The sequence below is a fragment of the Canis lupus genome, chromosome 3 (genome assembly GCF_003254725.2).
Source record: "Canis lupus dingo isolate Sandy chromosome 3, ASM325472v2, whole genome shotgun sequence".
In the NCBI taxonomy this organism is placed as follows: domain Eukaryota; kingdom Metazoa; phylum Chordata; class Mammalia; order Carnivora; family Canidae; genus Canis; species Canis lupus.
Genome location: NC_064245.1, coordinates 82,245,127 through 82,389,305, shown reverse-complemented (window position 1 = coordinate 82,389,305; position 144,179 = coordinate 82,245,127). Strand labels below are relative to the sequence as shown.

The 144,179-nt window shown below is 35.5% G+C and overlaps 2 long non-coding RNA genes and 1 pseudogene across 8 annotated transcripts; 1 reads left to right on the top strand and 2 right to left on the bottom strand.

The window, feature by feature from the left end:
- Positions 1 to 49,743: 49,743 nt before the first annotated feature.
- On the bottom strand, positions 49,744 to 129,421 carry LOC112653731 (uncharacterized). 7 transcript variants are annotated; one of them, XR_003132455.1, is made up of 13 exons: positions 129,323 to 129,421; positions 126,206 to 126,367; positions 124,271 to 124,348; positions 123,501 to 123,553; positions 120,254 to 120,337; positions 119,453 to 119,701; positions 119,081 to 119,214; positions 111,179 to 111,373; positions 102,503 to 102,677; positions 81,438 to 81,497; positions 67,795 to 67,936; positions 62,350 to 62,433; positions 49,744 to 49,879 (listed from the first exon to the last, which is right to left on the bottom strand). It is a non-coding gene; the product is annotated as an uncharacterized LOC112653731 (long non-coding RNA). The 7 variants fall into 7 exon arrangements; XR_003132457.1 differs by having other exon boundaries at positions 62,364 to 62,433; XR_004814655.2 differs by lacking the exon at positions 102,503 to 102,677 and having other exon boundaries at positions 49,797 to 49,879.
- Positions 123,118 to 126,405, top strand: LOC112653732 (uncharacterized). Its single transcript, XR_003132459.2, has 2 exons — positions 123,118 to 123,246; positions 126,080 to 126,405. It is a non-coding gene; the product is annotated as an uncharacterized LOC112653732 (long non-coding RNA).
- Positions 129,422 to 143,080: 13,659 nt separating the features above from the next.
- Positions 143,081 to 144,179, bottom strand: part of LOC118354172 (protein LSM14 homolog A-like) — a 1,197-nt pseudogene continuing 98 nt past the window's right edge.

Here is a 144,179-nt window from a genome sequence, read left to right as displayed (position 1 = left end):
AAGAGATTGTGCAGATGTGAGTAATTGAAGAAATTTGAGGCAAGAAGATTATCCTAGATTATCTAGGTGGGCCTAATCATAAGAGCCCTTAAAAGAAGGAAGCAAGAAGTCAGAATCAAAACAAGTAATGTGACTACAAAAGTAGAAAGAGAGAGATTTGAAGATGCTACCCTACCTACTAGCCTTGAAGATGGAGGAAGGGGGTTAAGATTTAAGGGATGCTGAGCTTTTAGATGCTGGAGAAGACAAGAGGATGGATTATCCTCAGAGCTTCCAGAAGGAACCAGCCCTACTGACATCCTGACATTAGCCCAGTGAGACCTATTTTTGGAATCTGACTTCCAGAACTGTAACACAGTAAATGTATGTTGTTTTAAGCTACAAAGTTTGTGGTACTTTGTGACAGTAGCAAAAGGTATATGGTAAGGTTCTACTCAACAGATCTGGAATAATTCTGGAATCTGAAACTTACTAAGTACTCTCAGAATGCCTAGCAAACCCTGACATACTGCATCACATCCATTTTGTACTTGAAAAAAAGCAGATCTCAAGATTAGTATAGACATAAGTACAATTTACCATGTGAAAAAAAAATGTTTGGAAAACAAGTCTGAAAAAAAAAATCCCTGAACTATTAATACTATATTCTGTAACTATATATTGATTTTCTCCTCTTGCTTTTACAAAAAGAGTAAGGGCTTTCACAGAGGGTGATTTGGATAATACCTTACATGCATTGTTTCAAGCAGAAATCTTCCATCTATCATTTCTGCTTGTATTACTTCACATCTCTTAAAGACGTTCACATTTCATTGCAGGGAGCAAAGTCTCCTGCCTGTGTTATCTCTCTGGCTCTGTACCACAGAGCTTACTTCCCTTTCCCCTGAATAGATTGTTGGTGGTTTTCTTTATCTTCTTCTGTGAAGAGTATGATAAATATGTGGTGTCAGCTCCGTTTTTCTGTTTTAGTCTATTAAATTATATGAACTGTGGCTTTATTAAATACGTATGACACATTCAGCATTTCTAACGATGTTAGAGATATTCAATAGATACAATACGGCCATACTCCTTATTTTCTTGAGATATCAAAATTAAGGATAGCTTTCTAATAGTACATTACTTACTTTGTTCAAAATTCAATCACCAAAAGGGAAAAATCATAAGCACAAAGAAATCCTTAGAAATGAGTTCTGCCAAAACAGTAGCATCTTAAAGTAGGTATTAAGTAGCCACATTCCATTTCAGGTCTGCAATTGGAATTTACATCCTATGTTCCCACATCCACTTCTTTAGTATCATTGGCAATCATCAAAATTATTACTGGACAGTTATTTTATTTATTTATTTATTTTAAAGATTTTATTTATTTATTTATTCATGAGAGACACACACACACACAGAGAGGCAGAGACACATGCAGAGGGAGAAGCAGGCTCCCTGCAGGGAGCCCGATGTGGGACTAGATCCCAGGTCTCCAGGATCAGGCCCTGGGCTGAAGGCTGTGTTAAACCGCTGAGCCACCTGGGCTGCCCTGGACAGTTATTTTAAATTTGACATGATTCCTATAGGGGTTCTCCTATGAACATCTTTTTTTTTTTTTTTTTTTTCAGTATATCAGCTGGTACTATGGATCTCCTTTTCTTTAAAAATAAGGTGTCTCTATAGGGACAAATTCCAGGGGCACCTGGGTGGCTCAGTGCTTGAGCAGCTGCCTTTGGCTCAGGGCATGATCCCAGGGTCCTGGGATGGAGTCCCATGTCCGGCTCCTTGCATGGAGCCTGCTCCTCTCTGCCTGTGTCTCTGCCTGTCTCTCTGTGTCTCTCATGAATAAATAAAATCTTTTAAAAAATAAAAATAAGGGGTCTCTATAGGGACAAGTTCCAGTATGGATGCTGATCTCTTTCTCTCAGAGTGATTACTCAAAAAGGTAAGATCTAAGATCTGTGTTTATTATTTCATTTTGTATACAGGAAGGGGACCCAGAGACTCACATTGTTGTAGGGGACATGGCTGTCATCTCTGATGCTTCCCACTGAAAGCTTTTGTTTTACTTAATATACTAAATACGTTGAAAATTGGAATGTCATTAATAGGATTCCAGGTACTGTCACTACTAGACTGGGATCCAGAGTCTTGTTCCTGGCATATGTTCCTGCTTGAGACATTAAGCCACTAGCCCTCTGTTGGGGTCCTACTGTACCTGCTTCACAATCTGATATTAATAATGAGGAGAAGAAAGCTGCCTTGTTTGTGCCACTAAGGCTCTTGAGTAAGGCTCTTCTCCTCATGTCCGCTTTAGTGCCTGCAGAGGAGATTTTTATTGCCAGATGTACATGCAGTAGCAAAAAACTAAAGCATCTCTCTCAGCTAATGAGCTACAAAATATAAAAGTTTGGGACAGTCTCTATGGGAACTTTTGAATATGGTGACCTACCAGTGCCGAGTGTGTATGAGGTGACAATTCCTCCTGGAAGGCAGATTGTCACAAATGGGAAATCGTTGGATTTTATGAGAGTCACTAAAATTATCTCTGCCTCAGTTTCCATCACTGTAAAGGCATAATCATCTAACTTGCAGTTACATTATCAGGATTAATGAATAATCTAAATTACATTAAATCCTTCAGAAATAGGCATTATATAAATAGGAAGCAATCTATTAAGTGGGTAAAAGCTCAAGAAAAAGAGGCTAAACTTGTTATATAAAATATGGTCTGAAATGTAAGTAATTGACCAAAAATCAGGACTTCGGGCCAATTACTGGACATCCAATCTTTGTCATTTGAGAAAAATTGTACAGAGTACCCTTTCTTCATTTTCAACATTTGCTTATTATGTGAAGTAGATAATTTAGCACTAAATAAAGACATAGCTACATTGTCTCCATGTATCATTGCAGACTGCTAAAAAAAGGAATTCTTTTAAATTGGTAGTCAGAATCTCTCCCCAAATGATGATAATTGGATCTCAGATTCAAAGGATACCATTCAATTGGAAAGAAATGGCCAGAAGATATATGAAGGCTCTGTCCTCAGTGTACAGTATTTTATATTTTCTCAAGTATTACATCAAGCTCACACCACAAAGAAAGTAAACATTGACCCGAAATACATATCTGACATTTATCTTAAAAATTCCGTGTGTTAATTGTTTATATTTCTGTTTCTCGTGCTGTAACTTCTCCTTGTGAGTGATAAGAATCCTTACTAATTTTTATTGATCGCCCGCTGAGTATACAGTGGCCTGCTAAGATATTTTGATAGTCTTGGGGTAGAGAAACAAGGACAAAAGCTATCTGAACCCTCCAGCATCATCAGGATGCATAATGTTAGCCTTATTTAACAATGTTTCTGTGGCTAATCATTTGTGCTTTTAACAAGTGACATTGAGACTTTTAGAAGATGCACACATACTGTGATCCACACATACCTAGTGTTTAAGATGGAAAGGAAGTGGACTTAATACAGAATGTCTTGAAAGTTTGCCACTGGTTATTTTGGTAGGAAAGTTATTTTTTTTTCTTTTTTTTTTTTTTGGTAGGAAAGTTATTAATGTAGATATTTGCTTTTAATGTAGCAAGTTGCTTAATCAGGGCATTCTTCAAGGAGCTGAGAGATATAAACTAATAATGTTTTGTTTTGTTTTGTTTTGTTTTGCTGGACAAATATCAACAGGAAGCGATATGCATTTTACAAACAGAAAGAAAGAAAGTAAACATCACTGATCTGGAGGACTGGTTGAAGGTGAGTTATAGCATAGTAGGATATACATAAGGCACCAAAACCAAATCAGAATGATGTATGATCACCAAATAGATTCGAACACTCTTTGGATAGACATGATTCTGAAAAATCCTTGTCTAAATGATTCATACTGGATCTGTATGATTTCCCCAGTGATCCATTCAGGGACTGCTGAGAAATCTTGGAGACCATGGGGGAATATAAGTAAAGTTAAGAAGGTTCACAAATCTGGGACTCCTGGGTGGCTCAGCAGTTGAGCGTCTGCCTTCAGCTCAGGGGATGATCCCAGGATCTGGGATCCAGTCCCACGTGTGGCTCCCTGCTTGGAACCTGCTTCTCCCTCTGCCTGTGTCTCTGCCTCTCTCTGTGGATGTCTCTCATGAATAAATAAATAATTTTTTTAAAAGAAGATTCACAAATTCTACAAAGACCTACATGTTACCTGGGATAGTTAGTATTTCAACCCAGAGCAGTGCTTGGTACAGATTATTAAAGGTGACAGAAGCAATGGAAGTGACATATTAGTCATTAAAATTCCCTCATCTCATATTGGATAAATAAAATCCTTGGGAATATATTTATGACTGATTATTTTATAAATTCTTTTATTCAAAAGTAATGTCTCTAAATTAACTCTGTACATGTCCCTACATGTACACACACACACACACACACACACCCCAAATATTTTATGTTATTTCAATACATGCCAGGGATTGGGCCAGCTATTTTACACATGTATATTCATTTAATTTTATATCTAGAAAGATGTCTTAGTCTGCTTAGGCTGTCATAACAAAATACCATAGACTGGGTAGTTCATAAACAGCAGTTTATTTCTTATAATTTTAATGACTAGGAACACCAAGATTATGGTGCTAGCATGGTCACGTTCTGGTAAGAGCCCTCTCCTCAGCTGTAGACTAATTATTTTTTACTGGGGTCTCACGCGGAGAATGGACAGGGAAGCTCTGTGGGGTCTCTTTGAGAAGAACATTAATCCTGTTTGTCAGGGCTCCACACTCATGACATGACCACCTCCCAAAAGTCCTATCTCCTACTACCATCACCTTTGGTGATTAGGATTTACCATATGAATTTGTGTGTGTGTGTGGGGGGGCATATTCAGACAATACCAAAAGGTAAAATACAGATATTAAATTTTCAATTAGCATTGAAAGTCATTGAAACAGTTAAGTTCAGTGACTAAAAAATTGAGTCCAAGGAGGAAGAAAAGATAATCTATTCAGGGGAAAGGGAAAAAAACTAAGATAAAGAGCAAAATGTTTACATGTAAAATGCTTTGAAGATCATTAGCAAGGAAGCAAATTTTTTTAAGGGTTTATTTATTTATTTATTCATGAGAGACACAAAGAGAGAGATGCAGAGACACAGGCAGAGGGAGAAGCAGGCTCCACGCAGGGACTCCAATGTTGGACTTGATCCCAGGACCCCAGGATCATGCCCTGGGCTGAAGGCAGGTGCTAAACCGCTGAGTCATCCAGGGATCCCCAATGAAGCCAATTTTGTACCTAGAAGATCTTAAGCCATTTTACCCCACCACAGAAGATACTAAATGATATACATTATCAAACTACTACATTCTATGAAATATCAAAACTGCATTTGGATCCTAGAACTATGACTCTTCTCCTTAAAGGAAAACATATATTGATTTTATTTATTGACTCTTGAGTGAAAATGTGTTCATCAGTGAACCATGAATTTCTTCTATTGGCCTCTTTTGGGGTGCCCCTCCGACCCACCTCATTATAGAGAACATTTTGCTTCCTTCCACAATGCAATGTCTTCATACAGAAAGGGTCATCTGTCATTCAGGTGACCCAGTAGGCCATCATATTTTGAAAGCTATATAGTTTTCTGACCTAATGACCAAATTGTAGCTTTCAGAAATAATGAAGTTAACGTCTTGTATTGTGGAAATTTTGTAGATTATGTGGTAACTAAAGTCAAAAGGTGGAAGGGCTATAAAAATTATTATATATGTCTAAATTTGTACATCAGCATTTCAAAAATCCTCTGTCCAAAATTATTATCTTCACATTCATTTGGGCTATATATACATACATCTAAATAAACTAATTTTTGGCGAAAACTGCAGCAGCCTTATTCTTTCCTCTGGGATCTAGTACTTTAAGAAGAATACAAATTTTTTACTCGAATCCATTTCTGCTTGAAAATTTGTTTAAGTATACAGTTACACATATTTGATATCTATGTGTGTAGGTATTACATTTGTGTGTTTCCAAATATATTTCTAAAAGCCACAAAAATGTGAAATAGAATATTTCAGATGATATAATAACTCAGAAATAATTACTTCTCACCCCAATGCCCGTCTCCTTACTTCTGATATCAAGAGGGCATAGAGAAGGCAGCTTTCTTAAACATAATCCTCTGACTCACAGTTTGTCCTTACCAGCTATTTGTAGTGAAGAGTAAATGTAGATTTCCTTATTTAAAATATTGACCCTGTGGGGAGGTATATTTCAGAGCAAACATGTTGCAGGCTTGGGTGCTTCAAGTTTTAAATATATAATTTCAGAGATCATTTCTTCCTAATTTTTTTTTCAGTTAGTGAGAATTACGGTGCAATTTCAAATTCAATTCAAGTCTTTGACCCTAATCTGCTAGAACATAAATATACCCAATCCAATTACATCGGTGACCAAAGAACACTTGCTACTTCCTTGCAGATGCTTCTTTTCATTGTTCCCTGAGGATAAGACAGACTTGGTGAGTGGGAGACCAGTTACAAGGGAGAGTAATAGCTTATGGGACAGGTTTTTGCCCAATTTCCATAGAAAGACATCACACTTTGATGATGTGAAATGTGTCTTTTAGTCCAGCTGTTTAATTCACCACTCTTTTTAAATAAATTAACCTTTTCATGGACTGAGAAAGCCTAGAAGTTAACAATATTTCATTATTTCTCAAGTAAATCCGTTCCAAAGTAAAGCAACTACCAGGAGAGTAGTATTCCACATATTTTAATTATCTGCCAAGTGCTGAAAGCCGGAGGTGTCTTGTCACAGCAAATAAAAACATAGCGAAGTTAATTTTAAGGACTTAAGTGTCCAAATTGTGGAACAGATCAGTTAAGAAAAACGGATCGGGGGAGATTGATAGGATTCACGGGTTTTTATTTTGTTTTGTTTCTGCATTCTCAAAATATTGACATGCAGAGATGGCTTTTAAATATGATGCTTTCTAGCCTACATTTGAGAGTACAGCTCCTGCAAATGATAATGCAAAGTGGTAACTGAAGTTACTAATGCAAAATGGCCATTGAATTCCAAATGAGACTCCGGGAGACTGAGCCCTTGAAGAGTCTCTCTGTATGATCGAATCATGATAATCTCAGGCATGGCAAGTTATATGTTCTGAGAAAATATGCTCCATGTGTCCAAATGTTTTGACACACGGGGTAATCACTTTTCCAGAAATAACAGGAGTAGCACATTCTTCTGTCATTTACTACCTATTTGACCTTGATCCAATCGCCAAGTCTTATTGTACTGTCTTATTCTCTCCTCTAAAAAATAAAATACTAACATATCAGTAAGAGACTAGAGAGAAGAAAAGTAAATATTAGCAAATTAAAGTGTGTCTCATGTGAGTAGTTAAATTATGAAGTATCTATTTATATATGGATATTAGGGCCCTTGAACACCATCTCTAAACATATCTACAATTTCTTTTATAAGACTCAAACTAGTGTTTTTCTCCCTGACATTGTAATCAAATCACACAGAAATCATCAGAGAAGAATAACTTTCCTCTAAGAATGCATATATTTTTCTCTTTATAGAGTTCTGGACTAGGTAGAAATTCCAGCTATAATTGAGCAGATTTCGTATCTGTGACCTATTATGCTTATTCTTATGGAGAACAAAATCAGTAGGCTCTTGAGCTCCAACCAGATCAGTGATCGTTTGTGCATGGTTTTAATTAATTAAGATTGTTTTCAGGACAGTAAGCCTCACACTTAACTTTCAGTGAAATTTGACTTGTAAGAATAAATCAGTGCTTTGGAAATGTCATGTTCTCATTTTAATGAGTTTATAATTAAGCAGAACACAGGTTGTTTTCTTTACTGAATCCCACCCACAAGGATTCTATTGATTTACTGTTTCATTACATGAAATAGCACGTCAGGGTGAAGGTAAAGCAGAAAACAAATTATGATCTAATCTAAGATGTAGATCTATACTGGAGTGAGACTGCTGACCTGTGAAATACATTCAAGGAGTATTTACAAAATCATTCCTATTGTCAAAATGATGAAAGGAGATCTTCTTTGGGTGTTGCAGTGGGGACTCAGAAGGCAGGCAGCTTCTAACAGTACTCGTGAACCTAAAATGCTAAAATAATTTGCACATATTTGCATTAATAGAATATTTTTTTAATTGTAGAAGATTAATTTCATCCCCTAAAGTGTATTTATGTATAGGAAAGATAGATTTGGAGAGAATAGTGTTGCATAGAGAGGAATTGCCAAAATTAAATTCATGAATGTTGAATGTTACAGCTTAGCTTTATACATATTTTCAAATATCATAGTCCTCAAAACAATTACTTTGAGATTATTACGTTGAATGTACCTTACGTGACAACTTTCCTCACACAAACGATCTTTATTTTTATCAACTTAAAGAGTCTACATACAGAAAGGCATTTATAATTATAAAGAAAGAAATTAGTTGTCATTATTCTTTCATTTCTTCAATTCTTTAACCAGAATCACTGAGTGCTACTTTATATCCGGACATGGTATAATGCCTGGTAGAAATTAGAATAAAGAAATGAACAAAACAGTCCCTATCGTACAAAAGTCCATAAAAATTAATAATTTAAATGTTAACTTGGGGCACCTGCGTAGCTCAGTTGGTCAAATATCAGACTCTTGGCTTCATCTCAGGTCATGATCTCCAGGTCATGGCATCAAACCCGCATCAAGCTCTGCATGAGATTTTCTCTCTCTCTCTCCCTCTGCCCTTCCCCCTATTCATGTTCTGTCTCAATCATACAAATAAACCTTTAAAATAAATAAATAAATAAATAAATAAATAAATAAATAAATTCAACTTGAAATCGGAGCAGGGTATTATAAAACCACTGAGGAGGATCACGACAATAGGAGTACACAACTACTAGAAAATCAACAAGTTTAGGATTCAAGAAAGCTGTTTTCTGTCATAAATAATGTGATTAAATAATTCTAAGAACATAGACCATTTTCCTCATTTATAGAGTTAGTGTTTTGTGAGAACTATAAGATCTAGGCTTTAAGTATCCTATAATCCTAGAATATTATGCCAAATCATAAAATTATGTTTGTCAAAATGATGTTTGGAAGTAAAATTGTGTCTCAGGTAGAACAAGTGGTATTTTACCAAATTGCCAAATGGATTTGTCATGTTATTTTCATTTCATTTAGATGTCCTTTACTTAGATATGTGTGAACACCTTTTAAAAAAAATATTTAAAAGATTGTATTTATTTGAGAGAGACAGAGCATGAGCAGGGGGAGGGGTAGAGGGAGGGAGAAGCAGGATCCCCCTGAGCAAGGAGCCCATGTGGGGCTCAAATCCAGGACCTTGAGATCATGATCTGAGCTGAAAGCAGATGCTTAACCAACTGAGCCACCCAGGTGCCTCTGTGTAGACACCTTTTTAAGAGAGTTTTCACTTTTGAAATAAGATATGAGATCCATCTACAGATATACACTATTCCAAGAAAGTTCTCTCTTTTCTTTAGTTGTTTTCATTTGAATTGGAATTCTGACCAATGTAGAACACGTTAATTAAAGATGCATTAAGAGAAAAGAAGGAAAGAAAGAAAGAAAGAAAGAAAGAAAGAGAAAGAAAAGAAAGAAAAAAGAAAAGAAAAGAAAAGAAAAGAAAAGAAAAGAAAAGAAAAGAAAAGAAAAGAGAAAGGAAACTGACCATGACATATATTTGTGTGAATCTTAACACAACTTCTGCAACCTACAGGTAGCAAAGGAGGTAATAATGCTATTTTATGATGTTACTGGAATTAAAGATTTGGCCCATAGTCAGTAAGTTTCATGATAAATCAAATTATAATTTTTTGAGATCTCTTAATGAGACTTTAAGAAAATATAGGAGATGTAGCATACTTAGGATTGGGGTGATAGAGTTCCATTTGAATTTTGTGGAACAGTACCTGTATCAAAAAATTTCAATCTTAAATATAATTTTGCCTACAGTATATATTTCTGAAAAAATATAAGAATTCCACTTGTTTCATATATTATAATGTTATTAATTTACTTCCTTGTGAAATGCTGACTATAAATTTAACCTCAGAGAAAAAACATAGAAAGAACTTGATTAGGCGTGAGGAATCACATATTATGGTTTATATATACCTCATAGATAGTTATCAGCTGTGGGTCAAGTCAGCTTCATCACAGAGAATGCTAAATATGTGAAATGCTAAATATCCTTTATAGGATAATAGTTAGCTAACCTAACTTGAAAATCAGTTTTCTTTAACAAATAAACTATGATATTCTTTGATACATCTTTAAAATGGAAACTCATGATATCCCTTAGTTTGAAGGTAATTATCATAATAAATTCATTTGTTACTGTGAACCTTCTAAATGACAAAAATGATCATTAATTTATTTATTCATTCAAAAAATAACCATTGAGTACTTATTGCGAGCCAGTCACTATCCTAACCAGTGAATTAAACAATCTTTAAGTTCAAGGAGATTACATTCTACTGGAAGAAAATAGATAGCAAATAAATAATAAAAGCATATTGAATAGATCAGCCTATTATAAGTTTATTAAAGAGTAAAACGGAGATAGAGACTGATGATAGGAAGTGTTTTATTTTATACAGGATAGTATCTTAGTTGTCTTGAAGTGCTATAAAAAGTTACCATAGACAGGGTGGCTTAAACAACAAACATTCTCATGGTTCTGGAGTAGAAATTCCAAGAACAAAGTGCCCACAGATTTGGTTCTTGGTGAGGGACCTTTTCTGGCATGGAGATGGATATCTACTGGTTATGTCCTCACATGGCAAAGAGAGAATGTGTTAGCTTTCTTCTTCTTATAAGGACACTAATCTCATCATGGAAACTCCACTTTCATGATTTAATGACCTCCCAAAGGCCCTACTTCCAAATATCGTCACATTAGGCCTTTAACATATGAGTTTAGGGGGGACACATTCAGTCCATTGCAGGTAGTCATTAACATCTCTCTGATGAAGTGACATTTGTGCAGATAAGAGGAAGACAGGAGGGTGTTAGCTCTATAGATATCTGGAGAAGATTGTTCTGGAAAAAGGTCCTGATGTTTAACCATGTTCAAGCTAAGGTGAGAAAAGTTAATGGTTGAAATGAAATGATCAAGGAAGAGTTTAATGGAGGGTAGTGTAGATAGGTAGTGAAGATCTGCAAGCACCTACAGCTGTACAAGCAGGGAAAAGGATGTTGACAAATAGTAGTTGAATTCTGGATACATCTTAAACTTAGCAAAGACAATTTTATATGTAGATTGAAAGATTTGAAATAAATTATTCAACAGTGACTTTAAGGTTTTGGTGTGAAGCAAGCAGTGAAATGGAGTTGCCATATACTGAGGTGGGGACGATTACAGAGAAAGCTAAGTGAGGAAATCACTGATTTGAGCTTTGGAAATGCTGTTTTGAGATGTCAATTAGATATCCAGGTGGAAATTTCAAAAAGGTAGTTGGACTTAAGAATCTTGAGTTTTGAGTGAGATCAGGACAAGAAAGGTATATTCATACATAAAGTCTCATAAATATTATTAATGAAAATATTCTTCCCAATATGCAGATGGAAAAAAAAAACTGAGGTCTATATAGGTGCATTTTCAAAGGCCACATTGCTTATAAATAATGGAACTATAAGTTGATCTAGCTTTGCTTTATGAAATATACCATAATCTTTCTTTTTAGCATGATTTAAGTTCTAGAGATTAAATATTCCAAATAAATCAACTCCAATGCAATGCTGAGAAGAATGACTTCTTAGTTATCCATCCTCCTGCTTTTGGGGGAAATCTGACATTTTTCTTAAAGTCAAAAGAACTTGAATTCATTTGATTAGTCAATAAAAATATATACTGAAAATCATTATGTGCTAAACTCTCTTCTAGATATTGACAATTCAATAGTACATAAGACAGATATACCTCGGCCTTAATGAAGGCTACTTTCTGTAAGCATATAACTAATAGTGTACACTTTTGGACTAATTTAACTGTTTTTGTATCACTGAGAAAATGAGTGAAGATGAGGGGTCAGGGAAAGCCTTAAGCAGATTACCAAATGTAAAGAGGAAATAAGCCATTTCTGGGTCTGGGGGGTGGACATGGGAGAGTGGTTGGGGATGGGTGTGAGGAAGACATGCAGAAGGCAGGATGTACCAGGCGTGGTGGGAGGTGGGGAGGGGGATAGGAGGACATAGTAGGCACAAGGAAGCAAGTGAAAAATTGCTGAAATAGGAGGAAGCTTTGTCAGCTGGAATAGTCAATAGATGCAAATTCCCATTTATTTGCTGATAATTATTTTTAAACAATTCAGAACCATTCACATCTTTTTGGCCTATAGATTTTTTATTAAGGCCGTCTCCAATAAATACACAAATGAATTCCCACCCTAAACCACACGTACACATCTAAGAAGCATTACCATAAATTGTGGTCCTCCAAAGCATAACGTTAATCCTTATTCCAGCAGTCTGAGATGGGGAGAAATGGAGAATTCAAGACCGGTATGCTGTAAGTCATGGAAATCATAGACCTGATAAAGCTCAGCAGAAGAGGGAAACCAGAATTTGGGCTCCCGCTGTGTTACATTAGGTGAGAAAATGTTTCTGTGACATATATAATCTCAGGTCAAATGCACTTCTTTGAAAAGATTGTGATTTGTTGGGACAGTCCTTCTGCTAAACGAGGCAATGAAATTCCCCCAGTTCTCAGCAACCAGACAAATGTCTGTCTTTTCTAGACTGCCCTAGGTGCCAACAAATGCCAACTTGCTGGGAGAAAGGACACCATACTAAACATGCCTTCCATTAGATTTGGAGACCTACTGGTATCTTTGACCTCTCTGGTCCTTTAGGTCCTGAATCTCTGCCTCTGACTACAGTGCCAGTGAAAAACAGTGTCTGGGGGAAAATGCAATAAATTGGTAGTAAAGGATAAAAATATCAATATGTTCCAGAAGGCACTTAATCCATGGAAAATACATATATTCTGGTTCACAAAGGAAAAAAAAATGATAAAGGAAGACATCTATTATTTCAGAGATAAGTGTAAATAAAGACACCCAAGTGGCAATTTAATTTCTCTCACACATATGTAGTCCATATTGTCAATAATTTAAAAATGAAATATGCAGTTTTCCCCCTAGGTCAGAATATAATTAAATGCTTCAAGTCTTACATGGAGGAGGAGTAGACGTAAATATCAAAAACCCAAATACAACCTACATTTACGTAGAGTCTTCCACTTTACAATGCACGTGCTCACGTTTCCTTTCATTTACATTTCATAACAATACTGGTGGATTTATTAGTTCCAGTTTGAGAGTCAGAGGATGTAAGCAAGCTTCCAGGTTTCAGAATACAACAAATGATAGACCCAAGGTGCTGAATTGGGTCCTAATATAGAAAAACTTCAATTTTCACAATTCCTCCCAAATGGGAGAACTGTATTCATTAATTGCCACTTAGCATGCTACTTCTCCCATACTCTCTTCCTTCGTGTGTTACAATAAGTGAGTAAAAGGAAAAGAGACATTATAGTATTTAATTATAGTCATCTTTTACTTCAGGATTTTGCATGTGATTTATAGAAATTAAAATATTATAACTTTGATAAACTTTCTCATCCATATTACACAATGACATTCAATTTCTTCAGGATTTAGGTCATATATAAGATAACTTTTTTCAATTAAACATAAAAATAGCAACATAATTGATAGTGTTTTTCTTGAAGAATCTATTCATATATCCACATTATGAATGCCAAGGTCTTGCTCAAACATTCTGACATTTCAAAGTCAAATGAATCTTGGCATTTAAAAAAAAAAGCTATTTGCCTGGAAAAATACCTGCAATTGTACCAAAAAGCCTATACAAGCTAGTAAAGAAACCAATTACATCCTAAATTTAAATTGGGATTTATAAGCTCTTCTGTCGAAAAGGAAAACTTGGAAAGGAAGAATAGGTCATAGAAAATGATTAATTTCTAATGGGAAAGAATCCTCCATAAAGACTTCATTTTAGGCACATGCAGGGAGTTGCAATTATACTCTATCCTGACTTAGCCAAAAGAAAAGGAAAATAAAACAAGTTCTTCTTTGTAGAAAGAGAAAATAAAAGAGGAAAGATGATTGCACTACATGGAAAGGTGGTATACCAGTTTTGTTTTTTTTTTTTTTTTAATATAACTGGCAAAAGTCAATTGCTTTTCTAGATCAGAATAAGTGGAATAGAAATTCTGCATGGAAAAGCACTTTAAATTCAAACAGAATTTCCTGTAAAATTTGAGGAGGATTAAAGGTTTATTAGTAATTGGATATCTGTGGGATTGGTATATATACATATATATATATATATATATATATATATATATATATATATATTCATTGTGTTAATTTCTCATGGAAGCTTACCAAAAGCATAATGTTAAATCTCTTGAACTTTGTTCTACTTATAAACATATAGGTTAATTACTTCTTTCTCTGTGACACCAAGATGGTTCATAGCAATTTTTAACTTTGCATTGCCTTTCTGTATTGGTTGCCAAATATTTTTTGGACCAGTTCATCCAAACCTTTCCAATTCCACTTGTAATTTTGCATTGTGATTTCTTTTCCATCAAATCACTTAACGTTGAAGAGAGCAATAATGACATAGACCAGGTATCCGGGCACCGTCTCCCCTGGTTGCAAACAGGATATTCTTATGATCCAGACATTCTCTTCCTCAGGAGTCATGTGAGTGATGGCCAGTGTGATGTTAGTGAATTTTCCTAAGCCAAGATAAGGCAAATGAATCTCAACTTTCTCATCTTGGGAAAGCCAGAAAAAAATGGCCTGGACCTTATCTGAAAAAATTAAATGAAAAATTGTATCCCAAAGCTGCCACCTTGCTCCTGCCTTCAAAGAGATCCAGTTCCTGATGCGCCCATCTCCCTGTTCAACTGTAATATAAGAAGCAGAGGCTCCTGGATAATTATTTTAAATCTTAGTAAAACTAAGCCAGAGGAGCAGGTGTCTAATTACTATCTAAGCTCAATTGCTTTATTTTTCTGACTGAGACAAAAGATTACTAATGTAAATAGCAAAATGACTCAATCTGTATAAAGTTGTCTTAGAATCCTTCTTTTTTTTTTACTTTAAAATAAAATACACTAAGTAACTGATCCCAAATATAGTATTAATTTCATTTCCTCTTGACCTAAGTGGAAGTAAATACAATAAAAATATGTAGGCAACTGTCCATAAAAAGCTCACTTATTTGAATTTATTTTCCATCTTCCCTCCTCAAGGTGAAGGAAAGGCAGGTATTGCATAGAACAGAACTTCTCAACCTACCTTTGGTAACAGAAGATTTTTTTTTTTTTGTATGTCTGTTTGCTTTTTTAATTCCCTATTGGTCACAGACCAGACCAATAATTCTGTAAATATACATACACAAAAAAAGGTTGGATTTTGCACTTCTACCAAATCACTGTAGACATTTCTAAATGCTTCCTCTCACATTTTGTACTAATCAGATAGCAGACCAGTACGAGCTTGCAGGTTAGAAATCATGCAGCACACTGATAGTTGCACTGCTGAGAATATTTTAATTATTTGTTCTTGTGCTTATTCCTCCCATAGGGCAATGTACTTGGAGCTGTTTAGGATAGGTTTATGTCTTATTTGTTGCATCCATAATAATAGAATACTCCCAGGAACATAGTGGATGACTACTAGATATTAGTGCACTGAAGGTTTGAGTGAAATGATTGAAATCCTTTCAAAATACACAAGAACCCTGGACTTGTCTGACTTGGAAGAGCCAGAAAAGTAGAATCAAACACCACATTATTTTAAAGGCAAGAGCAAAGCTCACGTATTTACTCCCTTATCTCAAGTTCCGTACACCTCAAGAGTGCTTGGAATTAAATTAGAGTAACTTTCAGCTCTTAGAGAGCATTTGTAAATATAGTGGGTCAACCCAGGCTATGAAATCAGAAAAGCCTTCGATTGATCAAGCCAGGGCCGATTCCCATAACAAGTACTCATGGGGAATGTTCCAGATTGCACCTTGACAGAAAATTCCCTTTTCTTTCAAATAGTCACACTGATCCTTACCTTGTGTATTAATAGTCTGCTAAGGCTGTCATAATGAAATCCCACAGGTGGGGTAGTTTAAACAGCAGAAATATATTTTCTCATAGTTCTAGGGGCTGTAAGTCCAAGGTCAAGGTATTGGGTGGTTTTTGCTTCTCCTGCAGGCTCTTCTTGATTGCAGATAGCCACCTTCTTCCTGTGTCTGCATGTGACCTTTTTCTTGGGGTATGTGTACTCCTGGTGTCCTCTATCTTTTCTTATATGATACCAGTCCTATTGGATTAGGGTCCCACGTTTATAAAGACTTTACTTAATCTCAATTGCTTCCATAAAAGTCTAGTCTCCAAATCTAATCTCATTAGAGGTTAGAGCTCAACATATGAATTAGGGGGTGAGAAAGGGCACACAATTCCATGTATAACATCTTGGCATGTATAAGCTAGAGATGATCTATGGGGAACAAGTTTGATGGCATTCACCTCATATTGAGCTCCCGTTAAGTCATTATTATTAAAAATGAAATTTCTTGTTACACTATGAGTTGATTGTTATCAATTCCAGTCATGTACTAGGACTTTACAAACTTCTTTAAAAGCAAAATCCAATCAAATGAATGCTTTAACGAGGAAGATACGAGGGTCACTTTGTTAAAAAGAAGAAACATCATAGTTACTGTAGGGCTACACAAGAGTGGTGATATGCTAGAAAGGTACATTGATGATAATAATAATAATAATATAACCATAATAAAAGCACTGGTTTAAATTAGCAGACTGTAGAGGAGAAAATGAGGACCCAGGTCATTCAATCTCAGTTAATGACACTGACATCTTAACCTTGCCTTAACTTGACGAATTAGCAAGCATTTGAACCCATCAGGGATTTCATTTTTTTGGCAAGTTTTTTTTTTTTTTTTTTTTTTCAGAAACCATGATTACTAATCAACAGTTGTATTTTAATAGGGTCTCCATCGTGGCTTTCTGATGCAGCATGAATAATTGCCTACCATCTGTATTGCTCGACTTTCATAACAAACCTCACCTACTGAATTGAAAACTAAACGTGTTAATCTATTCACTGCACTGAGCTCATGCATGAAATGCAAGAGAATGTCAGAGAAATTATCCATTTATTGACATAGCCTTTTAATTTGTTCTTCCATTTTTGCTTAATGTTTTTCAGTCTGTCATTTGCACCACCAACTACCAATATGGTAGGTGGTAGTCTAGCTTCTAGCTGTTCCCATTTGTAAACACTCAGTATCAATAGTTCCTGACTCATAAGCAGAAGTAAAACTCAAGACCTATATATCAAAATGACTTTCATATTAGACAACATTTTTTTATATAAGTAGCATAAACTATGGACATATCCATGTATTAAAGTATATTTTATTTGGTATCAATACTTGTTTTATATTTACAATATATGCTCCACTTCAAATTTCAATCAAAAGTGCTTCAGAAGCAGTAGAACCAATCAACAGAGGAAACACTGTAACAAAATTAGTATCTGGGCCCTAATTCCATTTTACTCCAGTTTTTTAGTGATGAGTAATTTATTTCAGCTGTAAAAAAAGACGTTTTTTTTCCAAAACTACTCTTTGCAATAAGAGCATGATCATATGTGTTGTAAGATATTTTATTGTGATCTTATTTTTTTCTCACTCTGATATATCAGATTCAAAACAAAATACAAAAAACAAACACAAAAACCCTCAGGGTGATTTTATCTTCCTGCTTTCCTTTCCAAGAATACTCATTCTTCAAAGCATTCCAAAGCAACTGGTCAGAAGGCATGGTAGGAGGATTAAAAACTTCTTTGTACCATAAAAGCTCCACAAAACAACCCCCAGTTAGGTGCTTTAAGAGAGTGGTTCAATACCAAAGGTAGGAAAAGTGAACTTTCTCAAGCCTTTCCAGACTACTGTACCAAGTAAAATGTTTCACAAAACAGTGATTTTTTCCCCCCTGATTTCTGTTCATACACACAATACTCTAGGTAGGGGATGACAACCCTTTTACACTAAGCTTCTTGCCTTGCAGACTGAGTCAACGCCCTATTGTGACAAACCTACAATCAGAAAACAGAGTTACTGGGGAGAATTATAACTGACTGCCAGGAAAAATGTGGATAGAGGGCCAGTTCAGCAGTATTTTGTAAAAGGACATATATCAATGATGGTTATCATGTTGAACTAAGAACCAGGCCAGTTCTCATGCTCTTGAGGCACATATAAGTTCATGCCATTGAAGAAAGAATTCAATGGTGATTGATACTAGACTTCTTACCAAACTGGGTGAAGGGAAAGTGACCTTGATATTTTAATAAAAGAAAATAATAAATGAAACAAAATAAAACTATCAAGTTTTATGATAGCTTTAAATAAAATCTTGATTTCCTTGATTTCCAAAATAAATTTTCTCAAGGTTATTCTGTATTGGAATTCAATTATATGTAATAAATTTTGTGAGATTTGTTTTTAAGAATTAATGAATTCCAAACAATAAGTAATATATTTCACTTAAAAGGTAAACACATTCCCAAACACTGCCAATCTAATGTCTTAATTAAAACTCACTGCTATTGCAAACTCTTTGGCTGTCTGCCAGAAATTTTTAATTCTACACCAGTTTTCATGGCACTATATTATGAAAATCTTAAGTGTGCTCAAGCCATTATTTTGCCTTTTCTATCCTGCTTTTATGAGAACTTTCCTTAACCTTGAATTCAGTAAATAAATAGGTAAATATTTTAAAATATTTTTGCATAAAAAGAATTTGAGAGCAAGCAAGAGAGAGCATGACCAGTGGGGCAGAGGGAGAGGATAAGTAGGCTCCCACTGAGCAGAGAGGCAGATGTAGGGCTCAATCCCAGGACCCCAGGATCATAACGTGAACCCAAGGCAGACACTTAATGGACTGTACCACCTTGGCACCCTGAATGTGGAGCTTTAATAGTCCTGGGTGGTGATAAATACAGGTAGAGTCTCACAGCATTTTTAGGTAATATATCTTCCTTGGAAAGGTATTCAGAGGGTTTTCTTTTACAGAAAGTCACATAAGCTTTCTCTTAGAGTATAATTATAATTTATTAGGGAAAAAAGTGAGCTTTGTGTATTCATTCTAACCATATAAAAGCTATTGGTATGCTCAACCAGAAAACATACTCTCAACTATAGAGAACAAACTGAGGGTTGCTGGAGGGGAGCAGGGGAGCTAAATTGATGGGCATTAAAGAGGGCATTTGTTGTGATGAGCACTGGATGTTGTATCTAAGCAATGAATAGCTAAATTCTACACCTGACACTAACATGACACTATATGTTAACTACTTGGAATTTAGATAAAAAACTTAAAAAAAAAAAACATTGGTACAAAATTAATTTTTGAGATTTTATATTAGATGGTTTATAGGGAGAGTTCAAGATTCATCTCTGCCTTATGGTAGTTTTCAGTTTAAGACATATTCATATATATGAATATGAATATAGCACATATATGTGAAATAAATGAACAAAATAAATACACCAACACATTTATATGTAAAACATTTTATTTGTTAATAGATTTTTCTATCTTTGGCCAAAAAAGTAGCAGTTAATATTTAAGTCCTACGTGCCAAGCATTGTGCTTTATTTCTTTTATTTACTCAACAAATTTATGAATTGATGCTATTACCATTTTATTGTTTCGTGACAAGGCTAGTGGTGTTCGGATCAGGATTCAAGCCCCAATTGTCTGACACAAGAGTGATACTCTTTATGCAAGTGGAATTCATATAAATATAGTAAAATGTTCATACAAAAACTTTCTTAAGTATCAGACCACTTACAGTGAGCTTAGACTACTACAGAGGTTAAGCTGCATTCAATTTTAGGTGATGCAGACAGAAAACAAAAAGACAATGATCAGGTAACAAGGACATGATTTTGTAATTTGTTACCACTAATAAATAAACCGCCACTTAGGTAAGCTTTTTTTTTATTATTTGTTTAACAAAAGAATGGGTATATGGTCTCAATGTTTACTTTCCCTAGATTGTTCATGAAATCCAATAGATTCAATCTGCCTTACACGCAGATAAACCATCTACAGACAAAATAATGCCTATTTGTTGTTACACATTTTATAAAATGATTAAATATGCCAAAAGTAGGAAAATGCATAATTTTAGTTCCATTTGTAAGAGATTATGAGGAAGACCCCTGGGTATTTCAGGACTAATTGAGAGGGATAAGACAGATGTGATTTCTTTACTGGTAATTTTTAAAAAATTAAACAGGATTTCAGAAGCTATTAATAACATGATGGTGATGACGATTGTGAAGATAAAGTCAGGGAAAGAGACACATTTCACAGATGGGACAAAAATTATCAAGTTTGGTGGATTTGAGTAGAGGCTTACTCTGTAATGCTTTGAAATTCATCTTATATTTTAGTTTTGTAGTAAGAAGCAAGCAGAAAGTCATTGTTGATTTTAATTAAAAGTGCATCACAAGGAAATTAACACCATGATGGAACTTAGTGAACTTTAATAATTCAAATATTTTATCAACCACACTTATTAATATGAAGAAAACTGTCAAAAGAGGCTGAAATATAAAGAGCAATATTTTTGTCTCTTACTTCCATGTAACAATCTGAACAAATTCTCTTTGCAATTTAACTCTAAATCAAAGCTATTAAACCCTTTGATGATGTTTTGGTACAATCCTTCAAAGGCCTCCAAAACCCATTCTTTATAGTCAGTTATAGCACAAAGAATCAGTTTTCCAGTTTGAAATACCTTTAGTAATGCTGTGGATTATTTTTAGTCAATTCTAACTCATGTTATTTTTGAGAACATAAAGGAAGTTTATTGTGTGATAAAATTGAAAATCACAAGATGTGTATTATGTCAGAAAGTGATGGCAGATAAATGTCTGATAAGAATATCTATTATAAAGTGAGATGGAATTGAAATATAATAGACAAGAGCCTTTTTAAGAAAATAAATTACATTTTATTCCACATTCTCATGTTCTATCTCTTTGCCTCACATATTATATGCTCTATTTCTGTTCATAAAATGTTATTTAATGCAGTATAAAGGTTCACATTTGCCATTCTATAATTCTTTTGCATCATAGCACAATATTAACTGAAGACTGCCTAGTGATAGGAGAGCATGATCATTGAGTTTTTCAAGCAATTTCATTTTCCTTCAGAGATGTTCAAAAATAAGACAAAGATTTAGAGTGCCTTACTTGTCATTTGTTCACTGTCATTGATAAAAATGACACTATCTACTAGTTACTGCAGATTATAGATCATGACCTACTTTGTGACTCCAGTTTAACTGTTAAGGTGAACTGGTCAACTCTTATTCACTCGAACCTAAAAGTCAATGCCCAGGTAAGTTCTTAGAGGGACTTTTCCAGTCTCAATTGCCATGAAATGAAGAGTGGAGAAAAATGGATAGGATGGAAAGAAGAAGCAATGAAAATAGAAATGAATATGAAGAAAATAATCAAAATCTATTTTTTAAAATAAGTAAAGAAAAGGGTGCCACATTTTTTGTTGAGAAAAACCTAACATTAATCACTTGCACAAAACTACAGGTGTTTATGAAGGGTAAATGTTTGGAGAAGGAAATATGTAATGCTGGAGAACATGCTATAATGAAAGATGAAGTCGGCGATGGCTGGTAGTTGACATAAAAGATGATGATAGTGGTTGTAGTCGTGATAGAGAAATTTGAAAAATGGTTTTGAGTTTAGAATAGCAACTTTTCTGTATCAGTAAATATTTTATGAAAGTTTCAAAGACTCTAATTATTTAGAAATATATTGTAGGGGCACCTGGATGGCTCACTCAAGTTAAGCGTTCCACTCTTGGTTTTGGCTCATGTCATGAGCTCAGGGTCTTGGGATTGAGCCCCCACTTGGGCTTCATGCTCAGCAGAGAGTCTGCTGGAGGTTCTCTCTCCTTCTGCACCCCTCATCACGCATGCACTCTCTCTCTCTCTCAAATAAACAAACGAATGAATAAATAAATAAATCTATCTTGAAAAAATATACTGTAAAGTTTTTCTTAAGGATAGTAAATTAATTCACATTAGGAGATCTTGGGAAATAAGACTCTTAAGTTTGTAACTTTTAAACTATGACGACATGATTTATAGAGAGAAATAGATATGGAAGATAATTAGAGAAGTCAAAACGTTTCTAAAATAACAAATACAGGACTAAACACTCTCTCCACATGTATACACACCTATTAACCCACTTTCCCATATTTGGCATCTATATATACCCCAAGCAAATATAAATCAATGATTCCTTTCCTACCCATTTGAATAAGAGCAGGAATCCTGCAGACAAGTTCTCAAGAACACCACTAGATATAATGAGGGGAAAATGTACTGCCATCTTGTTAATGAGCGTGTCAAAATACACTCCTATAAGATGTCATTGCACTCTCAGAAAAGGGCTGCAAGAAGTAGTCAACTAATTTTCTTACTAGCTTACAGTAGATAGGAGCTTGTAATGACTTGGGTAACGACAATGAAAATCCAGAAATTTTAAACTGCAAAGTCCCTTAAAACTGCTGTTTTATTTTTTTTTCTTAATTTCCTTTTTAAAAATCTTTTTGTAATCTATTTCTTTTTTTAAAGATTTTATGTATCTATTTAAGAGAGTGAGTAAGAGAGAGGGAGAGAGAATGGGCAGGGAGAGGGAGAGAGAGAAGCGGACTCCCGCTGAACAGAAAGCCCAATGCAGGGCTCCATCCCAGGACCCTGGAATCATGACCTGAGCCAAAGGCACATGCTTAACTGACTGAGCCACCCAGGTGCCCTTTATAATCTATTTATGAAGATAATTTGCAAACTAGTGTACTCTCTATATATATTTAAAGCCAAAAGATAAGTTTTTACTAGATTGAGCCCACTTCACTTAACAAACACAACTTTTTTAACATCTTTCCTTACTAACAAAATAGTTTTTATTTAACAACAGACTTTCCTCATTATTCTTTTTGTTAACATTATACACATTTAGGGGATCCCTGGGTGGCGCAGTGGTTTGGCGCCTGCCTTTGGCCCAGGGCGTGATCCTGGAAACCCGGGATCGAATCCCACATCGGGCTCCCGGTGCATGGAGCCTGCTTCTCCCTCTGCCTGTGTCTCTGCCTCTCTCTCTCTCTCTCTGTGTGACTATCATAAATAAATAAAGGAAAAAATATATTAAAAAAATAAAAAAATAAAATTATACACATTTAATCAAAAGATTTATTTGTAAGAATCTATTTCTAGTTGCATCACCTGAAATAGGGGAACCTTAAAGCATAATCTTTCTAGTAATAAGATGGCTACCCAAGAACCAGCCATATCTTTGGTCCTTCTTGACCTTCAAAACAATTCAGTTCTGCAACTCTTCTGATGTCTTGGCTGAAATAATCTTTTAATTTTTTGAAGTAGATAAGAAAGCACCTAAAATGACCTCCCTGTGTTCTCATCTCTGAAGAAAAATTCTTTTACATCCTAACATCATTTTTTATTTCCCACATCATGGCAAGTTTTCCTTGGGGTAGCAAAGCTCAACAAGGCAAAAATATAAATTGTTTCGCTTTCTAATACATACAAATACTAGTCAATATGAAGTAGTTGAAACTTAGAATTAAGAGCATAGAATATGATTGTACCTACTGAATGAGATTTTTACTCCACCACTGCAACTGTATAATTTTAGGCAAGTTACCTAGGCTTTTTCTGCCTCATTTTCAAAAATCTACTTATTAGAATTAATAATAATTAATTAAAATTAATTCTAATAAGCATTAATAAGTTAGTATATATTAAACGAGTTAATATTTGGAACAGTGCCTGGTACATAATAACTTCTCAGTAAGTGTTAACTGTTATTTTAAATACAGAAATCTTTATTATACAAAAGTAGGGATAGGCTATCTTTAAAACACATAGCAGTTAAAGGAATTTAGGTGCCGAATAACTATTAATTCCTTCTCACCCTTTGACCCTTCTCCACTTAATAGCAAATATCATTTGAAAGTTAATGTACATGAAATCTATTTTGTAATGGTTTGTCTCCCTGAAACAACTGTATTACAAAGACCCTTCAGCAATTGATCAGATAAGCTCTTATGTGCTATTTCTATGCTAGATTTAAACATATTAATATATTCATTTATTTACATGGATAGTTTGGGTGAATATAAAACAAATAATATGTTTCTAGATTTCTATTCAACAAGCATAAAAATATTTAATTCCAGGGGATTAAAATAAATCCAAGTTTTCATATGTAGGCATATGTATACATAAGACACTCTTAAGAATGTTACAAGCATAGCTAAGCTATAATAAATCACCCCTAAATGTCAAATTCCTCAGAGAGGGGAATTTTTCTCAATGTAAATTGCTCTTTGCTCATGGCTTGGAATTCCCAAAGAAGACTATTCTAGGGTCCAGTGGGGGAAGCTCACATCCATAAGTCATTGATTTCCAATTCAGATGAGATCGGGTGCATTCAGGGTGCTATGGCCGTAGACTGGATTTCCAATTCAAACTCTCAGGAATCAAGGTCATCTACTTTGGGAAGAAAAATGCACAACAGTTAGTGATTTTCAGTTAATTTTTTGTTCAGCTCCTATAGCATACAAAGCCCAAGACAAGATATGAAGAGCATACCATTTGAGAATGAAAGTGAGGGATGGATTTAAAAGGTGAGAAGGCAGAATTGGGGTGAGAAGAGGTCAAACACATCTGATTTGGCCCATTCAGGTTACTTTTTTTTCCTTTTCTTCCATCTCTTATGGCGGATGGTGTCTATAATGCTCAATCATAATAAGATAATTTCCAGTTATTCTGTACTTTTTAATAATAGTGACACAGGTATTGTCCTTACTTATTCAACTACATAAGCTACTGGCCTTATGATTATAACCTAACCTATCCTGCACAGGTAAATTCTGATAGGCACTCAAAAAAATGTTGCTTGATTCTTTTTTGTTTCTTTTTTTAGATATTGTATTTATTCATGAGAGACACACACAGAGAGAAAGGCAGAGACACAGGCAGAGGGAGAAGCAGGCTCCACGCAGGGAGCCTGACATGGAATCCAATCCCAGGACTCCAGGATCACACCCTGGGCCGAAGGCAGGTGCTAAACTGCTGATCCACCGGGCTGCCCATGTTACTTGATTCTTTCTTTGGGGTTGGACTTTGTTCATCTTTATTACTTATCTAAAACAATAAACACATGTATTTCCTTTTCATTACTTCTACACCACGTTAATCATTTGACTTCTAATATATTTCCAGAAACAATACTAAATAACACATTGACATTATACTATGCCCCAATTAAGTCCACCAATCAACCTATTATATTGTATGGAGGAATAAGTTTATCAGTGAACTTCTTTGAAGTTAGGATCAGTACCACTATACTAAAAGCACATATTTTCAAATGTGCATAGAAGTCTAGTGTTTTAAAGATCCCATAAAGATCTTTATTTAGCAAGTTTGTATAAAGTTCTTAATATGTGAATAAGTATGTTAGTGATAAGTATGTTACTAAAATAACATTCATTCTTCATTTAAATTTTATCAGACTATTTTAAGTATTATCTCCATTTAATAAATGAGGAAAACAAAGTACATAAATATTAAATATCTTTGGGACACCTGGGTGGCTCAGTGGTTGAGCATCTGCCTTCAGCTCAGGTCATGATTCCTGTGTGCTGGGATCGAGTCCCACATCAGGATCCCTGCTCAGCAGGGAACCTGCTTCTCCCTCTGCCTATGTCTCTGCCTCTCTCTGTGTGTCTCTCATGAATAAATAAATAAAATCTTTAAAAATATATTAAATATCTTGTCTAATTCACTGGTAATATAAGATTGAAACCTTTAGGTCTATACCTAAGGGTCTCAGGTCTTTACCCTTAGGTACTATACCTTGCTGCTTTTCTATCAGCCAATAGTAGAATTGAATATTATTCTGGGAGAGGATCTTGGTGGTCAACTACCTTCACCACTGATCCTAGGTCAGTCTTTAATATGATTATAAATTTAATGGTTTTTAAGGAAATCTTCATTTATGAGGATAAGAATGATATCTATCTTTATCTTGTTGAATGATTAGTTCTTGACCTAGTATCTGGCAAATATTTGATGTTCTATAATTATTTATTAATTGAATGAATAATTGAAAAGGATGAATGAATACTTCAGAAAAGGTATTTATCCAGTTTTCTGAAACATGACTTATGATGGGGAATTCATTAATTCAAAAATCAATCTACTGCAAAAGATAATTAATACCTCCTAATATGACAATATAGTAGTCTTTTATCTTTTAAATTTGACTACTTTTCTTGTTTTACACTATATATCTCTTACTAATGAGGTCATGTAGTTTATCTGCAAATAAATCTGCTCAAGTCTACTTTATTTTTATTCTTATACCCGTTATTTAACCCATTAGAAATATTTGCAATGACAATTCAGTACAGAGAAATGGAAGTAAGTCCTGGGAAAGCTGGATTTGGGATTATTGGAGATTTCGTTTTCAAGCATCCAATCTTATTTTCCAGTTAAATATGTTCCCCCCAAATTCATGTGCTAAATCTTAACCCCAGAGATGATGACATTAGAGTCATGTAATGGTCTTTGGCAGAGCCCTCATGAATGGGATTAGTGTTCTTATAAAAGAAGCCCCACAAAGCTCCCTAGCCCCTTCAGCAATGTGAGGACACAGAAAGATATTGGCAATCTGCAACCCAGAAAGAGACCTTCATCTGAACCTGACCATATTGGTACTCTTACTTTGAACTTTCAGCCTCAGGAATTGTGAGAAATTCATTTCTGTTGTTTTCAAGCTACCCAGGCTGTGATGTTTTACTATAGTAGCCTGGACAGATTAAGATACCCACACATTATAATGTATTGTCTAACCACACAAATTTATATTTACATATCACATCCATTCATTTGTCCATTCATTCAGCAAATATTTCTTTTAAGTATTATGATATGCTGGAGATACAGTAATCAGGCAACAGACTGCTCTCATGGAATTCATTAAGAGGAAAAAATGTTTGCAATATCTGAAATGGCAATATGATGATGGGAAAAATGAGCTACCTACATCAACCTAAGACATAATTGAATTCTTTCCTTGACACTATAATAGTAATAATAATAATAATAATAATAAATAGTAAAATAGTAAAATTCAAAAATTTCCTTCCGTTTAAGATTGTACCATCTTATTTTTCATCTTTGATCATCTTGTACTACCTAGCCAAGTTCAGGTACTACTTCTATCAAAGAAGGACAAAGAGGAAACAAGGTTATTGTACAAACTGAGTATATATCTAAGCCTACTTGAGATTGGACTGATGCTATTTTACATTATTTGCACGGGAGGTGTGATTGTTTTCACTACCTTTCTGAGCCTCTATTCTACTTCATAAATTTGTACAAATTGTGTCCTTAAAAAAAAAAATGGATTTATTTATTTATTTTAGAGAGAACAAGCAAGAGCACAAGGGGGTGTGGCAGGGGGAGAGGAAGAGAGAGAACCTCAAGCAGATTCTGCCCTGAGCATGGAGCCTATTTTGGAGCTTGGTCTCACAACCCTGAGATCACGACCCTGAGATTGCAACCTAGGTGGAAACCAAGAGTTGGAGTTAATTGAATGCACCCCCCATGCACCCCCCACTCTATCCTTTCCAAGGGCACCCAGTAAGTGGGTAGGAGTGGCAACTGATAGCCAACTTCAGGTTTGCTTTCCACACTATAAGCTCCAGCATGGGGCTGCACCAGCCTGGAAGAAGGACTCTTCCTTATACTTGATCATCCAAAAGGGAGCACATTTTTGCTAATTGGTCTGCCTAGAGAAGATTCCTTTTAGCATTGTATCCATCTAGATTGAGCTTTTTTTTTTTCTTTTTTTGAAGGATTTCAGTAATTTGACAGAAGGCTAGCACAAGCACGGGGAGCAGGAGAGGGAAAAGCAGGCTCCCCACTGATCAGGGAGCCTGATGGGATGAGGGGCACCATCCCAGGACCCCGGGATTTTGATCCTGAGCCAAAGGCAGAGCTCTACCAAGTGAGCCACCCAGGTGCCCCAAGCACTTTTTTTTTTTTTCTAATACAAAGTTACTTTGCGGCCTAGTGGTAACTCTATTGAAATTGCCACCTTTTCTTCCAGAAGCTTGCCCAGTATTCTCACTATCTCTATCCCCATTTTAATGCTGTCCTCTGAATTGATTGTTCAGTAAATCCTCCTGGAAGTAAGTCAGTGTTTTAATTAACTCTCATATATTTACTATATATAGTTAATATATAAATATATAATCTCCAAGTGTATGTTTTCTTCAAATTGTTCCTATTTACCTGTTCATGTGTATGTGTTTTATGTTTTTCCTTAACAAAGCAGTGGCCTAAAAATAGGGTGGGATACAGAGAAGTTAGACCGATGAGGAAACACAGGGCCTGGAGTGGGAGCTATGCAGAGTTATAATTTTCTGCATTTGTATTTATACACTTGGATCAGCATGGAAAGAATGGAAAAGTCATAGATCTTATATAACAAAGTTTCCATTATAAACATGGTGGATTTTTAATCAACTAATAAGCTTACTAGCTGAATATGCTTCATTATTTGAAATGATAGGAAAAATTATGTAACTGAATTCATAAGAGTTTTTTAAAATTATTATTCAGTGTATATATAGATCATGAAAGTCTTAGCAAGCTGCCCAGCAGATAGAATTCAAAGTCATCAGTTACTTTAAAATCACTATGCACAGACATTGCCATAGAGAAAGGACCTTACAGCTATTGGATGGTAGGCTGAGTGTTGATTACCCCCAGCCCTCAGTTTACACATCCTACAACCAAATAATGCACTGGAGCTCTTCAGTGATCCTTCCAAACTTAAAATTCTATTGTTTCATAGTAAGGAATGGTAAGCGGGAAGAGGGGGGTAGGGGGGAAGTGAGGTTGAGAGCTGAGAGAACAAGAAAGTGACCAGGATTTTGATTTGTCTAAGACGAGGTATACAGAGGTATTTTAAACTGCTAGGGAAAAGTAAAGTCTGTTAAAAGATAAACTGAGGTGTGTCAAAATTCTAAGAGTTTATCTGAGCAAAACCCATTCCAACCGGGCAGCGCCAAACCAGCAGTAAATAGGAGCTTTCCATGCACACAGGAGCTCCTGGGAGACACCTTTAAGGAGAAATGGTGAAAGTAAAACAAGTAAATTATTGTTTGGCTGTAGCTTCAAGCCCAGTTGGCTATTTGTGATTTGTAGTCTTGAGGCATTAACAAGGCTTACCTTTTGGTTTGTTTATGCTGGTCACCATAGTATTAGCCCCCCGCCACTCATCTAAATGGCCTCTTGGTTTAATTAATTTAGCAATCCTTGATTAAAACAGTGAGAAGACGAATTTTATAAAATAAAGGATCACTTTAATTGCAGGCATCTGCCCATGTCACCAAGTAAAATGCAGATTACCTAGTATGATTTATTTGAATTTTAAAATATAACTCATACTAGATATAAATTGAGCATTTTAAAATTAGAGTTAGTCCTGCATAATCTATGCTCACAGGCTTGAGAGTATATGCTCTTGTCATTACTTGTGGAGGAAATCCCAAAAGATACTTGGGAGTCAATGACTTGCCACCGTGATTACTAGGCCTATTATTTTTGGTTGTCTCATCAGCAGTAAGATTGGACACACTGTAATGAATGTGAGTTAGTCGAATCACATTGAAACGAATTTGGAAAGCTGTCCCCTAAAGTTTCTCTGCCTGATTTTTCTCTTTCTTACTTGTTAATCCCCAGAAAGCCCTGCACATAATTATTCATGTGTAAAGGACAGAAGAGATGGGATTGTGTGAGAGAGGACGTTGGGACTGCCTCTAAATGTCTCATTTTGCATACCTAAATCAGTTTCGCCCTGCATCTCTGGGAGTCATCAGGAGAATAATTGAAATGTTTTGGAAACACCTACCCATTTCAAGTTGCAAAGGCTTTATTACTTTGGCAAGTGCTCCTTTGGCTACAGCAAATCTAAAATGTGAATTGGAGAAATGTGTTAGTGTTTGCAAAATCCATGCTGCTAAATTGTTTCTTTAAATAAAATCGAAGTCAGCAAAAATGTGATTCTACAGCTGCTGTTTCACAGTGAGTTCCACTACTTATCAGATTTGAAGAATTCTTAAGCTTTTAAAAGAGAATCCACTTCTGTTTTGTTAATGATTCCTTTGTTTCATATTCACAATGAAAAGAAAACGAGGTTTTACAAATCTTTGACTTTCTTGGAAGTTGACGACCCTGGGAAAAAAAAAAAAAAAAGAAGAGCAATGTTCCTGTCTGGGACATCTATAAAGTCAAGCTTGAATTTTTTTGCACGGAATTTATGTGAATATTATATCAAGCTTTTTAAAAATGTGGTTGGCACTAAGTCTTTGGTTTATTATAAATTGGTTTCCACATGAAATGCTTTATATAGTATAATAAATTGATTGCCACTGTATATTGGTTTGTGTTTATAATATATTGGATTGACTGAATAATAAATCTTTCTTTTCAGCAATTACTTTTATTGGTGTGAGTAAATTATATTGGTTTCACAGTGAGCCAAAATGTTTTGCATCTAAATTATGCTGTCTTGGTCAGGTGATGCTGAGTTTAACATTTAATTTAAAGATTGGAGGAAAATATATATGTGAATATTGCTTCTCTTATGATAATTACATCATTTTTTATAGATAACAATAGTTAACTCCAAAGTCTCATATTAAAGTTGAAGAGATCTGAGTTATATAAATCTTTCTGTATTCTGTGCCAGTTTGTGTTTGAACGTTTGGTATAGAAAATGTAGAATGCTTTTTATTGTTATCCGAAACTCTCATCAAGGTGTGTAACACACAAAAGATCCCATTTCCCCACAATGTAAGATAGAACATTCTAAGAATTATAGCTTTACAGAAATGACGGCAATTTCTTCAACTCTTAAGATAATGAGTCCCTAATACACAATGGTTGTGTTTAATACCAATATGATATTGTATTACGGTTGGAATTCTCGTGCTTGTTAGAAGTCTGGTTTTTGTGGCTTTTTGAGGTCTTTCAAATGGAAAGATTCTATCATTTTCTCCAGTTTATACAATTCTAGAATTCCTTAATATCACTACTTATTTAATTCTTGCAACTAGCGGTGATTAAGCAGCTGCTTTGTGCCTTCAAATGGCTCGCAGTCTAACGCAGTAACTAGAGGCAGATGTGGAAGCAAATGACTTACAATTGGAACAAAGGAGGAAGTACCTGTGATGAGGGAGCAAAAGTTGTCAGTGTGGTTCGGAAGATACTGAGTTTGAGGGTAAGACTGGACCTCCAAGGAGACCGGCCAGTTGGATATGAGGTCTAGAGATTAGGTAAGAATCTGAGAGTGGAGTTGAAGACTTTTGGCAAGCTGAAGGTTTAATAGGGCAGGAGAGTATAAAGGGAGGATAAACACAAAGGGTAGGGGACTGGAGATAGATCTTTAGATAATGCAGACAATTAAGCCTCAGCCAGAGGGAAAAAACTCTGTGTGACATCGGTAATTACCCCTTCATACCCATTCTTCTGTATTTTGTGTCAGCAATTCCTTCAATTGAGCTAGGCTCTTAGCCACCCTGATGGAAGCGTATTTCAATGTGACTAAGGGCCTGCCAGTGAGATAGGAAAGAAAATGAAATATGCAACTTCCTCATGTCATTATTTTTTAAAGATTTTATTTCTTTGAGAGAGAGAACAAGGGCATGAGCAGGCGGTGGGGGAGAGGGACAAAGGGAGAGGGAGAAGCAGACTCCACCCCAGGACCCTGGGATCAACCTGAGCCCAAGGCAAATGCTTAATTGACTGAGCTGCCCAGGCACCCCCTAGATGTCATTTTTATAAGGAAGTTACTTCTGCTCCATTCTCCCTTTACGCCATTCCCCCTGGCTAGGAACTGGCCCATATCTGATGGCCCAGAAAGAAACTGCACATGGAGGATTCCAGAGTTAACCTGGTTCCAGGTACTTTCTCATGGAGCAGTGCACTGTATCTACTCTGAACTACCAATCTCTAAAGTTGGTGCTGAAACTTTTGTATCATCTTTAAGTTCTGTTTTTTGGGGGTCCAAGTTTGCCACAATTTAAGTTGTTCTCTAAATAATGCAAATATTTAAGAAAAGAGACCGAGCCACTGTAGCACCTTGAAACGCATATGGTAATCTGAAAGTATAAAAACTAATTAGGCTTGCTTTTTTAGGTCCATACTTAAACTTTTATTAGATGCTATTTTGGCATGACATGTGGCCAGGATAATTTTAAATCTTTTAAAAACGTATCAGTTTCTTTACAGCCTAGTGTAAAGGTCCACCAAACTAGCCGTGCATCAGAATTACCTGGCAAACTTTTAATTGCTCAGAATTTCATGCACATCCTTGAGGGAATCCTGATTAAAATCTATAAATAAAAGTTAAATATTTATAGGCTATGTTGCAGAACAAACCCCACTGATAGGTAGCTTGCCAGAGAAGATTCTTTGGAGCAGCGTGTTATAAAAATAGACAAAGATTTCCTAGACAAATGTAACCCATGATGGGTTTGTGTGGATGGCAATAGTAATGTGTTATAAAATAGTATTCAGGGCAAAACATAAATAGGAAAAAGAGACTCACTTTATATAAAGTTGAATTCCCATAAAACATATTAGTCAAGAGACACTATCATTAAGAGTAAAGAAAGCATCACATTTAAAATGTAGAAATTGGGCAGCCCGGGTGGCTCAGTGGTTTAGTGCCACCTTCAGCCCAGGGTGTGATCCTGGAGACCTGGGATCGAGTCCCACATCCAGCTACCTGCATGGAGCCTGCTTCTCCCTCTGCCTGTGTCTCTGCCTCTGTCTCTCATAAATAAATAAAATCTTTAAAAAATAAAAAAATAAAATGTAGAAATTATTTAACATATAGGGAAAAATCAAAACGATGTATGCACATGACACTTCAAACTCATAAAAATAAATTGATCATACACTTAATCAGTAAATGTAGATCAAATGTTGAACCCTGTGAACATAGACAACAATCTATGTGTAGCCATTTAAAGAACTAATTAAAAAGAAGTTACCAGATAGTACATAATATTTTAAAAAGTGAAAAGAGAGGGAGACAAATCATAAGAGACTCCTAACTCTGGGAAACGAATAAAGGGCTGCGGAAGGGGAGGTGGGCAGGGAGATGTGGTGACTGGGTGATGGGCACTGAGGAGGGCACTTGATGGGATGAGCACTGAGTGTAATACTATATGTGGGCAAATAGAACTTCAAAGGTAAAATGAAAATTTTTTAAATACTTTAAAAATGCCATTCTGTACTCTGGCTATAGCACAACCATTGATTTTAAACTTATGGTTTTAGATTTATAAGAAATTTATCAAATCATTCTTTTATCACTCTTGCTTTTTTTAAAACATTTATTTGAGAGAAAGAGCGCACAGAGGGAGAATGAGAGGGAGAAGCAGACACCCCACTGAGCAGGGAGCCCAACGTGGGACTGGATCCTAGGATCCTGAGATCATGACCCAAGCCAAAGGCTGACACACTTAACCCACCAACTCACCCAGGTGCCCTTCTTATATGCTTTTTATGTGGAATTCTACTTCATTCAAATTGGCTTCTATCTTTCTCTACTCATCTATGAACTGTGTGCTTAGTTTTACTGTAGTGAAGTGATTTTTATGGTTCCTGGGCCTGATGGTCAGCTACATTTACCTGAAATATTTTTTTTAATAATGATTTTTCTAATAAGCATGGTTAATTTTATATGGTTAAAATTACTACATACGATCATGAATTTATTTATTTATTTATTTATTTATTTATTTATTTATTTTTAGACATTTTTTAAAAGCTTTTATTTATTTATTCATGGCAAACACACAGAGAGAGAGGCAGAGACACAGGCAGAGGGAGAAGCAGGCTCCCTGCAGGGAGCCCGACGTGGGACTCGATCCCTGGTCTCCAGGATCACACCCTGGGCTGAAGGCGGCGCTAAACCACTGGGCCACCGGCGCTGCCCATGATCATGAATTTAAATTAAATTTCTACAGTTCAAAATTTTCACTATGACCCCAAAATATGATATTATATTTCAGGCTTTTACAACAAGATTTTTGTTGTTATACTGCCTTTGCCAAAACAAAAAGAAAAACAAAAAACAAAACCAAACAAAACAAAACCAAAAAACTTTTCAAATAGGGATTTTTGAATTTTCAGTGAGGTTTATTTTAACAAATGTACAAGCAACACTGACATTCAGTTTCTGAATTGTCATATGTTATTTTCGATGACTTTCTTCATCTTATTAAACCCTTCCCTTGAATGAAGTCATGTCAATCATACAGTCACTTTGATTGGAATTATTTGAAATATTTACTCCTAGGATCAAAAGCCTGTGTCTCTACAAATGTTAAAATTATTTGTGAGAAAATTGACACAGATTTAGTTATCTAAAATCATATTACTAAAAGCCCATAACTGCTACTTAATAAAATAGTCATTAGCCACAGGTGGGTATTAAATTTAAATGAAATGAAATGAAAAACTCCCATTCCTCAGTCTCATTAGCTGCCTTTCAGGTGCTCGATAGCTACATCTGTCTAGTGATTACTGTATTGGATAACAGATACCGATAGATACAGAATATTTTCTTTGTTGCAGAAATGTTCCTTGGACACCCTTTCCAAAAATAAACCTTTTTAGCAGTCCATTTGTCCCATTGTCTTATCCTAAATTTTAAGTCTGTATAATACAAATTATTTTTTCTGTGGAACATTTTGGCTTTTTGAGAGGGAGTATATTATGTAATGTCTCCTAAATTTATATGACTATAGGGTCTTTACATATTCTTTTTAGTTTTGAAGAGTCTCTTAGAATATCACATGTGAAATATGTTATTCTAACAACTACCAAAGAAATAGGAAGACTTTTAAAATATGTTTTGGAAAACATTTGCATAGACCAGGTCAAAATCATCAAGACGTTTATATTGCACTCATTTTAGGCTATTATGATCTATTTTATAAAATGCTGCATTATTAGTGATCTTTCTAAATACTATAGCCTTTAGCAGTATATATTATCGATTAGAAAATGAACTGCATCAGATAGAAACCAATTTATCACAATAAATTACTATTCATTAAGTACATAGACGATATTTGTAGTGGGATATAATAATGATTTGTTTCAATTTACAGAATCAATAAGAATAGAACATTACTTACACATCTTCTGACCAATTCATGCTTCTCTCTCTCTCTCTCTCTCTCTCCTTCTCTCTCTCTTCTTAAATTTCCTCAAAGGTTAGTTCCTCATGAAATCTTTAACTTTTTTTTTTCCAATGATGGCTAGGATATTTCATCACTTTCAGTAGCGAGTAGTTGCTAAAATCTTACTGTGTTTTGGACAAGATACTAGTCTTTTCATAATATTTTTACTTTATCTTCTCACTATTACTTAGGAAGCTAAATGTCTACCCATTTTATGGATGGTCAATCTGGTACTTGATGCGATTCGTCGTCCATGTACACAGCTAGTCAGTGGCAGTCATGGGTTTTGTACCTAGATCTTTCTGACTTCAAAGATTATGTTCTCTCCAGTGTTTTATATCATCTCTCAAGTCTGACATGATTATTTCCTTTTTGCTGACACATTTTTATTTGGCTGGATGATAAATTTCTAAGACATTACGGAGTTTATATCATTCATTCACTAGTTTTATGTATACTTCATGCTTTGACGTTCTGTACCTCTGTCCTTGATTGTTTCTCCAAAAAGAATGACCACCATCCTGCATCTCAAGCTGTTTCACATTATTCAGAGTTGTGTGTAACTCCAAGACCTGAGGATTGCATGGTGCATCCTCCTCTTTTCCATCTGCCAAGCCAGCTGCAGCCAGTTTGGTCCTCCACTTACTGTACTGGAGAAATTATTATTACATCAGGCCTGATGAAAACATTATCCCGATGATCCTAGATAATCTCTGATGATTTGCAACCTTAGATCCTTCTGCAGTCTTAATTCTCCTAACATATTGATAGGTTCCGAAGATTCGGACACGCACATCTTTATAAGGCCATTATTCTGCTGAACACAGAGCAAGATGTATGTGTATGAACATTTTGTCTGTTAACTCCTGAATGAAATGTCTAGAATTTGATGTATCTATTTGGTTTTTCTCCTTTCCTATGGTGGTGAATGGGTCTAGACAAATTCCAGAAAACCTGATCATATTCCACACCTTTCTTTTTATTAGGCATACACTGGATTAGCGACAGAGAATGTACAATCCATGAGCCACTAACTTTCCACCTGATTTTGTAATGTGCCCCTTATATGACTGCATAGGGAATACTTACTTAAAAACCTCATTTTAGGGACAGCTGGGTGGCTCAGCGGTTGAGCATCTGCCTTTGGCTCAGCGTGTGACCTCACATCTGGGGATGGAGTCCCACATCGGGCTCCCTGTAGGGAGCCTGCTTCTCCCTCTGTCTATGTCTCTGCTTCTCTCTGTGTCTTTCATGAATAAATAAATAAATTCTAAAAAAAAAAACCCTCATCTTACTGTTCCTTATTTATGCCCCAATATGTATGTCAGGCAAAAGGCCATTATCTATTTTCTCATTTGAAAGTTTCTATTTGACAAATTAGTAATCTAAGCGGTAAGAGCACTTTCCTCAAAAGGCAAAATAGAAGTCAGTTTTATCTTGAAAGAAAATGTTTTACCCACATATTGATTTACTCATTTATTCATTTATTTATGATAAACTAGATTTTGGCAAAAATGTGCGGTCTTTGCTGTCATTGTCTAAACTGCTTTGTGCCCCGTCTGCCATCTTCTTGAAGTTCAGTTTTGCTATTTATTGACAAAACAACCTTTTCTCTTTAAGTGATTATGAAATGGGGTAGCTTTAGTATATGAAGTGCCCCACAGCTCTCTGAATCAATTAAAATAATGATCACTTGGGAAAACCGTTGAATTTGATTCTTTAAGTTGACTATATTTGTCTCCAAAATACCATATACAAATCCAAGTGCTAAATGTTTTTATAAATGAGTTGAGATTTAACTTTACTTTGAATACTTGAGATAAGCATACGTTTATTATCTCCCCTTATCTTCATGGATTTGAAGAATCTAAATTAAATCCCACGTGGAATATTCTGTGATTCAAATATTCACCTGAATACATTTACCTCAGAAGACTGAAAATTGTAGTGTAATCATTATCCTTTTTGGTGATGTTACATAATGCCAATGAAATCGCACTTTATATTGATGCTTGGGATCTAGATCACCTTCATAGATTGATACCTTCACAATTGATTAGCTGTAAATTTTAACTTCAACATTAGAATAAATAAAATTACTATATTCAATTCCTTGTTCAACTACTGCCATTTTTTTTGTAAATACATAATATGTAAAGCTCAATATCAGAATCATCATTACGTATTTTAAAGATCATAGATACCAACACACAACTGCAGAGCTACTGAATGTAGCTGTCATCATTATTGTTCCCAATTCATCCAGCTATCTATCATCTATCTATCTATCTATGCTATCATCTATGCTATCATCTACTCTATATCTATCATCTATTTTTTTCTGATCACTTGTTATGAAAAGTAGTGAATCAGTATAGAATTTAGATGAACTGTATAGCGATTCACCTCCTTTAGTATTTCTGGAAGAGGATGTGTAAAAATGTGTCACATTAAGACAGGAAAAAATTAGTGACATCGCTCTTCCTTTCCTTAATTCCTCCTTTTCTTTTTCTTCTCCTTCCTCTCTTCTTTCATTTCTGCCTTTATGGGGAAGTGCTAAAAATATTCTAGAAGTTTCCCTCCTGAAGTCCTCCAAGTTACATTAGCCACAACCGGATCAAATACTCATTACCAGTAAATCAAATGGAACCAAGGCAATTGGCTTAAACTTAGGGTACTCATGCTTTGCTGGTGGACCAGAGGGAGGTTAGCTTTCCTAGTTATACACTGGCAGGTATGACATACAAACAAGAACTCCAGGAAGGCAGACATGTAAATGATGGAGACAGTAACCAACAGTTTTAGATTAACATTTTCTCACATTTGTCTTGGTTATCACTGATATCTATAACCATACATGGCATAAGTGAAAAGCTTTTTCAATCCATCCTGACTATATAATAAAAACTCAGGGGGTGCCTAGATGGCTCAGTTGGTTAAGCAACCGACTCTTGGTTTCAGCTCAGGTCATGATCTCAGGGTCCCCCTGTCAGGCCCCACACTCAACAGAGAGTCTGCTTAAGATTCTCTCTCTATTCCCTCTCCCTATGCTCCTCCCCACTGCTCTCCTCCTCTCCCTCTCTAAAATAAATGTCTTAAACACACATTCACACACACATATACACACACATACACTTATGTTCAGGCTGCTTTGCCACTTCCTTTAAAAATAGAATTCACCTTTAGTGAATTAAGCAAATGTTTAGTGAAGTATACAATAAAATACTGACGATGAATTTCAAAAGAAAAATAAGGAAATGATTCTAGCACACTATTTGACAAAATGGAAAAACCTCCCTCAGTTCACCTCAGTTCAAGAGAAGCTTAATTTGACATAGCAAAGTTGTTCTAAGACAGGAAGAAAATGAGGTTTTGTCAGATACATATTATTAGATACATATTATTAGATACATATTATTAGAGCATGTGCCAAACAGTGTGTTAGTCTCTTTTTAGAGTGATTAAGGAAAAGCCTATTTCTTCCCCAAACACTAGCTAACTAAGCCTGCTCATAGCTTGGCCATAGGATACCATAGGAATTTCCAAACCACAGAAAGTGACTCTTTAGAAATTTACAAATCTAGGGCAGAGAAAATAATTTCTTCTCTATGGGTCTTATTGATTCCAATAATTAACAGAAAAAAATTTTCTTTTTCAATCAAATCCATGTGTTCTCCAGAAAGCCAATCATAAAATGAAATATGTTTTCAACAGTGATTTTCTTATGACTCTTGACTCTGCTTCACTTACCTCCTTTAACATTTTGAAATACCATCACTGACAAAAAACTGTGAATAACTTAAAAAGAGTTACATTTTGTTGATGTTAACAGTAGCAGAAGCTAGAATCTAGTAGACATAAACTTTCTCTAGTGTTTACAGAGGACTGTGCATTTTTATTTATGTATTTATTTTTGCTTTACTTTGTTTTGTTCTGTTCCATTTTTTTTAAGGGAGTAAAAGAGTTTAAAAATATTAGGTTTTGCTGTTACATGCATCTGCCTTTAAATTCTAGTACTACTATTCTGGGCTATTAATTTCTTCGTTTCTAAAATGTTTTCAATAATATATAAATAGTTTTATAAGTTACAAATAATATGCATTGTCTCATACATGGTATAGATTCAAGAAATAGTAATCATTGTTTTTTTATTTTTTATTAATTATAGTTTTTCTTGACAGTAGACAGACTGTTCATTCAAATTGATACATATTATTAAGGATAATTTGGCCCTTCCTCATATGTGCAATCTTGAACAATTACTTTTTCACACTGATTTTTCCAGCAGATCATATCACAGGCTCTTCTAGCAGAACAAATTTTTATTAAAAAAAAAAAACAAAAACATTTTGCACGGCCAAACTGAAAAACTTTCATGTGGAATCTTTAAGCCCATAGTACTTACTTAAAAATGAGCTTTGTGTGTAAAATTTCATTAAAAGTAGAAGCAACCTGGCATCTTGACTATTTAGTACTAAAGGAAGAGGAAGGACAAGACAAAACAGCATGTTCATTATAAAAATGTTTTCCTCTAATCAGCTATATTTAGCGTGAATTAATAGGATTTTTCTAGCTTTCTAGTTTTTCAAGAGGAATTAATTTGAGACTGCCCACCCTACTAGCTTCTGACTTGGAGGGCTGAATTCACCAATTAAATTCACAGCAGATTAATTAGCTGGTAATTTAGGAAGTTAATCATCATTCAATGGTACTTATTAAGTGTTTTTATGCTCACGAAACTTGTGTTGGAAGATTGGTTTGGGAGGATTGAAATCTCACTTGAAGAAACATTTAAATGTACTTCAGACACCCCAGCTTCAACCTAAATACACCTTTGGTGCTGCTCATCCTCTTTTATCACTGTTTAAGGGCAGGTATTAAATACAATACAAAAATCTGTAAGAAACATATTGCATGCATTAGAGCCTTCATGGCTTTCATTAGGGCTGATTAAATCATGTTCCATGTTAAAAATCCTGAAATAATTTTATATATTAGGTGCACAACCTACAATCTTTCTTCCTTTCCTACTCTCTCTGGGGAATTTTTCATGTCCTGTCTCAGTTCACAGATGAAAATCAATTTTGTGATTTCTTCCTAGAAGCTAATGGAAATTGGTTCAAATCACAAAGCCACCACACAGTATGTCCAATTCAGCAGGAAATACCTGTTCGCTCAGTTAACAAGAAGCCCAATTTGGAACAGCAAGGGAGTTCCTGGTCAGGAACGAGGTGAGTCAACAAGGTTTGTAAACTATTTACATAAATTGTGACCAGCTGAAGCCAGCCTCTTAGTCTTTCACTTTTAATGGTGATGTTTCCTTAAAGATTTATGTTAACATCTAGTGCAAATATAAAAAAATATATATATATATATACGTCTAATCATGTGTATATAGATATCCACTCATGCACCTGTACACTTCTCCTTGGACCGCCTTTTGAAAATTATGCATTTACATTTTTCTGTTCAGCTGTTCAGAGGACTGCAGAGTAGTTGATGCTGCTGGCCAGCTGTGAGAATCCTTGTGGATTTCCCCGAACTGCATTTTCTTCCTTTTCTTTACTTTTCTGTATTTGTGAGAGCTGATGAAAGAAGATTCACCTCTACACTTAGTTTGCCATTCTTGACCTGTTTGGAAATTAGACATATCCTTACCCGGTAAGGGTGCTAACTGTAAGAATCGCTCCTGTGTGTAGAGAATTCTATCTAAAGGTTTCCCCGAACAGCTTTCATTGGTAAAACTTTACCCACTTTCAGGAAATGCTTTCTTTTCTCCCACCTCCTTCGCACCTGGAGCAGTGTAAGCCGGTTCTTTCTTACTTTGGCCTCAGTGTAACTGCAGAACAGTAGGCTCGAGCCACCTTTCACCTCACATACCTTCTTGTATAAAGTAAGTGATTACAATGGCATTTGCTCCTGGAGGTCATTCCATAGAAAAATCTTGGAAGCGACAACTTCAGAGACATAATCTCTTAGAGCAGCTTGCTGCAATGCTTTGGGCTGAATATTCTGCGAGATTTACAATTATCTTCTTCCTTCCTGGGGAGTGAGGAGCAAGCACAGGCAAGGAGATGTGACATTTGCTGCATTCTGACTAGCCAAGAGAGCTAAGGTTTCTAGCAACACTGATTAATACAACTGGCCATGATATTAAATTGTTCTACATTTCATACAAGGAGATCTGCTATGACAGTTTTACAAATACTTAAAACAGTTTCTTTGATCTCAAGACATTCCTTCTACTATTATTCCTTTAAAATAGTAATAGACAACGATATAAGGCAAGCTAAAGCTTCATACACGTAACAAAAATCTTCACAGCATTCCATTTTCTTGTTTGAAAAAAAACTGTTTTCCCTGTACATTTTATCCTCCAAGGGAAAATAAATCTGAGATGATTTGGGCAAATATTTCTTCAGATACTTGCCAGAATCTCGTATCAGAATTAACACCACAACATAGAGTTTGCTGTCATGTCAACACTGAAGGTGTATCAATATTATGTTTATAATTCATCTTTCTTTTTGAAGAGTAAGAAAGATTTTTACCAAAGTGTCATTTTTTCACTGCTGATTTTCAAAGCTATTCTTAGTGAGTTAGAGACAATGGATAACGCTTTGGAGGTGAGGGTTAGATGTGGCTTCTGCCAAACGATGTTAAGGAACTCGGGGTTGCACATGTGTGGAATTGGCCAGCAACTGTTGTTTACTACTATTAAATATCCATCAACCTTGGGCTGCCCTTTCGTGAAAGTCTTTTCTTTTTGTGGTTCACCTTGATGTTCACATTAACCTGATTTTGTCAGTGTATAAACATCCTGTAAGGGAAAGGTTGAGTCCACGTTGCGATTTACCACTGGCCTAGACCATAGGGATGCCCTCGGGCCATGCATTCCCTGTTTCTACACATTTGTTGGAGAATTAAAGTGGAACGTAAAATTGCTTCAGTTTTATCTGCCATGGTTCATCTCTGACCCTACTCCCCACTGAGTATACAGACGTGGAGTTTTATCACTTACATGATTTTTGATAGACAAAGGTAAACTGGAATTCTCTTTTGTAAATCCACTCAGACACAGTTTGAAAAAATCTATGATTGTATTTGTAAAATAAAATAGTAAAGTTTTAAAGTTCTAAAGTGTTACGACCTTGGGATGCCTGGGTGGCTCAGTGGTTGGATGGCTGCCTTCGGCTCATATCCTGATCTCGGGATCCAGAATCACATGCCACATCGGGCTCCCTGCATGGAGCCTGCTTCTCCCTCTGCCTGTGTCTCTGCCTCTCTCTCTCTCTCAGTTTGTGTCTCTCATGAATAAATAAATAAATCTTTAAAAAAATAATAAAGTTTTATGACCTTGATTTCATAACATTCTTGAACCCACATCAACTTTTCCTACTTTTCCAAAAGAACTTATCCCTACCAGCTCCATAATTTTACTGCATATCTAATTATATGATAACCATAAGATTTCACACTAACTCTAAGTCACTTGCATACAATTGCTACGGTTCCACATCACCACAAAAGGTGAGGCAATATCTGACCACTTTGCCCAAAAGATGAGGCAATATCTGGTATTCTTGCCCAGGAGTAAAAAATATGTTCAAATTTCAAAGGATTTAGTAGAAGAAAAAGAATGTTGCTTTTTTTTTGGAGGAGAAAACAAATTTTCACTGTGGCTATCACAAAATTGTGAGAACTTTTTTAGAGGTAAATTACATCTGTATTATTTCCCAAAAAGAAGTGAAAATAAAATACTAGATAACCCTCTCTTCCCTCCTTTTTTTTTTTTTTTTTTTTTTTTTTTACTATCAGAGGAAAAGCAGAAATTGTTCTGGTAAGGAGTGCAAATTAGTATGCAAATGAACACACACTAGTTTTTTTTTTTTTTTTTTTTTTATTTATGATAGTCACAGAGAGAGAGAGAGGCAGAGACACAGGCAGAGGGAGAAGCAGGCTCCATGCACCGGGAGCCCGACATGGGATTCGATCCCGGGTCTCCAGGATCGTGCCCTGGGCCAAAGGCAGGCGCTAAACCGCTGCACCACCCAGGGATCCCTCACACTAGTTTTTTTTTGTTTTGTTTTTGCTTTTGTTTTTAGTGATTCATGAATTGATTAAAACAGAAATTGAAAATAGAGGCATTTCAGATATAATTCATGACACTTGTAATATTTTCCTATCTTTGCAAATTCAAAATATCTGAATTCTTTAAAAAATCACCTTAATTTCAATTTCCTTCTTTTCTCTTTCTTCGTCTCTCCCTCTTCCCCCTCTCCTTTCCTCCTTCCTTCCTTTTGTTCTTTTCTTCATTTTTTTCTTCTTTTTCCCAATGAATAAATTGAACTCTTTTAATAATAGGTTAAAAGTGAATGTTCCTGGTCATTAAATACCCATAAATTCTGGGAAATTAACAAATAAGAGAGGATGCAAATAGCAAGGATGAAACCATCCTCAGGAGCTCTGCTTGGTAATTGATGGCTGCCAAGTCTATGTGTTTGGATTGTAGATATATCCTACATGAAATAAATAGTAAAATATATAATTTTTCTCAGCATGCAGAGTAGATTGACTAAAGCAACATTTATTATTAACTTTTAGGAGCTCAACATTGTTTGAATGTTCCTTGCCTATTCAGGAAGCAGATGAGGAATAAATCCTGCCATTCCAAGAAGAATACGATCTTCGTTCTGTGATTATTTTTACCCTTTGCTTCAAAGACTCTGCATGTCACCCTAGTAGTAAAGAAAAAGTTGAGTAAAAGCATGTGAAATTCTCCACAGACCCATCTAGAAATTACCCTAGAATTATGTATTTATTTGTCTTATTTACTTTTTCACATGTTTAGTTAGCTGATTTTCCTTATTTATCTAGGTAATCCTATATAGTTTGGGCTGATTTTCCCTAGGCTAATCAAGACTGGAATTTCCCACAAGAGTGACTTGTCCTCTCATGGCTTTTTGACACCACGTACCACAAATCTAATATCCTGGTGAGATGTAATGAGATAGGAGCTCAGCTTAGCCAGAAGTTTGCCAGATTTTTTTCCTTTTGTTTCTTTTCTTTAGTTTTCTTTTCTTTTCTTTTCTTTTCTTTTCTTTTCTTTTCTTTCTTTTCTTTTCTTTCCTTTCCTTTTCTTTTTTCTTTTCTTTCTTTCTTTTCCTTCTTTATGTTCTTTTTTCTTTCTTTTTTGTTAAGGCAAAGAATTCAAAGATGGGAAGCAAAATTTTAATGGCCCCCAGCAAGTTACAGAACTGCATTGAAATTGAGTTTACACATTTGAGGAAGAAAGGGAATTAGATGGGGAATTAGCATTTATTTTCTAGCTTCCATGTCACCTTTTTTGTTGCTCATAATACCCATTTGAATAGTTGTTTTATGCTTATTTCATTGAAATGGATTAAGAGAAATATTAAATAAGTTGTCCAGATAAAGGAGCAATTAAATAACAAAATCAAGATTCTAATTTGAGTCCACCTTGTGTCTTTGTCATCAAAATTTGTGGGTTTTTTTCTCATTGTACCTCATTATACAAAATAAGATTACCTGAAATACTACATAAAAAATAGAAGAAATTAAAACTCCTTTCTTTTATGATTGATATTAAGAGATTAAAAGTCCATGGCTAAGAATTTAATTAGATGGGGCTTTATAAACATGAATTTTGCAGTTTCTTAAACTTACAAAAAGAGATCCAGTTGTGAGATCAAGTTGAGGATAGAAATAAATTTGAAGACATGAGAAAAAGATGAGTAGGGTCTTAGGAGAGGATGGAGTAAAGAAAAGATAGAGACCATGAACCAAAAATGGACCTAGATTTCTAATTATGGAAATTATAGAGAACTTTTTTTTAAGAACTAGAAAGGATAATATTCACATTTTTTAGTTATTGCAAGTCACTTTTGTCCTTAGGTATTCCTGATATTGAATAAACTTGATGATAAGGCTTGCTTTGCTTCATTTGGAAAGGAAGGGGATTTTTGGTGTTTGATTTCTGGGTTACCGAACTGCCAGAAAGGTATGCTATGCATGGCAGGGTGAGTTCTATAAAGTTGTTTAGTAGGAATAGAAATTCAGAGACATAGGAGGTAACAGGAATTAAAGCTCCAACAGAATTCCCAGGGATTTGGAGAGGTGATTTTGTTTCCTACAGAGTACAAAATTTGGTTTGGAGCAAGTGCTTTTGAGAATCTCAAAGATCAAGGAAATTTCCAACTGTAATGTCTAGGTGATGTTTGTATGTGTTTATGTATATGCATATATGTATGTCTTCTCCTCCTCCTGTTGTCTCTCAAATAGGTAGATAGATAAATAAATAAATAAATAAATAAATAAATAAATAAAATCTTAAAACAAAAGAAACAATGGGGGACATCTGGGTGGCTCTATGGTTGAAGATCTGCCTGTAGCTCAGACATGAGCCTGGGGTCCTGGGATCAAGTTCCGCTTCTTACTCTGCCTATGTCTCTGCCTCTCTCTGTGTCTCTCTTACCCTGCCTATGTCTCTGCCTCTCTCTGTATCTCTCATAAATAAATAAATAAAATCTTAAAAACAGTGGACTACTAGTGGTTAAGTTTTTGGGGAGTTATACAGATTTTCAACTGTGTAGGGGATAGATGCCCTACTCCTAGTGTCCTTCATGTATTATACTTGGTACTGAGTTCGATGGCCTTAGCCACACTGAAGTCATTTGAATTTTCCAGACTATACTTTTGTATGATCAAATATAAATAGTAATATTCACAAATACAAATCCATTGTCTCTATTTCTGCCTTCTATGGGAATTTATCACGAAATTTGTCCAGAAGTTTGGGAAACCTACTAAAGAATCTTATTTGTACAATGTGCATAGGAAACTTTTCCTATCCCTTCTATTTTCAGTAGCTTTGATCTCTGTCAGAAACAAAGTTATCACTTTGATGCTAGTGACCAATGGGGGTGATGCCCCTCTTGGTGTCTATTGATGACAACCAAGTTAATTAGTTGCCTTTGCAAGTCAGCTGATATTGGCTTTCTGACTGTCCATCAGAAATACTGAGCATCCAAGTGTTTATATCCATCATGACTTGTACACAAATCCCTTCTATTCTTACAGGAATATTTAACAACAAAATGACTAACTCTTAACACATAAAATTCTCATTATCCCAAGGGCCTTATCGCAAAACATAATTGTTTCCAATTAAAAGCTTTCTATCCTGTCATCTTAAGACTCAATCAAAGGGTGATGTGCCTAAATGTGATCTGAATAGGACTCTTTGTACCGTCATCAAATTAATTATTAGACAGTCCTAGAAATTTTCACTAATCATTTTAGCCTATTATTTTCCAATAAAATGTGTGTAGTTCAAAAACTATGCATAATTCCCCTGAAAAATAATTCATTATATATGTAGTGAGACTCATAGTGAATATATCTACTGACAAATTCCCAGAGAATCCTGAATCCTGGGGATAACTCATATCGCCTACAAAAGGAAACAAAACAAAACAAAGATGAACAAAGAAAACAAACATCAGCAATTCATGTAAGGGAGAAACCCCATATGCTAGAGCACTTAATACACAACAGCTTCATGATAGAGGTGAAGTGATGGTGTGAGTAACTAGAAAAGGGTATTTGCTAATCCTCACATGTTTGCTAATCCTCTGACTGCCATTCCCTCCATTACCAGCCCACAGCTTTCTTCACCATTTTGGTTAAAAAACAAAACGAAACAAAAACACACACGTTATATTTATTTTATTTAAATAAAATTCATTAGCTATACTGACTTACGGTGATATAAAATGTAAGCATGAGTTGCGTACTTAATAAAGTGCTTTGTGGAAATAATAAATTCCTTTAAATCAACTGAATTAGTAAGATCAGAATCTAAGATCATGCTACTTAGGTTGGCTATGCTCTTGGAACATATGTTTGATGAGCTACTGTCATTTTATAGTATTTTAAATGAAAAAGATGAAGTATTGTTTAATAGGTTAGTTAAATAAGATTATTTCAGGGGAATAATTGGCCCACAGACAATGCCAACAGACCCAGGGAAGGAAGGAGTTGTATTTTTCTCATTCTCATTAAGATTATAGGTATTATTTTGGAAACTATAATATTTTTGAATAATTTATTATAAATTTCCATTCCAAATATACCAGCAGAGTACTCATAAGATAAGCTTAATGAATGAAAATTAGAAAAATATTGAATGTATAATACATATTAAGCAATATACATTATTTGATGAATTATTAACTGAGGATAGGAAATTACCAATTTTCAAGCACTAGGATGTTTTGCTACAGTCCCTTGTGTAATCACAAGATCATTATTAAAATCCACATATTGAAGAAGAGGAAGCAGAAGTTTAGAGAGTTCTTAGTAGAGTTGGCATTTGGATGCAGTATAATTCGACTCTAAACTTTGTTAATATTGTTCTGTTGTTACATTGCTGCCCACAGGTCATGTGCTGTATGACCTTGGTGAAGTCAACTAAAATATATGTCTTGATTTTCCTTTCTGTAAAGTGGAAAGTGATATAATACTTATCACATACAGCAGTTTTGAGGATGAACCTGACTTAATATGTATAAAATGCTTAGAATAATGTGTGGCACTTCAGAAGCACTATCTGCTATTATTATTCTACATTTATAAGTGATGACAAATTTAGCATGCATTTAATTAAAAAAAAAAAAAACAACACACACACAATACTTTAAGTGACACCTGGGTGGCTCAGTAGCTGAGCATCTGCTTTTGGCTCAGGTGGTGATCCTAGGGTCCTGGGATCTAGTCCCTCACTGCATTCCCCGCATGGAGCTTGTTTCTTCCTCTGCCTGTGTCTCTGCCTCTCTCTGTGTGTCTCTCATGGATAAATAAATAAAATCTTTTTAAAAAAAGATTATAGATGTCTTAGAATTCAGGACAATTTCGTATTCTTGCATATGTCTTTGGACTTGAACACACAATGTGTTTCCCATTAGGGATAGATAGATAGATAGATAGATAGATAGATAGATAGATAGATAGATAGATGGATGATAGATAATGTGTGTATACATCCAGTATGTATATGTACGTGTTAATAGTTTAGTAGTTAAGTAGTAATCATTTAAATAAGCCATAGGACAATCATGTCACTCCCCTGATCAAAACGCTCCAATAACTTATTATACTTAGAAGGAAATCCAAGGGATTTACCATGTGGACTAAACACCTGGCCCCTGAATACCACTCTAAATATTACTAAATATTACTTTCCTATATCTAAATCAGCCCCACCCATACAATGGCTTTAGCCACTGCTTTAAGACACCAAAGTATACTTTTGCCTTAGGGCTTTTGTACTTACTGCTTCTTGTCTTGTGCCCTATAGCCAGTTTTCACATGTGCACCCTCAAAGTCATTTTGTCTTCACGTTTATTGAGCACATACCAAATACTCTTCTAAACACTTGAAATGAATTATCTTTTTAAAATTATGTTATTCTTGAGTAAGTTATTATCTGTTTGGTGCTATGGGTTAAGAACACTGAGAATAATAAGCACTGCATGGTATCACTTATATGTGAAATAAAAAAAAAATCACACTCAAAGAAACAGGGAGTAGAAAAGTAGTTGGAAGGGATGAGGCTGTAAGGAAAAGGTTGGTAAAGGGTAAAAACTTTCAGGTCTAAGATGAATAAGGTCTGAGGATCTAATGTAAAACATGATGCCTATAGTTAATAACACTGTATTATATATTTAAATTTTCCTAAGAGAGTAGAACTTAAATGTTCTCACCACCACCACCCACCCCATTGCATCTCCCAAATAGCAGACTGTTTAAGAATTCAAAATGAAAATTTCATCACGGGATAAAAAAATATCAAAGCAACTAATGAATTGGTTGAAGACAAAAATTTAAATATATGATTTAGTTAGCTTCCCATCCCTTCACATGCACATATTCCTCAAGCTGTTATTTGAAGAAATGTTTATTGACTCTTCCAGTAGAATGACAAAGACACAGCAAGGTCAGACACTTTCAATAGGAAAGATGGTTCTGGGGAATAGAAGTCAATTATATAAACTATCAATTGATTATGAATCCAAAGTAAATGTCAGGCCTGTTACATACCTCTGAGAAAAGGATGCTGAAATATAAAATAACATGTTGGCTAGCCAAGGGTCTCATAAACTCTGATAAATGTCCAAATATATTTCTTGAATGTACAAAATAATAAGCCACAGAACAGTGGAATAATATATTTTATTTTAATTACAAGAGTCATCATTGATCTGGATGAATGTGAGGTCTACAGTTAGACTTCCTGTTTTTCAATATCACCTTCCATTCAATTCCCCTGATTTCAGTGGCCACATTGAGGAACCTGGGAAGAGAGAGTGTTTTAAAGGGGTTCACTCAAATTAAAAGCACCTTACAGCCAGTTCCTGTTTTACGAATGTTAGTTTTAGCTATTTATAATCCAGGGGACAAATCACTGTAAGAATTTTAATTTTATGTTCTGGAGATGGGATTAAATTATGCCCATCTCTACAGGATCTGAGAGTTTTTTCTTTAATGAGCTATGCACAAGCTTCTTAACCAGACTAATGTGGATTCAAATCCGGGCCGTGTTATTGTCAGAGAGTTATCATATTTCAAAAAACAAAAAGTTGTCATATTTCTTTTTACGGCTTGGTTTACTACTCTATAAAATTAAAATTATAACTACTTCATGTAGGCAAATGAAACAATTTTGAGAAAAATATATCGCAGGTCATGATAGAATATCTAATTACCACTGGATAATCATAGTATATACATTTCTTACATGGTGATCACGTGAAAATATTTACTACAGTGGCTTGCAAGTACTTTCTCCATCCTTTGTGAGTAAGAGGCAGAGGAAATGGCATCACTTTCTGTGTGTTACTCAATTGATCCCACTTGTCCCATGACTTTAAACCCCATCTCTGTTGAGGGCTCCTCTCTCTGTGTCCCTTTTCCTGCTCTAACCTTTCCGCTCCAAAAGTAACTACTCATTTAACATCTAATTGAGTTGTTGGACAGTATCTCAGGCATAACCTGGACAATAAGGACTATTGATTAACCTGCATACCCTACATTTGCCATTCCTCAGGAAATCTATCCATCTCTGCAATTGACACTATTTCTAGCCAGTTGTGCAGCCTAAAAGCAAAGGAGGCTGCATGATCTCCTTGAACTCACTCATTTCTGATGGTAAGGTCAGTCAAGTTTACCTCTAACATTGTATCCCTGAACAACTGTTTCTTCCCATTTTCTTTGCTAAGGCTACTGTTATCTGTTATCTACACTAACATTATAGGTTTCTGATAGGTTTCCCTGCCTTAACTATCTAGTCCCTTTAGGGTACATCATTCATATAAGGATAGCATTAGAGACTGTCTCTTTGACCAAACTTTATATAGTCTCCCCTAAGCTCCATTTTGGACTGGGTCTTATCCTTGGTCCCCTGCTAAGGCCAATTTTAGCAAAGGATCCTACTAAGTCAGCTTGACAAGACTCCCCATCTTGATATCTGATCACTCTTGATACCTGATAGGTTCTTTGTTCTCCACCTTGATACCTGAGACCATGGTTTGTCTTTGGCAAGAACCCAATTAGGACACTTTAGCAAGAATCTCCCTATTTTTGATGTCTCCTCTTAGTACCTTTCTACCCACTGACCCTATCCCTGGGCTTGTTGGCTATAAACCCCCAGCTATCTTTTCTTACTCCAGAAGTCTCTTTGTCTAGTTGCAGTAGTTGTTGAATAAAATCTGTCTTTACCACTTTAACTAGTATCCAATTTTTTCTTTGACAGTTGCCACCTTCCTTTACAACTTTCTAAAACATGAGTCACCTTTTAGTTAAACCTTTTATTATTTCCCAATGAACTAGAATGAAATCTGGATTCTTCACCATAAGTCTTCAACGTACAACATTATCTGAACCTCTCTGATTCTTCCTCTACCTTGTTCCTTCTCATCCTCAGCTTTTCATATGTCAGTCTCTTTCTCATCAGTTAGGACTTTCTTGAAACATCAATTTTCTCAGAAAACCCTTCAATGAATTCCCTACCTAAAGTAGAGCTCCCTCACTCTCATCACTGTGTTTTGATTCTATTTGTTTTCTTTGTTGCTGTTCTGGATTTTAAATATTCTTATTAATGTATGGGATCATCATCTGAGTCCTTCCTGTGTAATAGTGCCAGGATTCAGGTGGCAACTGAATATTTTTCACTAACTATCTGCCTGCCTGCTTATTTGTTCTGTAGAGCCAAGAGGTGAGAATCATAAAGGCGAAATAGTATAAAGAAATGAAGGGAGAAAGCACATTTACAGCCTAGAAGAAATATCATGTTTTAGTCTTCAATAATGAAAATGATTTTTCAAAGGCTCCTATCAGGAAATGCCCCATTAGAAGTGAAGAAATAATACACAGAGTAGGATACACACATTTTTAATTCAAGGACAGATCTTAGTTCAAAAGGTTGACTAACCTCTTAAAATCCTTAATGTTCCAGATGAAAAGTCACTTTGGGGGGCAATTAGAGGATATACTCATTAAACCAATTGTACAAAGGCCATACAGCGTGGGTATAAGAGGTTAGGCAGTACCATTAAGAAGTAACCTGGAAAACCAGTCATTTGAACGACTTTGCCTTTGAGGTTCCCTCACAGCAAGCATACACTAGGCAACTGCATTTGGTTTCAAGTTCAAAGTTACAGAGTACAAAGGATAAAGAAACTCTGCCCTCCCTTCTTATTTGACTAGTTTTAATTTGAACTTCAATACAATGGTTGAGTAGCAAAGAAGTGTGTCTGGAGGACTTCACAAAACACTCGGGTTATTCCAGTTGCATAAGGAATTTGTAGCAGATAACTAGCTTAAGGATGGGAGTAAGATCTCCTCCTCCTCTCCCATCAATAATAGCAAAAAATGAACAAAAACACCCGTATTTCGTGGCTAAAGCTGAGGCCTTAAATCATAAAATTGATGTCTCCTTTTATATAATTGTCTATTGTACATCTAGAGAAGAAAAACCAGGTCTAAGAAACTTTTGAGAGACATAGCATTACAGAGATCTACAATGGAGACAAAAAATGCTTTATCTTTTTATCTTGTGAACAAGATCTATAGCAAAGTAGAGATCCAAAACCTTATACAAAGCAATCATGGAGATATATCAGACAAAGTCAGAAGAAAAATGTTCATTTCCCCATGCCTTTCTAACCTCTGCCACCAGTTTCAGAATTAAATTGCTCCTTTTTTTTTGAGTTAGTAATTTGTCTCTTTGATTTCTCAGTTATTGAAAAAAAACAACAAAATATCATGTCTGCTAAAACTCAGCAGAACTTCCTTTTCTGAAGGAAAGGAGACCCCTCCATGGGACAGGTCCTGGAGACAAAGCTGAGAAATAACACATTTAGTAGAAATAACACATTTAGCCCCATTCTCTGGGGCTAGATGACCCAATCAATAGCACTGATAGTTTCTCCACATAGAAGCTTGATTTTTCCCACCTGGCACCTAGAGCCTTAATAAATCTGTGGTGCAAAGTCTGTTTCAAATAAGGCTTCCATTGACAGAAGGTAAGAGTAAGAAGGATGGAGATAAATCATGATTCTTGTCTTTCAAAATTATTTCTTGTTGTACCAAATGTAAGATTTTCATTCATGTACCCTTAACAAGTGTGTTCATTGAACACATGTAGCTTTTAAGAAAAGGACGCTTTTGTTTCAGTGGAGTGAGATAACAATGTGAGTTATATCTCTGGCTCTGCTTTTAAATCCTGAGGATATGCCCTTGGACATTCCTCTTGTGCGGTCAATCAGCCGATGCATTGAATAGTTCTGAGGGACACAGGTGCTGCTGTAGTCACGTAAATAGAACTCCTGAGATGAAGCAGTCCTCGTTCTAAAAGCTGTATTTGCATGGACCTGGCCATACGCCTCCACGCCTCTAAGAGTCACTATAGAGTAAGGATTTAGAACTCTAATAACTCTAAGCTTCCATGCAGTTCTAAAATCATGTTTCTTTGGCACTTCACGATGTTAGTAAGATCTCTCAGCAAAAGGGTTAACCCAGATTTTAAGGATTCATTTCTTTAATTCTGGAAAAGGCTCAGGCACCATTCCTTTGAAAATTACCTCCTAAAAAAAAAAAAAAAAAAAAAAATTACCTCCTAACCATGCTATTTCCTTTCTTCTAAAACTATAATGACTGTAAGGTTGCGACTTTTAGCTAATCTCCCATGTCTCTTGTTTTCTTTATTATTCCCCATCTCTGTACTATATTCTATGTACTCTCTTTAGATTTAAAAACTGGTTTACCAATTTTCTTTTTATTTGGTTTTACATTCTGGTTTAATATTTAAGTAATTTGTTTAAAAAAATTTTTTTTTTGCTAGGATTTGAGCTTATGTATTTATTATTTTTTAAATATTACCCTGGTCACTAGTAAAATTTTGGTAGCCATTTTTATTTTTATAACATAGGTGCCCATATATTATACGTTTTTCAATCCAAATTAAAACAAATCACTCCTTAGAAAAAATATTTCCTGTACATTTCAAAAAGGATTGGAATTGAGAAATAACTCCTATAATTCTTTTTTTTTTGAGAAATAACTCCTAAAATTCTTAAGAAAAAAAATGACAAGCCAATAAAAAAAAAATGGTAATAACAGTAGCCATTGCAGAGAAGAGGAAACATCATCGATAACAGAATATATTAAAATAATTTCAATAAGAATCAGGGAAATGAAAGTTAAAATGAGACACAATCTTAAATCTAATAGAATGATACAAATTTAAAATGTCTGATGATACTAGATCTTTTCAAAGATGTGATATAAATCCCACATGTAACTGAAGTCCTATGGTATTTATCTTTCTTTGAGTTTGATATCTATCTATCTATCTACCTACCTATCTACCTATCATCTATCTCTTGTATATATATATATATATATATATATATATATATATATATATATATTACATCCTCTATAACCATTCATATGTCAATGGGCATTTGGGCTCCCTCCATAGTTTGACTATTGTGGATGATGCTGCTATAAACATCATGGTACATGTATCTTTTTTAATTAGTCTTGTATCCTTTGGGTAAATGTCTAATAGTGCAATTGCTGGGTCATAGGGTAGCTCTATTTTTTAGCTTTTTGAAGAATCTCCATATGTTTTCCACAGTGGCTGCACCAGTTTGCATTCCCACAAACAGTGCACAAATGTTCTTTTTTCTCCACATCCTCAAGAACAACTGGTGGCTACCAAAGAGGAAATGGGTGGAGGCCAAAATTAGATAGGTGTTGGGGATTAAGGAGTACACATGTTGTGATGAGCACTGGGTATCATATGGAAGCGTTGAAACACTATATTGTACACCCGAAACTAACATAACACCATATGTGAGGTAACTGCAACTCAAATAAAAACTTAAAAATAAAATGATATGAATAAAATAAATATTTTAATATTTAAAATAAATATTTTAAAATAAATGATATGATATAATGGGAACCATGATATCAATATCGGTAGGAGTGAAATTAAAAATAATTCGTCAGCTTAATTGGAATCTTCTTAAAGTTCTACATTCCAGATCATATAACCCATCAATCCACTTTATAAGAGGTACATACTTTACAGAAACTCTTTCCCATGTGTACCAGAAGACAAACACAAGAATAATTACGGTGGGATGTTTGAAATAACAAAACAAATAAAAAACTAACATCCAGTAAAATAATGGATAAATGTACTCTAGTATATTCAAAAAATTGAAAATTACTCAGTATTTTAAATGAATAAACAATAACTACACACACCAACAGATATAACTATTAGAAAAATTATGAGTTTAAAAAAAGCAAGTTACAGGAAAACAAGCAAAATTTAAAAATATATTGTTTGTGGATACATACATATCCAGCAAAAATGTAAAGAAAAGCAAGAGAATTATTTTTTAAATATGCTTACATCAGTATTAAAATGGACAGACAGGGAATTTTACAAGTTTATATAATTTCACAATTGTCCCTTTGTTGATGTTATTGCTATGCTTCATTTATCTTGCACATTTTACATGTAATAACTAATTTAAAATTAAAAATTTATTTTCCAAGTACAATTTTAGAAAAGCACACACTAAACTGCTAACTCTGTTTAGCTCTGGACATGGAGGGTGGTGTGAAGTTGCTAGATTATAAAAGACTTTCATTTCCTGTCACATTATAAATCATCCTAATGTTTGCTCTTACAACATTGTTTATTTGATAGCTGATTGGACTTTCCAACAAATAAACCTTTTGTTTATCCTACAATTATACAACTATTTCCTATCCCCCCACCCCTTACTGGGAGCTTTTTCAAACTCAATCTCAAATGAATCTGCTTTTATTTCCATAATTTTAGAATTAATTTTACATAAAAATTTTACATGGAATTTTAGTCAAGTACGATCGACTGCCTTTGGGTATATAGCATCACTTAGGTCTACTTTTCTTATAGACATATATTTACTGCATGCTTCTTCCTTTCTTCCTGTATTTCTACTTATTTGTTCAAAAAATAAATAAATTACCTATTTCCCTCTTCAAATTATATGTTTCCTTTGTTCAATATCAAATTTTCATTTTTTTAAAAGACTTGTTTATTTATTTGAGTGAGAGAAAAAGAATGCAGGGTCGGGGAGCAGAGGGAGAGGGAGGGAGAGAATCTTAAGCAGACTCCTTGCTGAGCATATAGCACCATGTGGGCCTCCATCTCACGACCCTGAGATCATAACCTGAGACAAAATCAAGAGTTGAATGCTCAACTGACTGAGCCACTCAGGCACTCCTCAATATGTATGGTGTTCTTAGACATATGGTAGCCTAAACTGACACCCATTTTTTAGACTACAGAAGATGCGATACCTGGAAGGCCAGGAGTTCCACAAAGATGATTTGAGAGACTGTTGTCAAGTACAATACTTGTTAGAAACAAAAGGAATGGGAGAACCATCTGTCTGAACCCCAGTCATGTGTATTTAGATTTACCTAAGATTTATTAATTTCCAGACTTTCCCTCAAACCAGGTCGACATTCATATTTCAAATCTTCCCTCTTCTGATTTGTTAATGAGATTGTTCCCAGGTCTCCAGAGGACAATCAGACACATTGCTATTTTAGTTGTTTCACAATGAAAAAAATACTAGCATTTTTCTGAAAAACAGTTACCAGAAAGCTGCCATACAAATGATGCTGCGTACCTCTCTAAAATTATTCAATTACAATGTTGTTTCCAGTATCTAATATTTTAGGTTAAAAAGTCTATTTTTTCCCTTCAGCTACATTTTTTTCTTGGATTGCTTTTTCAAGGCATCCAATATAAGCCAAGTTCTCTTTAATTACTGAGCTTAGTTATGAAAGGAGAGTGATCACAGCAAAGGAGGTTGTAGTTGGCTCACACTGTTCTTTTGTTATCTTCTCTGTTTCCTGCTGTGATACAAATGATTCCCTTTTGCTTGCTGACAGTGGCATTTGCTTTGGGCTAAAAAAACCACTCAGAACACCAGCTAGAAAAATATTTGTTATTTCAACAAATTGCCACATCTCCAAAATTCAACATTTGTCATTATCCACAGTTGTAATAATATGAACAAGTGTGGCCTATCTCTCTGCTGTGGAATATCCTTACTGCTCAACTTCTGGAATGAAGTCAAAGACATGTTATCAAGAACACCATGGTTTCTGAAGTTTGAAGTGGCAAATCAACTTCTCCCTGAAACTTAAAACACGTAATACAGTAATAATTATTCCCACCTTGTTGAAATTATTCAGCAATTGCTGGGTTACTCCTATTTTACTCTCTGAAAATTTATCGCCTGGATTACTGTTCCTGTCTCTGACACTATATCTGTTATAATTCTGTCTGTTTTCAATATCTAGATTGATGGTCATTTTAATACTATTGTCTCTCAATTTCTTTCTGTATCATTCACTCTACCTCAACTTAAGTAGCACTACGGTTCTGATCTAAACTGTGTCATTACAAATAACTGAACCTTTCCATAATTTCAATTTTAGATATTCCATTCTCCACACCATCTCCTTCCCTCCAGGCTGTCTCTGAAACCTAACTCTCACAATGCTCTCTGATCCAGGATCATCTGACTTTACTACCATTCAATACCCTCCAATGCTACCTTATTTTCCTCTTCGTACTACGAAAATCTCAAAGTTAATCATTATAATCCTTCCCAAGCACACACCTTTAACTCTCACTGCTCTTGCTTTGTTGTAATGTCTTAGCAAGACCCCAAGTCTGATTAAAACGGAACTCTTGTTTTAACTTGCATCTTTGCTTGACTGTTAGTTAAGTAAAGGAAAAACAAAACCCAGAGACCCCTAAAATAAAAGACTTAAACAAGATAGAAGTTTATTGTCTTTCTCAACTAAAGAGGAAGAGCAGATCTTGGATGATTAGGCATTTGCCCTGAGACACAAAGAGGTCCAGTTTGGCAGAGAACCATGGATCTGATTTTGCCCACCTAAGGCTATCTCTCCAAGAATTTTCCCTTTCTCCTCCTACATTATCACTTCCCTGCTTTTCTGTTGGACCCTCAACATCACCATAAATATATTTAGTACAAATATATATTAAAATATGTAATATATAAAATATATTTATACATGTCATCTTTAAAATGGAAAACTCCTCTTGATTCCATATTATGGAATGGAATCAAGTGACACTAGCTGCACTATTCCTGTTCCTAATTCCTGTTCCTAACACAATCACTCTAGCTAAGAACACTACATTGGGTATGCACAATATCACAATCTCATTTTCCTCTATTTTGCTAGCTCTTCTTTTTCATTCCCTTTTCCATATCCTCTTTATCTCCTTCCTATTAAAGTTTGCAAATGTCAGGGAACAAGAATACCCTGTCCCCTTCAAAGTCTTTCTAGACAGATTAAGAATCAAATTGACATGAGATGCATTAACAGGGCAAAAAATCTGGTGTACATTCAGGGAATCCACACAGACATGGACATTCCAGAGGCAGTCAGGCAGGATGATGTAGATATGCCATCCTGAACTAGGGAAAGGAGGATGGGCTTTGGGACTGCAGAGGGAAGGGATGCAATTCACAGCACTGAGAGGAAGAGCAGATCTTGGGAGATTAGACATTTGCCCTGAGACACAAAGAGGTCACTCAGATAAAATTTATCTCTGAGAGTAACCCTTATTTTGGGAAAGATCCTCAATTTAGATCCTTCTATGTAGTTAATGAAGGGACAAAAGTCTTTCTTGAGTCTGTGGGAGCTTAATCGCTTTTAGCACAAAATAATCTTCGTGACAAAGTGGTCGTAGGGTGGACTGCTCTCAACCCTTACAGAACTATCCTGGGACCTCTTAGGGTTTTTTGATCCACATTCACTCTTGTAGTAATTTCATTCATTTCATGGCTTTTAATACTATCTATATGCTAAAGAATCCAGACAGTGTATCCTACAGTACACTCAAAAATTCCCCTTTAGATGTCTAATAAGTAACTGACGGGGATCCCTGGGTGGCTCAGTGGTTTGGCTCCTACTTTCTGCCCAGGGCGTGATCCTGGAGACCCGGGATTGAGTCCCTGCATGGAGCCTGCTTCTCCCTCTGCCTGTCTCTCTCTCTCTCTCTCTCTCTCTCTGTGTATGTGTCTCATGAATAAATAAATAAATAAAATATTTAAAAATACCTGAAATATAGTGTGTTCAAAACTAACCTCTATACCTGCACCCCTAGGTATTGTTCCCCTATCTCAACTCATGGAAACTCCATTGTCCTACATGTTGGGATGGAAAATAATAATTTTTGAATACATCATTCCTCACATTTATCCTTTCAGCAAAGAGTACTGACTTTAATTTCACAAGATATGCAGATTCTAAATATTTTTCACTATGTTTTTCACCATCATCATCACTCTGGCTTAAGCTACCACCATTATGCATTTCATTACTACAAATGCTTCTTAGTTATTCTCCTTGCTTCTACCTTTGCCTTCACAATTGTTCTTCACAAGATGGGCATAGAGATCCTGTTACAACTAAAGGCAAATATGATGCTCTTGTACACAAAGTCTTCAAATGGCTTTGCATCTCAAACCAAAGTCTGAAGTCCATGTAATGGCCTTCCTTCACCCCACCATTCTGGTTCCATCTCTTACCATGCAGGGGTTCAGAGCATGGTCTCAGGGGCCCCACTTCTTAGGTTCAAATGGTGGCCCCATCACTTACCAGATATCATTTAATCTCTGTATACCTCACTGTCTTCTTTTGGGGTAATAATATCTACATTATTTTTTAGCATGGTGTTTTTTTTTTTTAATATAAGTAAATAAGTTAAATACAAAGCTCCTAGAACATTCCTGACACATTGCCAGTATTCAATAAATATATTGCTTTCTATGGCTTTCCTTCTTTGCTCAGTTTCTACTATGCAGGACCTCTTCTTGCTCCTTAAATATGATGAGTATATTCTCACCTTAAAGCCCTTACACTGTCTTTTCCTTTGGCTTGGGTTTCACAGCCCCCATATATTCTCATGACTTCTATCCTCATCTGTTTTTGGTCTTTGCCCAAATTTCATATTCTTAGTGAGGCTTCCATGTCCACCATATTTAAAGTTAAATTTCCAACCCTATAATAGCCCTTCCATTTCCTTCAGCCTCATCTCTTAGATGAACTTGTTACTATCATGCATATATTCACTATTTCTTCCTTAAACCTAGCGAAAGGTGAAAATACTCAATATGTTGGATAGGTGAATGAACAAAAATATAATGTATTGCATGTTCATTTTTTCTCAGGCAGTGTGTTCAACATGCATGTATTTATCACATTTTGTTTTTATAATAATCCCATTAAGCAGATATTATAACCTCTGTTTTCCAAATGTAAAATCCAGGGGTACCTGGGTAGGTCAGTCAGTTGAGCGTTCAATTCTTGATTTGGACTTGGGTCATGATCTCAGGGTGATGAGATCAAGCCCTGTGTAGGGCTCCATGCTCAGTGTAGGGCTCTGCGCTCACTTGGGAGTCTGCATTGAGATTCTCTCTTTTCCTCTCCCTCCACCCCTCCCTCCTTTCTAAAATAAAATAATCTTTAAAAAAAGTAAAACTCAAACCTTAGGGAAGTTATATAATTTGTACAAAATTATGAAGCTAGAAATTGATAGGAATTGGACTCAGACTGACAACTTTATTACTCTAAATAACATATCAAGTTAATTTTATGATTTTATGCTGCAAAGAAATTAAGATGACATATACTTTACATCTAGACATTAATATTTATCCTGGATAATATTTGAAATTAAAAGTTGTGTTTTAGTGTTGTGTCATCTTTAAAAAATGTTTAAAGACATTTTGTATTTATCTGAAAACTTTTAAATCATGTCTCCAAAGGAATTGACTAGTTTTAATTAATTACTCTAATGAAGAGGCACATACCATCACTCAAAATTTATTACTGTGGTATGTAGTAAATGATATGGGAAACAAAGGCAGAAGAAAAAGCTATTAAATTTCCTTACTCCCTATAGCCCATTGCGAAGTCCTTGAAACAGGCAGAGTGACATTCCTCTAGGGACTTAACTGCCTCAATGTTAATACTTTCCCATGGGCAAAAGGCAATCTTAGCCTGACCCCCAGGATCCTGTAAGTCTACTTTAACATATAAAAATTCCTTTAGAAATTTTATCCTTAAACCCCCCAAGATATGTGTTGGCAATCATACCCCAAGCATATGGCCCACTGATATACATCTGAAGGGTTTCATGACTAAGGTTTTATTAGATGGTAATAAATGACCTTTTACAAACAATAGCTACCCCCCTCAAAATCCTGGAAACCTGGCTTCCAAAATTCCTTAGGGACTTACACTCTCCTTAACCCTCTCCCAATTAAAAAATATATAATGGGCCACTCCTCATGATCCCAGTGCAGCTCTTTCTGCCCATGGGTCCTGTCCCCATGCTTTAATAAAATCACCTTTTTGCACCAAAGACATCTCAAGAATTCTTCCTTAGCCATTGAACCCTAACATCTTCCCTATTTCAGTAAATATTTTTAGTATTAACATAAATACATTTAATATGTTCAGAACTATATAAATCTTTTTGAAATTCTGCGAGCTTGTAAAATTATATCCTATGCTCCTTGCAATTCACCTACTTGAAAAATGGTTAGGACCTGCTCTTGTCAATAAAGCCATGCAGGAATACAATAGTTCTATGTCTAATTTCTAGCCCTTAAGGTTACCAAATTACTAAAAAAGAATGCTTAATTTCTGGGTCAAAACAGGAACTCTTCTTTAAAACTAAGAAATATAAGTAATATATTACTTGTTTGATGACCCTCCAAAGAATATTTCCCCAGAATTTAAAAGTAAAGACAATAAACATTTGATTGGTGATATCACACCAAGTGTTCCTAGAATGAGGAGATTAGTTAAAAAATCAGGTGAATTAGTCTGAAACTATTCTAAGATTTAAAAAGGGTAAATATTTCTAGGTAGTTGACCTTTACTATTACTGAACTAAATAGATTGGTTCTCAGAAATATAGCAGAAATTGAGAAGAATTGTAATTTTCTCATTAAGGAGATAATTACCCAAATAGGAATGCAATTACACAATGATGAACAGTTGGAAAAGATAGATTCAATTTTACTAGTGAGAATTGAAAATCTGTCAGAGAAAGTTCCAGAGGGAACAAAGGAAGCACTCACCCTGGTCACAGATCTCTACTATTGTTAATGATAGCTATGAACATTTTACCTTTAAAAAGATACCTGCTGAGCTGCACAATGGAAAGACATCTGGGAGGAATTGATGCTTTCACATATTCAGGACATTTGAGTACTAGATGATTGGAGAGATAAAGTGAGAAGTAAGAAAAATGGTCAGCTGCTTTATCCTAAAATATTTCATATTATCTCGTAGCAAGACATTTTTGCTCTTTACTGACTAATCCATTTTTTCTCACCATCATTCTGAAGATTTCTGTTATTCCATCAATTATTTTAGGTTTTTGTTTTCTTATTTTGGTTCATTTTATATTAAATAAAAATTAGTAAATTCAATTTATAAGATTGGCTCATTATTTTGGAGAAATCTTACCTGAAAATAATAACATTTGATCTATTTGCATATTGAATAGCAGCTATATTACTGAATTTTACTGGTAGCATGTATTACCCAAAATATGAACAAATCTTGAATAGGAGTCTTTGCTTTAGTATTACAATGAAGTATACCAGAGTGTGTCACCTCCAAATATACCTCTTTGGTATATAGATTATTTTAAGCCAAACACCATTGATAACCAGAAGACTAGGGAAATCCCTAAAAATATGACACAAACTTTCCTTTTGTAGAGAGAATTTACATTTATAAAGGAAATTTCTACTTATAAAGGTATGTCCTTCTCCCATTCTAAGAGGAAAGCTGTGGATAATTCTTATTAATGCCAAGGCACTGACTTAAAACTTCGACATAACATAAAATAGCAAAACCTAACATGATATAACTTAACATAAGGTAACATAACATAAAGTAACATGACTTAACAAACTTTACTAAGTAATTCTTGTTTACCATATTTTTCACCATCACATTCCAATAACTTGCCTCCTCTGCCCAGAATCCTCAAATCTCTTTCCCTTTGTTTATCCTAAGTTGGTATATTAGCTTTAATTATCTGACCACCTCCTTGAGCCATATTTTAATTTGTGAATTGCAATTTTATGTGATTAACACCATTCTTTTTTTTCTCTCTTGTTAATCTGTCTCTTAGTTTGATTCAAAGGCCCTAACTAATGAACCTGAGATGAGTAGAAAGAAAAATAGTGTTTTTTATTCACTGCTACCTCTCTGACCTCATTGTACCTGTCTCCCCTCAAATCATCAGGTTGAGGCTCAAATACCATCCAAAGACCTCTTTCTGGTCCACTTCCTCTAAGACCATAGTCCCATTCTCTTCAAATCTATCACTCTCTACCCATTGCACTAATCCATTTTCGTCCATATCACTTATCACTATATGTTATTATATGATACACGTATGTGTTTATGGTAGGCTTCTCCTTCTAAAATGCGAGTTGCAAAAGTACAGGCTTAGGTTCATATATTAGCTCCAACTACTAGGACACTGCCTAGAATGTAGCAGGTGGTTAATATGTAACCATTGAATAGATGAATGGATCCCTCCTTCCCAATTAAATCTCACACACTAAAAACAAATCTGTACCCTTCAGATTTATAATTTGTAAAAAAAATACAAAAAACAAAAAAATATGTGTAATTTACTAGAGTTAAAGGCAAGAAAATATGAAAAATTTAAAGGTACTGGTATGGCCATGCTTTGAGGGCAAGTGTTTTGTGCTTTTTTTGAATTCTCCAAATTAGTATTTTTTAATACCTGGTAAGATCTTAGTCTAGTGAAAGAAAAGGAAGAGAAAAGTAGTGAAACCAGAGAGAAGTAAATTTATATTTTGGGATGCCTATTCTAAAGCAGCATCAAACATGTGTGTTTTAGGCATATTACTCTTTCAATCTGCAGAGTGGCTGTGAAATGATTGAAAATATGTATTGGTCTCTGCTTCCAGTTCTTGGCACAGAGCTTCTGAAATCTTTAATCTTAAGTGACAACAACATAGGAACATCTCTTGTTCAAATATTTGTCTTTGACTTAATTCTTAACTTTGACCTCTTTCTTAACACAGGGCTCCTAAAACCCTTGTAACTCCTAAGTGATAAGAGCCTAGGAACATTGTTTTATTGAGGTGACTTTGAGCACTCCAAGATGGCTCCTGGATGGGGGTGGGTCCCAGAAACACCAAGCCATGACTAGAAGTTTAGAATTTTTAGCCCCATCTCACATCCTCCAGAGAGGGAATGGGGGCTGGACATGGAGTTAATGATTGATCAATCATATATGAGGAAGCCGCCATAAAATCCCAATAGTAGAGGATTCAGAGAACTAGGTGGACAGACACATCAATAAAGGGATGATGACACACCGCAACTCCATGAGTACAGAAGCTTCTATGCTCAGAACCCTCCTAGATCTTGCCTATATGTGTCTTCATCTGTTTGTTCATATTATTTATCATATCCTTCAATGACCTGGTGTTTCTGTGAGTTCTGTGAGCTGTTCTAGCAAATTAGTCAAACCTGAGGAGGGGATTGTGAGAATCTCTGGTTTATAGACTATAGCAGGTAGAAGTTGTGGGTAACCTTGAGACTTAGTACCTGCAATTGGCATCTGAAGTATAGTGAGCAACTGTCTTATGGGACTGAGCTCTTAACCTATGGGATTTGATGCTCTCTCTCATAGATAGCATCAGACCTGTGTTAAATTATAAGACACCCAGCTGATGTTGTGGAGAACCTCTTGGTGTGGGAGAGAACCTGCACACATTTGGTGACCAGAAATGAAATGTTTTGTGTGAAAAGTAAAGGAGACACACAGGGGAAAAAATATGGTAGGAAAACAATATTTTCTTTCCCTACCCAGAAAAGGAAAAACAGTTGTTTTCCTTTGCAATGGTTTATAGGAACAATTTTTAAAATGAGATCCCTGAAGCTTAACTCGGCTAATAATATATTTTAAACAGTGATGGAGACAGAATTAAAATTCAGCATTAAAATTCAGTTGACTCTAAAGACTGAATTATTTTCACTAATATTATACATTTAAGAGAGCTAGAAAAGTGAAGACTTTGGACATAGGTTTTCACATACTCACAGTGGTATTCTAAGAAACTTGAAGGCCTATGAATTTCCCATGGTGACTCTCACATGTCCAATTCCCCCACACCAGTTTTTCTCCATCCCTTCTTACACGCATGACTTTACCTCCTACATCTTCTTCCCACACTACTCAATAAAATCCAAATTGCCATAACTCTAGCTGCTAATCCACAAAAACATTTATTTTTTTATCCAGGAACTACCTTCTACTAAACAATTTCTGAAATCATCTGAAATTTGTCTGACCACTCCCCACCTCCATGATAACTTTGTACCCCACTTCTCCAAGGTAGAATGTTCTTTTAGTGTGTGTGTGGGGAGGGGGAGGGGCTCATGTCTGGCATTTTACAATGTAGCCTATGCTAACAAGGCTCTAGTTGATTTTTTTTCCAGGATGTATCTTCCCATGAGAGTTAATTGATAAGGTAGTGCTTCCAACTGAGTACAATATTGCAACTCAAGTTTGTTCTAAAAGCATTATAAGCATAATTCTAGGTTTTGACTTCCTTGGTACTCCTCAGGGTGGCCCTAGCTGGCAGGGGTCTAAGGGCACTCCATGCTGTCCCCACAGGTAGGGAGAATGATAAGCAACATTGAGTCCACTGTGATGTGCTAGAGATCTGTCTACTTTAGGAGCTAGCCTTGTTTTGTGCCTCTGCCCACCAGTGGACAAGGTCTCTAAGGAACTGCTGGACATTCCCTTGTTCTAGGTACTAGAGGGGAAGCTCTGCAGGATAAAGAACACCCAACTAGAGTCTGGGACTGAGAGGCTATGATGTGACTCTGGCAGACAGAACTCGAGCTAGCTCACCTACATGACTGAATTCACATTTATTAGCTGTTTCTGTCTCCTTGTCTCTAAGGCTCTTTTAGTGACAGCCATGCTATGGCCTAGTGACTACTCTAACAACTTAGTCCTATTCTGGATGTCAAGCTTCTCCCTTCCATCGAAATGCCAAATCTGTTTCCAATCTACTTTTGCAAGAGCTATAGAAATGCTAACATTACATCTGTCAATGAAAGCAAAGGAATTATTAGATTATTCAAGCAAAAATTCTGTAGTATAAACTTCTAAATGATTTTGAAGACCTGTTTTAAAATTGTCATCAACTTTGTAATCCATTTTTTTTTGTTTTCTGTTTTTGCTGTGGTTGTTATTGTTAACAATATCATTGAAAATTTTCAAGAGATTGTCATTAAGAATCTTAAGCAGGTGTTGTGAATAACTACTTCAAGGATAAAAAGGTCATATTCACTGATGTAAGCACAATTTTTCTCATTAAAAATTTAGGAGTATTTTATTTAAAAACTTGCAACAAATTAAATATTTAATGTATTTATTACAACTGGATTTGTTTTATTAGAAAATGAAATGAATCTTTTCTGCAAGCCTCTTGTAATTAAATGTTCCTAAATCCAGTCCACCCCATTGCGCCAAGTAAACTTTATTATTTTCAAAGTATGGAGCTCTAAACAAACCTTTGAGAAGCCCTGACCTGGAGAATCTGTGGAAGGTCCTTGTCTACGGGGCTCTGAATATGTTTTTTGTGATGGTCTCAGCCCGTCAATGGGCAATGTTGTATTTGGACCAGCCCTTGTGCATCTTATGATTGAAAGATGTTTCTCAGCAACAGCCATCAAAAAACTTTGGAAATATAAAGTTTTTTTTTTGTTTGTTTGTTTTTTGTTTTTTCCCCTTATAAGACTTGGGAATTACATAGCACACCTTGGGCCATACAGTGAGGTCCCAGGTAGGGAGAGAGAGCATGGGTCCAGGGTTCTGCTTTTATTTGGGTCAAGTGTGGAAGCCTAGCGTTTTGTGTGCTCACTCTTCATTGGTTGATTTAAAACATAAGAGCCAGAATTTAAAACATGGGGAGAGAAAATGCAAGTGGCTCAAATGGTCAGTTATTGAGATCAAGTAAGATCTCTAAAACAGAGGGCCTCTGTGGGCAAGGATAGCCTGGCTCTTTTGTCTACTCCTGTGGCTGTTAACGTTGGATGTATCTTTAAAATGGTTGCCTTGGCAATGAAAGCTTGAGTGAGGCACTTCCTTACAACAAAGGAAAAACAAACCTGTCAGGGCTTTACACTACAACATGTGTATCCTTTGGCTGAAGCATTAATGTAAAAAACATGGCCAACCTACATTGGGTGAACATGAGAGTCCACACTGTGCATGCTGTACTCTGGCAAAGTATGTCTAAACTAATTTTAGGTAGATAGAAGTTAGGTAAGCAAATGGATGGATGGATGGATGAATAGATGATAGAGGTTGGATGGAGAGATAGACAGATAATAGATGATATATAGAAATATAGAAAGAAATCAGGACAGACATATATAGATAGGCATACACTCAATAAACATTCATATGCCATAGATTTATTTTGATAATTTTTAGGAATTCAATTATGTGAGGACTATACAGCCCTCTACACTACTACCATCTCCAAAATACTAACCCACCTCTTTCACCTCTTGTGATGAAGACTCTCAGCCAGTGATTTTACTTTATTTTATAATATTGCACATTTGTAACTTATTTAGTTATCATCTGTGGCCAAATGGACTCCATGTGACCCAAGGTCCAAATATTGGCTGTGGAATGCTGAGAATGAGAGAGAAAAAGAGAAAAAAAAATAGATTAAATGGAGCTCAAATTGTCAAAGTGCCCACTTCACCCACCTTTCACGGGGAGAAAATAGGACATCTTTATGTCAGAAGTTCTATTTCTACATTTGCAGATATTTATCTTGGTTTGTATCTATTATGAAACAGAACGTGTGGTATAAGGTGCAGGAGAATAAGGAAATGCAACCATATAAACAATGATCATCATATAAAATTATTAAATTGCTTTGTAACTCATCAAGTAAATTAATTGAGGCTGGCATATTAAATAGCTTTTATCTTCCATAAGCAATACAGTATACAGTGGATGGTGTCATGTCTTAATTAAAAGAAAACAAGGAAAAAATTTTAGGTATCTCGATTTATTGATAGATTCTTAATCAGTAGGTGTCTCCACTACAGTTCCTAATCATGTGATATAAAGTTGCCTTTTCTATCCTGTATTTGAATCATAGGTCACTCACTCTCTGTGATTTCAGAACTGCCTGTATCAAGTATTTATGTGACTGTGTGGGTATCATTGTAAACAACAAGTTTTCTAATTCATTATTTTGTTTTCATATTTTTGTAACTTGACTTAAGCTTTGCCCCCAAAGGAATAAGGTGAATATTAACTATGTGAAAATTAATGTTTAAGGTGGGAGCATAGGTAGTGGTAAAATAAGTAGATAACGCATAGATGATGTGGTCCAGTTTAATATTATTTCAGGAAACAAATCTGATTTCAAGTTCATCTTTAAGATAAGTTTAGTCATTTTAAATCTTAAAGTGCCTTATATATGATGAAGGTGCCAATGTGATAAAGCACTTAAGCCTTAAATAGCCTCAAAAAAAGATGATCACAGAGAAATTATCAGTCCCTAAGAGCAAGTAAAATCTTTGATAATATCATCACTAATTCTGTTTACAATTAATCTGAATGACAGCCTAGAGCGAATGGGAGATGGAGTACCAAGAGGCCTCATTATTTTAAAGGTTGTAAATGAGTGCCCATCCATTTAGGTAATGATGGTAATATATGAAAACAGAAATACGTTCCATAATGAAATTAACATCATTTTTACATCATTTTGCATCATTTCGAACCATTCCAATCTTTGATTTACTTCATCAAGCAAAGAAACTGAAGTAGCAGTAAAAAATTCATGCCAGGGGCGCCTGGGTGACTCAGTGGTGTAAGACTCTGCCTTCACCTCAGGGTGTGATCCTAAGGTACTGAGATCAACCCCCCACTGGGATGTCCACTCAGTGGGGAGTCTGCTTCTCCTCTCCCTCTGTCTCTCGCAAACCCCCCTGTCTTGTGTTCTTTTTCTTTCTCTCTCTTCTTTCAAATAAAGAAATGAAATCCTCAAAAAAAAGAAAATGTCTCCTTTAAAAAAAAATGGCAATTCATAGGCCATAGTTTTAAATTAAAAAAAAAGTAAGCCTAGATAAAAAGCCAATATAAACAAGTAAATATCTTAATAGAATTCAAAGTGATTTTCTACTTGATCCTGCTCCTAATACCCGCTGTGATTGAGTGACTTACTATGATTGTGAGAAGAAAGAGCAGGTGCATAAAGGATCAGTTATGTGAATTATGTTTGCAAAAAGCATTCTGATTATTGTCATACAAAATATGAGGAGCTTGGGCCACTTGGAAAACAATTCAGTAGTTATCACTACAATGTACATTGAAGATAACTAAGTTAATGTCTAAGGAGTTTGTCCATTCCTGAGAAAAACTGAGCCTAGAAATTTTAGCTCACTTTCGTTCCTTGTACCATATGAAAATTTTCTTTGAACCTACTGAACGTCATTGTAAATGTCCATAAGTATTGCTAGGATATGATGAGGAATCACAGTGAGAAATGACACAAACTTTTCAGAGAGAGCCACAGAGAAAATATACTTGCTCAGTAATAGCCCTTTAGCTTATTTTACTTCAAATGTGATGCTGACCTATTGTGGCATGCCTGACAAGGACAGGTCTCAGCAGATGATGACTTGGAAATTATCAATACTTAAAGACTTCCAGTATTTTATGGGGGCAAAATATTTTATGCACCAACATCACCAGAAGTTGTAGCAAACTACCTCCTTAGGGGTAGCATTACAGAATGGAACAGGAACTCAGCAGCTCAGACACAACATGCATTTAGTCAAACAATAATCCATTGATCTAAGAAATTTATACAGGAAGATTTAAATGAGATATAATGTTCAATTACAACAGTAACTTAAAATGTTTCGTTCTATTTGGTCTTGCATGTCAAAGGCACAGCTCACCTAACCAGTGTTGATTATGCCTTTAGGAGTAACTCAGCTACTCTTCTTTACTTTCATTCACGTTTTCCTTGTCCTCATTCTCCTTCTCTCTCTCCTTCCCTCCTATCTCCTTTTTTTACCCTCCCTTCCTTTTTTTTTTTTTTTTTTCAATTCAATACAATTTGGAAAAAAAAAAATGAGACCACTAGGGAGTATTCCTAGAAGCAAAAGGTTTTGAAATTTTGAGTCTATTGAGATCCAGTCTTCTTCAATGAATGCAAAATTTAAAACAAGAAAGAAAAAAGCTGGTGAATAATTAGGTGTAGTCAGAGAAAGCCCTTCCCATTCAGTCCTCTCTGACTTTCTCACATGCATCCTTTTATTTTATCCATATTTTATCCACTACCGATTGTGGGCTCTTTGTAAAGAATTGGTTAATAACAAATCTGAAGAGAATTATTTTGATTATCATTACACTTAGGAAATTTGAGTTAAAGCATTCATCATCAAACACAATAGAAGATATAACAATCTATTCTGTTTCATCTCTTAATTCCCAAAGACAGGGAAGTCCAGAGAGGTTACATATCTTTCCCAAACACATTGTTTCATATCAAAGACTAAAATTCTGGTTTCCCATTATCACCTGCCTGCACTCTCTACCATACAACACTACTTTAAGGAATGTGTGCTAAGTTCTTTCTCATATATTATTAGTATGTTGTAAAAATATGTCATAAACTTTTAAACTCATTTAAAATATTAGACCTATTTTAGTCCTTTGGTCCTCCATGGTGACTTCAAACCAGCAGTCCAAAATACAACTCTTCCTCTTCCCCCAGGATCAACTAACTTTCTTTCTTTCTTTCTTTCTTTCTTTCTTTCTTTCTTTCTTTCTTTCTTTCTTTCTTTCTTTCTTTCTCTTTCTTTCTTTCTTTCTTTCTTTCTTTCTTTTCTTTCTTTCTTCTTTTCTTTCTTTCTTCTTTTTCTCTTTCTTTCTTTCTTTCTCTTTCTTTCTTTCTTCTTTCTTTCTTTCTTTCTTTCTTTCTTTCTCTTTCTTTCTTTCTTTCTTTCTTTCTTTCTTTCTTTCTTTCTTTCTTTCTTTTCTTTCTCTTTCTTTCTTTCTTTCTTTCTTTCTTTCTTTCTTTCTTTCTTTCTATTAATTACACAGCAAGCATTTTAATTTTCTAACCAAGAAATGTAAGAGTCCTTTGAGAAGAATTTTCTTTTTTTCAGTTGAAGTCTGTATTTGCATGTAATGGTCTTTTTTGACAACTCAAATGGGCTGAAGTCCCTAGTTCCTTCACCTAATATTAATCTAGTGTTGCCGCGAAGCTATTTCGTAGATGTGATTAAAATCAATAATCATATGACATCAAGTAAGAGAGATTGTCATAATCTGCAGCTTCAGCAATAACTGAGAGTTTTAGTTGGCCCTTCCTGGCAGCTGATATATGGAATTCCGTGAGCTCACTCCTTGCAATAGATTGATACAGATGGATATAGATAGGGATACGGATATAGAGTTAGACATAGTTGATACGGATAGAAATAATCTCCCACTGGTTTTGCTTTTCTGGTTGAACCCTGACTGATAACCTGGGTTTGAGTTTCAGGGCATCTAGGAACACTATCTGACATTTAATGGGGAGGGAGAGGATTTCAGAGTCACCTGTGTAGATTCTTCGTTTTTAATTAGCCCCCACATCTAATTGGACAAAAAGATACTTCCCTGTCCAACTTCTTAAATGAATTGTTTTAATCCCCCCCCTTCACCTATCCTGTCACTGCCTTATTTCATCCCACTATTAATTTTCTCTTGAACCATTTTAATGGCCTTGTTATGACTTCTCTGGCTCTAGTTTCTTCTTGCTTGCACATGACTCTATACATTGATGCTAAAGTGACCTTTCTATAAAATCCAGTCTCAACCAGGCAAGTTCCCTCTCACCTAAACACCATAAATGTGAGAACAAAGCTAAGACCTGACACTTCCAATTTTCTAAATTCAGTTACTATAAATTTCCCATATGTTCCAGAGTTCCTGCTTCTCTGAACCCATTTATAATCCTTAAACTTGATATACATTTTTATATACTGTTCCTTTTGCTGGAAAGTCCACCTTTCTTACTGCACTTGTCTGAAAAGTCTCCTATCCTTTGAAACTCAGGAAAAAAAAAAAAAAAGAAGCAATTTTAAAAGAAATCTTCCCCATTCTTTCCAAGCTCAAGTTAAAATTTGTTTCTCTCTTGAGTCCTGTATACTTAATTGTATTGTATCTGTCTGTCTCTATTATCAATCTATTATCTATTTATCTATATCTGTCATCTATGTAATTTTAATGCTCTGAATGAAATATGAGGATGGGCTGGGCAAGACTATCTTTTATTCCTCATTGTATTTCTAGATACCGCTAGTTTAATTACTAGAATATAATAAGTCATCATTTTGTTTTGAAGGGAACTCATAGAAATAGTTGCATTCTACCAATATTTACAACAGATGGGATTTTGGAGTGTTTTGTGCCTAAAATAATTTTTGAAACTGTTGCTCAGAGCTCTGCTTGAATTCACTTTAATTTGTGGATAGTGTTACACTTTAAGTAGTTTTGGTTAAATTATTGACTCCTTGTCATTTAAAATTTATATAATATAGTTTATGGATTAGTCCAATTTTTTTCACCCAGATTTGCCTTATAGTCTTGAACGGATACCTGTAATCCAAATGAAAATAAATATGCAAGGAAAATAAACAAAAGATCACAAAAAATTTCTGAATTTTGTTCCCACTATTAAACTTAACTATCATTGTTGCTCTGTGACCTCTCCTCCTTATCTTGAATCATTGACAAAGTCATCTAATCTTGACTGAATTATAAACTCTAGGAGGGAAGTCATTATAAATCCTACCCTAGCATGCTGGCTGGTACATGGTAGTCAATAAATGCTGTTGGATGCTGAGTGAACAGCATTTTTTATTCTCTCACCATTTGTCTTAGATCTTTTCATAAATCTCTAAGACTTCATGAAATATTTGCTGTTATTTTTAATGTCATCATGTAATTGATTCAAAAATGTTTAACATCCTCCTACTGTATAATTTCTAAAGTTTCTGTTACAGATAATGCTTGGCAATCTAAAGGTCACTAAAAGATGTTTAAGGAGCAGTCTGCTTACATAGGCTCATCTGACCATAGCTGCTTTTCATTGTTTTAACCCTTCCTGTCCTTCTTGTCTAATTTTTATCATCTTACAAAGGCTTTTCCTATTTTTTTTTCTTTTAGATGTATTTATTTGAAAGAGAGCAAGAGAAGAGAGAGCAGAGGGAAGGGAAGAGGGAGAGAGAGAGTAGGTATGTAGATGCATGTGTGTGGAAGTGTGGTGAGGTGGGATGGGCTGGGGGAGGGTCAGAAGAGAGAGAGAGAGAGTGAGAGAGAGAGGGAGAGAGAATCTTAAGCAGACTTCTCACTCAGCACAGAGGCTGACCTGGGACTCAGTCTCACGACCCTGAGATCATGACCCGAGCTGAAATAAGAATCCGTCGCTTAATCAATTGAGCCACCCAGGTGCCCCCTAAGTAGGACTAAGGAAATAAAAACTTTCAATGAATATATTATTATAAATTTAACTCCAGAATCTCACATATTTTATTTAGGGCTGAACGTTTCATTTTTCCTTCTTTGTTTTAATATATAATCATCAATTTTATCTGTAAATAGATGGATATTATTCGACTAGTTTTTTTAATCAGGCACAAAATGATTAAATTCTACCCTATATTTGATGGCAGACAGTGTATTTTTCTTCTTGAAAATTTTGACTGCTGAATAATTTCAACTTGGCCTTCTGATTGTTTGGTTGTTTTTTATTATATGTGTTATGAGCTACATTCCAACTTATTTCAAAACGGCCTTCAGCCAGGACAAAAATCAATGAAACTTCCTTTTTTAAAGTTTAAGGAGTTGCTTGTTCCTGTGATGCCATTTTGACTCCCCTTTGTTAGGCATGCTGAGATATAACTGACAGATTCATTTCTGAAAACTAAAAAATTTTACATGTTTAAAGTACATTATACTTTAAAATGACATCTAATTTCTAAATTCAGTTTAGCTATTATAATTTATAGCACAGAAATTTCTGTAGAAATCTGAAAATGGTAATATTCTCTGTTAATGAGAGCAAAATCATATTTTGTCTATATTTGTCATACTTGATTTGGATATAAATACTGGTTCTAATAATTAGTAAACAATCTTGAAGAGCTTATACTCCATCTTTTTGAACATCAGATTCCTCATTTCTAAAATAATAATAATAATAATAATAATAATAATAATAACCACCTCCAAGTTTCCTGTGGGATTTCTATTAAACAATGTAGTCAAAGACTGGAACATAATAATTGATCAATAAGCAATTGTGTTATGATTATTAAATTATTTTTATATAAGCAATAATGCCCCCATGCTTTTAAAAATTTAATTCACTCACACATTTATCTTATTTAACATATATTTGTTTAATACATGTGTCAGGGACTTCTAAATTCTGATGATATAGCATCACAGACAAGAATTTTGCCCTTTTAACATTTATTATCTACTGGTGAGAAAAAAAAAAAAACACGTATCAATGGGATTCATTAAAAGTGAATTTCAACGTGATTTCGTTAATAATAGAATCACCATACTTCATAGTGCATTATATTCCCAGGTATTAGTCCTATACATATGCAAATATACATATTTGATCCTCACAAGATTATCACATTTATACTCTTTGTATCACATTTTAAGGTGAAAATCATCAGGTAATACAGGGTGAAGTAACTTGACCATTATCACAAAGTCAGAATACAGCAAAATTTGAGGACCTCTGATATTCTGGTTTAAGAGCCTGACTCTTAATTACTAAATCAGTCTGTCTTGTTGCAAAAAAACAAATTAGTTAATAAAATAAATAAAATAAAATAAAATAAAATAAAATAAAATAAAATAAAATAAAACTGAAGAAGGAGTTCAGAATGTCCAAGTTATTTCCATGTACCACAGGCAAACTCCTTGAGAACCTTACTCTATTAATGCAATCATAGCAGGTGTTATATAGTAGATGACTTAGGGCTCTATCTCTCTCTCCAATTCTCATCCATATTAAAATAACTTGAAGTTATTAAATATGAAACCAAGTTTTTTGCTTTTTAACTCGTTTCAGTAAATAAAATTCTATAGCAAATACACTAAAATGTTACCTGATATTAATTGCTTAATTTCATAAATAAGAGTCATGACTCTCATGATTATAGAAAAACACATCAAGGTGACATGTGACCAACCATGTATGAATGCAGGTGATATGGGTTTAGAAGAGTGAATTATCTCTCTTTCCTAAAGGGGTTCAGTTTGCTTCTTCCCTACTGATTAAGCACTACAAAATTTAAAATCTTGGCCCTGTTTCATTTTAGCTTGTCGAATTACAAAATTCAAATTTCTATGATCGGATCCTCCCTCAGAATCTCTTTGCAATAAACTTTGCTATAACTGAAGTGTATCTTATACTTTCTTGACTCCTGGGATACAGGGAACAATTATCAGTGTTGGACGCTTTAAAAAGGGAATGGATACAGAGAGTTAGTGGATAATTTTCCCTAATACTTTTCCTCTCTAAATTGTTACTTTGGAAAGAATAGAGATGCAATTATTTTCCTCCTGAAATCCTATCCAAAGCCCATGTTATTAATGTAAAGGAGCAGGAAATGAAACAGTCATTGGGTATGTTTCCTTAACATATAGAACAGCTACAGCAAAAACTTTCTGATCCTTCAACTACTCAGGGTGCTTCAGTACATTTACTAACCAATCCTCTCATTGTGAGGTATGAAAACCTTCCCCATATTTAGTTACTTGGATTTATTTTCATTAAGTGGCCATTTTTCTTAGCATATATTCTTCCTTAGACATAACATTCAGAAAGGAAGACTGATGAGAACTTGAATTATCATAACCCCACTTTCTAGCAACCAATAACATTTACATAACAAATAGCATGCACACACACACACACACACTATATATATATATATATATATATATATATATATATATATATATATTTTTTTTTTTTTCCCCTCCTGGAAATGGGTAGAGTGAAAACACAGAGAAGGAAAAAAGAGAAACAATCAGGATAAAGGAGGCACTAGCATTTATCTCAGGTACTTTGAAATATTTTCCCTTATTAATTCTTACAATATCCCTATCAAACCCATTTCCAATGATCAGACCTCAGATCATTTAAACCGACGTTCAGTAAGTAGCAAAAATAAATAAATAAATAATTAAAATCTGAACCTACATCTGTTTTACTCCAAACCCATGCTCTTTCCAATAATCATGTTTCTTCAGCAAGCAGGCCCTTTAACTCTAGTTTCATTGCCAAGTCCAAAATTTATCATGAGACTGTTTCCAGTTTACTGTTAAAAGAAAACTTTGCATGGCATCTAAAGAAAAGGATGTGATTCCACAATCAATTCTGACTCTTTAGGATCTGGAGAAGAGAAATAGTTCTCACCTGCTTTCTGGAACTGTCAGAAAAAAAAAAAAAGTCCTGGAAATAGTGTGTTAGAGACAGACAAGCTTTAACACACAAAAGGAACAGGAATCTTTCCTTCAGTTTCTGAAGATATAGAATCATGGTCATACCTTTCATTCCACCCCCTGGAATTGCATTTGCAAAGGGAAAGCTGGATGCTGAATCTGAGAAGCAGACTCAAGTTCAAACTGGCACTAAATAATCTAAGAACCCCCTCAGGAAGGTATTTTGAGTCACAGAAGTTTGTAATTGGAAATAACCAAAGAATAAAACTAACTCCTTCATTTACCAATGTGGACATTTTTAAATGCCTTGATAACCTTCCCAACAAGTCTAAAGTGATAGTGACAGACATAGGATCAGAATCCAGGAGTGGTGGAATCCAGGGTTGTTGTAAATCCCATAGATTTTCTTATCCCTTAAACAAAGAGATTAATTATCTAAGACTAAATCCCATAGATTTTCTTATCCTTTAAACAAGGAGATTAATTATCTAAGAGTTTTCCATTTATACAATATTGTTTGCTTTTTATTTATTATTTTGTGTTTTATATATAAATAATGAAAAGAATATCAACTTTTATAAAGATTTGGCCATATACAATGCAGATATCTAATTTACAAATGATATCACAAATATCTTTGAAGGAAGTTTAGAAGCCCTAAGAATAAATTTGCAGATTCATCATCTTTAACCTGCATCAAAAAATACATTTTTGATTATTTGGGACAATGAAAGAATATCTTGGCCTTGGATTATCAACCACGATCAAAACACAAGTATGTAATTATAAGAGAAATCAATGACATATGATGAAATCCTAATTTGTTAGTCAACCTAACAAATTAAAATGAAAATATTTCATGAGTGACTAAAATTTTACATAAAACAATTGAAAATGTTGTCTTAATATTAATCATCTTCCATTTCTTTAGTTATACCTTTTCTAGAGTCAGATGAGATACTCAATGTCCAAGCAGACCTCTAGGACATAAACACATCACAATCTATCACATAGTGACCCTCTTTTTTAAACCTGAAAGTAGCTGTCATGTACAAGACCCTGCCCTAAGTGACATTGTCACTTAGACACTGACCTTTTGTTCATGTTTGTGTCCTTCATGTTTACTTTCATATAAGAAACTGGTTTGTATCGTATTATCTTTATACCCCCAGCACCCATTACAGTGTCTTGCACATAGTAGGTGCTCAAAAAATGTTAAACAAATGCTATATGCAAACAATTATGCTAGCAATACAATCATAACAAAAAGGACTACACAGCAATACTATAAAATTCTGGTCCACTAAAACAGCAGAGTCTAATAGTAGCCAGTAAAAGTAAATAGTTATAATGGAACATAAAAATAAATTTTTGTATAAGATTTGTGAGTCTCTTAGGAAGCAGCAATTAAAATAACCAAAGCAAGCCCTTTCATAAACTGTTTATAGTTGACAAAGGGTAGAGACACATTCTCTTGAGCAGCAGAAAATTTCAGCACTTCCCAAAAGCAAACAGTGCTGTTTGGAAGAAAGGGAAAGCATTGATTTTAGTTAATGAATGTTTTTCAGCTTTTTGCTATACGAGGTTCTTAATACTGGAGACATTTTCTTCATAGCAACAAATGGATTGACTGTTGCCTTGAAAATACCATCTTCTGGCTTTTCTCTGTTGCCAGTGCTCAGTAAATGCGGTCTCGTGTTTGCCGCTGCCAATGCTCACTCCATTTTTCAAATTAGAATCCATGCCCTGGAGTGGTGTAGTCAAAACATGACTGACATTGAGTGGCCATTCAGGCAAGGTAGTAAAGGTGATGGGACTAATAACAGTTTCGTGGATCAATATCGGTAAGTGCTGATTTTCAGATTCCCCTCCTTGACCAATTTTGGTGGAAGTGCTAATAAGCACTGAAAGAGACAAAACATAGTCAAAAGTAAGAAAGAAAGAAAAAAAAAAAACCAACAACACATTGCTTGCTGTGTTATTTTCTCTTGAATCACACAGTGTGGGCCAAACACCTAGTTTTGAAGCAACGCCCTTGCAGAATGGGTTGCTTTGGGATAGCCTGCTCTTCCATAAATGTCCATGAAAGGACGAAGTGGATGAGAGTGACATTGCTCATTTAATGAGTTTTCTGACTGGGTGATTCATGAACATCGAACATCCATGTACTGTCCTTTTTAAGCAGTCTAACATCTTTTTGCTAGTTCTTTTAGATTTGGTCATCTGGTAGCAACCTAGGGGAACACATATAGATACTGTATTTATTTTCTAATTCTATTAACCAAAATTATATTCATTTATGAATTGTGCATGTATTTTTAATTATATTAGCAAAAATCATATCCATTTATGCATTGTGTGTGTATATGTCTAGTTTGTCCATTGTTTTCTTCTGATGTTCTAATGTTAGACTATGCTTTTTATGTGTATCCTCTGGATTATGATTAAGAAACAGTGAAATATACTAATTATTAGGCTTGGCTAACTACTTGAAATTAGAACCCCCAAATCATAACGACTTAAGTGAAATAGAAGGTTATTTCTCACAAAGGCAATCCGAGATAACTCTAGATCAGTTAATGTCTGGCTCTTCTAAGCTGTATTATTTAGAAAGCCAGGTGATACAGGTCTGCCTTCTTGAATTCATGGCTTCTAATCCTACCCAAGCTAGGAGGTCCAGATGTCCAGCCAGTAAAAATGAAAAAGGAGGAGCATCTGGGTGGCTCATTGGTGGAGCATCTGCCTTTGGCTCAGGGTGTGATCCTAGGATCCTGGGATCAAGTGCTGCATCAGGGTCCCCTGAATGGAGCCTGCTTCTCCCTCTGCCTGTGTCTATGCCTCTCTCTCACAATCTTTAAAAATAAAGAAAGAAAATAAAAAAGAAAAAGGAGAATAGTCAGGAGGACGCATCACAGAAGAGAAGGTGAAGGTGGGGCAGAGACAGTGGGGAATTGTAAGTGATTAAGAACCAGTCCCGAAGGCTTCAGAGAGCACATGTTACTCTGCTCACATTCTATCAACTATAATGTGCTCAAACCTAACTCCGAGAGAAACTGAAAAAAAATGTGTTCTATCTCTGCCCAAGAAGAAAAAAAAAAAAAAACAAAAAACAGGTTCTAGTGAGCAGGTTCTCCTTTGGCACAGGAAGTGGGCCACTGGGATAAAATACCATGGAATGCTCAGAAATCTATGTAGTCTGGCTTTAGCCTCGGTTTGATCACTTCTTATTTTAAAACTATTATTACGATTATTTCCCCCTGACAAAATCTCCCAGATAAGTTTTTGCTTATTTCTCTTTATCTACCAAAAAGCATTTCCTTTAGGGAAAATGTTTATGCACACAACAGAAAGGTTTTTATATTTTAATATATTCTACATGTTTAAGTAATAGTAAATAGTAATGGAAAGTATTCTCAGTGGTATATCTGTGAACCAGGATTCACTCTATCATTTTTTTTTTAGTCAATGAATAAACTAAATTATATTCCCATCGTATCACTGGCTTCATAATCTATGTAGTAGAGACAACCATTTACAGAGTTTAAAACACATCTTCTGAATTTCTTTCATGTTGCTTCCTCTCCATTTCTTTTTTTTTTTCCTCTCCATTTCTAACTTAGACTACTAGAAGCTAATTTTTCCACACAGAATTGAAATTTTATAAGAAATTCACCGGTGAAAGTAATTATACATTTGTAAGAGTGTTTTTTAAAAGATTTTATTTATTTATTCATGAGAGACACAGAGAGAGAGAGAGGCAGAGACACAGGCAGAGGGAGAAGCAGGCTCCATGCAGGGAGCCCGACGTGGGACTCGATCCCAGGTCTCTAGGATCAGGCCCCGGGCTGAAGGCAGATGCTTAACTGCTGAGCCACTGGGGCTGCCCTGTAAGAGTATTTTTGAGCCTATTGACAAACCAGACAGGAAGTATGTAGATTTCATGCATGGAAAAGCATAAATAAAATTCATTTTTAATCATGTAATTGTACTGTCATTTGTTTCCATGTAATTGGTGAAGAATTGCATTTATATTCATACCCTGGGTCCACTTTTGGAATAAAGCAAATGTAGTGTGAAAATGTCAGTAACATACTTTTGAATTATTGCTTTTAAGTGCTTTACTTTTTGGTGTTTGGTGAAGTGTAAGGAATATGTGGTAGGATAACATTGATGCGTAACCTGAGTTTATAAGTAGGAGATTAATTAAACAAACAAAAATACCGAAGTATTTATTTCATGTAAGGTCACTGCAATAAGACAATGACCAAAAATATGAAATGATTCGTTTAAAAAAAAAAAAAAAACAGCAGCTATTTGAGTGCAGGTGTCTGTGTGTTTGTGTGTAGAGAGCAGCGAGTGAAGGGGTAAATATACGAGTATTCTATGTTAGAGAGGCCATGGAATTCACCCAGCCTATAACACTGATTTTATAGATTAATTAGGGAACTGACTTTTTTTTTTTTTTTTTTTTTTAGATTTTATTTATTTGACAGAGGGAGAGAGAGAGAACGTAAGGAGGGGGAGTGGCAGGCAGAGGGAAAGGGAGAAGCAGACTCCCCACCCCCCATGGAGCCAGGAGCCCAATGCCTGGCTCCACCCAAGGACCCTGGGATCATGACCTGAGCCCAAGGCTGATGCTTACCCAACTGAGCCACCCAAGGCCCCAGGAACTATCTTTTTCTGAGTCACAGATTCTTCAGCCCTAAAGAGAAGGGAAAAATAGTATATTGGTCCCAAGGCTAAAAGAGAATTAATTTAAAGGAAAGGACATAAGTAAAGCTCAGCCCTCTGCCTGGCATTTTACAGGCTTTCCATAAATACTGCTTCTTTGCCCTTTTCCACTATCACAGGCACATATATGGGCAGAGCCAGAGCCAGGATCGAACTTGAATTTCTGGATTCCTTAGCTAGTATGTTTTCTGTTTAAGTTTAGTAACAAGCAGTTGTTATTTTAGAAAATTCAGAATGGGTGGGTACACTTGAATGCAAGTGTTTTCATGGTGCGAGTCTATTCAAAATGATTCCCCACCACTGACACACACACACACACACACGCACACACACACACACACACACACACATAGAACAGAAAAATAAATATACAAACAACAACAGCAAGCAGTCCAAAGAGAAACAAAGCAGGAGTGAAAATGGTGCTGGGTCGAAAGGGAGAGGGGCCACATCATGTACAGAATGCATGTATTCTTCCCTTTTTGTGCTTCTTAAAAACAATCTCAACATTCACAGTGCTTGATATTTTCAAGGAAAGTGTCTCATTTCCATTAACAAGGAAACCTCCTAATTCACAAATATACACAGTGGGTGATGTGTGTTAATAGCACTCTTAGCAACCGATAATGTGGTGCAGTTAATGTATCTCAGCTTGAATTAACTTTACCACAAGCCATTGTTTCCTTTTTATACAGCACAGGATCCTGTGGAAAAATCTCTTAGAATCTCACAAGGGGAATTCAATTAACATTACTCACTACTGTACAGCAACATAAAAATGGAGGCTATTTTAACCTTTCTCGAGTTTCCTGCTGATCAATTCAATGCTCTCCATTAGTTTAACCCCGGTTACCATAAACTCATCTTCATTGTTCGGAAAATACCTCTTCACTTACAGGGCAGAGTATGACTGCCAAAGGGAAGCCAGGATAGCCGAAAAGGACCAAAAAATGCCTGAATATAGTGTGTAGGTTTGTCCTTGGCATAACATTACTTAACATGGTGCATTTTAACCCCAGGACCTTCTACTACTGCAACTGACTCAGCCCTACGTATCATGTAGTTCCACTAATTGGAGTATCCTTCACATTGCAAAAATCCTAGATTTTTGCCATTAAAAAACCAGAAAACTGTAACATGGTTTTAATTAAACACACAAATGATTGCGCCTTTCTGAAATAATGTCATAGGCAAGAAAAACATTCAATAGGCTAAAAAGCTAAAGCATCCTTGACACCTTTCTTCTTCCTCAGTGCCCATACTCTATCACATAGCGTGATAGATTTATTCCTCAGATAGTGTTTTTTTTCCATCCTCCCAGTCACCACTCAACCAACTCTAAAAGAGCAACCTCCAACTGATCTCTCAGAAAACATTCCAGCATCCTCCAACTCCTCCCTTGTATTGCAGTAAGAGTTGTCTTCGAAATTCAAATCTCCTCATGACATTCACTTTGCTAAAATATTTCCGTGGCCACCCCAGAGTCTTCAGATTAAAGAGCAACATCCTTGCAGACAATCTTGCGTAGCTTGAGTGTTTTGTGCCTCACTCTACCCTTTGATCTCTGGGGGGGGCTCTAATCACATTAACCATTCAGTTTGTTGACTATGCCAACCCTTTCCAAATGTTTGTTAGTTCAATTGTTTTACTAACACATGCACAAAAAAGCAAGTTCTATGAGAAAGACTTTGCCTTTATTTGCTGTCACACATCGTGGGTGCTGTTAATAATTATGAGTTTAATGGATGAAGATAAAGAAAACACTTTATTAATGATGCCTCCCATGGTTCCAGAGGGACTGGAAAAATTTTAATTCAGTTCACCAAGCACATTTTATATCTTCCATAATTAAATTCCTAAATTTGGATTGTTATGTAATACTCATTCAACAAATAATAAATAAGAGAAAGACAGCACATTCCCACAAAGTGCTCACAGTGTATTTAGAAAGACATCCATGCTTCCTAATGATTTTGTATTATTAAATGTTTCACCTCAGAATGACAATGTCAAATAAGCAGATGATACTATTTAATATTCCTCAGTATGAAATGAAGATGGGTTAGTTCCCTGTATTTAAGAAAAAACAGAAACAAACAAACAAAAAAACTGTCTTCAAGGCAAAAGTAAATCTTTTTAGATTTAGGTACTGGAACTGACTCAGCCCTACCTATCATGTAGTTAGTAGATATATTTTTCAATTGTTATTAATCAAGTTAAATGGAGTCCATTTCCTTTAGCTCTTAATAAAAATATACTCCTATCAAGTAATATGGCCCGACTAGCCCTCCTTACTACCCGTTTAGAACTTGCATCTTCCAAGTATACAATTGTCTTACTTACTCAGACTATCTTCATGCACTTATTACTGCCCCATGGGTGTGTAGGGGTTATGCTCTCCGAGTGCTCATCAGCATGGGAGGCTTGCTGAACAATCAAGAGCATGATAGGAAGACTAGAACTGTGTGGAACAGCTTGAATTCTAACACTGATAGCAGAAATTTCTACTTAGTGGCTTTGCATGTGTTGAAATTTCAAACTTCAGTGTCCTTATATTTACTAAGAGGGACAGTAGCTCTCACTTAGACTAGAAGGTAATTATGTGACACGGTTTTAAAATTATAAAGTTCTCTTTGTCAAATAGTATCCTAAGGCTTTTGGTCCCAGAAGATAGTCCTAAAAAAAGAGAACTTTGGTCAAATGTTTTGTAATCTAAATTATCATGAGAGATATACAAACAATGTCATATATTAAAATTCAGATAGGCCATGCCTTCAGGAAAACTATTTGCTTGTATTTAACACAGGGCTTTGCGAAGCTCTTTGAATCATGGAAACTTTTTTTTTTATATATATATTAGTAAAATACAGTAAAACTACTGTTTGAGATAATATAACATTAGTTTGTACTTTTATACATGGAACATATTGAATCAGATTTCTAAGAAAGAAGGAAAATGGAAAAATGAAATCATTACATTATATATAATTTTGGCATATATACTATATTGACATATGGTATTATATTATTTGGATGAGAAAAAAATAAACAATTGGTTACATATATGCATTTCTCACCTTTAGGCTACCAAATGTAAAGATATATCAAACTTTATGAATACTTAGCACCAGATATAACTAGTCAAAAGATAAAATAAAACTACCTTAAATTTCTTTCCCCTTACAAATGTAATAGTGACTCTATTCTAACTTTTTTTATTCTAAATTTTAATTTGAGATTACAAAGACAGATTGAAAAAGTGAATCAGAGCACTTAAATGGATAGCTGAAATCTGTTAGAAACATTCTCTATACCTCCAATTAACCTAAATTATTCAGATGTTTGCTTCCCTTGTACTTTTCATGTGTTGTAGAATAATTTATACTCTAGAGTCATTATATTTCAATTATTCAAACAATATAAGTACGGCTTTATATATGCTCAGAATAGCTTGTTTAAGGAATACCCTTTTGCATTATTTCTCAATGCTCACTTGGTAACCGTGACACATACTTGGTTATGTTTAGTTTATTTATTTTTTATTTATTTATTTTTGGTTATGTTTAGTTTAAATTAAGAGCTAAAGATACAATTGTTGAATGGTTGTAGCAGAATCACAATTTTATTTGACTTAAGTTGAGAAAAGGGTATGGGTTAGTTCAGTTTCATCCCTATGCATTCACTTCACTTATTATAGATGTAAAAGGTATCATAAGCTAATGGAGCATGGGATTCTCAGTGGTTTAATTTTCAAGACTGACTTACAATGATTGAGATTTAAAATCGTTTCTATTTTGTAAAGACCAAACCAAATCAAACACATATAAATAATCATGCCAGAAAATCAGCAAATCTTTCTTTGAGTTAAAAAATTATCTTGCAAAAATGAATTGCTTTTTAGAGTGGTGGCCCTCAAAGTGAGGTCCTTTAAATAGCAGTTGCATCATCAAGATCAAATGAGAAGTTGTTATAAATGCAAATATTTGGGCTCCACCACAAATCTGCTGACTCGGAACTTCTGAAAATGGAACCTAGCAGTCTGTTTTTTTTGCAAGTACTTTGGGTGATTTCGATGACCTAAAGTTTAAGGGTTTATGTCTCCAGGAACATTGGCAATGTCTAGAAACATTTTTGTTTGTCACAACTACAGAAGGGTCGCTCCTGGCATTTAGTAGAGAAAGGCCAGGCGTGCTGCTAACCATCCCACAACACCCAGGACAACAACAGCAAATAATTACCAACAAAAAACTACCCAGCCCAAGATATCAGTATTGCTGAAATCGAGAAGCCTCGCTTTAGATAAATGAATAGGGACCTCTAATACTAACAGTTTTTTTTTCTATCAATGTCACCTATTTAGGTAGACCCAAAACAGGTGAGAAGTATATCTCATACACTTCTATAAGCCAAGTGTGTCTACATGTTAAAGATTATTGTGTGATTTGCAGCCTGAGTCTCTGTAATGTCTTTTGAATTAGTGAGTAGATGGACTCAATTATTGGAGACATGTTTGGTCAAGGCTCTTGACTACTGTTTTCAAGAACAAAACTTGACATGTGGAATAGTTGGTTACTATAGTCTTTCATTTCAGGAAGGATTTCCTTTTATATAGTAATGGTTGAAAAAGAAACATTTATCCTGAGCATTGAAATTTGGAGACTTTGCACAAGAGGAGATTCCTCTTGTGTACTGTCTGTGTTTGAGAGTGCAAGACTAGTGGTCCCCAGGAGCTATGGGATGTGCTTTCTTGCAAAATATGGCCCACGTATTTGTTCATTTATTGCTTGATTAATGGAAGCAATTCTTGACTATTCTATATACTTAGTATCTTGTCAGTTCTGAAAATACAATAATGACTCAAAAGGGCAACAACTTAGTAGAGTAAGAAAAAAAAATTTAAAAATAGAGTATAATAATGTGCTGTTTAGAAGTAATTGGTTATTTCATAATTTAGAAGTAATGATATTTCTTCAGCCAAGGAACTGTCATATAACTTCATATAACTTCACAAAGCGTGATTGCTTTTACTTTATTTTGTTTATTTGTTTGTGTTTTCCCTTTGAAGACTAATCCACAGTATCTCTTTTCCCTAGAGGCAGTTAAATATATCGTGTTTTTCATCACTGCAGTGTAAGGGAAGATTCTAGACAGAAGAGAGAAAAAAAGAAAAGGACAGGGCATACAGGTCAGGAAAAGCTGCAGGGCTAAGCACACAAACCAAACATATTCCCAAGACTAACAAGTAAAGCAGATAATCAGCATTTTGCAGAGCCTATTGGGGAGAAAGAAGCAAAAGCTTCTGTGGTCTTCATGTTAAAAAGACACCTCTTCTCTGGAATAAAAAAAGTTCACTCCTGGCATCCCACTTGCTGGTCTGTGACCTTGCTTATGTCATTTAGTCTGTCTGATATTAACTTCTTCTTCAGAAAATGTGTGAAAACATAGTACTAGCCTCATAGGATTATTGTGGGAATTAAATAAGATTATTCCTATAGTATTTTCCCTACAGTTACGTGGATAAATGCTCAACAAAAATTTCTCTTATTGTTATTAATTAATCTTAAAAAATAGAGAATCTAGACTCAACAATATGGGCATAATACACTCATGAGATCGTTCTAACAGACTTCAAATAAAATAGTTTTGAATAATTATGTCACCAGAATGAGAACAGCTGTGCTTCATTGTATTGATGGTATAAAATATTTTTCTTACAGTTTCTGTAATTTCAAAATGCAACAATTTAATATGGATTACTTTGTAAGGTCAAGAAGATGAAAGTTAATTTGAAAAAAATGTCATTTTTAATGAATCAGTTTTAAATGCATTTTAAAAACTGGATGCACATTAATGAATGTAAATCTAAAGAGATATAGAATAGAAAGGATAGGCCTATATCTCATTTTTGCAAATACTGAAGACAAGCTTTCCAAATTAGCTGACTCTGAGTGAATTTGAAAGAGTTAGGAAGAAAAGAGAGAAAGAGGACACTGAAGTAAATTGAATAGTTCATGCGCAGGCATCAAGGAGAAAGGGCAGAGCATCTTTTGCAGACTTGCAAATGGTTTCATAATTCAGAGCAAAGAATATTGAGAAGGATTAGTGTAAGATGAAACTAAAATTATGCCCAGGGTTTTGTGTGAGTTATTAAGAATTATAAATTTCACTGAAATATTAAGGAACCTTTGTATATTTTAATGCCATTGGAATTTCTCTCTGGATTGAGGACTGTAAGACTGAAGCAGGTTAAGAGTGTTAAGACTGTGGCAGAAACCATGGTGGGAAAAGAAAAGAGACTAAATTAAAACAGTCGTCACAGTGGGATTAGCATATAAGAACCAGACTAATTACTTCAATTCTTGATTAATCCTTCTCTCACATTCTATACAGTACTTTTAATGACGAAGCGGATGAGGGACCCTGAGTAGCATAAGGAAAGAATATAATAGAAGGAGAAGGGGTTGTGGGCCATTGGGCTAAAGGGAGGGAGAGACCATGAGTTTAAATTTAGTCCATTATATGGGTTGGCCCTGACACAGCTATTCCACATCTATTAGGCAATTGGATGTGAGAATGAGCCAGTGTGAAGTTTGGGAAAGCTTTTGGTAGCTAGAAAAAAAAATTTTAAAGATTTATTTATTAGAGAGAGAGAGAGAGAGAGAGAGAGAGAGAAAGTATGAGCAGGGAGGAGCAGAGGGAGAGAACCTTCAAGCACATCCCATGCTGAGAGGAACCCAGACATGAGGCTCAATCTCACGATCCCTGAGCTCATGACCTGAGTAACAATCATTAGTTGGACGCTTAACCATCTGAACTACCCAGGTGCCCCCAAAATGGGGGGAAAAACATTTGTGATGGAAGCATTGGACATGGAGTATCAGTAATGATCTGTTTAAAAGAAAGGACAAAATGTGCTGAGAAAATGCCAAGGTCGGCAGAAGCATGGAGTTTATAGAAGGGTACAGGGAAGGAAGGAAGGAAAGGAGGGTTGCACTGGATTTGAAATGCTCTAGAACACCAAAAAATAGTAATAAACTTAGCCTGTTTGGAAACGATACACTACCTACCTAAGCAGGGCCATAGCATTTCTATGTAGCATATGGCCTGGTATAGAGATGTTGTGTTTTAAGAGAAAAGGCTATGAAAGCAGCCTGCCTAGGTTTAAAGCCTAGCCCTAAGCCGTACTAGTGCTGGGACTCTGAGCAAGGGATTAATCTCTAAATTCCTCAGTTGTGTCATCTGCAAAATGGTAGTGATTAGGTAATAAGATTGTCTATTCCTCTTAGTGTTAATATATGGGCCACTATGTGGAACTAGAAAGTGATATATATGTGCAAATGTATGAAATGCATAATCCTATAGAGTACAAATATTATTACTCTATCTTTTCTTATTTTATTCTATTAATGATATAGAAGATTTTCTCTCACTCTCTGATTTTGTCTGCAATAAAAAAATACAGCAGCTGTCCTCTTTTTAAGGCCAACTTTTTTCCCCCTGAATATTGAATTACAAAGTCCTTCTCATTCCTTGGAATACCATAATCATGTCGTATTTCATGTATAAGACATAACAGTAACATTTAAGAATTGTCAAAATGGTACAATATTCATTTCATCTTAGAGCACTGGGTTGGGTTTTGGTGTTTGTTTGTTTGTTTGTTTTGGATAAATAGCTGATTTTTTTTTTCCAGTTGAAGGATTCAAATGTCAACTTATTGATTTTTTTTCATGAATTAGTATTTTTTAAAGGTTTTATTTATTTATTCATGAGAGAGAGAGAGAGAGAGAGAGAGAAGAGAGGGAGAAGCAAGCTACATGCAGGGAGCTCGATGTGGGACTTGATCCAGGGACTCAGGATCACGCCCTGGGCCAAAGGCAGGAGCCAAACCACTGAGCCACCCAGGGATCCCCCTGAATTAGTATTTTTATAGAATGGTTTTTATTTTTTATTTATTTATTTATTTTTATAGAATGGTTTTTAGAGTAATTTCAGTAACTAAATTTTACAGCACAAAAGTCCCAACAGACATCTACCTACGCAAGTTTTTAACCTATTTATACTTTTATTTATTACCTCTCTCTGAAAAAGAATATAAACATCTGAAGTCATTTCAACATATTTCATTTGGCAACTTACTTTTGTTATGTTGTAGTCATGCATTCTATAAATATTTGTTGAACTCTTAAAATGTTCCAGGTACTTCGTGAGTATGGGGATTAAAATAATAATGTAATATGGCCAGTGCTGTTATATATTTAATAATGCCTACTGAATAAACCAAATGTATCAATGAAGTAGGCATAGTCACCATGGGAGTTTAGTTCAATGTGTATTTTTTGAGTAGTACACTGTGTATCCCTCCAAATAGGAGGATCACAATTACCAATTTATTGGATCTGGATCTCTCAGATCCATTCTTCACTGACTTTTCTGGGAAAATTCACTTGGACCTTTAAAACATTTTTTTTTTTAACCTTTCCCAGATGGCATAACATCAGTCTTTGTCAAGAGTTGGTGTTAGAGACATGCTCAAGATAAAAGGGTTTCCCCTATTTATTTCACTGTGCTCCTTTTAGCAGATTCTTTTAGTACACCCAGGGTGCAGTCTTGCAGGGGCGGGGGGCGGGGGTTATTCTTCAGCACCGGGCTCTCCCAGGATGTGTGCCTCCTGCACCACCCAGATTCTATGGCACACAGAGGTGAACACCCTTCCCATGGACTACTTCTCCTGATACCTAAGAAGGCAGATTTCCAGCAAGTTCCACAGGTGTAGCACCAGAGGGACTTCTCTATCATTCAGTGACCATGCTTATTTCCTTTGTAGGGAGGTCTAGATCACAGACCCTGGGGCAGTGCCTGGTCTTTGTATCTGTTGTTTAGAGTTCTCTTTAACTCTTACTGACAAGCCCTCATTACTCTCCAATCCCTTATTATAAGTACTATTCTTTATATTAAACTTCTTATTTTCAGATTACTGTGTAGTTGGTATCTGACAGGTACAGGCCTCAAATCTAAGCTGGGGGCATTTGGGAAGTTTTCCCATAAGAAGTAACTTCTCAGCTGAGTTTTGGATATTGAGTAGATACTAGCTAGGAGGATAGATAAAGGGGAGATGGATGGGGTTTTAGGCAGAGGTAAAGGTAGTTAGAATAAGAAGATGGTTAAGTTACTGTTTTTCAAAGTGTGGCTCAACTAGTAACGTAAGTATCATGTGGGGACTCAAATGAATACAGATAGCCAAGATTTATTGAATCAAACTCTGGGGGTGGACCCAGCAGTTTTTGTTTTAACAAGTCCTCTATATGATTCTTTTTTTTTTTAATTTCATTTTTAAAGATTCTTATTTATTTATTTGAAAAAAAAGTGAGCGAGAGGGAGAGAACATGAGCAGGGCCAGAGGGAGAAGGAGGAGCAGACTTTTTTGATGAGCAAGGAGTCCAATGCAGGTCTCCATCCCAGGATCCTGGGATCATGACCTGAGCCAAAGGTAGACCTTCTGCACTAAGCTGCCCAGGGTGCCCCATCCTCCATGTGATTCTTATGCTAAAGTTTGAGAACAACTAGTTTGACTGGTGAGGATTTAGAGGTGATATTCCTTATAATGATGAATGACTGTGCTATCCCCAGGTCAAGAATAAATAATATTTTAATAAGCAATTTGTGTGTGTGCTAAACTTCTTGAAATTTGATACTATTATTATTACAGTGAAAAAAAAAAGCCAAAACAAAATAAAATAAGCAAACAGAAAAAAATAGGAGCATGTATAGATGAAATAAAATAACATGGAATTTTTTTAAAAAGCAACATTTTTTTTTATTCAGAAACTGTCAGCCTTTAAAATACTAAGTGTTTAATGCTATGTATTTCATTTCCTCTAATAACACCATCCTGTGTCCCACAGAGGATTAAACACTGTATTAAAAAAATCATTATTGTCTTTCAACTTACACAAGCCACATACATCAGTGTGACAATGTGCATAATCTAGTATTAGGAACTTCTCCACTAACAAGGTTTTGATCATTTAATTGATTTTTTTGTGTGTGTGGCCTAAAGTCATTTAACAGAACTCTTATTATTGCAGAGTGGTAACCAGGATGTGTTTTAAGGTCATCTTATTCATGTGAATAAAATGTGAAAAATATTTCCATTAACTAGAGTGCTATATACTTCTTCTCAAGGTTAATTGTTTCCTCTGATCTCCAGTTAAAACTTATTATTCTTAAACTCAGAGATTAGTAAAATGAGAAACAGAGGAAGCATTCAATATCTGGAAGATACTGATTGGAGACTTTGTTTTTAGAGGTATAACAAAGAACATTCAAAATTAGTTCAAAAAGATAAAAACAATTATGATAAATATGATAAGCTCACTCTTAAATGTTCTGTGTTTAAAAGCAAGCCAAAATATATTTGATAAAGAGAAACAGATACAAATTATTTTCCTAAAATAATTTAATTTTAGGGCAATTTAGGAAGAATATGTGTTTTCTCACTCTTTCCTAAGTGAAAATGATTATTAAAACAAAATACAGCCAAGATCAAAGTTTACATTGAGCCTTTTGAAACATATGTGGTCCCAGGCTTATGGGGAAACAGTGATGGATATTAAGTTGTACGGGACCAGAATGTGACCCTCTAGTAATGATCAAAGTGTGTATCTAAACCAGAAATTCCAATTATAAACTATTATTTAAAACTGTTGCAAAGGGAGGCCTGGATGACTCAGTGGTTGAGCATCTGCCTTTGGCTCAGGGCTTGATTCCAAGATTCTGGGATCGAGTCCTGCATTAGGATCCCCGGGGGTAGCCCGCTTCTCCCTCTGCCTGTGTCTCTGCCTCTCTCTGTGTGTCTCATGGATCAATAAATAAAATATTTTAAAAAATAAATAAAACTATTGCAAAACAAATAAACCAATTTTTGTAACTTTTTAAAATTCAAAGTTTCTACTATCCATTACAATTCTGGAAATGTTCTTCTTTAAAATTGTATGGATTACTGAGATTTATTACAGGAAGTTTATCTTTCAATGCTCACTATTTCCATAGGATTTGTCTCCTACATGTGTAGGGACACACAATTATGTTTTCATGCACATTCCAATTTTTCCCCCATTGAAGCTGAGACTCCTTCATTCTTTATGATACATCTACAGGAGCCTCTATGAGGTATAGAATGGCAGCTTAGGAGCTAAATTTCAAATTATGGAATCTTGTATGGTACAACTATGAGGTTGTTAAAGATCTTAAGACTTGTAATTCACAGCCTAAAACCTTGATATAAGTACAATAGAAAAAGTAGATTGTTGGTCCTGAAAGTGGGATTTGGTGGTATATCACTAATTCAACTTGTTGAACCAAGAAAACAGGGAGTTTGAGAAACAGATGACTGCAATTTTCCTTTTGAAAGCATACAGGCATGGAAAATCTCTGATGGGCGATCAACGCTCAAATAAAATCAATCTCAGGTCCATGTTCCTATAAAGAGAAATAATGGAGAGCCCTGCCGGAGAGCAGATGATGAATCATTAGCCACTTGCTCATGTCATCATGATCTCTCCCTTCCATGAGAAAAGCCTTGAGTAAATCACTGCAATCAAAATCTGTACGCTGAGAACATGATATTAAGAGCAATAAAAGTACAACTTAGGTCACTATTTTATAAATATTTGGTCAGATAATATCAAATAAAAGCCTTCTCTTTAGGGCCGTTTAGCTTGGTAATAGAAACAAACAGAACTAACCAGAGGATATCCTCAAAGTCATGGTGTCATTGCTGTAAAATGAGGCTGAGCCCTATTGCAGCCTCCGTATGAAGCTAAGGACTCAAACAAGAATACGGAGACTGAAACATGATGCACTTGTTACACAAAGTAAAAGTTATTTTGGGAAACTTATGGCTCTTAAGCACTGGAAATATTAGGCCTATGCACAAAGGGACAGATGCAACAGAGTGGAACGCCGCCTTCTCACTTTGCCTTGTTATGATACGCGTTTTGTGCATTTTGCTAAATCTGCATAGCACCTTGTCATTTCGGTTATATGTGCTCAATACCTTTTTTACATCCTGAATATTTTTGACAGACCTCTTTTCTGACTTATATAAAGGCATCTAAAAAGGAAACGATGCTACCATCACAAAGAGAAAGCCAGTATCACTTGACAGAAGTTAATAATGCTCATGACTCTGATCCTGAGATTTGCTGTAACTATTAACACAAGCAAGCTATTTATCATCTAATTGATGCAGTCTAATACTAATTAACTAACATGCCTTCTTCCTTCATGGAGCTAGACAAATTGACAAAAAATCAAAGCCCAAGCCCATTTATTGGATTGCAAGATTTCAGAAGACAAGTGATACATAGAAGACCAAGCATAAATGGTTAAGCATAAATGGATTCTATAGCAAAAATGGGAAAGCAGAAATTAGATCACTCAATAGCAACAGTGAATCTAGGAAGTGATGGAAGAAGAGAAAGACATGTTAGCATTCTACACCTAACCAAACTCTTTAAAAAAAAAATATTTTATTTATTTATTCATGAGAGGCACAGAGAGAGGTAGAGGTAGAGACATAGGCAGAGAGAGAAGCAGGCTCCCTGAGGGGAGCCCGATGAGGGACTCAATCCTATGATCCCAGGATCACGACCTGAGCCCAAGGCAGACACTCAACCACTGAGCCACCCAGGTACTCGCCCTAGCCAAACTCTTAAACACAAATTCAGAGGGAAAAGCATTTTCAAATACAGAAGGGCTTACAAATTATCTAATACACACAGATTCTTAGGAAACCAAGAAAAATAAAAAAAATAGTATCTAGGCACCAAGATTTCCTATATTAGAAAGCAAAGAAGTTCAGGGTGTAAAACTTGCTGTAAGGACCAAAGCGCAAATAGTTTGGATTGAATCCATAGGAAAACAAAACAAACATGAATAAATGAATAAATAAATTGATAGATTATCTCATATAGTTGAGAACTGAAAATTAATTATTGATAGATGACTGATATCTGAATTGGTTTACCAAAATAAATAAGGGATAGTTCTTTTGAATTCAAGTAAATAATTTTAAAAAGGCAAATTTTATCACTATAGACATAGAAAATGTTATATAGTGGAAAAATAATCATCAAAGATTACTTGAACTTGCAGTGACCAAAATTACATAATCACAGCATGGTAAGAATGAATGCATATTAAATTCAAATTGTGATATGTCAATATTTGAAGAAATGACAAAAGAAGAGAGTGATAAGATAGCTAAGTCATACTTAGTAGGAAACAGGTGATGAAATAAATACATAAGAATATCTAAAATAGATGAATCAAAATATAGAAGCATAGATGTCATTTGAAAATAAGTTGTAACAGTAAAAGTAGCAACTAAAGGAAATGAATTGTGTTGTCCAGGGATGAGATTAGGTTGAGCTGGAAGATATTAAATAGAAAATATCTCAAAAATTTACATATTTTCCTTTGGAAAAAAAATACTACTCCACTTACTAAAAAAAATAAAATTGCAGTAATGAGGAAATCAGTGTCTATATAACCTTCTGCCCCACCTGTCATAGGTACATGGTCTGCACATCAGGTCTTTTGTGAACACTCTGAGGTGACCAAAGATGGAAAATCATTAATCATCAAGAAGATGATACATGGGGTATAAGATACCTCTCATTACTAATAAACCTAATATTAGCCTATGAATCTGAAAAATAAAGTTTATTTTAATTAATTTAAAAAAATTATTTTAATTTATAGAGAATGTACACAAGTGGGGGCAGGGAGAAGCAGAGAGAAAGGGAGAGACAATCTTAAGCTGGGTCCATGCTTAGCACGGAGCCTGATGCAGGACTTGATCTCAGGATCCTGAAATCATGACCTAAGCCAAAATCAAGAGTCAGTTGCTTCACCAAATGAACTACCCAGGTGCCCCAATAAAGTTTATTTTAATTAGAGTTTACCTCTCATATAACAAATATCTGATATATATTATATCCTATAATACATATTAAATATACATATATAATCATCTTTAATATAGTCTGGAATACTTAAGAAAAAAGGCTTTTGATTCTTGTCTGATTCTGTAGTGCTTGGAAAACATAAGTTTTCAATATATGCTGCTGCTTATTATTATTACTTAAAGAATTTCAAAACTTGTGTCTGAATTATTTGGCAGAGGTAAAAAAAATTCACAAATCTCAGAGCTTATATCACAAAGCTCAGCTAGAGCTTCTTTTTCCACTTAATGAAAGAGAAAAACAATATTTCCTGAGATGTGCCAACAATCAAGTGTGCTCCCAAGTATGGATTTGTGTATTGGTCAAGTATTCCCCGTTCTATATATGAGGAAAAGGACACTTTTTCTGAAGTTACACATCTAGGATTTGAGATTTAAAACGAAGTCAATCTGGCTTCAAAGTTTGGATATCTTTTCTAATCTACAAATCCAAAAGAGGAAGACAAACATTGTAACTGAGAAAAGACCTCCATCTGTAATAAGACAATATTCAAGTCTATAGAAGTTTCTATATTCTTTTTCTTTACCTTCAGTCCTTCTACAAAAGAGAGAAAGAGATGACAGACTTGTAAAGGTTGAGAGATTTGAAAGTATTTAAGTTTGGAAAGCAGTAGGAACCTATGCAATAAATGGTAATATCATTTGCCTGGTTTCATACCTCAGAATGTAACAAAATTTTGGAGTTTAAAAATACAATAGACACTTACTTTAAAATATCATACTTACACTGGGAGGACTTTTGCTAGAACATGTTAAAGCTTGAATAATCATAGCAGTAATCTGGAGAATTAATTATGAAATTCTCTGCAGTGAAACAATTTCCAATTATGTTTCAGACCATCCTTTTCAGTGAGTGTCTTGTTTGCTTGCCGTATTTCTCCCCATGGGCTACTTTGGGAGAACTATTTTTGAAAAATATATTGTAGATTTATGCAGAAGCACTTCATATTTTGAGCACAACTATGCCAAAATGTGAACTCTGGAAGATGAAAATTTGTAGCAAGCATGTAGGGCTAGGGACTATTTAAAGGCTTTGTTGCTCTGTAACAATAAATGGCCTTTTTGCACTCTGTAGGATCTGGTTCCAGAAATTTACATCGGTGCTCAAAGTAGGAACCTCAATGGACTCGAGCAGTAGAAAAAAATCTGAAGGATCATAGCAACAAGGGAAAAATATCCAAAGACTGAAACCCATGACTTAAGCTATTAGAAAAGCTTTGCAAACTGTATTTATCCTAGCGTTTACTTTTAAATCAAGAATTAAATGTAAAATATGTTGGGCAAGTGGAAGATAAATGTTTGCTTTAACAATATTGGAAGAATAATAAGTGGGGATCTCTGATTAGCTAGCAAAGAATTAAAGACAAAGAGTAACAGGGAGATGGGATTATAAAAGTAATAATTTGGCCCATAGAGCAATAACATTTCTTGCTCCTTGAAAGTCTGATACTGGCAAATTGAAAATCAGTAAAAGCTTTTCTACTTAAAAGTCCATATCTATGTCACAAGAACAGCAAAGTCTTTATCTGTTTTGTAAAATATGTATCTGGGTGCATAATATTTATGTGAATTCCTTACAGCCAGAGTGTTTTGATATTTAGAAGAGTTCAGGATTGTTGTTATTATTATTATTATTAAGAATTAATAATTATTATTAGTATTAGTATTGAGAGTTATTATTATTGAGAGTTATTATGAGAGTTATTATTATTGAGAGTTATTATTATTATTATTGAGAGAGTTACATGACATCATTTGTAGGGTTTGACTTAGCATCTCATGATCAAGTACAGTGATGTTTCAGAAGCTAAACATATAGATGTTCTCGAAAAGATAATTCTGATGTCTTACTCATGAATGTGTTTCACATATGTGCAAATGTGCCCAAAGAAATCTGTAAGCTTGAAAAAAAAAAAAACTATATGATAAACCAGGGAGCTTAAAAGCATGTATAAAGGAAGTAAGACACACATAGCAGAAGTGACACACATAGAGATGAGAAATAAACTTAGATTTAGAGAAATCTAAATCTAGAGATTTAGCACTTAGGGAAGCCTCTGAGGCCATAGAGAAAGCCCTTCATTTTTCTGCTGGGGGAAACTGAACCTCAGAGGTATTAAAAGACTTAACTGATATAGTCCTAAGGCAAAACGATGTCGTGAGATTACCAGGGTCATTATTAAAATTACCTAGGCTGTTTCCATGACCAGAGACACGCTCTATTTCTTGCTGTCTTAGAATAATACCTCTAAAGGGAAAGATAAAATCAGTAAATGTTTCCCGGTTCCTACGGTTCCTATCTAATTTACTTACTTTATTTGTCCTAAAATCGATGGGAATTTAATATTGTGATGACCAGGAGCCCAGTTAAGCTCCTTGCAAATTCTCTTTTGCTGCTAAGGGTACTTATGATCTGAATATATCGTACTCACGTGGGATACGTTCTAAGACCTCCAGTGACGGCCTAAAAATGAGAATGGTACCAAACACTGTATATGCTATGCTTCTTTCCTGCACATACAACCCTATGTATATTTAATTCATAGGTTTAAAAGCTTAATTTATAAATAAGACAGAGTAACCGTTAACAATAAATAATAGCAGTCAATTATAACACCATACTGTAATAAAAGTCATGAGAATATGGTCTCTCTCTCTCTCTAAAAATGTCTTATTGGACTGTACTCACCCTTCCTTTTGTGATGATGTGAGAGGATAACATGCCTAGGGGATGAGATGAAGCGAGGTGAATGACCTACATGTCTTGGTGTTGCACTAGGCTACCATCGACCTTCCGCCAATATGGCAGAAAGAGGATCATCTGCTTCTGACCAGGACTGACCACAGTAACCCAAACTGCAGGTAAGTGGGGACTACCCTCTAACCCTTGAACAAACTTTAATATAAATTTTTGTACTTTGTGATTTTATAATAGCATATGTGTTCTACCATCTTAAGCCCCCTTCTCTGCTGGCTTTGTTGGCCTTATTCAAAGTCATTTTTTGCTGCTGTTTATTTTCTCTTTCTCTTTTCAACAACAAATATCTCTCAAATACTGCTTATGCTCTAGGCACCGTGAGAGCCATGCACCCATGAACAAAAAATCAAGATACAATGGGAAGATCAGTAACTAGTTTTGCAGCCTTGAAAAAGTGATGTAAGCTCTTTCATCCCTTATATCTGTAAAATCAGAGGTTATGAGATACATGTGAGATTAGGAAAATAATCACTACTGGGGTGCCTTTTCAATCACAGGTTGTAAAGGATAAGATAGACCGAAGGGTTCAGGTGACATAAATGAGGTAGAACACATTCATTTTACAGAAACTGTTTTGCAGAGTTATTTTCCATTTAATGTTGTGGAAGCTATATGCATTATATTACATACCTACCTTACTTCTACAGAATTATTTACATCAAGGCTGCTAATTGATATCAAGACCTTGAAGGAAAGATATTTGAGGGTGTGAAGGAGGAGAGATTATGAATTCAGAGAGAGAATATGAGGAAAGTGGATATTTATCAGAAAGAGGGAGAGAGAGAGCAAGAGAAAGACAGTTTACTAATAAAGGACAGTAGGGTCCAGAAAAAAAAAATGGGAGAATGGGTGAAACATAAACCCTGTTAGGTGATAATACTGTTTGCTTCGAATTTTTAAAGATGAGTAACCATAAACTTTGACTTTATGATATTAATAATATATGAAGTTGAAATACATTTAATTTCATGTCAAGATGACCATTTTAGGAGCACCTGGGTGGCTCAGTCAGGTAGGCATCTGCTGTTGGCTCAGGTCATGATCTAAGAGTCCTGGGATCGAGTCCGTCATCCAGCTCCCTGCTCCACAAGGAGACTGCTTCTCCACATCCTCCCCACTTGTGCTCTCTCTCACTATCTCTGTCTCAATCTAAAATAAATCAATAAAATCTTTAAAAAAAGGTGATCATTTTATGCATACTGCCCATTGTGGATGCCATGCTACCCCAAAACCACCTTCAGTTCCAGAGGATTTATTTTCTCAGCTCCTGGGAAGCCCTGTTGGCTGACAGTTCTTGGCTAACTGCTCACTTTGGAAACTGCGTCTACCGAAGACAATCGCCTTATGAAAGACAAACTCTGGTTCCTGGAAAGGCAGATAGATTCTGGAGTATAAAAACAAGTCTTTTTTGCCAATTTAGAAAAACTCTGAAGGGTCATTTCCTCTTTAACGTATCCCAGTGGATCAGTTAAAGTCTCTTTTGTGACTATCACAAGCCAATTGATCCCTGTGGCTTGGGGCACTGAAGAGAGAGAGCTCCTTCATACTCCATTTCCAAGTCTGTTTCCCAGGAAACCTGATCTGTTACAATGGTCTTCCTTTACCATATTTTATTATACGATATTCCATAGAGTACTGTTGGATATGCAGTTTATTTATTAAACCAATTTATATGGAATCTATTTTATCTTCATGCACAGAACTGAAAAGATCCTTAGAGAAAAAAAAAAAAAACAAAACAGATTCACTGTACCGGAAAAGTGAAACAATGAAAAACACCATGTTAATTCTCAAGATATTAGAAAAGACCAAAACGAGTTAAGCAAGAAAGAAGAGATAAGATGGTGAGAAACCATCTAAACATGATTAACATGATTAGATCTATGTAATCTAAACATGATTATATAGAGTGAATAACACTTTAACACCATATGCAGACCTGTATACTTTTTCCTTTTGTTCAAAAACACTTTTAATCACTTCATGCATGGTGATTGCAGACACAATACGATGTTCCAAAGGAATAAAATTTAAACATTGTTATTTCCATTATGAAGGAAATATGCAAAGAAAAGTATGGTAATGGACTCCCTGAGCTTTTACAAGTTCAGATTACTTTTTGCTAATGAAAATTTTCTTTTATTTCATTTTGATTTACTCTTACTCATAGAATTATGTATTGTCTGGTTTCATCATTATATTTTTTTCATCATTGTATTTATAGTATCAACACTTTGTGCACTTTTCTAAAGCTTTTAGATGTTCTGAAGTACTAAGCGACAAACATAATAGTAAGGGCCATGCTATAATTCAATTTACAAAGATTTACTTGTTTAGATCTCCCTGAATTACAGCAATAGATCCCTATGCCCTGCTTTCAAAGCTCAACAAACAACTTGCCATAAAAAGAAAGTGTTCATTGATAATAGGATAAATTCAGATACATATGTGGAAGCATGAGAAAAAATCAATAAGCATTTGATTAGAAGAGTGATATTTAGAGTTCTGTATTCATACTTAGTGGTTATATGAAACAGTAACAATCATAAGTGATATAATTCATTCCAAATACTGACTAGATATTTCAGATAAGTCTCAGACACAAAATATGCCAAATGTCTCTGTCTTTTTAAGAATAATTCAAAAATAAAGACCTCGAGAGAATTAATAGTTAATTGGTGATGCGTTTAGAATTGATAGGCAAGGGAGACTAGGAAGTGAATAGTAACTCTGAAGGAAGAGTCTTAAAAGAAAAGACACACTTATTAAGCCTCAAAGAAATGTTCAACTTGTAATTGGTAAATGTACTCAGATGAACGTGAATTACTGGACATTTCAGTTACACTATAAAGTCTAGAGATCTAGTAGCGAATTAGGTTACATTCCATAGTCTTGGCACTGTAACAATATGCCAGAACTCTTTCAGAGAGGATTTTAATTGAGGATTTTATCTTAATTATGAAAGGGGACATCTAAGAAGTAGTTTAAGCCTTAGAGCAAAAGAACTCAACAAAAAAACAGTTCAGATTCTGGCTAAAGGCGATTAACCTGAATAAAATCCATTTTATTTAGGAGTCCAAGTACCTAAAATTGAAGAGGTAAGGAAGCAAGCATCATCTCTCTGTGAATATATAAAAATGTCCAATATATAAATGAATTGGAAAAGCTTTTCAGTTTCTGTAGAAAAAATTGTACTTAAAGAAAGCTTAGTTAGCTGTCATATTAAGCAAAAATATCTATAGTTCAAAGATGCTATTTTCACATGGTTGGTTAATCTAGTTAAAGCTTCTTTGCATTTCTGAACTACATTTTTGAAGTGTTTTGGCTGCTGATAATTTTTTTTTCTTTTGGAAATTAATCATACTGAATGCAGATACGCATAGCTACTAACACTTTTAATATTGATTTATATTTAACATATATCAATGTTAAGTAAGTGTATGAGGCATATTGATGAGCATGACACAAATATTGACTACCATTTTGCAGCAAATAAGAAAAGTTAGCACAGTCATTTATTACTTTTTTTTTTCCTTTTAACTCTCACATAGTGTTGTGGATATTATTGACTATATTCCAATTCTAAAAATCTAACATTGAATTAAAACCAGCTTACACAGGCTTGCAAATGGATATATTTTTATGAAATTATAAGACTTTATTTTAAAGGAAATTAAATAAAAAAGGAGAAAGCATTTTACAGATTAGTGTATCTGTTGCCTTCCTAAGGTGTCGCTGGAGATTTTGAGTCTTAAATCAATGTGGCCTTCTGATCATTGTGTTCAATCATGTCATTTGAGTACATATTTATTTAGTACTCCATATGTTCCAAGTTGCAAGGCTTAGGTGCTGGGGATGTTCCCAAAAATAAAGCAGAAACTAACTACTCCTATTCTGTGAGCAAATACAAATACAGCCTCCTTGCAGAAGTTAAAATAAAACAAGGAAGAATCAAATAATGAAGAATGTGACACATGATGTTACATGGACAGGGGGACACAATGTGAACACCTAACCTCTATAGGAAAGTCTCCAAAAGATTTCCCAAGGAAAACCATCAAAATGATTCGAGTTAAAAGAGTTTGGGTTGTTTTTCAAGGCAAGTGTGTGGTGATAACAAAATTATCTAAAATACAGAATATCTGAAAAATAATCTTATTTATCATTTACAAAATAATTCTAGGGGTACCTGGGTGGCTCAGTCTGTTAAGCGTCTGCCTTCAGTTCAGGTCTTGATCTCAGGGTCCAGGGATCAGCTCTGCCTCCTGCTCCCTGCTCAGCAGAGAGTCTGCTTCTCTCTGCCCTTCCACCCTGCTCCAGCACAGGAGCTCTCTTGATTTTGCTTTCAAATAAATAAATACAACCTTAAAGAAAAAGAAAAATTCTAGTCTGTTACTCTTGGTTGTAGCGTGTCTTTCTTCCCTATAATAATTCAGTGACCCAATATTCTTCCATTTTGGGGCAAGAGTACCACCATCCCTTATTTTTTTTTTTTTTTAATATTTGCACACACCTGGTAAAAATAAGAAGAAAGCATGGAGGGGGTAAATTTATGTTTCAAAGCCTTGAGCCAGAACTGGGATACCTACGTACATTCATTTGGCACCTAGTCACGTGGTTAAACCAAGTTGGAGTAGGGGCTAAGAAATATACTGTGTGGCTGGAAAGCTATATTTGAGTCATAAATCTGTACTATAGAAGAAGTTACTAAATATTGGTGGACAATACCCATCTCAGATACAGGACATGAGAGTGCAGTCATTAGTCATTAGGAAAAGAGGTTAGAATAGGAATGTTAAAATATGACCATTTAGTATCTGTTAGTGCTTTATTCCAAATAAAGTAATGAATATGATTCATATATGCTCAGGGAAAGAGTATTGGAAACAATTAGAAGAAACACAAAAATTAAAAAAAATTATCTGAAATGTCTACAAACTTTGAAAAAAACAATTTGAAGAACTAAATAGAAAGTTGTCTTTTCAGTTGTTTATGGAAACAGGATATGGAACATGTTTTTTTTAAAAAAATGAGATATTCAGGGCTTAAGAACCTGACTCTGATTGATTAGATATAAATAAAACAGATGACAGAAAATTTGGGTAGGATTTGGTCTGTCCTGATGAACTTAAACTAGAATTGAGTCCACTTGTGTGGGGAGCAAACCACTTGCATATTGACATGAAGCCAAATCTAAGCACTGGGTAACTTTCCCAGGAAGATTAAGGAGCCTGTAGAATAGGGCTTCTATGAGGATGGTAGGCTCTGGAGTCAAGTTGTACAGGTTTATTCTCAATAAGGCTAGTAGTTAAAAGTTCCAGAAAACCTTAGTTCGTGTTTTACCAACAGGGATCAATTCCTGATGAAAGAGCAATCATGAATGGTAGATCTAAGCCAAAAAGGGTCATATTCAGGATATTTATACCAAATATCAGGGATTTTTACTGGCAACATATTGCACGTAAGAGCAAAAGACCAGGTGAAATATATGGCAGAAAGTTTCCTGGATTTACTAAAAAACCCTGCTAAGAAAAGAACAATAAGAAAAGTAGGAAGTGTCCTTTATATTTTAGTGTCTCTTAGGTCCCAGGTATCCTTAATCAGGAAGACAGGACCAATCTTTTTTTCATTGCTGTGGGCAAGAACACCTGCCCGGGACTCGCTCCCATTCCCACTACTCTTCTAGCATTCCAGGTCCTACTGTGCGAAGGCAGGTCAGATTAAAGAAAGAAAGAGAGAAAAAGAGAGAGAAAGAGAGATGTCAAATTTGACAACTCTTTCATTTTTACTTTAATTTCAGTTATATAGATATATTGGTATCTATATATGTTCATGAGTCATTATTTCCTCACATTATAAACTGCACCAAAACAGCATTAATACCATTGTTTTCTTCATTGCACACAGTAAATGTTAATTTAACTGAATAAACTACATAATCGGGCCATCAAAGATTGTCTACTATTGAAGATGATATTCTCGAGAGCAAAATATGGGAATCAGTAAAATTCAAGTAGGATATATGCAATTCAAATGATGATTTAAAGTTAATTCAGTGTAACACTCTCATAGCAAGTGATAGACAAAAATTCTATTCTGTTTATTTAGATTTCTTTTCTTTTCCCTTCTAATTTTATTTATTTGAGCACAGCTGATGCCCAATGCTACATTCCTTTGAGCTGCACAACAGAGTGATTTAACAACTCTCTCCTTCGTACTGTGCTCACCACAAGCACTGCTCTCATCCGTCATCCTATGGCGCGATTACAATATCATTGATGACCTTCCCTTTTATTCAGGTTTTCTTAATTTCAAGCTTAAATTTATGTGGTGAACAGCATGAGAAGCCCGCCGCATTGGATTTGACAGAAGACAAGGTTTCATTACATCTTTTGTGACTCTTGCTTGTCCACCACTAGCTTAAATAGATGGCTTTCTATAACTATTTTTTTTTGGTTGTGGTTGTCATCTAGACAATTCCTAACAACTTCACAATGCGTGAGGCTCTGTACCTCATCTTCTGTCCTGGCCATAAAGTTGGAGAAATAAGATGAAGTAAGTTCCTGATGCTTGAAGTCAAATCAGCCATCTTTGTCTTCCTCTTTGGAAGGCCCCAAAGGCCTCAGCCTGAGGAGACCACATGGAGAGGAAGAGAAAGTACTATCTGGCCAGGTTGGTGCATGGCATTATGCATCTATGCATCCTCCTCATCCTTCCTCTTTGGAAGGCCCCAAAGGCCCCAGCCTGAGAAGACCACATGGAGAGGAAGAGAAAGCACTATCTGGCCAGGTTGGTGCATGGCATTATGCATCTATGCATCCTCCTCCTCGCTCTCTGGTTAATAATTTCCCTGCACTGCATGTGTCGCTTTTAATTACTCTTTAGAGTTAGAATCTTTAGTTTAGGCAAAGCCGCTTTCACTTTGGTCCAGTCTAGTTAACCAGAGCTGTGACCCCATTAAGAGAGCACAATTTCCTTTATTTCTTGTGCCTCTTTGCACAGACATCTCCCTGAAATGTCAGGAAAAGAAATGTGGTTGGATTGAAGGATAATTAGAAGTTTCCTGGCTCCTTTAGCCCAGAGTGATCTTAATAGCGCCATTAATATCTCATTTTATTATTCTTTTCAGTGAATTTAAGTTTACATAATTTGCCCAGTTCCAAATAAAACAAATATTTTGCTTTCTCCAAAACACAATCAAATCTGATTCAAATCTAAATGTATCCATATAGATACTTCTTTAAAGATCTAAGAAATGTCTGTCTCCCTTTCTGTGCCTGCGCCTCTGTGCTCCGGGGTCAGTGTCCAGACTCTTGATTCCTAACCCAAAGCCCCTAACTCCAAACCTGCCTGCTAGTGACAGGGTCAGCAAAGATGCTCCTGATCCTGGGGGCCCAGACCCCCATGCTCTTTCTTACCCATAGTGACTTCCAGCTCTGCAGTGGGCACATGCAGGGCACCTCCTGGCAGGTTGGGGAGGGGAGCCTGGATATGCTTGAGTCCCTGGTGCCATGTAAGGACCAGGAGTTGCTGGTAGAGAACCAGAACAGTGAGTTGCTGGTGTCACCTGAGCTGCCTGCTACCCACCCCTCATCTTCTGGAACCTTCTGTGGTTTTTCCTGCACCTGCACCTTCCTGGTATTTTGACATGCCTAGTGCTGGACCCCTGCAAAGGGCCCCTGCCCCCTCAGGTCCCATCTCCTTGACTGACACCTGATCCAGAGTCTGTGCAGATGCAGCTGCTGTGGGATATCCAGACCCCTCTATGTGATCTAGAGGGTCCACAATCCGGTCTCCCAGGAGGATGTGTGGTCAGGCCCAGTACCTGCATCCCTTAGTCTGAAGTTGCTGGAGTTGATACTGTGCCATGTTGATCACCATGAGGTGCACAAGACTGTAGGGCTCCTGCTGGAAACTCTAGGGGTGCTTCCCTTGAGCCCACATCTACAGAGGGGCATCTCCCATGAGATCTCATTCCTGACAGTGACTGCTCTGGGCAAGGACCATGTAGATATAATGGCCTTCAACAAGAAGTTGAGTCTACCTTTGACGAGCTGGCCAGCAGCTTGCATAAAGAAGAGCTGAAGCAGCGGTGGACACAGATGTCCATCCCAAAGACCTGTGGTTGCCAGAAATATCTCAGAGCCCCTCTGGAGTACTAGAGATCCAGTAGTTTCCCTCTCCAGCCTAAGGTGGGGAGGTGAGGGATAAAGGATTGGGAACAGGCTGGGAAACATGCCCAGCTATAGGCTCTGAGGCAGCAGGAAGAGGGACCCCCTGTTACCAAAAGCCACAATCAATACCCTATGTGCAACCTGCCCAATATGCTCATGCCGATCTTGGAAGAGGCCCAAAGAGAGTTGGATCAATTTCACAATGTATGAGGCTTTGTATGAGCTGGAACAGCCCTGTTCCTCTCCCTCCTCTACTGGGAACTCCCCTCCAGGGTACCCACAGATTTGCACTGCATGGTCATTTTATCAGTTTCTTGTTTTACAAAAACAAAACCCAAAACAAAGCAAAACAAAACAAGCGGGAAAGATACAGTTACTGAGCCTTCAGCCTGAATGGGAGGAAGGTCATTCCCCACCAAGGATGATCACTCTTCCCTGGAATTGCTGAAGGAGCTCAAGGCTCTGGATGCCTTTCTACCTTATTATTTTAAATTATTTTGGAACCTGGGCCCCCTTGCTTAAGAGATTCTTATGGATGGTGAGAAAGAGAAGGGGGACAAGGGCTCCATGGTCCAGTAGTTTATAGCTCCTTGGAAGTCAGGAGGAGGGAGCCAGAGGAGTCCCAAGCTCCTTTCAAGGAGAATTGGTGCTCCTCTTGTCCTAATCCTCCCTGTCCTTTGTCCTTTGGAGAATGCCTCACCCACCCAGGGCCCCCCAGCTGTACAATAGGATTTTTCCTTGCAAAGCTGGAACGAAAAGCTATTTATGTGTAAAAACAAAAACAAACCTGAAATATCAATTTATAACCTTTTAAATTTTCATAGAATGAAATTGGTAGTTTTAGAAACTTAATTTTTTTTGAATCACCAGAGCATAATTTTGAACATTATGCCTCCCTAACATTCATGGAATGGGGCTCCAGAAACCTAGAAGACACCACACACTAAAACACACCTGGAGGAAGATATTGTAGATCACAGGCTTAACAAATTAAAACAAATTTGGATTAATGAAATACAACACAAAATCCTCTCCCCAAATGATGGAAACAGACAAACTCACTAACATTTTTATCCTCAATGTTATGTATGTTTTAAGTGTAAGAATAAGTAAGAGGTATAGATTGACATTCATACTAAATCAATTTAATCCAATAAAAATTCTCATATTTTCAAAATACATTTTTTTCTAGCCAAGAAGCTTTTGTATGAGCCCTAAGGGAGATGCTAATTATTATTTCTCCAAAGCTTATGAGAGACACATATTTTTCAGTAGAGTTTAAGAAAAATTATTTTTCTTGTGCCTTAATGCTCCAATTTTTAATTTCTAACTGATTTAATTAGCCTCTTCAAAGGCAAATGCATTAAAAAAATAAATTTAAAGAGTTTTCACAGTTTCATCAGAGATTATACTATTCTACTATTGGAATTTTAACATACTCGAAAGAAACTTTGTGAATATGTATGTGTTAATTATTTGACATTAGAGAATGTATTTTGGGTGGTACTTCTCAGAATATGAGTAGTAAACCACTGTGAGATTCCTACCTATATTGTTTTAGAGTTTGGCCTGCTCTAAGTGTTTCTAGTGTCTGAGCTCCGCTTGTTTGATCATGTTTTGAATCTTTTAATTCTTTCCAACACATTTTCAGAAGTTTTTTTTATTTTTATTTTTTTAGGTTCTATTTATTTATTTGAGAGACAGAGAGTGAGAGAGTACAAGTGGGGAGAGGGGCAGATGGAGAAGCAGACTCCCCTCTGACCAGGGTGCCCAGTGTGGGTGGGGCTTGATCCCAGGACCTTAACATCATGACCTGAGCCGAAGGCAGATACTAAACCTACTGACCCCTCAGGAGCCCCAGAAGTTCTTATATTCAAAAGTTTGCCTTGACTCCCTGGCATCTTGCAGGTAGTATTTTGTGATGCTACGTAGGCCTAATGGATGGGTCTACATCAAAAATTGAAAGAAATTACAAAGGAATAGCCAAGTATTAACTCCTCTCCAATGAACAGTTATATATTATGAATTAAATTATGTCTTATTGAAAATACACTTTAACACTACAGAACCAAAAGCCTTATATTTGCATTTTAGGTCAAAAAAGGTGGGTAGATGGGAAAATTTAAATATTTTAACTACAGAAAGAACCTCAATAATCATTTGGAACATTTTAGATTGTATAAAACTATATGACTTAAAATGAAATAAATTGTGTGTATGTGTTTAAGTGTCTTTGTCTATATTAAAAAAATTATCCAAAGACATATTCAATTAACAGAATTATTTACATCTGTTTACTCGTGTATAAGACTAGGACTTTGGGACACCTGGGTGGCTCAGCGGTTAAGGGTCTGCCTTTGGCTCAGGTCGTGATCCTGGGGCCCTGGGATGGAGCCCCCATATTAGGCTCCCCCCGGGAAGCCTGCTTCTCTCTCTGCCTATGTCTCTGCCTCTCTCTCTGTGTCTCTCCTGAATAAATAAATAAAATCTTTTAAAAAATAAATAAGATTAGGACTTTGTTATAAGCTTTACCAGTCTTTGGGTTAAACATTTCTTTTTTCTTAAATAAAGAAAGTAATAGACTTTCAAATAAATTTTATAAAAGATATTTCAATATAGTTAAATGACTAAAATCCTTTATGCTCATTATGATAAATATATATTTTGATATTATAGCTACTATTTCACTGGAGAAACCACAATTAATAGATTTTGTGATTGAAGAAATGAAGTTAATTTAACTTTACCTGAACAATTGTCTCTGGAAGTTTATAAATGTCCCTCTTATATAAAAGTTAATGTTTCCCCTGGAGAACCATTTCTGGGTGGAAATGAGCTTTTAGATAATATCCAATCTTTATATTGATGATACCAATTTTTTTGTATGTGCTAATGAAATTTCTGGAGTAGATTTGTTTCAAAAGTTTCTCCTCACTCATTTTTTAAAAGAGTAAGATGTAAATCTCACATGTACTAATATATCGAGGCAGACAAACATCTCGACCAAAGCTAAATCAGTACTTACCCATCCTTCCCTCAATATCATCTTCACCCAGAAGATGAAAAATTCTGTAATGCTTTCTATGAATTATATGCACAGAATATTCCCACGGTTTATATCAGACTGACATTAGTTATCTCAAAGGTTTTTCTTTCTTGAGACTCTCAGAGTCCACATTTTCAGATGCTTTATCTGTTTTATACTCTTTTCTATACAAACTACGCTATATATGAGAATTCTTTCTCATTTGATGACCTATTGCTGTTGTTACATACATACAGCTTATAAGCACAATGTATTCAATGTAATTTTAGGCAATTAGTTTAATGGGTTAATTTCTGTAATTCTGTTACAAAGATCATACATGTTAATTTTATCAGTGGAGAGATACCATGATTTTTAGAAAATAAAAACAAGCCCAATTTGAAGAAGTTTTAATGAAATAAATACCAGTTTCCAAACAAAGACACATCAATGTAATAGTCACTTGGAATTTTGCGTTCAACCATTGCAACTTCATCTGGTTTTAAATTCGTTGTTAATATAAGTTTTGATGCATATTACGTTAATTTGCATTGATTAACTTATAATAATTTAACTGTTTTAATTGATGAAATATGCTGTTTGTTAAGATTAAAGGCAATATGTCATCTTGCATTTTATATCCATCTCAAACATGAATTAGTCATTAGTCTTCACGTTGGAAATGATTATGAATCTATTAACAGTTAGAGGCTTATGGAGAGTTTACAATTTTAAATTTTACACACACAGATATAGATGTATGTGTTTCTATATGTGTTTCTATAACATACATAAACATGTATCCTAAACATACATATGTGCTTAGGCACAAATTATGCACATAAGTTTACACATACATCAAGAAATAAGAGGAATATGGACACTGCAAAGTCTGATCCTTTTTTTTTTAAGATTTGATTGATTGATTGATTGATTGATGATTGATTTACTTATTTAAGAGAGACAAAGAGAGCAGGAGCAGGGGGAGGAGCAGAGGGAGAGACAGACTCGCCGCTGAGTGCCAATGGTTGGGGGCATCTTCACTGGCCAGGTTGCCTCAAGGGGCTCCATCCCAGGACCCTGATATCATGACCTGAGCCAAATTCAGATGTTTAAACAGACTGAGCCACCCAGGGTCCCAGAGCCTGCTCCCTCTTTTGACAGATACCAAAGCCAACAGCACAAGTCTTAGTTTTCAGCTGAAGCATTACCTTCTTAGGAGAGCTTCCTGAGTTTCTCATCCTGACCTAATTTCTGTCACTCTCTATATATTTTGCATAAATTGCTTTATGAACTAAAAACCACCTGAGATTATCTATCTACTCATCTTCCTGTCTACCTACCTACCTACCTAACCTTATCACCATCACTTACTTTTATATTTATTATCCTTCAACTACAATGTAACCTCCATGAAGGCAGGAATTCTGCAGATGTGTGCGTGTGTGTGCACGTGTATGTGTGTGTGTCACACTGCCAACTTCTATGACACTACCTGGACTATGAAGATCACTCAACAAATATTTCTTGAATGAATAAATGACATAATAGTGGGGAATCTGTCCTTGTAGTACTAGTATATAAATTATATAGCAGATAAAATCATGTAGTATAACATAAAACAAGAGAAAACCCCCCATCCTGAATATGTTGTTTCTACTCTTACCTGCCCCCCACCCCAGTAGGTCTATGATCCTGGCGAAACCAAGGACCTTGTTCCAGCTCTTTCTTATGCATCCAGAAGCCATGACTGAACTCTGGCTGAGAACTCAGGCACACTGCTTCAGTGAGTGAAGATCAATTTTTGAAGAACTGTGCAGTGGGATCTGCAGCTGACTTATTCTTCAGCAGTGTTTCTTGCCTAAAGATTTAAAGTGGAGAGGAGGAGATGATGGTCAACTTTGGAAATTCCAGGACACAGAAAAATGACAGCTTAGGCCACTTTCCTGACCCTGGGATTAAACATCTAGTGTTCACCAAGAAAAAGAAATCTTTAAAAAAAAAACAAGAAATCTTTTTTTCTGTCAGCTTTGGCTAGCACTTAATGTCAACAACAACAACAAACACAAACAAACAAACAAACAAAAAAACAAGAGAAAAGGATAGATGCATAGTTGAATGTTTGCTTCCCTTATCCTGGTGAAAAAGAAGAAAAATGGACTGTGTCTCTTAGGTATCCATTCTATGTAGGGACCACAGAAAACCCATATAAAATGTGATGCTGAGGGCAGGACATCCCAAAGACTTCACATGTCCCTTTACTCTGGGTCCCACGTAGGCTGAGGAAACTTAGCATCGAGTTGTCTGGGGAAGGGAACAGGAACATTCATTTCAGCTTGGAAATTCGGAACCAGAATTCAGCTTCTAGGAAATGTTCCATCTCACTCTGGGTCTCACCTTCTGAGAATATTACCTGCACTCTGTGCCTGTTTTCCCTGGTGGGGGGTTTCCAAAATATGAGGAAGATGGGACTGTGTGTATAGAAACCTTTGCCTAGATTCGAGGAGTGCCAGAGGCCTTTTCTGTATAGCTTATTACAAAAAGAAATAAAGTTGAGTATTAGACAATCTTGACCTAAAATAAACCTGCCGCTTTCACAACTGGAATGCTCTTCCCTCCACAAAAGCTCATCCTACATAGTTATTCATTCCTCCCTCCTTCCCTGTTCTTAATGATGCTCATCCTCATCCAGCTCCTTTCCTTGCCAGGCCATTTCCCTCACCTCTCGTTTGTGACAAGCAAATGTTATAAATGCATCTTTTATTACGCAGAGAAATTTAGTTTTCTTTGCCTCACTTTGCATTTACCGTGGCCACGACTTAAGGAATATATTGTTATCACTAAACAGTTTTGTTAAATAAACTCAAAGAATTTTGCCACCTTCAAAATTAATATAAACACATTTCACTGTTTTGAAAAAAAAAAAAAAAGTTATCCCACTTGGACTTCAGAATAACCCTACGGGATAAATTATTAGAATATTGAAGGCTCAAAAAGGTATAGCATTCTGCTTTAGCTTGTGTGGTTAGTAAATGATATTTAAAGTCACTGTGTTTTTACACCAGTCTCCCTAATATGTCATATCACTGACTGCGTAGATAATAGTTGGCATGGAGTTGAATGGAATAATATCTAATAATTCCAGATTTCTGGATTTCTTTGTTTAAAGTTTTCTGTTGGGAGCAAAGCATAATTCAAGAATTCTTAATTTTTCAAAAGCTATTTATATAGGTGTAAAGTCTCAACAATGATAATCTCAAAAGATATGCACAGCTCATTTGAAATGTCTTCAATGACCGTATTAGATAAAAGATGTTGTAGTATAATGGTGTGTAGTGAGCCCAGCTTCTGGCATCTGCCTGTCTAGAAAACGCTGAGGGCACACTTTGTGACCCTGAGAACATGTCCTCATGTCTCAGTTTTCAAATCTGCAAATTGAAAATAATGGTATCCATTTTAAGCTTGTTTCAAAGTTTAAGTAACGGGTGCAAATTGCTCAGACTAAAGTCTGGCCTCTAAGTATTCAATACTGTTAAGAAGCTTTTTTTTTTTTTTTTTTTTAAATCTATTGATTAAAAAATAATTCTGCTAGTTGCAAACAAATATCATCCCCAAGATTTGCAATTATAATAATATCAGAAGATGTGTTTTGAAAACCCCAAAGACAAAAAAATGTTTAATATATTTCTTGCATGTAGGGATTTAATGTTGGACTCCCTGCACCCCCAAACTAGGTAATATTACATAATTTGATCTGTTCAATAAACCTACTGTGTTGACTGAGAAAAGATTATGCCAGAGAGACCAGAACAAAATTGTCTCATTATTTCTTCACTTTGAGGCTACGGCAGTTTAAAGTAAAATTCAAATTTAGATCTTTCCTTTTTTCGCCCCTGGAACCAGAGCACAATGTGGATGCACCGCTAGTGTCCTAGACGCCACCCGAGCCCCCGACCCCTGACAGGGTGCCTCTCCACCCTTCACAGGCCGCCCCACCACCTTGGCAGTCTTGCCTTGATCATTCCTTTTTAATTAAATAAGTACTGAGTGATACTGTTAGCCCCAGACTGTATCTAGTCTGTAGCACACTTTCAAACCTTTGTTCACGGCCTTCTGACTTCTGACCCCTTCCCTCTCCAATGAGGATTATTTCATTCAACGAAGGTGTATATTCCCAAATCCTAAGCACAGACCAGTAATTACTCAGGATAAGTTTGTCAAATTGATGAAATATTGACAGACACCCTGCTCTGATTATTTGTCGTCCAATTCTTCCCTGTCTGTCCAGACGGTATAGGATTATGCTCTCAGAAAAAGAAAGGGAATAGTCTTTTCCTCCCTCCTTCTCTCCCTCCCTTCCTCCCTTCTCTCTCCCTCCTTCATTCTGTCTTTTCTTTTTCTTCCCTGTGTCCCTGCCTTCCTGCCTTCCTCCCTGCCTGCCTCCTTCCTGCTCTTTTTTTCAGGTCTGATTTACTGCTCAAACTTCAGCTTAGCACTAGAGCCTTGGGAACTATGGGCGTACAATCACTTATACAGCGAAAACAGGTCACAGGAGGTCTAGTGGGGTATTTTATTTCAAAGTAACTGGTGCCATACCTTCCCATACTACTACCATAACCCCAGGAAAGTATCCCCCCCCACCACCCCGATTCACAATTTTCTATAAAGTTGCACTGCATTCTCAGACAGGCAATGGGCCACCCTCAGGAGCTCTTCCCAGGCAAAGCCAACTTCTCCTCCACAGGGGAGAACCTAGAGTGTGTATGTGAATGGCCTCAAAAGCAGGTAAGTGGCTCTCAGTCAAATTACTGCTGGGAGTAAAAATTGTTGCCATTTTTATTATTTGTCTTATCTTTATCTTTGTTTTTAAGCTACTGGCCTAAAGTAATGGCTATTATATTGTTTTCTACTCTGTATGAATCTAGAAAATGTCACCCATTGTTACCAACAAAGGAGGAAATAAAAATATGAACCCTGTACAAGGAATATAAAAACTTAAATCCTGCAGCACCTGAGTGGCTCAGTTGGTTAAGTATCTGACTCTTGATTTTGGCTCAGGTCATGATCTCAGGGTCCCGAGATCAGGCCCACACATATGGCTCTGCGCTGGGTCTGGAGTCTGCTTGAGATGCTCTCTCCCCCTCTCCTTCCTTCATCCCACTCCCTCCCTCACTCTTTCTCTTTCTTCAAACAAAACAAAAAAAGACAAAAACTTGAATTTTGCTCAGTTCTGATTTTGCTACCGACTTTGAGTAAATCACTTAATTTTTCAAGGTCTTAGTTTGTCTATTCATTTCATCATTTTTTTTCAATCATTCAGGTACGTATGGAAAGGTAACTGCATACCAGGCTCTGATCTGTCTACAAATAGCCCCAGGCAGAATGTCTGTATCTAAGAACTTGATGAGCAACACAAAATAATACACCATTAAACAATACATACAAATGTACAAAATGATGCAACGTGCCCTCTAATAAGGATTTGATACAGGAGAATAATGGATTAAGTGACTAATTCTATTTTCCAAGAAAGGAAATATGGTCTTTCCAGAGAAGTAATGTCCAACTGATGAGTAGTTATACAAACAAGATAAAGCTAAAGAACAGGGGTGGATTATCTATCTATCTATCCACACATTAACATTCATACATGTATATACACACCTTGTGTGTGTGTGTGTATATATATGCATGTGTGTAGTGTGTGCATATATATATACAGTCTGACTTGCTACTATATATACATGTATATGTATAATGTGTATGTATATGTATACGTATGTGAATGTGTGTACTATATAGTTCATATATATATATATACACATATATAGTTTGTATATACATATATTTGGGAAGGAAAATGACATGAGACTGAAATGATAGGATTCTGAAGTAAATTTTAGTTATAGTAAGGAACATGGCCTTTACTTGAATATAATAGAAAACCACTTTTATTTTTTTCCTCAGTCGTAAAATGACATGAAGGAATCCTTTATTTTAAAAAGAGTTCCTGAAAATTAGGGGGTTTAAGCTGTTGGAATAAGTAAAGCTCCAAAATTCAATGATTTCTGACCAACACAACTGACATAAAATATATAATACCAAGTCACCTAAATAGGCCCTGTATTCTAAGGGAGAAGCATAGTAAAATAGTGATAGATGCTTTGTACATAGAAGCCATTTAATAGATGTTTATTGAATTATTGATGAATAAACAGTTCCAAGAACTTCCTGGGAACTGCACACAGCAAAGGCCCTGTTTATTTGCAAGAAATGGAACATCACAATAAGGTATTTTTTCTTCCCTGCTTTCTGTCTTGAACAAGGATTATCTCAAATGTGGGAAGGTATTTTAAAGTACTATGAAATTCATTTAAAACTCCAATATAAAGTTTCAATAAAATACCATCTACTTAAATAACATAACTGAATAATCATTTTTAACATATCTCAGCGAAGCCACTCAGATATATTCTTTGAAATATAATAATACAAAGAACTTATAAGAAGGATATATACAGATATTCTGAATGCACAGAGAAGTGTGTACTTAATTTCTACTTCAGAACAGATGAATGCAAGGTGGCTGCAAAGCATTTCAAAACATATTGCAAAGGAGATAATGCATTTGAATACATTTAATCCAGCACAAATGTTAGAAAGTAAAGCTCTGTGCTCTCCAAAATAAACTAATATCTCCTTGAAAACAACCTCTTGAGACCTTGGAGGAATACCCCACCACTACAAAGAAACTTGTCTAAAGATAAAGGTCAACCTGGAGAGATTGTCAATTTTCCTTCTGTAAAGTTAGATAAGCTTTCCCTTGGAGGGAGTGGGAGAGGGGGTGACACCAAGGTTGAGTGAAGCTCTATTTTATCCTTCAGATTTCCAGTTGGTTTCTTCAGGCGAGTAATTGCAGAGAAATGAGTTCTTTTCTCACTAGCTAGTAATTTTTATTACTCTTCAAACCATGGATTTCATATCAGTTCTAAAGACCTTTTTTTGCTAGTTACACTTAGCCTGACTTACAACTAGCATTAAAGCTCTCAGTCAAAATAGACAGAAGGAGAACAGAATGACTTCTAGGGTTGAGAAAAGAGCCTAGGGCTTTCTTCTCAGGTGTATCCACATTATTTTCTCAGATAAATTGCTTTTAGTTTGAGTATGGGTGTGTGTGTGTGTGTGTGTGTGTGTGTGTGTGTGTATGCTTGTGCGAATATGTTATAGCCTTCCTCCAAATTTGGTTGTTGATTAAAAAACAAAGAACTTAATCTTTAGGTTTTGGACTTGACTAATCCTAAGCAAGCTGGCTCATTGTTCAAAGTCGCTGTTTTCCACATTTCCAAATACAGTGCTTAATTCATTCTGCTGAATTTTATAAACTAGGCATATTAAGGCATATTAATCAGAGATCTCCAGAGACAAGATTAATAGAATCATTATAAGGAATTGACTCACATGATTATGGAGTCTGGCAATTCCTGAGATCTGCAGGGTGAGTTACCACCCTGGTGACCCAGGAGAGCTGATGGTATCATTCCAATCCAAGACTGAAAGTCTAGAGACCCAAGAGGTGCTGATGATATTTTAGTTCATGTGAGTCCAAAGCCAAGAAAAAACCAATGGCCCTATTCAAAGGCAGCCATGCAGGATGAATTATCTCACTGAAGGAAGAGTCAGCTTTTTAAATTTTTATTTAGGTTTTCAACTGACTAGATAAGGCCTATCCACATTAGGGAGGGCAATCTGCTTTACTCAGTCTACCAATTTAAATGTTCGTATCATCCAAAACACCCTCACAAAATTACCCAGAATAACTTTTGACCAAATTTCTGGGCACCCCTTGGCTCTGTCAAGTTGACATGTAAAATTAGCCATCACATCAGGAATGGGATTTTTCTCCCTTGCCTCATAGAAAATTACCAGTTAAAAGGATCGGAAAAACGGGGACAGAACAATTAGCAACTAAGCTTATCTCATCTATTTTTTTTCAAAATTAGAAGCAGAAATTATAAATACATATTCTACACATACAAATCATTGAGGGATTAAAATAAAAGTAGCATCCAATATTCATTCAGTGTTTGAAATGTGCCAAACGTTGAGCTAGCTACTTTATATGCACTAAGAATTAGGAACCCATTCTTGCTACTCAGAGAAACACATATGCAATCAGGGAAATAGTGAAGGACAGTCAGAGCTGAACATTTTTGGAGGAAGAGCCAACTCCCATGTCTTCATTTCTACGCTGCATGAAGTGCATAGATTTAGCCCAGAACTGTAGCTCAACTTGGTTTCTGCATATCTGAAACTTATTAAAACATGGCAGATGTTAAAATGAAGCAGATCAGTGCTTATCAGTTGAAAATATTTTTCAGTAATGCAGCCCAACAATAGACAAAATGTATACACTTTTCTTTCCTCCAAGGAGGGCCCAGAAAAGCACTATTTAGGGATGTCACAGAGAATACTCAAGGACCAGGTAAAATATTGGGCTAGAAGAAAACTATGGTTCCTTTTCATTCTGAAACCCTATAAAATGTAGGAAAAAATTGGGGCTGTAATAAAAGTTTAACTCAGATATTTTCTGTCATTCTTTGGAAGTATATAATTTTGCAACCTTTCAAAAAATACATTTGATACTATATAGGAGGAGGCTTAAAAATATAACTCCTAAGTTATACTATGTTAAACTATGGACTTTGAGTGATTATGACGTGTCAATATAGGATCATACTTTGTAAAACATATGCCATTCTGATGGTTGATGTTGATGATGAGGGAGGTTTCACATGTGTGGGACAGTGAGTATATATGGGAAATCTCTGTACTTTCCTCTCTATTTTATTGTATACCTAGAAGTGCTCTTTAGATAGTCTCTAAAGATATAACTGTGGGGACGCCTGGGTGGCTCAACAGTTGAGCATCTGCCTTCAGCCCAGGGCATGATCCTGGAGTCCCAAGATTGAGTCCCACATCGGGCTCCCTGCACAGAGCCTGCTTCTCTCTCTCTCTCTCTGTGTCTCTGCCTCTCTCTGTGTCTCTCATGAATAAATAAATAAAATATTAAAAAATAAAGATATAACAGTATTGATATAATAATTTTAATACTTCTACTTATGAGAGTATATTTTAAGAAGTAATTATAGTGGGGACACCTGGCTGGCTTAGTGGGTACAGCATGGGACTCTCGATCTCAGGGTTGTGAATTTGGGCCCCATATCAGGTGTAAAGGCTACCTAAAAATTTTTTTAATTAAATTTAATTTTTTTAAAAAAGTAATCAGAGACAAAGGCTTATGAATAAAAAATCTTTACTGATATATTTTAATAGGTTAAAATATGGCAATAATTTTTATACCCAGTCCTTGGGGAATATTTTAATAAACAATGGCACAACCACAAGGCATAATACCCAAAACAACAATGATAGTGTGCAATAAAATATTGCTTAATGAAATATGAAAATGTTCAAACATAATTCCCAAGTTGGACAGTTTATTTGATCATACATCTACTCAATGACTCAGTCATTTCAATCCTAGGTATCAAACCAAGAAAATACAAACCTATCTAAAGGCTTGTACACAAACATGCGGAGTACTTCTTTGTGATGCCTTCACCATTGCCTCCTCTGGTTGATTTTTTTTTTTTCTTTTCATTCCATAAATGGGTCCTGAATGATGAACTAGATGGAACAGATCTGAAGATCACAAGGATTTTTAATTGCATACATAAAACCAAAGAAGGCCTCCTGCTAATACATAAAAGTCTACAGAACATGCTCTGCTCAGTGTGAATTCACACAGCTATCTTGATAACAATGGTGCTAACTAACTTCCTCCATTCTGTCACTGATATATTGAAGAAAAAGAGACTGGAATGAGGATGGGCAAAAAAATAAGGGGAAATATGATCGAACACCCTGTCAGGTCCTCTACCTGCTGGAAGAAGCTGGAAGTGGGGAAGTTCATCACTTGAGGCATCACAAGCATGGTTTTGCACAAAGAGCTTAAAGATTTTATATGGAACAATTCTTGAAGTTATGTTTGGCATGCCCTAGAGCGCAGGAACCACACTGGCCATTTGTCTTTGCTTAGTCTCCTGGGACTCGTTTCTCAGGGGCTGTGGATATTGACCACAGTGCTGTATGTCGTGGATAATCCTTGAAGGCTATATTTTGGAGCTGCCTGTGCAGACATAAGAGTAAAAATGATCAAGTGTCCCTATCAGGAGCCTGTTAACCTGGAGCATTACATTTTCTAAGAAGCACAAACTACCTAATTATTGACCTCTTGGGAGTTTTGAAAGTGGAAATTAGTGGGTAACGTGATAAATCCAATAAACTAATTTTTGTTAAGGTGTTAATGACATATTGGCATTTTGCAAAAGCTCCTTTGTTACTGACTAATGAAGTCCTAGACATCATTTCTCATTCAAAATTTCTGTCAATATCTAATTGGATGAAGGCCACAGAAAGTGTGCCAGATGCAAAGTGGCCCTTCATGGAATGAGTTTTGTTTTGTTTTTGATTTTGTTTTTGTTTGTTTTTGTAACTGCAAGGTTCATTCTTTAAAGATAGTCTTAAACAATGCCTCTTGCTTTTATATTGACCCTTCCAAAGCTGACATTGTTCAAGCAGTTTGCTCAGCCCTCAAATAAAGAGCAGTGAAAATTCATTCTCTACTTCTGGGGTTTACAGTATCTATTTGAGTAGTTATATTTGCAAGTTCTGTACTTACCTTAGAAAGAATTGTAGCTATTATGGAGCACCAGGACCCACAGTGTAATCACTAAAATGCTGAGGTAACTTCCTTTGTTCCACTCTACAGTTGCAGATATAAAGATATAATCTTTATTTTTTTTTATCCAAACTCAGAAGCAAAGCAAGGGAGTAACAAGATGCTTTATAGATGAGGGGACCAGCCCTTTCTGTAGATCACAGTCATAGAAATGTCAACCCCTTCTACATCTGAGATCATAATCTATGGATGTGGTATGTGTGTGGTATGTGTGCATGTGTGTGTGCTCATGTGTGTGCGTGTGTGTGTATGTCAAACGTAGACTCATGTTAGGAAAAAGGTCGTCAAATCTATTTCTGGGGTATTGTCTTTCTCTAAAACAAATAAAAAAAAAGAAAAAAGAAGAAGAAGATGAGAGTCTTACCACATAAAGGTGTTCAAATTAACCAGGAAACTCTATTCATTGAGGTGGGAATTTTGGCTCCAAAAGAAAAATAATTCAGCTCTTTCATAAGAAGAAAAATGGAATAAAAAATGTGGATTGGGGGATCCTTGGGTGGCTCAGCGGTTTAGCACCTGCCTTTGGCCCAGGGCGCGATCCTGGAGTCCCGGGATCGAGTCCCACATCGGTCTCCCGGCATGGAGCCTGCTTCTCCCTCCTCCTGTGTCTCTGCCTCTCTCTCTCTCTCTCTCTCTCTCTCATAAATAAATAAATAAATAAATAAATAAATAAATAAATAAATAAATAAAATCTTTAAAAAAATGTGGATTGATGGAAACTATCACCCTAGTTTCTCTTTTCTGTTTCTGATTAGTTTTTCCTCTAAAGACTATAGATAGCCATACACACATACACATCCACCCACATACAGATAGTTGTACAAGTGTGAAAGTCATTTGAATATAGTAAATAAAATGATATCTATAATTTTCTCTATTAATTATATGGAAAAAGAAAGTACATAACCATTCTGACTGAATGAGAAAGAAAATCATATCATTCATATTTTTTTTTAAAGTCTGGCTGCAAAGACCTGTGATATTTGCAAATGAATTTCTTTTAACTTATAAGATCTCAGAGTTTGCAAAGTAAACTAGGAATAGAAAGAAATCGAGTAGAAAACTTTACTCCTCAAAAAATGTTCTCCTCTCACAAAATGATTTTTATAATATCTTTATTTAAGAGGAGTCCATTACTTTGTGAGCTATTGTTTGAAGAAGTCTGTGAAAATCTATTATTTAAAATTGAAGACTTTGGGAATGGGTTATACTTTCTGCTTCATGGATAATAAGACTTATTCCTTTATCAGATACTCCTTTCAGAGAAAGACAGTTTACACTTATGCCATGTAAGTTTCAATTGCCATTGAGAAAATGTGTTCTTTCAACAGCCCTTGTTTCTGAATAAAAATTCATTTAAGATGTCCTCACTGGGCTGCACCTCTGTAGACTTTCTTTCCTTTCACAAAATGAGCAATATATTTTATGAAAAATAATTATATTTTTGGCTTCTTATTCATTTTACTATATTTTTCACTTGTGGATAAAAAAAAAAAGTGTACTCATCTTTCCTTGTAGAAACAGCAAGAAAATCAAAGTTACAACCATCCAGAAAAGGTCAAAAATAATTTTATTTCTTATATAATAAAGGAATTGACTTGAGCACCCTGTTAAATAATTTCAGAAGAGAAGTGGCTTTCCTAAGCAAATGACATCATGATTATGCAATCTTGGTGGGAGATTACAAAGAAGTGTATATATCTTTGTACCTATACATTTACTTCATGAAATATCATATCTTCAAACATCAGGGAAATCCTCAATTTGCCATATAAAGGAAACATGAAGTATTCCATAATGATTCTTTAGTGCTCAAACTAAATTTAAAATTATTAAGGGGGGATCTCTGGGTGGCGCAGCGGTTTAGTGCCTGCCTTTGGCCCAGGGCGCGATCCTGGAGACCCGGGGTCGAGTCCCACGTCGGGCTCCAGGTGCATGGAGCCTGCTTCTCCCTCTGCCTATGTCTCTGCCTCTCTCTCTCTCTCTCCGTGACTATCATAAATAAATAAAAAAATTCAAAAAAATCTAAAATCTTAAAAAAAAATAAATAAAATAAAATAAAATTATTAAGGGGTATGCATTGAGTGACTTCTACTATAGAATAACTCAAATATTGAAAATATCAAACATAGAAGAGGCATCTGGATGGCACAGTTGTTTGAGCATTCAACTCTTGGATTGGCTCAGGTCATGACCTCAGAATAGTGGGATCAAGCCTTGCGATGGGCTCTGCACTCAGCATGCAGTCTGCTTAAGATTTTTTTCTCCCTCTCCCTCTGCCCCTCCCCCTCCACCCCCTGTCCCATGCTTGCTTGCTTTCTCTCTGTCAAATAAGGAAATAAAATGTTAAAAGAAAAAAAAGATGTCAAGCATAGAAGATGTGCATCCAGGCAAGCATTCTGACAGTTTATGTATTTCCGGTCCAAATCATTGTTTTCTGTAAAGCTCAGGAAGAAATATATCATTTGAGCTTTTGGCCATGTGACTACTGGTAAAAAGATTTAGTTCAGCAATAATGCTGATTCATCTATGGTCTTGTTTTTAAATATGCTTGATGTTATCAAAGTAATAGCTTTGATGAAACTGGAACAGATACCATATATTCTGATGTAACAATCATCCATTTTCAGGCAGAACCATCTGTAGATATACTCCAGTCCCAATGCAAAGCTTTAAATTTAGACAAATGAAATTATAGAGATCTAAATTATACCATGGAAAAAGTTTAAAAAAGTCTACTTTTTGTTGTGACAATTTAATGAGTTAGATTATATATATGTCAAATTTATTTTTATTCCTTTTAGGAAACAGATAGATGGTACTTTCCAGATTCTTTGCATGATGATGTGATCATGTCACAGAGGTATGGCAAATGGAATGTGAACTAAAGTGACAAGTATTACTTGCTGGTCTGTCCCATGGAAAATTCCCATGTAAGACTCTCTATGCTCTTTCTTATTCCATCAGCTTATGTAGACAAGCTCAGCACCCTTTAATCTATCTGTAGAAATTGGCAGAACCATGAGAGAGAAGAATTTGGTGTCCCTCAAGCACCAATTAGAAAGAAAAATAATAGATCAAAAGCACCCATTTTGGGTTATATCTGAGTTAAAAAAATAAAATATCTCTATCACCCATTATCTGTATATTGTATGTTTTCTGTTATTGTTAGAATAGGTAGTGTTACCTTAGCTGAATATGGGATCAGTGGGGCTGTATTCCCGGCAATCCACCCTGACACTATGAAATAAAAAAAATGAAACAAGAGCTATCATTTATAGCATAAATGATACGCTGCCGGACGCCAGACTCTTCACTGATTATATTACATACCATATCTTTATTTAGAAGGATTAGTAACAAACAAGACTGACTTTGGTGGATTAGCAAGTAAACTTAATGTAGTGATGGAAAGTAACTCAAAGAATCAGCAAAGGAAACCTGGGGAACCAGGGTCAGAATATGGAAAGAAACCAAGTAAGGCCAAGCACCCATCTTTACAACCACAGGAACAGTCTGAAGGGGATTCTGTGATGGGTGTGTGTCACTTAGGTAGTCCATTATTCCAGGGACACTGACACCTTGCTGGACCTCATCTCTGAAATGTCCTAAGACTTTATGTCATTCATACAAGATCCAAAGTTAACATAGCATCCTCTGGTTAATTGAGACATGGCCACAGTCCAGCATACCAGTTTACAGTAGCTCAGGAGACCGAGTTCTGGCCCCATTTAGCTTTTAGAGTAGAAGGCAGAGCTTTCTGTTTCTCCAAATTTTTGTAGTTGGGAATTGTTACAAGTAAAAAGGTAGTTGAGGCTCTCACAAAAAAAAAAATACAAATAAATTCTGCACTTCATTATTTTGAACTATAAATACTCATATACATAATTCTTACTCTTATATTCCCCAAATATGCTGTTATCTAACTAACTCTGGGGTAATGGGTCCTGGACTTACCTTCTTCCCAAAGAGGAGCACAAAATGTTTCCATCAACAACTGCATCCAAGTCCGAAACTTTTCCTCTATATGGCAATCTATGATCAAAATCTTAAAGGTTAATACCACCAACAATTTTCACAGTTAATGTTGGAGAAAAAAGGAAGAAAAAAAGGAAATTGGTTGGAGGCTACCTTCATTTTATAACTAGTCAATTAGCCAAGGTCTGCATTGTAATGTTCCTACTCTGCTATCCATTCCACATTGCTTTTTCCTCCAGCCATCATTGCAACTGGATGAGAGATTCTTTAATGGACTTCATTTTCAAAATCTGTATTCTCAAGGAATATGTGACTTTTGAGATCCTGCCTAAATGTGTGCTTAGGTCATCCATCAGCTCCTCTCACTCAGTGTGGAGGTATCAAGAAGCACCAAGTAGGTTCATTAATACACACATCTCTGATTTACAGCATAGTCTATATGTCACCTTAACAATGCAGGGTTAGGGGGCCATGGATGGCTCAGTCGGTTAAATATCTGCTTTTGACTCAGGTCATGGTCTCAGGGTCCTGGGATTGAGTCCTGCATTGGACTCCATGCTCAACATGGATGTCCCTCTCGTTCCCCCATTACACCTCCCTCAGCTTGTGCTCTCTCTTTCTCAAATAAATAAACAAAATATTTTAAAAATTACAAAAATAATACAAGTTTTGTTTTGTTTTGTTTTCTGGGTCCATGGATGGTGATATTTGTAAAGAAATGTCAAGTAAAATGAACATTAAGCATTTATTCCACAAAGGATAAATTACTTCTCTTCCATCTCAGAAGAGGTCTGGTATAATGCATATGCACCTTTAGTTGCGAGGATCACAAAGGGTAATATTTATACGTGTGGCAGGCACTATACCCTATTCAGTAAGGATTGTTCTCATTTCTCTTATACAGCCTCGGGATCATACTGGGGAGTGAAGTGTGTTGCTGAAGGCGGACACTTGCATCAATTTTGTACTTTAGCAAACAGGAGTCAGGGTAGCCTCGCTACAGAGAGAACTATCATTGAAGCTATAGATACTCCCACCTCCTATAATGGTCTTTTTTGCTATTAATTTCATTGGAGAATATTAGGTTTACTGACTCACATTCTCAGGGAAGTTTAACCGGCTGCTTTTCTATGTAAGTTTCTGTGGTGGTTAGAGCTCATATTTACAAACTATATGTGTTTTCACACTCTGGGCCCTTTCTGAAAGATCTTTAAAAATCCTTTCCCAAACTTCTTATTACCAATTATGCAGTCTTACTCTTACAAGTCCTTGATCATTTTTGCAAATGGTCTATGAATTGCTTTAGATTCTAATATGCTAATTTTCTTCCTGGCAAAGTAAAAAACAAAAACAAACAAACAAAAAAACAAGATGAACTTCTTGATGTCCAACCCATGAGAAGTTTTGAATTTCTAATTTCTTTTTAGGATATCTCTGAACACTAATGCAATGCACTAGCCACACAGGGGACTAGTGTCTGTGCTGCAATGTGATGTTATTTATTTATTTATTTATTTATTTATTTATTTATTTATTTAATTTTTAAAGATTTTATCTATATATTTGAGAGAGAGAGAGAGAGAGAGAGAGAGAGAGAACAAGCAGGGGGAGGGGCAGAGGCAGAAGGAGAAGCAGACTCCTCACTGAGCAGGGATCCCAATGTGGGACTCAATGCCAGGACTCTAGGATCATGACCTAAGCCAAAGCCAGGCTCTTACCTCAGTCACCCAGGTGTCCTGTGAGGCCATTTACTAACCACAACTTGTACTGTTTTCCTATCCTTTATAGAAATTATGAAAAGACACTCTCCATGAAGTCATGAAGGTACATTGAAGGAACATTAACACTGTGGCAGTGTAAGCCAGATGACAGTATAAGTTCTCTGATCATGAAATATGCATATGAATCCAGTACCTGCTCAGACCCAGTCTTCGTATTCTTCCTTGAAGATGGAATCTTGTTGGTTGGTCAATTGATGGGTCAGCGAAAGACATATCAACCATCAATGGCAGCTTGGCTCCCATGGTCAGATGTTCTATTTCTATCAGGGCTCACTTGTTAATCAAGAGCTATTTCCTAAAAGGAGAATAAAACCATGGCGAGGTCCACTCTAATTCTGAGGCTTATTGTAGGTTCTGTATGGCATAAACTGTAATGGATACTTGGAGCTTCATGGAAACTAATAACCTATAAGCTCTTACTAGAAGAGTTAATGATTTTTGGAAAGTGGCTCAACCTATACACCTTCTCTTGCTGTGCACTCCACTCAAGACTGGAAACGTTCAGAGTCAATACAATAATGAGGAAAAGCAGGGCAGCCAAATGTAGCATATGTTGACTCCAAAATCCATAGCATTTAAAAATAATTAGATGGAGAAAGAGTGTTGTTTACAGGCTCTCTACATTATTTTGTAAAGAATGAATGCAAGTTTAGACACATTGGGTAATGAATCTACTATTTATCATGCTTATTTAGTTTCCTCAGCTATTGTTTACAATGTTTACTGGATCTAGTTATCTTTTTTTTTTTTTTCTCTAAACATAGCCAAATTGCCCTGTAAAGCCAGATGCAGGCCTTCTGCCAAATTGTTCTTAAGTAACACTGGAGGGTTTCATGTTCTAGGCTCTAGGCTTTAATGCTTAATACTGCCAAGACATTGGTAAAAAACAACAACAGCAACAACAAACAAACAAACAAACAAACAAAAAAAACAATACATAATTTCTCACATTTCTATTTAACTCAATCACTGCCATAGAAAGCTTTCTTCAAGTAGTATCTCTGATCTCATAACTATATAGTTTGTATATCTCTCTACAGACTCAACCCTCATCCTCTATCTCCGAGTTGATCTATTTCAGTCTGCCCATGGCTATGGACTGAATATTTGTGTCCCTCTAAAATTCAGGTATTGAAATCTTATGCCCAATGTGGTATTAGGAGGTGTGGCCTTTGAGAGGTGATTAGTTCATTAGGGCAGAGCCCTCACAAACAAGATTAATGTCCTTATCAAAGAGTCCCCAGAGTACCCCTTTGCCCTTCCACCATGTGAGGAGGACACAAGGGGAAGGCACTGTCTGTGAACGACAGAATGGACTCTTATCAGAAAGCAAATTTGCCAGAACCTTGCCCTTAGAGTTTCCAGTCTCTGAAACTGTGAGAAATAAATATTTGCTGTTTATAAGTTCCCCTAGTTTATAGTATCTTTATAGCAGCATGATCAGACTAAGGTACCCACGGAGTCCTGAAATGCAATCAACAATCTCCTCTTTATTCCTTATAATTACTCATTATATTCCCTGGCTACTGCTCAGTATACACCTTCTAAACATAATTGAACATGCATTGGTGCTCGTAGACAAATAGCTACCTCTGAAACCCACTGAAGTACAATATTTGTTTTCACACATTGCAAATATATCAGAATCCTGAGTTGGAGACAACCAACTCCTTACTCTTCGTCATTCCATTCGAACGCCACTCTGAATCTACACTATGTGGGTTTGAATTTTAGTTTTACACATAGTAAACTCTGTAAATGGTGGTTGTTGTTTCCAAAAACATTCTGAGTTGCTTTAAATGAAATCAGAAATGATTCTGAGGCAGACACTAAAAGTATGTTCTTCATTAAAAATTTAAAGACTATATTGAAATTTAGGTCATGGTTATACAAATAATATACTGGGATTTTAATTAGAAATGAAATATTAGTAGCTGTGCTGTGCAATTCTCAATTTGGGAATGAATTAAGACATTTTAACAGAAGTTTTGTTCAAAAAAAAAATTCAAAAGTATGGCTTTGGCTTCATTAAAGAGAGTGTTTAAAAAGAAAGAAAAAAATGATCCTGGATTGACCAATATGGTCATCTTGACTACTCATGATTTCCAAACATTCTGCTTTTATTGATTTTGTTGCCTTGTCACTATTTTTTTTTTCCTCATTTAAGCACTTTCTCTAGTAGGTGAAACGCGAGAAAATAAAACTTTAGTCAACCTTGCTTATTACCTACAGATTTATAATAAAATCAAAGCTAGAAATGAGTCCTTACTACTTGTATATTCCATTTATTAAGGAATTGATAGCTTTTTTAAACACATAAGAGTGTGATAAGAATAGAGAAAATAAGAAAAAGCTTTAGTAGTGTAGTGCTTTCTTAGAACTCCATTCCATGCATGGTAGGATCACTGAAATAATAATTCTTTATAATGGTAATAAGTACAATCTGAACTGAAGTCACTACATTTGGGAACACACACACAAATGCCATTATTTAAAAAAAAATCATCTTCAGGTTCTCATCCTTTTGCTGTTGTTATTTTTTACTTTGTGTTTTGGAGGTTAATACAATAAAGACAGATCAAAAACATTGCAGTCTTATAAATGGTAAGAAAACATTAATTTCAGCAGTTAATGGAAATTCAGTGTGACCTGCTCCTTAATGTTCTCCATTAGTAGTTTCTGCTGTTGTTAGTTTGACTTTTACGTTTGGAAATGTATCTATGAGGCATTACATTGCAATGTATTCTGTGCAAAAACCTGTATAAATATTCTTTATAGCATCTTTGTTTGTATTCCTTTGTATTGTTTCAATATATCCTTGTCCCCTATTCCCTACACACTTTAAATTTATTCATCTTAAATGTACTACAAAGCCTATAAACTTCTGAAGTTAAAGTGTTGCTGCAAGAGACTTCTTTTAGCCTCTTTCTCCTATTATCTCATATTTTTCTTACTACTCGAAATAAGAGAAGCTTCATCTGCTTAAGATTTTCAGCAGTTTTACCAACAAGCTAAATTTAAATATTAACCTTAAATGTTTATCATTATATTAGCACCTTTAGCGCTGCCACTTATTACCTCGTTGACTTACTAGTGGTCCTGATTCCTTTTGATCTTCCAGACCACATTTAGTATAAAGGCATTTATTATTATTTATTTAGTGGCTCTGGCAGAGAACCTGTAATTAAATAAGTTAATGAAAAATTAAAATATAAAGTTTACTGAAATTATGCTGCCTTGATTTCTATACCTGGTTAAAAGTGGTGGAGGAAAATTTTGATGTTTCACAGTAGCTACTGTTACTGGCTGTATGTCTATGCCTGCCCACATGAGTTAGAATCTACCTGTGATGGCTCATTTGTGATGGCGCCATGGTTCCAGGGGTTTTATTGTTGTTGGCATTCTATCACTTGTTCTGTTGGGGGAGGAGGAATTATATGTTCTCTGCTCTGAATTCTCGGTGGCCTAACGCTATTCTGTTCCAAAGTGTTGAACAATGGGAGTTTGGGGGCCTGCTGGTTAACAATTTCAGGTGAGCCTGAAGAACTGTACACATTTTACCAATTTCTGTAACATTATATGGATATTATATGGAAAGTGTTTTCTAAAGTGAATTATATCCTTCTTTTAAAGATTTTATTTTTATCTATTCATGAGAGATACACAGAGAGACGCAGACACATAGGCAGGGGGAGAAGCAGGCTCCGTCCGGGGAGCCCAATGCAGGACTCAATATCAGGGCCCCAGGATTACGACCTGAGCCAAAGGCAGACACTCAACCACTAAGCCACCCAGGGATCCCGGATTATATCTTTAATGTTTCAGAATAAAAACTAGTAACACATAGCAATGTGGAGTGATGTTTTAGGTTCTGAGTTTCAGTGGTTAGATAGCATGTAAGCACCAGGGGTCTTTCTCTTCAGATTGATTTATTCTTCTTTTTCGTCTTCTGAACATGGAATGGTCCTGGCTTTAGAGTCCACACATCTGAGTACTGGGGAAAGGAGAACTTCTTTTTAGCAGGGAGGAGGGAATTTTCCTATTAATTTTTTATTGTCGAGTTGATTTCGAGTATATTTTGTGGAATATTGTAGCTTAGATATTTTTCTTTAAAAAAGAAAAAAAAATCCAAACTCAATACTAATATATCAGCCCTTTTGAAATGTCATTTCTGGAAGCCACTCTCCACTTAATTCTACACTTTGGGAACTGACATTTTTAGCAGTACAATGATAACAACAAGAAAACACTAAAACCAGTAATAAAGCCTACTTGGAAGGAATATAGTGGGAAGTGTGAGAAGGGGATTTCCAGAGATCCCTTCATAATTTTAATCCACAAGCGAGACACCAGCCACCAATGTCTTTCACTAGGGGTTTTGCAATTTCAATTACCTTTAGATACCATTACCTACCTTTATACTTTTATTATGAGAAACACAATATAAAGCAGTTATATATATTTGCCCAGCAAGATGTTACACCATAAGTTACCCATAAGTGTCTCTATAAATATAGACATTGTACCTAGCCTGTTGAATTAATCCAGAATTTTAATTCAAGAGAAACAGCACTTTGATAACCTTGCCCCTTGAGTCTAGCACTCTGTTATGTTTGTAAAAGGCATGCATTCCTCATTTGCCAGGTAAATTGCTCCATATAGATATTTTAAGCTGTTTGTCTCAAAGGTAAAAGGAGCTCATGACACTTAAGTGTCTGCAGTCTTGACTAACACATATGTGAAGGTTAATAGTCTCAACAGTAATTTTTTTTTACCCCAGTATTACTTCTTAAAAAAATCTTCAAAAATATGCTCGAAGAAGTGGCACTTTGTTTTAAAATCACAAGCTAAAACTATAAGCTATGCAGCATTTTCATGTGTATCCAATTACTAGTAGAGTTCTTTTTTTTTTTTTTTAAAGATCTTATTTTTTTAATTTTTATTTATTTATGATAGTCACAGAGAGAGAGAGAGAGGCAGAGACACAGGCAGAGGGAGAAGCAGGCTCCATGCACCGGGAGCCTGACGTGGGATTCGATCCAGGGTCTCCAGGATCGCGCCCTGGGCCAAAGGCAGGCGCCAAACCGCTGCGCCACCCAGGGATCCCAGTAGAGTTCTTTAACTGTAAAAATATCACTGATACAGCTAAAGGGGTGTTGGGTTTTGTCTTTATCTGCTATTCAGCATTTGAGAGACAGTTTTCCAGTAAGCATTTGCAATGTTGAAATCATAGTAATATCAGAGTGAATAGCAAGTCACCTGGCTGATTCAAGTGGTAGAGAATGTGACACTGCATCTCAGGGTGGTGAGCTTGAGCCCCATGTTGGGTGTAGAGATTACATGCATACATACAGAAGAAGAGTGAATAGTGTCATAATTATTATTATAATTGTTTTAATCCTATGCTGGTGGTTCTAGGTACAGAAATCAGCAATAGGGAATTTTTTCCTGTGCTATGTAAAGTAAGATTTCTTTTTCTAAAATTTCCATTTTATTTGTCTTCCAGAAGATTTAAGATTTTATAAACTTTAAGCATTTTTTTCTCTTTAATAATTACAGGCTGTAGAGGAATGTGTACCTTGCATATACTTTAATTATTATAGCAATAGGAAAAAAATCACAAACTTTTTATTTAAAAAAAGTTTGTTTATTCACTTCACTGTTTATTAAATTGATCAGATAGCACAGCTATATCCTCACTCTAATCCCATTACTGAATAACAAACAAAATAAAACAAACAAACAGAAAGCAGAGAAACAAAGCTGTAGACGGGATACATGCTTTAGGCAATTGAAGTTATGCAAAGCATTAACTAAATACCAAAGCCTCTTTATCCTGAGGCCTGTTAGTTCAAAAAACAAGACGCAAACAAAACTTTTTCTGCATGGCATTTTCTTATGTGAGAAAGAAATTTGAGTACATGCAATTTGCACTATCTTTAGAGAAAGGAGGATTGCTTAGGTAAGTGGTTCTACTTTTGGCTTATTCTCAAACCTTTGCTTTATGAATATAATCATTAGGTATCTTGGTGATTTTTATACCACTTCATATCTTCTTAGGGTCACTTCAATTCTACAAAATATTTTTGGAGAACTTAACTATCTTCAAAGGATTCTAAATAATCCATAGACTTGGAGTTGTAATGTATGCTAACATTAGAATCGGAAATTGCTGCCTGGCCTGATAACATAATAGTAAAAAATTTCCCATGAAAAACACTTAAATTGCATAACACATAACACATAACCTATAGGTATTATCCGCTCTTCTTAAAAGTCATGTTTAAAATTTCAGATTCAATGGACTACAGCAGGGATCAGCAACTACAGCCCATGAGCCAAATCCTGTCAGTCCTCTGTTTGTTTTAATAAAGTTTTATTGGATCAGAGCCATTTCATCTATGACTTAAGTAGTTACAGCGGAGACCACCTGGCCTGCAAAACCTGAAATACTTATTATTTGGACTTTACAGAAAGTTTGTCAATCTCTGAATTAGACTATAAGAAAGATCAAAAGGAAATGAGATCATGAGTGGGGGAGGGGTTAGATGCTTAACCGACTGAACCATCTAGGTGCCCCTTTTCAAAGCATTCTGGTTTTAAATTCATAGTGATGGATGGAAATTGTCAAAGAATTCCATAATATATTAGCTTGCCTAAAGGGCTTATTTCATTTTGGTTTTAATGTTAGGTCTCTATAAACAATAAATGTATTTCTCTGTTTTTCTTTTAACCCTACAGTATAATTACTGAATAAAACATAGCATGAGAAATAGGTTTGCTGTGAAATTAATGAAACATATATTTCAGGGCTCTCACTTAAATAAACCCCTTCCAATACCGTCAAAAGACTCTAGTAATGAGTTGGTTGTGTTTACTTACAAACTCTTCAAGATATAGTATTTTCACTGAAGTCAGTTAAGAAGTTAAGAATACAGTCTTCTTCTACTTCAAGTTGACCTTATTATCTGTTGTCAGAGTGGCCTTAGGACTTTTTTCCTTGATTCAGGTAAAGAGATATTGAATTAGAGATACATTTAATTTAAATTTAATGGGATACATTTATGTGATCCATGTATGAATAGTCAGCCATTCCAGTATAGGTATGGCTCTTAAGAATATTTATATCTTGATCTGTCCAATTCACCCTATATCAGGATTCAAAAGCTGAAGTGTAATTGTGATAGCATCCAAAATCTCATGGCTGATAGAGGAGACAGGTCGGAAATGTCCAGAGGCAGAAACTCCAGAAAATTATTCTAATCATCATGCATGTGAAATAACAAGTGAAAAATTCAGTTCCAAAGGTGTCCAATTGGTACAGAAGTTCTCTCACGACCCTGAGATCAAGACCTGATTAAGAGTCAGTTGCTTAAAAAAAAAAAAAAAAAAACAAAAAAAAAGTCAGTTGCTTAACTGACTGAGCCACACAAATCCCCAGTACAAAAGTTATCTTTTTGATACAGGTTTTCCCAATTGGCTAACATTTTTTAAAGTGTAAGTCTGGGGGTGCGTGGATGGCTCAGTTGGTTAAGCAGCTGCCTTTGGCTTAGGTCATGATCTTTCGGTCTTGGGATTGAGCCCCATATCGGTCTCCCTGCTCAGCAGGGAAGTCTGCTTCTCTCTCTCTCTGCCTCTGCCTCTCCTTCTTGCTTATTCTCCCTCCCCACCCCTCAAATAAATAATCTTTAAAAGTGTACCTCTCTCTTAAGAGTAGAGTTACAAAGCCAGTAAGAACTTCACCACTCCTTTTTATGTCAAACAAAAACAAATTTTGATCAATTCTGAAAAGAAAAATCTACATGGTCTTTACATTCTAAATATGAAAAACAAAACAATATTGTAAAATTATTTGAAGACATGACTAATCAGTGTGCAGCCAAAGAGACAGGAAAAGAGATGTGGCAGTTAGAAAATGTTATTTTTCTACATTCTATCATTTCCATGGTATTGCTATCTTATTTGTGTCTTCTCAGTTTTCTCAAAGGCCGAAATATTGTGCCTTCCTGTAATCCCCATCCAGTGCCAACAGTGTTTTATTGAAGATTGAGACTGATAATTATAACTGAAGAATGAGTCTCTCAAGAGTTTGTAAGACAAGAGTCTCTGTCTTTGGTTTGAATTTGGTTACAATGATCAAACTATGTATGCATGCAGTACAATGAAATTAAAATAAAATAATTATATTTGTTCTCCTGAATTCACCGTAGTGCATTCTATTCCTAACCACTGCTGTAGACTGCAATATTTAATTTCAGTAGGAAGTTACTCTTTCTAGAGGCACTGGTTGTGAATTTTTTAAAACTATTCATGTTCAAAACCTCAATGTCTCATAAACATTTTCCTAAAACCTATTAGAACAGGCATGTGCCTGTCAAGCCATAAGAGATGAAAGGTTGTATAATCACTGGCTGGCAAATTTCATGGTCTGAAGAACCATGCTTTGGTTTTTTTTTTTTTTTTTTTTCTCTTTCTTCTCATTTAAATGTTGACCTAAAAAGGAATGGATCATTCTTAAATGTGATTTCAGCTCGGCTGCTGGCATAAACTTGGGACTTGGAACATTATTATTGTTAGTTCCGATAATAAAATATTCAAGAATGCTGACAGACTGCTAGGTGCAAATCCGTATTAAATCTGTCTTTACTGAGTTTGTTTTAAGAAGATGCAGTACTGCATATGAAATGTAGGATCGTGGAATCCAAATAATCCAACTTACGTCAAAACTAAACAAATCATCTACCATGGTTTCAAGAAAATAATAATAATAATAGCCTGTCTAGAGAACATTATCTATAGCAACTTGTGAACAAAATCCCTCTATGAATACATTAGCATGCAAGTATAAATCTTGCAAGGTATGGATTCTGCTAACTCTCAGTCCCTAGGTTTTTAAACCTTCTTTGATAACCTAATATACCAACTTGAGATATGCATTTACTGACTAAGGAATTTCAAGCTTCAGAAATGCTGGCTGCCAACTTTCCAATCCTTCTTACTCCTGCATTAATTAATGCAAACTAATATGGTGAGTTAAACAGGGCTTCACGGCAGTTGCATAGAGTACAGTATGCTTGCTATCTGCTCTATAATGGAAACGCTGAATGTAGAAACTCAGAAAGTGGGAGGTTATAAATATCTCCTTCACCATCCCTTGCAAACAGATTAAAGTCCTAGTGACAGAAGGGAGAGTAAACCTCAGTCAGAGAAATCATCTTCCTATTAAAAAGAAATGTGATGTCCACTTTTGGACTCCCCTCAAAATTATCCTAAGAGACTTGGACAGGCTCCAGAACAGAATAACGAGAATTATTAGGGGAAAATCTGACATTCTTCTGCTATAGTAGACTTGTACGCAATTACGTCCAACACCCATATCAACTGACAGGTGCATTCTACTTCAGCTGAAAGGATAGAAATTGAAGTGGGAACTTCAGTGATTACAACCTCCAGATGATTTTGCTTGATAAGAAAGCTAATTTAACTATATGCAAAACATGTGACAATTGTAACTGGTTTTAGGGTTACATTCCTGATGTATACAGAGTGAATGGTTTCAGACTGAAAAACAATAGATTTAGAGAATACATCACAAAGTATTTAAGTCTGTATCTTTTCTGATACTGTTCAATTTACTCAGTAGTTTCTGAGTTCTATATGACAAAATCAGATATTATAAGGGTTTTTTTTTATGCCTCTGGTCTTCTTGATGTGTCAGTGTCATGGCTCATTGTGTCTGAAAATTTTGCAGCTTAATATCACTTTTTTTTTTTTCATTTCCCCTTGACAATCCTGAGTTAGGAACATCAAACTCCTAGCCATCAATGGAGGCAGAACCTTCCTCCACACATCATAGCATCAGCGTGGCTCCAGTCTTACAGAGAAATCACAGAGAGCAAGTCCCTCAGCACTCTTTTGTGTGGCATCAGTATGTGATTGACAATTCTGATTTGGTGGTGTATTTTTCCAGTAGACATTTTATTTAATCCAATTCTAATCAACTGATTGTTTTGTAAACACTAATTCTTAGACATTGTCCTAAAAGGATAAGACACAATTCTGCCTTGAAGCAGATCATATCCTGTTATATAAAACACAAATACACCAAGTCTTAGAATACAACAGAGTTTATGCCATAATCTATAATATACAAAATATAATATAGAATGAAATTGGCACAAAGTGTTCTGAGAGCAACCAATTATGGGACATCTCACTCAGCTTGGATGAATCTAAGAAAACTTCTGTGAGTGGATGATAGACAGGCTTAGTCTTGAAAGATGAGTAGGGAATAAGAGATAGAAAAGAAACCCAGACGGAGGGAACAAATACAAATGTCAGCCAGCTTGAGGAATCATGATTTTTTGGGAAGAAACTGCAAATAGTTTAATTTGGCACATGCAGATGGTAAATCGAGAACATTTCACAAAGAGACACAGCATCAATTTGGAGACTGAACTTTATCCTGGAAAATTTAGGAACTATGGATGGACTTTAGGAGATAAAAAAAGAAACGACATGATAAGATTCATATGTTAAATACATTGCTTCGTATATCTAATATGAAAAAAAAAAGGATAAAGAGAATTGGTAGTTGAAGGAGGCAAATGGGTTAAATGACAATACCCTTTACTGTAGGTACTAAAATATAATGTCATAGAGTCATTAAAAGGATTAGTGGAGGATGACAGGACTGGGTGGGGAATTCTGCTTTGCTACTCATAAAGTATGTAATTTTAGATAAAATATTTAACCTCTTTAGGTTATAGCTTCTATTTTAATGAGACTTAAGGAATTAAATATAATAGTATACGCAATGTTCCTAGTATAATTCCTAGAACATATTATCAAAAAAATATAAGAAATGCACTTAAATTATTATTTCCAATGATAGTAGCAATAATGGTAAACAAATAGAACACTCATTAATAATTTATCAAATATTGTGGCAAATGTAAGCTAAATTCATGAATAAGTTCTTGAAAAGAGAATGACAGGGGCTCCTGAGTGGCTTAATCCATAAAGCATCTTCCTTCAGCTCAGGTCATGATCCTGGGGTCTTGGGATCAAACCTCTAGGGAGGTTTGACTTAACCGGCTTTTTAGGCAAGTAGCAGTGTAGTGGCTAATAGCACTATTTGGTAGGTTTGCTCTGCTAGGATGCTTAGTAGAGTATCCCCTAGCCTGAAATAGTTAATAGTCAATCAAAAATAATTTAAGGAAAGGGAGATATGTGATCAACTGTTGGCTGTGGACTGGACCCGGGTATGCCATGATTCTATTTTAGTTCAATGATGGCTCAGATAGATTAGGTCAGGGAGAGAGGACAATTGATTCCCATAGTGTAAAATATTTCTCAATGAAAACCCCTTCAGTTAGGAATCACTGAAGACTATGAAGACTGAATATATAAAAAAAAAAAAAAATCAAATCTGTACATTAAGACAAAAAAAAATATTGCCAGAGGCAGTTTGCAAAGAAATTACATCTGGGTGTATTGAAAAGAATCCTAAGAGGAAAAGGTTCATTCAATGAGTGAGCTCTTTAGGGGAGCTATTATTTGATTAAGCAAGCTATTTATTTAAATAGAACGCGTTATAGGACTAGTTTAATCCAGGCCCTGAAGGCTATTTTAATGGGTCTGAGGATTGCCTCTGCAAAATAGATCCGATATTTTGATCACTGCCAACTTAATCACAGGATAAACCCTTTTACTGAAAGTCACGCTAGGCTTCTGGTCAACTTGAGAGGACATTTAAGAGAGGTTAGGACTATGAAGTCTAGTCTGGTCCTAAGTAGCCTTTCCTTTGTTCTTTTTTTTCCAGAAGATTTTAGGAGAATCTAATTTATTGAAGAACTGAAGCATCTCAGAAGCAATGGGAAAATAGTATTGGAATTAAATGGGACCTGCTGAGAAAGCCATATCAATAGGGAAAGAAAAAAAATAAAATAAAATCAGAGCTCTCCCTTTGTTGTGGATGGTGCCTGTGATGAAAAGTTGATTAGCTGAACCAAACATGGCACGACAATGGTGCACATGGCACCACAAACATACAAATTAGTCAATCCAGTTGTGACGAATATAAATTTGGGGGGAGTTATGTTTTATTATTTTAAATTTATTTTAATTATTTATTTATTTGAGAGGGAGAGAGCAGGGAGAGAGGCAGAGGGAGAGAAATTCTCAAGCAGATTCCCTGCAGAGCTCAACCACCACCTGAGCCTAAACAGAGAGCAACTGCTCTACCTACTGAGCCACAGAGGCGCCCTGGAAATTGCGTTTTAATCACAAGAGGTTAGAGGGAATTTTTAGGGCTAACATAAAAATGGAGGAATATGCAATACACAAAGAAGATCTGATATCCACAGTATTTGAAAATGTTCAAAATGATAATATAATGGAACCTACATTTAGCCCATAAGTGTTGTTTATGATCTGCCCTTTTATTGGATCTCCATGCTATACTATAGTATATTGTTAACAATTCTGAATGTCATCTTGGCAATGAAAGATAGCATTTGTTTTCAAAACCGACAACCTGAGGGTTTATGTAATATAAAACAAACAAACAAACAAAACAAACAAAAAAAACAGAAAGATAAACACTGTATTTTAAGACTTGTTACATTTCAGGAGGGATACTGGATTGTGAGAAAGAATGAAATGGGAAAAATCAAGTTGGCTACATATACTTTTCTATCATTTCTACTATTTGAAACAAGAATGTACATTTACTGATGACCTAAAAAAAAAAAGAGAGAATGTATATTTTGTATTCTTAATTTTTAAAAATTAAAATGTATTTTATATAATGAAATTGGTGAACAATAAGAAATAAACAGAATTATAAACTAAAATAATTAATTATGGAAGTTAAATAACTTATGGGATATTTTCCATAGGGAACTGATGGACAAAATCTCTAACGCTTGGCATATGTACCCATTTGCTTATGTCTTTTATTTCTTTTGTTAGTGTTTTGTAGTTTTTATTTTTATTTTTTTATTTTTTTAAAGATTGTATTTATTTACTCATGAGACACACAGACAGAGAGAAAGGCAGAGATACAGGGAAAGGGAGAAGCAGGCTCCGTGCAGGGAGCCTGACATGGGAGCTGATCCCAGGTCTTCAGGATCAGGCCCTGGGCTGAAGGCGGCACTAAACTGCTGAGCCACCCGGGGTGCCCTGTTCTGTAGTTTTTAGCATAAAAGTCCTAATATATTTTGTTGGATTTCCACTAAGTGTTCCATCTTGTGCAGCAATTGTATATGATATTGCAGTTTTAATTTTAAGGTCTAGATGCATATTGCTAGTATCTTGAAATACAACTGACTTTTGTATGTTGATCTTGTGTCAAACCTCCAGAACCCACTTATTACTTCTACAGGGTTTCTACAGATTCTTAGGGTAAGCCTACCTAGATAATTATGCCATCTGCAAATGACTGTCTTATTTCTTCTTTAATGATACGTATGTCTTTCCTTTTTTTCCTTGCCTTATTAATCTGAATAGAACATTTATTGCTGTGCAAAATAGTAGTGATAAGACAGACAGATATCCTTCCCCTATTTCGGATCTTAGGGAGAAAGCATTCATGGTTGAGGATAATGTTAGTTGTGGATTCTTTTATGCATAATCTTTATCAATTTGAGAAATTTCCTCTTTATCTCAATTTTTCTGAGAGTTCTAATTATCAATGGATATTAAATGTTTCAAATGCTTTTTCCACATTGATAGAATCATACAATTTTTCCTTTTTGCCTGTTAATTTGATGAATTACAATGACTGATTTTCAAATATTGAACAAATCTCAACACCCTCTAACATACTAGAAATGAACTTCACTTTATCATTATGTATAATTCCTTTTGTATGTTGTTGAATTTCACTTGCTAAGATTTTTAAAGTTTTGTGTCTATGTATATGAGAGATATTAGCCTATAGTTTCCTTTTTTTTTTTTTTATTTGAGTTTGTATTACCCTTATCTCATTTCATTATTAGGGTAATACTAGCCTCATAAAATTAATTAAATGGGGCAGCCCAGGTGGCTCAGCGGTTTAGCGCTACCTTCAGCCCAGGGCCTGATCCTGGAGACGGAGGATGGAATCCCATGTCGGGGCTCCCTGCATGGAGCCTGCTTCTCCCTCTGCCTCTCTCTCTCTCTCTCTGTATCTCTCAGGAATAAATAAATAAAATCTTTAAAAAATTAATTAAATGTTCTATCCACTTCAGTTTTCTGGAAGAGATTGGGAAAGAGTATGTAGGACTTTATTATAGAAAACTCCAGTGAAATTAGCTATGCCTGGATGGATTTGTTTGTTTGTTTGTTTTGGAGAAGGTATTCAAATTATGAACTTATTCTCTAAACAGTCTAAGAGTTTCTCAACTTATTTGTTTAATATACATGAGAATGTAGTTAATAGCTTTCTGAATTGTTTTTTTGTTTTGTTTTGTTATGTTTTCAATTTTAGTAATTTCTGTTCTTTATTATTTTCTTTATTCTGTTTGGTTTGAGTTTATTTTTCTCTTTTTCTAGTTCCTGAAGTAAGAGTTTAGACTATTGGCCTGAGATTTTGCCTTATTTTTAATGCATGCTTTAATGCTATAAACTTCTCTCTTGGCACTCACTTAGCTGTATTATGATATGATGTATGTTTATTTTCTTTAGTATTAGTGTGCATTTTTTAATTTCCCTTTAAGATTTCTTCTTTACCATGCAGATTATTTAGTAGCGTGTGGTTTTGTTTCCAAGTATTTGGATATTTTTCCTTCTTTTCCCACTATTGCTTTCCAGTTTGATATCACTGTGGTTGAACACGCTGTCTGATACAAATCCTTTATTTTTTTTTTCAGGTTTGTTTTATGGCACAATATTAGGTTTATTTTGCTACATTACCTAGGGGCAGTTGAAGATAATTTATATTCTGTTGTTGTTAGGCAGAGTGTTCTTGATTATATCACAGAAATTGTTGGTACTCTTATATTCCCCTATATCATAGCTGATTTTGGCTAGTTATTCTATCAATTATTATAGAGGGATGTCAAGTTTTCCAAATTTAGCTGTGAGTTTTCCTGTTTCTCCTTCAGTTCCATCAGTTTTGGCTTTACATCCTCTGCTATTGCAAAATGTCTCTGGTGATTGCCTTTACTCCGAAATCTACTCTATCATATGTAACCACTCCTGTTTCCTTTAATTTTTGTTTAAAACCTATTTTTTCAACTTTCATTTCCAAACTACCTATGTTGTTCTACTTGAAATGAGTTACATTCAGTTAGGCCATGCTTGCTTTTATTTATTTATTTTTTAATTGACTCTGGCATTCTCTATTAACTGAATTATTCTGAAGATTTCTATTAATGTGATTATTGATATGTTAAGGTTTATAGTAGAAAAAAAATGCCCATCCAAAGATATCCACACTCCAATGACTAGAACCTATGGATATACTAACTTAAGTAGCAAGGAGAATTATGCAGTATGATTAAGTTAAGGATATTGAGGTGACAAACTTACCCTGCATTACTCGGTAAAGTCAAAAGGATCTTTAACACATGGAGTTAGGATGGTCAGGGTAAGAAGGAGATGTGATGATGCCATGGCAAGGATGGGGCCAGAAGCCAAGAAATGCAGGAAGTATTTAAAAGCTGGAAAGACAAGGGAATAGATTCTCTTTTGGAGCTTCTGGAAGGAGCCAGCCAAGCTGACACCTTGACTTTAACCCAGTGAGAATGACTTTGGATCTCTAACCAGCAGACTTATAGGATAAAAAAAAAAAAAAAATTGTCTTGTTTTAAGCCACTTACTTGTGGTAATTTGGAATAGCAACAATACAAAAATAATACATAGCTAAAGTCTAGAATTTATTTTTTTTTCAATTTGTTTTTTTGTTTGTTCCTCTTTTTTGTTTTGCCTACATTCTTGTGAGTTATTTGAAAATTTATTATTAGAATTCTACTTTGATTTATCTGTGGATTTTTTTAACAGTTTAATTTATGCCCAGTTTTATTGTCTTTAAAAAAGGGGAGAGCACTTATGTGAAAATACAGCCAAGTACATTCTTATCTATGATTACTTATTTCATATACTGAAAATATTTATTACTTGGACCAATCCTGTGCTATCCCACTTGCTATAAAATGAAGTTCTTACAATAAGTATGAGTAATTTATCCTTTTCAGGTAATGGAAGTACATATCAAATCTTCATTTGCATTGCAAACATTAAAAAAGAAAATAAAAATTTTAAAAATCTTAAGTCTGGTAAACCATGAATAAAGACCCACCACCCATAGCTCTGCTCTTCAGACATCAAGTTCTGCAAGGACACAGTATGTTTGCTGACTTTAAAATGTTTATTCTTTAAAGAATTAGTCACTTTTTATACAGTTATCCAAAGTTCTTAATGTTTCTTTGTCAATGAATATAATGGAATTTTCCAACTATATAAAAATTGCCTTTGCCCAAGAAACAGTACTTTACTGTGTGTACATAGTTGACTGACAAAATTCTCTATTATCCAGCATTGTAATTAATTGACAAAATAAGTTATTTCAACAGGAAGATTTCAGGATTTCCAAAAAGAAAGAAAGCAAGAGAGAGAGAGAGATACACACACAACCTTCTATGGCTCAAAACACAGTATCATGATCCTATCTGCAGGCAACTTACAATAATTGTCAAATACAATTTAGTGATAAGAAAAATTGTTTCAGTGAAGAAAAGATATTTCTAAGTCCCACTGAAATACTGCTGTAGTTTAACTATACGTAAGAAATTACTTAACCTGCTATTCCAAATATATTTGGAATATATATGCCCATTTTTTAATATGAGCCTAACTACTCCCTCCCCAAAAAATAACTGCATTATATCTTTGTAATTAAGCAGAAAAAGCAATAAACAAAAACCCAGTGCTGGTGACACATATACAGGGGATCCACTTCTTTATTCTTCTCAAGACTGAAACCAATTCTCAGGACCATGAAGAGCTAGAAATTCACCTATTTTCAAGGACTTGTTAGTAGACTATGCAGCAACGTTGTTGTCTTTCCTGTATCAAAATCTGCAAATTCTCTCCCCTCCCCCAGGAACTCCTCTGAACCCAACTAGAAATCCTGGAGGGGTGGTGAAGGTAACACCCCAGAAATCCAGACCTCCTCTGCCTCTATGCCCCACACAAGCATGGTTTGGACGAAGCGTGATTCTAAATGTTTTGGCATTTAATCTTCTTTCTTCAGCACCAATTGGTCTCTGTTTACTCTTATCATCATAAGAAATAGTATCAAAAAAGGATTTGGTTTTGTCAAAATAGCAGTTAGGTCCAAGTGGATCCCTTTCATCTTCAGTATTTCCTTCACTGTTTTGGGTATCAACTTCTGAATCTCCTTTATCCTCATCATTTACAAGTGTCTCCTGCTTCTCAAGCTTATCTACTCTCAATTTAAGTTTATTAGGAAAGTGTCAATTTCCTCCTGTTAAAATGTGCATTTACACTTTCAAGATCAAAATGTTTCTCAAATCTCACTGGATCCTCCGAAACACCACATCCCCTGCCACCTATTTCACCCCCATGTCCTCTCCTTGGAGCCCAAAGAGCACCTAGAACCACATCAGTGTCATAATTTTTGCTTCGATGTGAAATGTAATTTATAAAACCTGAGAAAAAGAAAATCTATTCTACGTACCCCTACTTTTGTCTATAATGTTCTTTTTTTCTGCCCTACTAATATTTCTGATATTTTAAGATTTCTTTATCTTTCTCTCATGCACCTGCTCCAGCATCTGCCGGGAAGGAATTCTGCATCAGAAAATCGGGCCTTTAATCCCTACCGGCCAAAAAGCAATGGAGATTTAAGAGCATAGGCGAATTAAAGTACACAAAGTTTAAAGACCAGGAAATGAGCAACCTAGAAACCATACTAACAGACAAATATTTCCAGCTGCTCTTTTAGGAAATTGAGCCATCTGTCTTCTCCTCTCCCTCCTTCATAGACTTTTTATGTCTGTTTTAGTGTGGCATTGTTTTGATTATACATTTAGTTATATTTATTACATAGCAATATGAATTATTTATACCTCTGGACTCAGATATCCCTTGTGTCCCAT